Here is a 144,179-nt window from a genome sequence, read left to right as displayed (position 1 = left end):
CGACCTTCCAGATACTGCCCCCCTGGACACCGTTCGCCACCCCTAGGCCACTCTCCACCAGCCCCCGAACCCTCGCCAAAGTCCCCCAGGCCAGCAGCACAGCTCACCCCCGACTATGGCGACACTGGACACAGTCCGCAGCCGCCACGCTGGGTTCACAAAAACTGAGAGCACACGTGTCCCGCGCCGTCAGGAACTCGGTCCATCGGGGACGGAGCATCGGGGGAGGGCCTTCAGGTAACGTCCTAGGGCAGCACGGTGGCACAGTGGCCTCACGGTGCTGAGGTCCCAGGTTCGATCCCGGCTCTGGGTCAGTGTCCGTGTGGAGTTTTCACATTCTCCCTATGTTTGCGTGGGTTTCGCCCCCATAACCCAAAATGATGTGCAGGATAGGTGGATTGGCCCTTAATTTGAAAAAATGAATTGGGTACTCTAAATTTATTTTAAAAAAGGTAACGTCCTGAGGCCGTCCTAACGGCGTGCGGCATGCTTCTCGATGACGCCATTTTGGAGGGAGCGGAGCATTCAAAAACAGGCGCCACCCCCGATTCGGTCATAAACAGGGATTCTCCGCCCGATCGTCGATTACGATTTCAGCGTCAGGCAATGGAGAATCCCGCCCAATGTTTTGAGCTAATTTGGCTCTTCATCAGAACTAAAGGGAGGGAGAAATGTGTTGGATATTAAACTGTAGCTGTGAGAGACTGTAACAGGATGGAACAACTTTAAGAACAAGGGAGAGACGGCCTGGTGTGTGAGGAAGGAGGGAAAGGAGGACTTTGAGACAATAAAAGTATGAGGTATGAAAAGAATGGTTACAGATGGAGGAATGTGACCTTTCTCCTCCACCTTATCCCCTATTTTATATCAAAGTAAGGTGATTGCCAAAGGAAGCAAAGGTGAAATGAGGAGCAACGCTTCACAATCCGTGACTGTAATATGTCTTTTTTGAAATAAATTTAGACTATCCAATTTTTTCCAATGAAATTTAGCGTGGCCAATTCACCTACCCTGCACATCTTTTTGGGTTGTTGGGATGAGACCCACGCAGACATGGAGAGAATGCACTGTAACATGTCTTTAAGGGGTAGCAGCATGACGCACTTGCTTCCTCGTGAACAACATGCGTCTACCCCTTAAAAGTCCGTAGTGCAACACCTCTGGCCTTTTTCTCTCTGGGATGGAACCCCCCCACAAACCATCAGTAAATCCAGGAAAGATTATCAAAGTTTTGCTGAGTGAGGGACATCCAATGTAAATGATTGTCAACATTAGCATCTAAAAATTCTCGAATGAGTCACCTCCAGTTCATGGCAGAGTTAGTGGACCCACCAATAGAAAACTGTGATTCAAATGGACACACCAGGGGCTGGTTTAGCTCAGGGCTAAATCGCTGGCTTTTAAAGCAGACCAAAGCAGGCCAGCAGCACGGTTCAATTCCCATACCAGCCTCCCCGAATAGGCGCTGGAATGTGGCGACGAGGGGCTTTTCACAGTAACTTCATTTGAAGCCTACTTGTGACAATAAGCAATTTTCATTTTTCAGGAACGATCTCAGCAGTGGCTGAATCAAGGATAATGTAAACCAGATGAGCTTAATGGAGTGTTTTGTAATTTCCCCTGTCAGTAATTAAATAGTTCCGATAGCACTTCTTGCTTTCTATTGCATTTAACATCTTGGTATGTTTTACGCACTTGCTTTCTGGACACTGTGCAGTTGGTTAAGGTGTCGTAAGTATATTGGTTTGAGGTGTGAGATGGGCAGAGATAACCCTCACCAGGTTCTCTATGTGAAAAGGAGTTATATTCCAATGCTGTTCAAATGTCTGCACCCACAAGTCTGGGCTTCAGCTTCTCTGTAACCACACTCACAGGTTTGATAGCAGCACACAGTACAGTGAGCAGTCAACACACACACACAAAAACAATGGACGGGGTTCCCCATTGGCGAGATCCTCCGCTTCGCCAGCAGCGTACCCACGCCCATGGATTTCCCCATGGCACGGGGGTATCGCCAATGTAAAATTCCATTGGCCAATTGCCAGGATGGAGGATCCCGCTGCCGGTGGGGACACACTGCACCAGAAAACGGGTGCGGCGGGACGTAGAATCCCTCCTAATATCTTTTCATCCTTGTAAAATGAAAGGACCTTATTTTAAATTATGCCATCCTAAACAACAAGCATATACATTGGGCGCAACTCTCTGGCCTCATTACGCTCTCGCTCAAGCGAATCGAGGCCTGTGAATAGCGGGAGAGGCAGAAAACGAGAACTACGACGGGCGGCAAACAGTTTTAATGCAATCGGCCCGTTCCCGCTGGCGAAATCAGGATCTCACCATAGTGTGGTGAGAAACCAATTTTCACCACTTAAACTCCATTGCCATACAATTAACGAGAGCCACCCCACATCCAACGGCCTCCTGTCATTCAGCGGCCTCCCCAGCAAGTAGTCACATGAAGTGGTCGTACCCCTTTTTAAAAACATGAACTTGGTGGAAGGGCTGTTGTGGGGGAGTCGAGGAGGTGAGTAGCCATCTTTGGTCACAGGTAAAGAGCCCGGTGGCATTGAGCTTGCTGCCCCAGTGCTCGGAGGGGGGGGGTGCGATCCCCGACTGAGGTTGGGAGACCTTCGGCTGGGGGTGGGCAGTCATGGGAGGGGGGAAGCATTGGAGGGGGGGGCAACCAGGAGGTAACCACTTGTGTGCCTGTCTGCCCCACTGAACCCCCAGAACCCCCACCGGCTGCCGAGTCTCTGGCCGTGCAGCTGAAGGCCATTGCTGATAGGGAATTGGCAATTGTGGTTAAGTGAGTACTGCACACAACCAAAATGGATCCCTGTGGGTAGGTGGACCATGTAGCATGTGGGACTCATAGCCTAGCATCCCAACCAGACCGCGATGCCTGGACACTGCGGGAGGCAACACCACACAAGCAGCAGCCAACATCCAAACACCCAGGATGGGACACAGTTCCATGGGACATGTCAACAGCCAGAGGGTGGGTGAGTGTCACGAGGGGGGGGACCAGCGCCCGGTTCAGTTAACGTTGCAAGCGGGTGTCCGGGGTGCAGGGTCTGGAGTCCGGTGAGGGGGCCCGCTGCGCCTGGAGTGTGTGGGCAGGGCATTCCAGGTGGGGGGGGTGTGGAGGGGGGTAAATGGAGGATCCCGGGGTGGGAGCCACCAGTTTGTCAGCCTAACACCCTCTCCCAATTCATACAGATACTGAACGCTATGGCCGGGATATTGGACTCAGAAGTTGCCCTCGTGGTGCTGCTGCTAGATGATGTGGACAGATGCCGGAGATGGCGGCAGCAGCAGCGCCAGCAGATGCTCAAGGCAGCAGCCCATGTGCTGGACCCCGCCCCACACCCTGAGGACCCGGCCACCCATCAGGCCAGGGAGGGCCATGAGCGGGAATCCCACTATGGGCCGGGGTGTACAGGCATTGATGGTCATTCAAAAAGATGACGGACAGCGCGTGCCGCAGGAGGCTCCGCCTCAACAAGGAGATGGTGCGACACCTGCGCCATGTCCTTGCGGACTTGACACCACGTGGAGAAGGCGGACACCCGCTCCCAGTGGTCGTCAAGGTAACCGCAGTCCTGAACATTTATGCCTCAGGATCATTCAAGGGCTCGAACGCGGACCTGTGTGGTATCTCACAGGCCACAGCTCACAGGTCCATCCGACAGGCCACGGATGCACTATATGCCCAGGCGGAAGATGACACGTCTTTGACATGGACCAAGCTCAGCAAGATGCCCAGGCAGCAGGTTTCTCCGCCATCGCCGGATGTCCCAATTTGGGCCCTCATTCTTCAAAAATCACATTGGCTCAGATTTTGTTGGAAAGGGGCACCTGGTGGCCTGTACCATTACTTTGACTTGTTTCCGTACCTTTAAGCTGGAAAATGTTTTGCCTTGTAAGTCGCTGAAAATGGATGCCGATGACAGTCTGTGAGGGCAACGGGGCATCTGGGACCTCAGTGAAACATGGGTCCTTCTCTTTATCTCTTCATAGCTAACAAGGTTTGAGAATTGAAAAAGAAACTGAGCGATGACAGAGATGCGAATACCGTAAATTTGAGTTAAATCAGGCACAGAACGAGAAATAAAGGGAAACAAATATTCAATTAAGTGAGATTGAGAAATGAGAGAAAGGGAAAGCAAGAATATAGATTTAAAAGGTAAAAGTCAACACATTCCTAACAACAATTAACTACCTATAGGAATGAGAGTTTCAATTGTTCCCTTTCTGGGCCAAAGGTTGCAGTAACAGAAATGTCCTCATTCAAAAGATACTGGGCGGGATTCTCTCAGCCCAGGCCGGGCGGGAGAATCCCCGCGACCGGCGCGAATCGCGCAACGACGCCCCGACGTCGGTCAGCCGATTCTCTAGAGAGCGGAGAATCGGCAGCATTGGCGCTGGCGCGGTGCCGGTCGGGTGCCGCTCTATGCGCCCCCCTCCCCCCACCGGCGATTCTCCGCCCAGGATGGGCCGAGCGGCTGCGCAAGAAATCCGAGTCCCGCCTGCGCCGTTCACGTGTGCTCTGACCCAGCAGGACCTCGCCGTGCATGCATCTGGGGGCTAGGTGGGGGTGGAAGGGGGTCCGACCCCGGGGGGCCTTCGCTATGGCCTGGCCCGTGATCGGGGCCTACCGATCGGCAGGCCGGCCTCTCGGGCTGGTGGCCTGTTTTGTTCCGCGCCGGCCCCTGTAACCCTACGCCATGTTGCATCGGGGCCGGTGCGGAGAGGGGAGCCACTGCGCATGCGCACATTGGCGCCGCTCCCACTGCGCATGCGCAGACCCGCAGCGCCCATCTGATGCCGGGATCGGAAGCTGGAGCGGGGTGGGTTCCTCCAGTGCTGTGCTGACCCCCTGTAGGGGTCAGAATCGCTGCGCCTGAGGGCAAGTTGATGCCGTCGAAAAACGCGACGGCATTTACGATGGCGTCAACACTTCGCCTCAGGATCAGAGAATCCCGCCCACTAAATCTTTCAACTGGGCATGCTAACTTTGTGTTGTGAGTTTAATTAGCAATACATGTGCATGGGCAGAAAGCTCATGAGACCCTTGGGGGATTGGAACTGCCATTTCCATGAAGCTAATGGCGGTGTACCAAATCTGTGCCAAATCGCAAGTCATCAGAAGTTACTCACCAAAGATTTCTTGGCAACGTACCCATTAATAATTGTGTCACATCAAATTTGTCGATATGTTGGCAGCAAAATTTGAGCCCTTGATACATTGCAGAAGATTCAGAGAAATACGTCGTGGGTGTGTCTATGAATCTCAGTTCAAAGCTCTGAAGTTAAACTCATAAGAACCATTGACTTGAAACATTAACCCAGCTTCTCTCTCCACCGATGCTGTCTGACCTGCCCAGCATTTGCAACATTTTTTCTTTCATTTCAAGTTTCTAGCATCGTAGTGTTTTTCTTCTGCTCCCATAGAACCCAGCTGTTTTGACTGCCGAATCAAGTTTTTAAATGTTGGGAGAAATAAAGTGACGTCAAGGTAAGGAGCCTGTTTGACTTGGACTGCGTGTGAAGAATTTAAAGAACACAAACTAGACATTGGAAGGTTTTTTGTTGTCAGAACAGTGGGAGGCAGACACAAGGAAAAGCAATTGGATCAACGGTCTGAACATTAATAAGTCCCAATTTTCACAGCCGATGTCTGGCTGGGACAATGAGGTAGTGAGCCAAAAATAGCACTGCTCCCTGTATGTCGTTTTTACTCATTCATGGGATGTGAGTTAGCTGGCTAGGCCAGCATATGTTCTCCGTCCCTAACTGTCCTTGAAAAGGTGGTGATGCGCTGCTTCCTGAGCCTCTGTTGTCCTCGTGTTATCAGTTGAACATGAAGTTCAGTTCAACAGGAATGACACTTATTTCTACCTCACTACCATAGCCCTGGATCCATTCATTCAACTGTCTGACTGCTTGTCTGACATCCATTGCTGGACAAGCAGAAATTTCCTCCAATTAAATATTTGGGAAGACTGAAGCCATTGGGCAGGGCCTTGCAGCGCCGCCAATATCGGCAGCATGTTTACCTCATGTTGGCTGACATCCATATATGGTAGTGAGGGAGTGCCACGTTGTTGGGGATGCTGTCTTATTGATGGGATGCTCAGTAGCAATCCTGGTCATGGGCGCATAAAAGATCCCATGACTTTTTGAAGAGTAGCAGGGGAGTTGTTCTGGCCAACATTTCTCTCTCGACCAAAACCGCCAAAACAAATTATTTGAGCAATTTTTCATTGCCATTAATGAGAAATTGCAGTGCTTACTTTGGCTTCTGTGTTAACTCACCAAGTGTGAGGGACTAAGGCCTCCCACAGCATATTGTTCATTGCTATATCGAAAATGTTTAACATTGAACAAATACCTTAAAATGACTGAAACTTTGTCTGTCTGTGACCCCTGAACAAAAGATGTCACTTGGAGTTTTTGGAAAACCCACATTTCATTATATCTGAGGGGCCACTAACAACCCCCTGTGGACTATACAGCCTAACTTCAAAGAGAGCCATACAAAGGCCATCTGCATTCAACAACCTAGGCTGGGCGAAAGATGGATCGTCTGGTAAGACAAAGGCCTTGCAACCTTCCTTTCACTTCCTCATGGCTGAGGCGTTGAACAGTCTTTGAAAGCCGGACAATGAATACATATCCTTTCTCAAAGATAGTGGTAGATTGGAAGTCAAGTGCCATGGGCCTCTGGCTTGTGGAACAAGTAATATTACCTTGTGCAAATGCATAGTCTCAGTCTGCTATTTGCCATCTAACTAGCAGCCTCACCGACAAAGAGCACTGGCTGAGGTTGGACACCTGGCCCATCTACCCTGATTCTGCGGGAAATTCTGTACCATCACTTACAGGACTGATTCATCTCTGCATGGTTATCTCATTGTGTGATGTCAACACCACTGGAATAGTGAATTATCCACCAAAGAATTTAAGCCACCGACCTCCGTGAAAGAATATCTCATTGGTCTTTCATTCTGGACTTTGAACCAATATTTATTTTCTCTGTGGTCGCTGTACTCTAAAAGTTTCTTCCCTCTTCCCTCCTTTCGCATTTTGGGTGCGTGCAAATAAACTAACCCTTTGAGTTCATCCAATCTCAAGTTTGTTGTGGGGTAATAAATAAAAAATTGGATTGCACCAAAATCAAGGGGGTAAGAAATATGCCATTGCTTATAAGAGAGAAACAAATCGAAACACCTTTCTGTTTATAGAAGGGTGATGGGAGGAGAATTTAGTGCAGTTTAAATTAACTCCCTCCTGTCCTTGAAAAAAGCAACAGTACAGACTTCTAGCCTTATCATTGTGAAGGGTTTTGGGATGGGACAAGCACTATATAACCGCAAGTTCTTTGTTCCCCAAATACAGAAAAAAAGCACTTCAAGTAAAATTAGACTACATATTTTGCTTTACTTTGAGGTAAAGGGGTTGAGGGAGGGAGTGTCCTTGATAGGGAGCTTAAATATGTGCTTGATGTGAAAGATATAACTCAGGTTACATGTCTGCATCTGACATCGGATTATATCAAAGTCAAATATTTAGGATTTGATAGATAGGAAGCTATCTCTTGTTTTAAATTCACACCAAGGAGAGTGCCAGGCAAATCCACATTTCAAAAGTGTTGTCCATGTGATCAGGTGTATTTATACAATGTCCTAAAGCTTTTCACAAAGGTGTAATATATAATATAGGGGTCATGTGGCACAGTTGTAGTGTCCCTACCTCTGGGCCAGAAGCTCTGGGTTTGAATCTCTCTCCAGTCTCTGTTGGCTTTGGAAGATGTGTTCATAAGGTGGCCAAACAGATTGATTATCAGCCCGTAAATCCTTCTTTTATATTACGTTATAGTAATGTCTCGTTACTCTTTTGCTTTCTTCCAGAATGGTCTGTTGATTAATGTTCAGTAAAACTATCAGTCTTCAAATTAAGCAAATATTGTTTATTGAATAACGGTTGTAAATATTTGTGAGTTTGTTCACTCTTCTACAACTATAACTGAAGATTAGATAAATAAGAATACAGCTGCTTACTTCGCTATATCTCCAAGACTCTGCTCACTAGTCACTCCTGATACGAAGAGGCGGGAATCTCCTCTGAGTGTAGCTTATATACATAGATCTGGTGCTGCCATCTGGTGGTTGTCTAGTACTATATTATAGACCCCTTACATACCAGCAGATATACATATCACTACACCTTCCAATATGCCTGATGGCAGGCACAAAGAATGGGATAGTTTCCTGGTCGGCTATACCGCAGGATGCAATGGCAACAGTGCTTTGCTTAGCATAATAATGGTCTGACCCAATGGAAGTCCATGGTCGTCAACATCCTTTAGGATCTGGTACCTGGAGGGGAGATGAGCTGTAATGCATGTTGAAGAAAGGAAGAAAGGCTGGAAATGCTGGGCCCAGTGAATGGATTGTAGGGAGGATCTTCAAGCAGGAGAGAGAGTTTGGGAAAGTGAAGGAGAGAGGAAAGGAGTTCCAAAGGGTGGAATTTTGGCAGTTGAAGACACAGCTGCCAATGGCGGAGTTAAATGGCAGGTAATGCAAAAGAGTCTGTATTAAAATAAAATGAGTTTGGGGGCTGCCTCGCTGGAGGAGGTTAATGGGAATTTGAGGCAGTGAGGGAATGAAAGTTAGTGCAGATTAATGAAGATCAAGTGGGGGATGGGCAAGTGTTCAGTAAAGGAATGGGTGGCAGACTGCTAGGTAAGCTGCAGTTTACACAGGGGCCAGTTAACTCAGGTGAGAGTGTGTACTTAATAACATCAATAGCATGGGGGTCAGTCCTCGTACTGGTTGAGGTAGGTCTGGAGGTGGGGATGGAGAAGGGGTCTGCCTCTTTTCCAGGCTCCATTGTTTAATTGCTGTGTAGATTTGTTAGAATTGGCAGTTTGGGGGCTGCTTTCGATTTATTTTCCCCTTTCGTGAAGAAGCCTCCAGCAAACTGATGCAATTCAAAATCAGAAACCCCTCCAACCTCTCAGCCTCAGATGACCCATTCCAAGAACAGCTGACTGGTGAAGCTTGAGTACACCACACAGAATTGTGTAGTCCGAGTGGGAAAATGGCCTTGCTTCTGCCTGCGAGAATGTCATGTGCTTAACATAAATACGCTTGCGGCAATCAGGAAGGGCTCTTTTAATATCTGAGGTGACGGAAACTTCTAAAAGAACTTCTAAAAGAGGAACATGTGAATGCTGCCAGCCTGTTTTGATGCATAACTTCCGGTGCTCCGTGTAATACATGTTCAACCAGCAGGCCTCGTCTATCCACATTTGTTCAATGGAACATCGTGATGCATGGAATTGCTAAGTAGACCAGACCCGGCCCATAGGTTGGCCACAGACTGCAGCCTCTGAAGAATAAAATAGCATAGCATGACATGCATGGTATATGTCTGCTGACTTCCCTGTGAGCAATTCAGATGAACTTAATTAACACAGCCTGCTACGCATTAAAGAGAATAAAGCATGCCTGGCAATGATAAAGGGCAATAATCAAATTGGTGGTTCTGGTTTCATCATGAACCAACAGAACAGAACTTGAAAAGATTTCTAATTGAAGACCTTCTAGCATCTAGCAAGACAAGGACAATGAAGCTGGAACAGGTTTCAGGCTCAATGTAACCCCTTCAATTCAATTCCTTGAAGTTAGATCACAGAAAGCCATCTGTTGTCCAATGTGGTTTTGTCACATTGTACTCACAATCTTTGTGTGTCTTAATAAAGACCCAAGATATCAACTTTGCTTTTATATAGTGAGATCTTTATAAAAGAGGCTTGCATTTCTTCCGATCCATTCAAGACCTCAGGGTATGGCAAAGTTGTTTCACAGCCACTCACATACTTCTGAAATAAAAACAGAAAATGCTGGAAAAACTCAGCAGGTCTGGCAGCATCTGTGGAGAGAGAAATAAAGAGTTAAAATTTCAAGGAACATTTCAATTTGTACACAGCGAGGTCCCACAAGTAACAATGTGATAATGACCAGATCATTTGTTTTCATGATATTGATTGAAAGATAACTATTAATCAAGATATCATTCTACCAGTTTCTCCATCTCTGTCACATCCATTCTGATGATGCAACATTCAATACCAGCAGTTCTGGGCTTCCCTTTTCCTCAACTGAGAACCCCTATGCCACCCCCCCACCCCACCCTGTCCTATGTTTGACAGCACCCTCGACAATGCCCAATCCATTTCCCGCATTACTGCACTCACTCCTGACTCCCCACACACTTTCAGAACCATGTTAGAGCTCTCTTTGTCCCCTCACCTTCCAGATCACCAGCCTTTTTATCCAGTGGATCATGCTCCACCATGACTGCCAGCTCCAGCATGATGACACCACCAAACACACCTTCACTCCCCCACCCTTCAAAATGTCAAATGGTCTAGTCCCTCCTTGACACCCTGCCCCACTCCCCGTTCACCCCTCACACCCTTCCCCCTTCCCACAGCATCTTTCCAAACAAGCTTAGGAGATGCAGCGCTTGTCTTTCCAAGTGGTAAAGGTCTTGGGTTTGGAAAGTGTTATCTAAGGAGCCTTGGGGAGTTGCTGCAGTGTATCTTGTTGATGATACACTCTGCTGCCATTGCGGTTGTGGTGGAAGGAGTGATGACTGAAGGTGGTGGATTGGGGCCAATCAAGCGGGCTGCTTTGTCCTGGATGGTGTCGAGCTACTTGAGTGTTGTTGGAGCTGCACTCATCCAGGCAAGTGGAGAGTATCCCATCATACTCCTGGCTTGTGCTTTGTAGATGGTGGACAGGCTTTGGGTAGGCAGGAGGTAAGTTACTCATCACAGGATTCTCAGCCTCTGACCTGCTCTTGTAATTACAATATATATATGCCTGGTTCAGTTCAGTTTCTAGTCAATGGTAACCCCCCAGGATGTTGATAATGTAGCACAAATGTGACTTGCCACTGATCAGCGCAAACTTGAATGTTTCCAGGTCTTGCTGCATGTCGACATGGACTGCTTCAGTATCTGAGAAGTTGTGAATCGTGCTGAACATTGAGTGATCATCAGCAAACATTTGCACTTCTGACCTTATGATGGAAGGAAGGTCAATGATGAAGCAGCTGGAGATAGTTGGGCCTAGGACACTATCGTGAGGAACTCCTGCAATGATGTCCTGGGACAGAGATGGCTGGCCTCCAACAACCACAACTACCTTGCGCAGGGTGCAGTCAAGACATCCTGAGTGAGAGACAGCCAGAGTAGGGATTGGAACTTGGTTATTTGGTGCAGTGAGGTAATTCGGTGCAGAGTGGGAAGAGGTGCTTTTTCCCGATCGTTTTGTTTTCTTTCTTCTGGCTTGTAACTGTAAATCTGCAGGGAGAGATCCAGAGAGCATCCTGGGAAGGTAATTTTATTACCCTTTTCAAATTGTGTGGGGGGGGAAAAACTGAAGTGACATCACAGTAAAGCTGTGACCTGGTTGGCTGGTTGGGAATCTGTTAAATTTGAAAAAAAAAAAGAATATTGCAAAACAAATCTAATTAATTAACTAGATAGTGGAGTAACTAAACCTGAGGGCAGAGATCGGTATTTAGCATTTAATTTTACAGTACAAATCTAGCGTCAGGGCCATATAGTTAATTGTAACTGAATCTAACAATAATTAAAATGTTTATTTCAAATTAATTAAGTAGTGCTTAAATGTCACTCAGCGGGGTGCAGAGCTCCAACTGTAAGATGTGGCAGATCTATGATGCTTCCAGCATTCCAGTCAACTACATTTGCAGCAAGTGTAACCAATGGCAGCTCCTCACAGACCGCGTGGTTCGGTTGGAGCAGCAATTGGATGCGCTTAGGAGCATGCAGGTGGCGGAAATTGTCATAGATAGGAGTTATTGAGATGTGGGCACACCCAAGGTGCAGGCAAAGAGATGGGTGACCACCAGAAGGGGCAGGCAGTCAGTGCAAGAATCCCCTGTGGTTGTCCCCCTCTCAGACAGGGATACCACTTTGGTTACTGTTGGGGGGAATAGTCCATCAGAGGAAAACAGCAGCAGCCAGAGCAGTGGCACCACGGCTGGCTCTGATGTTCAGCAGAGAGGATAAAAGCGCAGAAGAGCAATAGTCATAGGGGACTCTATAGTCAGGGGCACAGATAGTCACTTCTATGGACGTGAAAGAGACTCCAGGATGGTATATTGCCTCCCTGGTGCCAGGGTCCAGAATGGGTAGCGGGCATCCTGAAGGGGCAGGGCAAACAGGCAGAGGTCATGGTACATATTGGTACTAATGACATAGGCAGGAAGGGGGATGAGGTCCTGCAGCAGGAGTTCAGGGAGCTAGCCAGAAAGTTAAAAGACATGCCATCTAGGCTTGTAATCTTGGGATTACTCCCTGTGGCATGTGCTACTGAGGCTAGAAATAGGAAGATAGAGCAGCTAAACACGTGGTTAAACAGCTGATGTAGGAGGGAGGGTTTCAGTTATCTGGACCACTGGGAGCTCTTCCAGGGGCAAGTGTGATCTGTATAAGAAGGACGGGTTGCATCTAAACTGAAGAGGCATTAATACCCTGGCCGTGAGGTTTACCAGTGTCACATGAGTGAGTTTAAACTAGTTTGGCAGTGGGGTGGGTACCAGAGCAACAGGTCAGAACGTGAAAAAATTGAGGGAGAACTAGAGAATAGGGCCAGTATGGCTCTGAGGAAGAGCAGAAGACAGGGAGATGTTCCTCAAAACAGTGGGACTGGTGGCCTGAAGTGCATATGTTTTAATGCAGGAAGAATAACAGGGAAGGCAGATGAACTTAGAGCTTGGATTAGTACTTGGAACTATGTTGTTGTTGCCATTACAGAGACCTGGTTGAGGGAAGGACAGGATTGGCAGCCTAATGGTCCAGAATTTTGATGTTTCAGGCGGGACAGAGAGGGATGTAAAAGGGGTGGAGGAGTTGCGCTACTGGTTAGGGAGAATATCACAGCTGTCCTGCGGGTGGACACCTCAGAGGGCAGCAAGGCTATATGGGTAGAGATCAGGAATAAGAAGGGTGCAGTCACAATGTTGGGGGTTTACGACAGGCCTCCCAACAGTCAGCAGGAGTTAGAGATGCACACAGGTAGACAGATTTTGGAAAGGAGTAAAAGCAACAGGGTTGTGGTGATGGGAGACTTTAACCTCCCCAATATTGACTGGGACTCTCTTAGTGCTAGGGGCTTGGAATGGACAGAGTTTGTAAGGAGCATCCAGGAGGGCTTCTTAAAACAATATGTAGATAGTCCAACTAGGGAAAGGGCTGTACTGGACCTGGTATTGGGGAATGAGCCTGGCCAGGTGGTAGAAGTTTCAGTAGGGGAGCATTTCGGGAACCGTGACCACAATTCAGTAAGTTTAAAGTGCTGGTGGACAAGGATAGGAGTGGTCCTAGGGTGAATATGCTAAATTGGGGGAAGGCTAATTATAACAATATTAGGCAGGAACTGAAGAACCTAGATTGGGGGCGGATGTTTGAGGGTAAATCAACATCTGGGCCGATATTCTCCGGTATCGGCGCGATGTCCGCCGACCGGCGCCAAAAACGGCGCAAATCAGTCGGGCATCGTGCCACCCCATAGGTGCGGAATCCTCCGAATCTTGGGGGGCCGACCCCCAATCTTGAGCGGCTAGGCCCGCGCCGGACTAATTTCCGCCCTGCCAGCTGGCGGAAATGGCCTTTGGTGCCCCACCAGCTGGCGCGGAAATGACATCTCCGGGCAGCGCATGCGCGGGAGCGTTAGCACGGCATCCCGCGCATGTGCTGTGGAGGGAGTCTTTTCCTCCTCCGCCATGGTGGAGAACGTGGCGAAGGCGGAAGGAAAAGAGTGCCCCCACGGCACAGGCCCGCCCGCGGATCGGTGGGCCCCGATCGCGGGCCAGGCCACCATGGGGGCACCCCCCGGGCCAGATCGCCCCGCGCCCCCCACAGGACACCGGAATCCGCCCGCGCCGCCTTGTCCCGCCGGTAAGGTAGGTGGTTTAATCCACGCTGGCGGGACAGGCATCCTAGCAGCGGGACTTCGGCCCATCCGGGCCAGAGAATCGTGGGGGGGGGGGGGTCCCACCAACTGGCGCGGCGTGATTCCCGCCCCGCCGAATCTCTGGTGCCGGAGAATTCGGCAACCGGCGGGGGCGGGATTCACGCCAGCCCCCGGCGATTCTCCGACCCGGCGGGGGGTCGGAGAATCTCGCCCCTGATATGTGGGAGACTTTCAAATGTCAGTTGAAAGGAATTCAGGACCGGCATGTTCCTGTGAGGAAGAAGGATAAATACGGCAAATTTCGGGACCTTGGATAACGAGAGATATTGTAGGTCTGATCAAAAAGAAAAAGGAGGCATTTGTCAGGGCTAGAAGGCTGGGGACAGAATAAGCCTGTGTAGAATATAAGGAAAGTAGGAAGGAACTTAAGCAAGGAGTTGGTAGGGCTAAAAGGGGTCACGAAAAGTCATTGGCAAATAGGGTTAAGGAAAATATTAAGGCTTTTTACATGTACATAAAATGAAAGGGTTGGCCCACTGAAGGACAGCGGAGGGAATCTATGTGTGGAGCCAGAGGAAATGGGCGAGGTACTAAATGAATACTTTGCATCAGTATGCACCAAAGAGAAGGAATTGGTGGATGTTGAGTCTGAAGAAGGGTGTGTAGATAGCCTGGGTCACATTGAGTTCCAAAAAGACGAGGTGTTGGGCGTCTTGAAAAATATTAAGGTAGATAAGTCCCCAGGGCCTGATGGGATCTATCCCAGAATACTGAAGGAAGCAAGAGAGGAAATTGCTGAGGCCGTGACAGCAATCTTTGGATCCTCACTGTCTTCAGGTGATGTCCCGGAGGACTGGAGAATAGCCAATGTTGTTCCTTTGTTTAAGAAGGGGAGCAAGGATAATCCAGGGAACTACAGGCCGGTGAGCCTTAGGTCAGTAGCAGGGAAATTACTGGAGAGACTTCTTTGAGACAGGATCTACTCCCATTTGGAAGCAAGTGGACGTATTAGCAATAGGCAGCATGGTTTTGTGAAGGGGAGGTCGTGTCTCACTAACTTGATAGAGTTTTTCGAGGAGGCCACCACAATGATTGATGCAGGTAGGACAGTGGATGTTGTCTATATGGACTTCAGTAAGGCCTTTAACAAGGTCCCTCATGGCAGACTTGTACAAAAGGTGAAGTGACACGGGATCAGAGATGAGCTGGCAAGATGGATACAGAACTGGCTAGGTAATAGAAGGCAGAGAGAAGCCATGGAAGGGTGCTTTTCTGATTGGAGGGCTGTGACTAGTGGTGTTCCACAGGGATCAGTGCTGAAACCTTTGCTGTTCATAGTATATATAAATGATTTGGAGGAAAATGTAACTGGTCTGATTAGTAAGTTTGCGGGTGACACAAAGGTTGGTGGGATTGTGGATAGTGATGAGGACTGTCAGAGGATTTAGATCGTCTGGAGACTTGGGGAGAGAGATGGAAGATGGAGTTTAATCCGGACAAATGTTACTGTCAGAGGATTTAGATCGTCTGGAGACTTGGGCGGAGAGATGGAAGATGGAGTTTAATCCGGACAAATGTGAGGTAATGCATTTTGAAAGGTCTAATACAGATAGGAAATATACCGTGAATGGTAGAACCCTCAAGAGAATTGACAGTCAGAGAGTGTACATGTCCACAGGTCACTGAAAGGGACAACACAGGTGGAGAAGGTAGTCAAGAAGGCATACGGCATGCTTGCCTTCATTGAGTATAAAAATTGGCAAGTCATGTTGTCGTTGTATAGAACCTTAGTTAGGCCACACTTGGAGTATAGTGTTCAATTCTGGTCGCCACACTACCAGAAGGATGTGGAGGCTTTAGATAGGGTACAGAAGAGATTTACCAGAATGTTGCCTGGTATGTAGGGCATTAGCTATGAGGAGAGGTTGAATAAACTCGGTTTGTTCTCACAGGAACGACGGAGGTTGAGGGGCGACCGGAAAGAGGTCTACAAAATTATGAGGGTTATAGACAGGTGGATAGTAAGGGACTTTTTCCCACGGTAGAGGGGTCAATTACTAGGGGGCATATGTTTATGGACCAAGGGGCAAGGTTTAGAGGAGATGTACGAGGCAAGTTTTTTACACAGATGGTAGTGGGAGCCTGGAACTCGTTACCGAAGGAGGTGGTGGAAGCAGGGACGATAGTGACGTTTAAGGGGCATCTTGACAAATACATGAATAGGATGGGAATAGAGGGATACGGACCCTGGAAGTGTAGAAGATTTTAGTTTAGATGGGCAGCATGGTCAGCGCAGGCTTGGAGGGCTGAAGGACCTGTTCCTGTGCTGTACTTTTCTTTGTTCTTTGTTATTTGTTCTTTTGTTCCTTTGTGCCAGGTATGACACCAACCAGTGGAGAATATCCCCCTATCCCCCCAGTTCCCATTGATCCTAGGGCACAATGATATCACACTCAGTCAAATACTGCCTTGGTGTCAAGGGTAGTCACTTTCACCGTGTTATATTACCCTTGGTGATAATATATTGTGTTCTTTGTCTTTTCTTCCAGAATGGTCCGTTGTATTGATGACAAAGAATCCACCAATCAGGAGATTGAAACAAAACTAATTTATCGTATAACGATTAATTAAGTGAAGTTTGCACATGCTCCTGAGCTATAGGTAATAATAAAGTAATATTGAATCTGTCTCGCTCTAATCACTAATCTAAATAGTCACTAATAATACTATGATCTACCCTTGAGCTAACTCTATCTAACCTAATCTCCTCCTAGTGCTGTTCTCTTGCTTTCTCTTTCACTAACACTACCCAGCATTCCCTGAGGTCTGATTTATATACAGAGAAGTGGCGGTGCATTCTAGTGTTTGAATTACACAGAGATGTAATAATTAACTCTTCACTGACCTGACTATATACATATCATTACACCCCACTTTTTTAACATTTCTTTTCTATTTACAAAAGGAAAAAATGTATAATATTAATACAATACATCATATGTATGTGACTTTGACATGTAGTGAAAAATTAATTATGGAAAAATTTCAACAGGTACTGTAGCCATCTAAGATGGCCACCTGCAAAGGACTATGGGAATCATGGCCAACCCAGGACTAAAATAGATACAGAGCCTATGTGTATCTAAAACACAGGTAACCAGACCTGACCGAAAACCCTGCTCATTTACATTTCAATGGCCCATTTTCCCAGGACAATAGAACTCCCATCAAGCAACCGGTACAGCCACAGACTGATCGGCGCCACTCCCTTGCTAAGAAAGCACAATTGCCGAAGTCAATGACCGCTAAGGACCCTCCCAGCTACCAAGGCACCCTCCCCTTTATTGGCCGAAATCCAAGAGAGTGATCAGAGCCATGTCGAACTATTGGGTCCTAGGTTAAGGACCGTCCCAATGAGCGCAAAATCCCAGGGGGATAAAAGAGAGCACAGCCATGTGTTCTGTCTCTCTTGGATCTGGCCTGTGCCACCCAATTGCAGCAGAAACAGCCAGCTAATTTCAAAACCAACGATCGCTACCTGACGGTTGAGCCCAGCAGAGACAGAGCCACTTTCTTCGAACCAGCCAAGGAAATTCAGATAAAGGCCTTTATCCATTTGCACAGTGCCGGTCGCCCTGAAGTTAAGTATAGGTTATTGTAGCTGATAGGTGTAGTTTAACACGTACTAGATATTGTGTTTGCATGTTGAGATAACTCTTGTGTATGTAAATAAACCATCTTTTGAACTAACTAACTGGTTGTGTGGTCATTTGATCGATACAAGGTAAAGGCTTGTGGTTCACCGAGATAAGTAAATAGAGCAACATTATTAGCGACTCTGGTGGGACTCGATTAGAAGTGACTTTGTCACTCTAAGAGAACCCACAAACTTTGAATCCAATTGCGAGAAAGAGAAAGAACCACAAGTGCAAGTCCAATATCGACCAAATAACTGAATTTCGGAAGTGTGTACTAACCCGCATGCGTACCTAACAGGAAGAGTAAGGTAAACTTGTTAGAATTGTGTACAACTATCGAATGATCGTGAACTGGAAAATAGCTTAACCCATACCCGTTGTTCAAATCGCTGCCTTATTCCCCTGTCCCAAATTAAAAGTAGAGAATGAGATAAGATAAGTAACGGCCACTAAAGCAATGGAAAGATTGATGATACCACAGGAACCCGAAGTTGCAGCGACCAACAGAGCAGAGCAATGCCCCATATTGGAGGAAGAGTTAAGGAAATACTTAAAGGGGAAAGGTGGCCCCTTTGGTCGAATTTTTGCGCTAATGATGAGTCAGGTCCAGGAAAGATAGGACAGACTTGGTGGGAGAACCTAAGTGAGGTTCACAAGAAAAATGTAGGGAAAGTCAGAAAGCCGATGGCAATAGTGTCCCGTTTGGCACAGTTGCGAGGCACAGAGGAGGTCGTGAAGACGCTCCGTAGGCAGTTAATTGAGATGGAAGAAAAGAAACAGTAACGAAATCGAGAAGACAATTGAGCAACTCCAGGAACAGTTAGCAGCTAAGGACAAGGAAATGGCCGATGTAAAATGCGCACATCAACCTTGTCTAGTTCACCTCAGTAGCTTCCAGACCCAGTGTGATAAAGCCTACCAAGATACACAGCGCGCAGTCCTGGTAAGAGAGGAAACAGAACAACAGGTCGCCCTGCTAACTAGCAAATGCGCAGATTTAAAAGCAGCTTTGAGAGCGCTCCACAACTCCACTAAGGAACAGAGGCAGAATACCTTTGACCATGCTAAATGCCGACAGAAGATCGAAAAGTTACAGTTGCTACTCTCAGTACAGAATGGCTTCAGGTACACTTTTGGGCAGAATTTAGATGAGGAAGATGCTCCCGATTGGCAAGAGTTAAACAAAAGCGCCCAAAAATACATAGAGGACACGGGAAATCAAAATCGAGCCCCCCACGCCCCAAAAAGAAAAGCACCCGCAGCACCGACTGCACAGGCAGCACACACCACCACTCACAATTCGACCCCCATGAATCCGGTTACCACAGAACGCAGGTCATCGGATCAGGATGAGCCTGATATCGTTTACACCACCCCACTATCCATAACCCAATTAAGAGACGCTTGCACGAAAATTATTCCATTTCAGTCCACCGCAGACCCGCACAGCTTCTTTGAGGAGGTGCGCCTAGATGAGAGGGAGGAAGTAAAGCTAATAGTTATGAGCCTTAGCTCATCATACGATCAACTCTACCTGAGCCCCAAAATGTAGGAGGGGGTACACTGAACGAGATGAAGGATGCCAGACTAGCCGCTATCGGATATAATAAAGAGGATCCTGTGGAGGGCTTGAACAAATGTAGACAGAGGAAAGGGGAACATCCGACTGCCTTTGCCGGTTGCCACTGGATACATTTTAAGGCAGTATTTGGGGGTTTAAACCGTGCTAACCTAGATGCTGAAGACACTACCAAATGGACCCACACTTTAGTCTCCCACGCCAAAGAAGCAGGTAAAAAGGCTTGCGTAAACTTCGATCCCACAGAACAGGACCACAATGACGCTTGGGTACTGAGATATTTATCTAGAGCATGGGAACAGTCACTGCAGGAACAGACACATCAGAATGGCCAGGAAGCCGCCATGCATCCAGTTAGGACTAGTCAGGGACCCACATGGATAAACGAGGGTCGAGAAGTCCAAGATCCCAGGGAACCATACCCAAGGAGCAATACACCAGAGAGCCTGCTCCACCTTACGTGTTACAACTGTGGGCAGTCAGGACACTTCGCCCGAGATTGTAGGAGACCCCCACCACCAGCTAGGCTAGCCCCCAGATATGAAAGAGAACACCACCCACAGCAGCTACAAGGCCCCAGCTGCCCCATGCAAACTGTGAGCGCTTACCCACCACTTCTCATGGCAGGGACACCTCAGCAATGCCACTTTGTTTATGTTTCTCTCCTCCTTCCTCTCTTCTTAGGTCACACTACACCGACTCCATATGCTAGTTACACCCCAGGCCAAATGTGATTGGGGCTAACAAATATATAAACTGGCCACCTTGCAATTCGGCTGGTTAAAATAAGCCTCAACCATCACTGGTGCAAGTAAATAAAAGACAGGTCGAAGAAATTGTCCGCCCATTCCCTGCATCAACCACAAGCTGCGAGAGTCTCTGTACTTTAAAAATTTGCATTTCTTGTCTCTCCAAAATGGTATTTAAAAAATAAAATGAGGGAGTCTCACATGGTGACAATCATAACGGGTAATTGGAGTAAGGAGAGAAAGACTAATAAAACAAGATATTGACCAAAGATAATAACAGATACTATGTTTGCACCCCCAGGATTACCCGGAAAACAGAGAACACAGGATGAAGCAAGGACTGCTGACCTGCTTTTGGATCATCGCTGGACTTCTGCAACTGCGCGCGCAACGGACTGTTTTAACAAACCCCACACCAGCCCCGAACACTACCACACAACAGACCACCCCCAGCCCGGACACTACACCACACAAAGACAGACATCAATACCCCCACCTGGTGCGAAAACATTGGCAAATGGAACCCCCTTTCATACATAGTAGAGGCCCTTCTAGTAATTGAAATAATCTACAGTGTCATTCAGACACTCCGACTCCGTAAATGGCGAGCAAAAGCCTCCCGCTCCCCGATATATACAGTCCGAGCCCTCTTCTTTGAATTCAACAAAATTGAGCACATGTAGCAATCGCTGCTAAAAAATAAACCATGTACCTCTTTAACTTTATTACGATTGAGTAGAAATGTGAGGCTGCTGTTTTATATTTTGTACTGAATATAAGTTCTTTGATATTCACCAGCAGCATGAGAGTAGCTTAGATAGTGTTAGCTAGAGATCAACTGTGCGGATCAATTAAATGTTATAGTGACCTAAATTATAGTAGCCATTAGAGATTAATTAATTTATGAATGTATTAATGGAATATTAGGCAAATGTCCCAAACCATAAGATAGAGTAGAGTAGAACCTTGCCTTGGCCAAGGGTAACCGGGCCACCAAGGATGAACAGGGATCAATAGTGTGATCCACCACACTTCGCGTTCAGGATCAAAAGGACGGAATGTAGCCATCTAAGATGGCCACCTGCAAAGGACCATGGGAATTATGGCCAATCCAGGACTCAGACAGACACAGAGTCTATGTGTATCTAAAACACAGGTAACAAGACCTGATCGAAACTCCCGCTCGTTTACATTTGAATGGCCCATTTTCCCAGGACAATAGAACTCCAATCAAGCAACCGGCACAGCCACAGACTGATCGGCGCCACTCCCTTCCTCAGAAAGCACAACTGCCAAATTCAATGATCGCTAAGTTAGCAAGGTACCCGCCCCTTTATTGGCTTAAATCGAAGAGAGTGATCAGAGCCCTGTCAAACTATTGGAACTATTGGGTCCAAGGTTAAGGACCGCCCGAAAAAAGCTAAATCCCAGGGGGATAAAAGAGAGTGCAGCCATGTGTTCTGTCTCTCTTGGATCTGGCCTGTGCCAGCCCAATTGCAGCAGGAACAGCCAGCTGAGTTCAAGACCAACGATCGCTATCTGACGGATGAACCCAGCAGAGACAGAACCACTTTCTTCGAACCAGCCAAGTTATATCCAGATAAATGCCTTATCCATTTGCACAGTGCCGGTCGCCCTGAAGTTAAGTATAGGTTATTGTAGCTGATAGGTGTAGTTTAACTCGTACTAGATATTGTGTTTGCATGTTGAGATAACTCTTGTGCATGTAAATAAATCATCTTTTGAACTAACTAACTGGTTGTGTGGTCATTTGATCGATATAAGGGAAAGGCTTGTAGTTCACCAAGATAAATAAATAGAGCAACAGGTACGATTCACAGATTGAGTCTGTCCGGCTTCCTTCTTTTCCTGGTTGACCTTCTTAAACCACGAAGCGGAGACTCAGAAGTTTTTACTGCCCTCTGTGAATCTTCATGAACTTCGGAAGATGGTCAAACAATAGATCCATCAGCTGTTTGAATGACATAGGAGCGTGGTGTTGTTTGTCGAATAACATTTGCAGGGGTAGACCATCCTCCATCAGGCTTTTGATCCTGACTATGTCATCTAGTAGCAGTGTTTCCAGTGTAGTTGCATGTCGATCATAGTACAGTCATTGTTCATCTCGTTGATGTTGCATTTTTTTTATTATGGGTAGATGATCTGGATCAGGTACTGTAATGGACGGTTGAGTAGTCCTTAACACCCTGTTCATCAACAATTGTACTGGTGATAAACCCATGGCAAGCGGAGTTGCTCTATAGTTGAGTAACACAAGATTCATGTCTGCATGAGAATCAAAAACTTTGTAAAGAAGTTACTTCATGATGTGAACTCCTTTCTCAACTTTCCCATTTGATTGAGGATAGTAAGGACTTGAAGTGATGTGAGCAAGGTTGTATTCTCGAGAGAATTCAGCCCATTCATGACTATCAAAGCACGGCCCGTTGTCAGACATGACGGTGTTTGGAATACCATCGTCGTGAACGCCGTCGAGGTTCATGACGGCACGGAATGGCCCCGGTTCTGACCGATTCAGGCCCTGAAAATGGGCCAGTATCGGGGCCGCGTCATCTACCCGCACCAGGCCTTGTCGCCCGCGTAAAAGCGGCGCCGAATAGATGACGCGGCCGGCGCTGCATAACGGACTTGGTTGCCGTCCTGTCCAAATCCGCCCCGCAAGAAGATGGGGGACGGATCTTGCGGGGCCGCGGAAGGAAGGAGGTCCTCCTTCAGAGAGGATGGCCCGACGATCGGTGGGCACCGATCGCGGGCCACCCCACATTCAAGGTACCCCCCGGTGCAGGATCCCCCCTCGCCCCCCCCACAGGCCGCCCCCCCCAGCGTTCACGCACCGCCCACGACTGTAGCGACCAGGGGCGACATTCTCCGACCCCCCGCCGGGGCGGAGAATCGCCGGGGGCTGGCGTGAATCCCGCCCCCGCCGGTTGCCGAAGTCTCCGGCACCGGATATTCGGCAGGGGCGGGAATCGCGCCGCGCCGGTTGGTGGGCCCCCCCGCTCGATTCTCCGGCCCGGTCCGGCCGAAGTCCCGCCGATGAATTGCCTGTCCCGCCGGCGTAAATTAAATTACCTACCTTACCGACAGGACAAGGCGGTGCGGGCGGGTTTCGGGGTCCTGGGGGGGGCGCGGGGCAATCTGGCCCCGGGGGGTGCCCCCACGGTGGCCTGGCCCGCGATCAGAGCCCACCGATCCACGGGCGGGCCTGTGCCGTGGGAGCACTCTTTCCCTTCCGCCTCCACCACGGTCTCCACCATGGCGGAGGCGGAAGAGACTCCCTCCAGTGCGCATGCGTGGGAAACTGTCAGCGGCCGCTGACGCTCCCGCGCATGCGCCGCCCCGAGATGTCATTTCCGCGCCAGCTGGCAGGGCAACAAAGGCCGTTTCCGCCAGCTGGCGGGGCGGAAATTCCTCCGGCGTCGGCCTAGCCCCTCAATGTTGGGGCTCGGCCCCCAAAGATGCGGAGCATTCCGCGACTTTGGGGCGGTGCGATGCCCGTCTGATTGGCGCCGTTTTGGGCGCCAGTCGGCAGATATCATGCCGTTTCGGGAGAATTTCACCCCAGGTGTGGACGGCGCCAGGGGGAACCCGCCGTTTTGGCCGGCCGCTCGGCCCATCCGGGCCTCAGAATCGGGGGGGTGCCGGAGAATCGCCATTTTGGGTATCTCCGCCGATTCTCCGGCCTGCGGCCCGCAAAACCCGACCGGCCTGTTCCCGCCGCTTGGGAGAATCGCGGGAGGGCGTCGGACCGACGTCCCCGGAAATGTCGGCAGCCCAGGCGATTCTCCCAACCGGCGTGGGAGTGGAGAATCGCGCCCCATGTCTGGCAAAAATTTCCTTTGTCGCTTTTAGAACAGATCTGGATATGAGATCTGACAACTTGATGTCTTCCGGATAATTCAAAAAGTAGTCTATGATTAACACATAATCACGAACATTGCAATGAAACAAATCAATCCCTACATTTGACCATGGAGATGTTTCCAATGCATGCTGTTGAAGTTTTTCCTTGCATTGAGCTGGTTGAAATTTCTGACATTTTTCGCAGCCATGTATCATATCAGTGATGTCTCAATTGATACCTGGCCAATGCACAGTTTGTCTTACTCTTCTCTTGCACTTTTCAATGCCAAGGTGACCTTCATGCACCTGGTTCAGAATCATGGGCGTCATTCTCCGACCCCCCAGCGGGTCGGAGAATGGCCGTTGGCCACCGTGAATCCCGCCCCCGCCGGTTGCCGAAGTCTCCGGTACCGGATATTCGGCGGGGGCGGGAATCGGGCCGCGCCGGTTGGCGGGACCCCCCGCTGGATTCTCCGGCCCGGATGGGCCGAAGTCCAGCCGAGAAATTGCCTGTCCCGCCGGCGTAAATTAGAGTACCTATTTACCGGCGGGACAAGGCGGCGTGGGCGGGCTCCGGGGTCCTGGGGGGGGGCGCGGGTCCATCTGACCCCGGGGGGTGCCCCCACGGTGGCCTGGCCCGCGATCGGGGCCAACCGATCCGCGGGTGGGCCTGTGCCGTGGGGGCACTCTTTCCCTTCCGCTTCCACAACGGTCTCCACCATTTCGGAGGCGGAAGAGACTCTCCTCACTGCGCATGCGCGGGAAACTGTCAGCGGCCGCTGACGCTCCCACGCATGCGCCGCCCCGACATGTCATTTCCGCGCCAGCTGGCGGGGCAACAAACGCCGTTTCCGCCAGCTGGCGGGGCGGAAATCCCTCCAGCGCCGGCCTAGCCCCTCAATGTTGGGGATCGGCCCCCAAAGATGCGGAGCATTCCGCACCTTTGGGGCGGCGCGATGCCCGTCTGATTGGCGCCGTTTTGGGCGCCAGTCGGCGGACATCGCGCCGTTTGGGGAGAATTTCGCCCCATGGGTCGGAGAGACAAAGGAATTACTATCCGATCAAGTCAAAGTCACAATCCACCCACAACTGTTAAGTCTACTTGTATATTCCTGAACTTGGAACAATGCCCTTTTATCAACCATTGTTTAGAGGGTCTATGGCCGTTGTAGCATTGAATCCTCCTTGGTTTCTTCAAGGATGAGGTTCAGTTTCACATCTGTAGCAGGAAGAGTTTCAGCTCGAAACTACACTTGAGCTTCTCTGTGCTGTATAAATTGATGAGGTTCTTCTTCTGAATTAATTAAACGTGATAAAGCGTCAACAATTATCAATTCCTTGCCTGGAGTATACACAAGTCTGAAGTTGTATCTACGAAGCTTCATCAAGATCCTCTGTAATCTTGGTGTCATATCATTTAGATCCTTTTGTATGATATGAACAAGTGGTCTGTGGTCAGTTTCAACAGTAAAGGTCGAAGACCATAAACATAGTCATGAAAATTTAAAACACCTGTCAGTAAACCCAAGCATTCCTTCTCAATTTATGCATACTGTTGTTCAGTCGATATCATTGCTCTGGAAGCAAGGCAACTGGTAACCATAACGAATTGTCATTCTTCTGGAACAGAACTGCTCCTATACCGCTCTGACTCGCATCAGTCGATATTTTTGTTTCTCTGGGTCAAAGAACGAAAGAAGGGGTGCACTCGTCAGTTGAGACTTTAAATCGAGCCATTCCTTTTGATGATTGTCAGTTCAATCAAACGTGGTAGACTTAGAGATTGGGAATGAACTTTCCTCGAAAATTCACCACATCTAAGAATCTTAAAATGGCCTTTTTGTCCTCTGGGACTTTCATTCGTTATATGACAGCAACCTTGTCGTTGTCAGGTTGCACACCATGGGTGCGATTCTCCGACCCCCCACCGGGTCGGAGAATCGCTGGGGGGGGGCGGCGTAAATCCCAACCCCGCCGCCTGCCGAATTCTCCAAAGGGTGAAAAGTCGGCGGGGCGTCAATCGCGCCGCTTGCCTCGGAGAATGGCAGGGGCGGGAACGAGACAATGGACTCCGGGGCTGTCCATATTCTCCGGTCCGGACACCTTTTGAACGGTGTCAACCAGTGCTGATGGTTGACGCCGTCCAGCGTGGAGGTGGGTGACGGGCCTGGGGGGTGGCCGCAGGAGAGGTGATGGCGTGGCCGCAGTCTGTGTGTGTGGGGGAGAGGTGTGTCTGGGTGTGTGTGCGGCGGGGGAAGGGGGGGTGGGGTGGGCTTCGGGGGAGTGCCGGGGACGGGGGAGTGAGTGCCGGGGACGGTGCGGGTGCGTGCCGGGGACGGTGGGGGTGCGTGCCGGGGAGGGGGACAGGGGGATGAGTGTCGGGGACGGTGGAGGTGCGTGCTGGGGATGGTGGGGGTGCGTGCCGGGGAGGGGAACAGGGGGATGAGTGCTGGGGACGATGGTGGTGCGTGCCGGGGACGGTGGTGGTGCGTGCCGGGGACGGTGGTGGTGCGTGCCAGGGAGGGGGACAGGGGGATGAGTGCCGGGGACGGTGGAGGTGCGTGCCGGGGACGGTGGGGGTGCGTGCCGGGGAGTGGGACGGGGGGATGAGTGCTGGCGAGGGGGACGGGGGCGTGAGTGCCGGGGACGGTGGGGGTGAGTGTCGGGGAAGGGGGGATGAGTGCCGGGGACAGGGGGGGTGAGTGCCGGGGGGGGGGGGGAGCGAGTGCCGGGGACGGGGACGGGGTGAGTGCCGGGGACGGTGGGGGTGTGTGCCAGGGACGATGGGGGTGCGTGCCAGGGAGGGGGACGGGAGGATGAGTGCCGGCGAGGGGACAGGGGGGTGAGTGCTGGGGACGGTGGGGGTGCGTGCCAGGGACGGTGGGGGTGCGTGCCAGGGATGGTGGGGGTGCGTGCCGGGGAGGGGGACGGGAGGATGTGTGCCAGCAAGGGGACGGGGGGGTGAGTGCTGGGGACGGTGGCGGTGTGTGCCGGGGACGGTGGGGGTGAGTGCCGGGGACGGTGGGGGTGCGTGCCGGGGAGGGGGACGGGGGGGATGAGTGCCGGGGAGGGGGACGGGGGGTGAGTGCCGGGGAGGGGGATGGGGGGGGGGATGAGTGCTGGGGGGGGACGCGCGGTGAGTGTCGGGGACGGGGAGGGGTGAGTGCCGGGGACGGGGCGGGGTGAGTGCCGGGGATTGGGGGGAGGGTGAGTGCCAGTGATGGGAGAGTGAGTGCCGGGGATGGTGCGGGTGCGTGCCGGGGAGGGGGACGGGGGGAGGAGTGCCGGGGAGGGGGACGGGGGGGTGAGTGCCGGGGAGGGGGACGGGGGGGGGGGGGGGATGAGTGCCGGGGGGGCCGGGGGTTAAGTGCCGGGGACGGGGGTGGGTGAGTGCCGGGGATGGGGCGGGGTGAGTGCCGGGGATTGGGGGAGGGGGGTGAGTGCCAGGGATGGGAGAGTGAGTGCCGGGGATGGTGGGGGTGCGTGCCGGGGAGGGGGACGGGGGGATGAGTGCCGGGGAGGGGGACGGGGAGATGAGTGCCGGCGAGGGGGGGGTGAGTGTCGGGGACGGGGGGTGCGAGGGCAAGGGAGTTTGTCCGCCTGGCCAGGTGCCATCCTCCAACAGTCGCGCCCATGCGGTCCATGACACCTGGCTGGGGGGAGGGGGTGTACGGGAAATGATGACATGTCGTCGTTTCCCCCACCCCCCACCCCCGCAGGCTGTCATGTTTTCTGATCAGCCAGCGATGTTGACCGCCGTGGCGGCAGCCGCTATTCTCCATGTTGCCCTGGAGAAGGAGGAGGAGGAGGAGATTGCCAGAGAGGCGGCGCAGGCTGCCGCAGAGAGGCAGGCGACAGCCGCCCAGGCTGGAGGGACACCCGCCCGACAGGACGAGGAGGAGGAGGATCACGGGAGGGGGAGGAGGACGTCGCAGCGCCACGGCAACGGAGGCACCCAAGGAGATCCCGTTTGTACTGGCCCCGGCTGTCGTACCAGGACCTCATGGACCGGGAATGCAGGAGGAGACTCCGGATGAGCCGGGAAACCGTGGCACACATCTGCCACCTGCTGTTCCACCTGGCACCGCGTGGGGCTGGGTGGGGACACCATCTCCCCGTGTCCGTCAAGGTTACGGTGGCCCTGAACTTTTATGCCACGGGGTCATTCCAGGCGCCAGGTGGGGACCTGTCCGGCATATCGCAGACATCGGTGCACCGGTGCATCCGGGCAGTGACAGACGCCCTATATGCCATGGCGCACCGCTACATCCGCTTCCCTGCGGACCAGGCCAGCCAGGCTGCCCGGGCCGTGGGCTTCTCTGCCGTGGCCGGGTTTCCCATGGTCCAGGGTGCGATCGATGGGATGCACGTCGCCGTGCGGCCACCTGCAGATAACAGGGCCGTGTTCACCAATTGGAAGGGGACCTATTCCATGAACGTCCAGGTGGTCTGCGATCACCGCATGATGATCCTGCACGTCTGTGCCCGGTACCCGGGAAGTGTACATGACTCATACATGTTGTCGCAGTCTTACATCCCTGGCATGTACGAGGGAAGCCACCCCCGGCTGAGGGGCTGGTTGCTGGGCGACAGGGGTTAGCCGTTGCGGTCGTGGCTGATGACGCCTATACGGAGGCCACAGAATGACGCAGAGAACCGCTATAATGATGCCCATGCAGTGACAAGGGGTGTGATAGAGGGGTGCTTTGGCGTGCTCAAAATGCATTTCAGGTGCCTGGACCTCCCTGGGGGCGCCCTCCAGTATCGGTCAGATAGGGTCGGCCGCATCATTGTGGTGTGCTGCGTCCTGCACAACATAGCCCAGCAGAGGGGCAATGTGCCGCAGGCAGAGGAGGGCGGAGTGGAGGAGCAGCATGAAGAGACGCAGTCCTCCCCAGATGAGGGGGATGGGGGCAATGGTCAGGGCAGACAGTCTAGACATGGGCGGGTGGCTGTCCACCGTTACCGGTTGGGCCAGCGGGCATGGGACAGGCTGATAGACGCCCGCTTCACTGACTAGGGGGCGTGGGAATCGGCGAGTATGGCCACATACCGCACACCATGGCAACACCCTCACCCCCCCACACAGCACCCTCACCGCCCCACCCCAACCACACCCACCCGACCCGCATGCACACCCCCCCCCCCCCCCCCCGTTGCCGATCCACCTACAGCACAACGGGCCGGGCTCACCCAGTTGCGGGTGGACGCGTGTCTATCGCAGGCCATGGAGGATGATGACAACCCGCCCTGCGATGAGCTCCTGGCTCCACATCATTGGACGATGTCTGATCCATGGCCACAGTACCACCATCCACCCGGACCATCCCTGCATGCGGCTGTGACACTGCAGCGCACGGTCCCGTCCTCTGCCCGGGGGGATGTTGATGGCGGCCCAGGGGGAAGGGGGCAGACTCACCTGAGGCTGACGTAAGACCACCCCTCACACACACACTTGCTCAACGTACATGACACCCTCATACGCTTCGGACAGAGCACAAAGGCAGCTTCTGTCGGTGCAAATTGATTTTAATAACAAAAACAGTGCATACACGTGCCCTAGCCCCTAAAACTCATCTGTGCCCTGCACACATGCCAACTTACTCAGTGTCTAATTGTTTGGCCTTACGGGCCCTTTGAATACGCCTAGGTGGTTCCCCAGACGGTACAGCAGAACTGGAGGTGGACTCCTGCGATTCCTGCCCTCTGACTCGGGATCCCTTTGGCGGCCGTTTCCTGGGGTGTCCTGGCCTAGATGGGCCAGGCTGCGGCCCGGGCGACTGGAATGGCGAGCTGCCAGCCTGTCCTGCCCATTGCCCACCCGTTGCACCTGGGAAGGAAGGAGGGGGGTCCGAGGTGTCACGGTGTTCCGGGACCTCCCCTACAGGGGGACCCGGGACGGGCCCCAGCACCTCCTCCTCCCTCGGGGTGCCCGATGGCCCTTGGGCCTCTACATGGGTCGGGGATGCGAACGGACTGGCCAACCGACGCCCCTCCGACACCTGGCGCTGCCAGTCCTGGAGGCCCGCCCTGGTATCGACAAGGCTCTGCAGGTTTGCAGCCATGGAGCTCAGGGAGTTGCCCATCCCTGTCTGTGACTGTGCGACGCAGGCTAGCACATGGGCAATGGCGCCGATGCCCTCAGCGATGGCCTGCTGAGACTGGGCCATGGCGTTGAGCGCCTCTGCCATCTGCCGCTGGGTCTGGCTCATGGCTTCCTGTGAGAGGGCAGCCATGTCCTGGGCCACAGACGCCGCCTGCACGGAAAGCCCCAGGCCTCGCAAACCGTTCCCCATGTCTGACACCGTCGCACCCATTACCTCCACCATGGACGCCACCCGTGCGGTGTCAGCCTGGGTGGCACGCATGACCGGCACCACTCCCAGCTCCTGGACGCGGGTGGACTCCTCCACCTGCGACTGCAGCCGCCGCAAGCCGGCCGTCACCCTCTTCGCTCGTCTCAGGTTCGGTGGTTGCATCGGAGCTATGGGTGGGTGTGGTAACTCCAGGAACCCGGGATCCATCTGGGCGGCAGATGTTTGCTTGCGCCAGGTTGCCCTCCGACCTCCCGGCCCCTCTGCTGCTCCTCCTCCACCTGCTGTACCGGGACGGCTGTGTTGTGCGCACCAGTGAGTGTACCAGACGCCTCATCACTAAAGTGCCCAACCGAGGTGAGTGTTTCTGCGATGGCGGAGGGTGTTGGTGACAGCAGTGGCGTTGTGTCGTGCGCATTGTCCGACTCTGAGTCCATGGCACTTTGGGGTGGCGGTTCGTCTCCACCCATCCACTCTGTGTCACTGTCCGGTATTTCGGTTTCCTGGGTAGGGGTGTCCTGGGTAGGGGTCTCCTGGGTAGGGTGTCCTGGGTAGGGGGGTCCTGGGTAGGGGTCTCCTGGGTAGGGTGTCCTGGGTAAGGGTGTCCTGGGTAAGGGTGTCCTGGGTAGGGCTGACCTGGGTAGGGCTGACCTGGGTAGGGCTGTCCTGGGTTGTGGTTTCGTGGCTCGGCTGCGACGGGGGCCTGTGGCTGCCCCCATCGTCGCTGGGTGGCACACACCTGCGTCGCCGCACCCGCACGAGACGGGGGCATCGTCTCCCTGTTGCTCCAGGTCTCTCCGTCTCCCGTGGTCGCCGAGGGGAATCCTGCGGGCGTCGTCTCCCTGTTGCTCCAGGTCTCTCCATCTCTCGTGGTTGCCGTGGGGCATCCTGCGGGCGGTCGGCATCTGCGGGGTTGGTGCATCGACATTTGCTCCTGCGACACACAATGAAGCATGCATGGTTCGACACGCAGGCAGTGACCAGGTGATATGGGGGAGGGGGGATATGGGGGAGGGGGGATATGGGGGAGGGGGGATATGGGGGATATGGGGGAGGGGGGATATGGGGAGGGGGATATGGGGGATATGGGGGAGGGGGGATATGGGGGATATGGGGGAGAGGGGATATGGGGACAGGCTGTCGGTGGCTCACTTGCTGGTGGGCCCCCGACCTCTGCATCGGCAACCTCCCAGTCCTCAGGTCCGCCAGCCAGTTCCAGGGCCCTTTCCTCATGTACGGTGAGTGGCCTCTCATCAGCGGGCCCTCCTCCAGTCCTCACATGCTCCCCATTGTTGTGTGTGCGCTTGTCCTGTGGGGGGGTGGCAGGGGTAAAGGGCAACAGTGTTAGACAGGTATATGAATGCACGCCATCGGTTGTGCGTATATCGCAGAGGTTAGGGTTAGGGTTGGTTTCACCTGGGGGATATGGGGGAGGGGGGATATGGGGGACATGGGGAAGGGGGGATACGGGGGATATGGGAGGGGGATATGGGGGAGGAGGATATCGGGCAGGGAGGGGGGGTGACTCACCCTGGCTGCCCTGACGAGGTTGTTCACCTTCTTGTGGCACTGGGTGCCTGTCCGTGGTGTCAGAGCCACAGCGCTGACGACTCTGCCACCTCCCTCCACAGACGCCGGCTGAGGCGTGGGCGACCCTGCGACCGTGTCCGGGGTACAGGGCCTTCCTCTTCTGCTCCACTGCGTCCAGGAGCGCCTCGATGTCGCGGTCCTGGAACCTCAGGGCTGCGCTACGGGCGGCCATCCAGTCAGGTCTTCTGGTCGGGTGGGGGGAGCAGCGCGTCTTTTGAGCCGTCACGCCATGCGGCGTGAATGACGCCGCACGGCGTGACCGCCACGTCGGGTGAGCCATCGCGAATGGCATCACGCCGCTGCTAGCCCATTCGGGCCGGAGAATTAGCGATGTTTGGGGGGGCCCGACGCCAGAGTGCTCGGCGCCGTTTTGGAGCCGGGTAGCGGACTTCGCGCCAGTTTGCGGAGAATCTCACCCCGTGTTCTGAAATCTGGGGCAGGATTCTCTGACCCCACGCCGGGTCGGAGAATCACCGGGGACTGGCGTGAATCCCGCCCCCGCTGTGTCCCGAAGTCTCCGCCGGCAGAGATTTGGCGGGAGCAGGAATCGCGATGCGCCAGTCGTCGGGGGCGGGAAACGCGCCGCGCCGGTCGGCGGGCAAACCCCCGCCGATTCACCGGCCCGCGATGGGCCGAAGTCCCGCTGCTGGAATGCCTGTCCCGCCAGCGTGGATGAAACCACCTTTTGAACGGCGGGACAAGGTGGCGCGGGCAGGATCCGGGGTCCTGGGGGATATGGCCCCGGGCGGTGCCCCCACGGTGGCCTGGTCCGCGATCCTGGCCCACCGATCCACGGGCGGGCCTGTGCCGTGGGGGCACTCTTTTTCTTCCGCCTTCACCCTGGTTTTCACTATGGCAGAGGCGGAAGAGACCCCCTCCCCTGCACATGCGCGTGGATGGTGTCAGCAGCCGCTGACGCTCCCGCGCATGCTTCGCCCGGTGAATACCTTTCGGCCTCGGCTGGCGTGGCACCAAAGGCCTTTCCCGCCAGCCGGCGGAGCGCAAACCACTCTGGCGCGGACCTAGGCCCTCAAGGTGAGGGCTTGGCCCTAAAGGTGCAGAGACTTCCGCACCTTTGGGGCGGCCCGACGCGGCAGTGGTTCCTGCCACTCCATTACCTTGGAACCCCCGCCCCGCCGGGTAGGGGAGAATCCCACCCCTGGTCTCCAAGGAATTTCAAAGTCGAGATACCAAAACTACATTTGGTTTTATTGAGTTTCAAACCAAATTTATGCACTCTTTGAAATACTTGCAATAATCTTGAATTATGTTCCTCTCTTGTAGATGGCCACACAATTATATCATCCACATTCACACGTACACCTTCAATACCTTCAGTCATCTGTTCCATCACGTAATGAAAAATCTCTGATGCTGAGATAATTCCAAATGGCATCCTGTTAAAATAAGTACCTACCAAACGGAGCGTTGAAACTACACAACTTTCTGCTGGATTCATCCAGCTGCATTTGCCCAAATCCTCTGGAGGCATCCAGTTTGGAAAAAGTTTTAGCATTCGCCATCTCACTGGTGATTTCTTCTCTCTTGGGTTCAGGATAGTGCTCTCTCTTAATATTCTTATTAAGATATTTAGGGTCGATGCATATCCTCAAATCGCCAGAAGGTTTCTTTACACAAACCAAGGAACTGACCCAGTCAGTCGGTTCTGGAATTCTAGACATTATGCCTTGATATTGTAATCTAGCAAATTCAAGCTTCAATCTCTCCTGAAGTGGTGCAGGAACTCTTCTCGACGGGTGTACCACAGGTTTGGCATCTGGTTGTAACTGAATTTTGTATCGATAGGCACCAATGACATAGGAAGGAAAAGGGATGGGGATGTAAGGCAGGTATTCAGGGAGCTAGAGCTAGAATCTTAGAGCTAGAACAAACAGAGTTATTATCTCTGGGTTGTTACCCGTGCCATATGCTAGCGAGATGAGGAATAGGGAGAGAGAACAGCTGAACACGTGGCTACAGGGATGGTGCAGGAGTGAGGGATTCAGATACCTGGATAATTGGGGCTCATTCTGGGGTAGGTGGGACCTCTACAAACGGGATGGTCTACACCTGAACCAGAGGGGTACCAATATCCTGGGGGGGAAATTTGCGAAGGCTCTTTGGGAGAGTTTAAACCAATTCAGCAGGGGGGTGGAAACCTGAATTGTAGCTCCAGTATACAGGAGGTTGAGAGTGGTGAGGTCATGAGTAAGGTTTCAAGGTCGCAGGAGTGTACTGGCAGCAGGAAGGTGGTTTGAAGTGTGTCTACTTGAACGCCAGGAGCATCCGGAATAAGGTGGGTGAACTTGCACCATGTCCCCTCCTGGCTCTGCCAGTAAAGGACAGTCGTGGGAAGTTGTGCGTGGAGTCCGAGGAGATAGGAGAGGCGCTAAATGAATATTTTTGGTCAGTATTCACACAGCAAAAATAAAATGTTGTTGAGGAGAATACTGAGATACAGGCTACTAGACTAGACGGGATTGAGGTTCATAAGGAGGAGGTGTTAGCAATTCTGGAAAGTGTGAAAATAGATAAGTCCCCAGGGCCGGATGGGATTTATCCTAGGATTCTCTGGGAAGCTAGGGAGGAGATTGCAGAGCCTTTGGCTTTGATCTTTATGTCGTCATTGTCTACAGGAATAGGGCCAAAAGACTGGAGGATAGCAAATGTTGTCCTCTTTTTTAAGAAGTGGAGTAGAGACAACCCCGGTAACTATAGACCAATGAGCCTTACTTCTGTTGTGGGCAAAGTCCTGGAAAGATTATAAGAGACAGGATTTATAATCACCTAGAAAGGAATAATTTGATTAGGGATAGTCAACACGGTTTTGTGAAGGGTAGGTCGTGCCTCACAAACCTTATTGAGTTCTTTGAGAAGATGACCAAACAGGTGGACGAGGGTAAAGTAGTTGATGTGGTGTATATGGATGTCAGTAAAGTGTTTGATAAGGTTCCCCAAGGTAGGCTATTGCAGAAAATACAGAGGCATGGGATTGAGGGTGATTAAGCGGCTTGGATCAGAAATTGGCTAGCTGTAAGAAGACAGAGGGTGGTGGTTGATGGAAAATATTCAGCCTGGAGTTCAGTTACTAGTGGTGTACCACAAGGATCTGTTTTGTGGCCATCGCTGTTTGTTATTTTTATAAATGACCTGGAGGAGGGCGTAGAAAGATGGGTGAATAAATTTGCGGATGGCACTAAAGTCGGTGGAGTTGTGGACAGTGCGGAAGGATGTTGCAGGTTACAGAGGGACATAGATAAGCTGCAGAGCTGGGCTGAGAAGTGGCAAATGGAGTTTAATGCAGAAAAGTGTGAGGTGATTCATTTTGGAAGGAGTAACAGGAATATAGAGTACTGGGCTAATGGTAAGATTGTTGATCGTGTGGATGAGCAGAGAGATCTCGGTGTCCATGTACATAGATCCCTGAAAGTTGCCACCCAGGTTGAGAGGGTTGTTAAGAACGCGTACGGTGTGTTTGCTTTTATTGGTCGAGGGATTGAGTTTCGGAGCCATGAGGTCATGTTGCAGCTGTACAAAACTCTGCTGCAGCCACATTTGGAGTGTTGCATGCAATTCTGGTCGCCGCATTATGGGAAGGATGTGGAAGCATTGGAAAGGGTACAGAGGAGATTTACCAGGATGCTGCCTGGTATGGAGGGACGATCTTATGAGGAAAGGCTGAGGGACTTGAGGCTGTTTTCGTTAGAGGGATGAAGGTTAAGAGGTGACTTAATAGAAGCATACAGGGTGATCAGAGGATTAGATATGGTGGACAGTGAGAGCCTTTTTCCTCGGATGGTGATGGCTAGCACGAGGAGACATAGCTTCAAATTGAGGGGAGATAGATAAAGGACAGATGTCAGAGGTAGGTTCTTTACTCAGAGAGTAGTAGGACTCAACAGTAGTAGTGCAACAGTAGTGGACTCGCCAACATTAAGGGCATTTAAATGGTCATTGGATAAACATATGGATGATAATGGAATAGTGTAGATGGGGTTTAGATTGGTTTCACAGGTCGGCACAACATCGAGGGCCGAAGGGCCTGTACTGCGCTGTAATGTTCTACTGTCTATTGATAGGGAAGAGTACCCATGCCTTCGAAGACATCCGGAAAACGATCCAGAATCCCTTGAATGTCGTCTTGAATAGGTGGTTGAGATGAACTCACACTATAAATCCTCTGAATTAGGTGAAGATCCTTGCAGGTCTGTGCACCTAAGAGTGAAGATTTGTCTGAATAAACAATCTCAAATCTTAGAGATATCGTTGTGACATGATTGGTAACTAACAAGTAGCAAGATCCCACTGAGGTGAAGGCAATGCCATTGTAGTCTCGCAATTGACAAGTCGATTTATTGATCTTCAGAGTTTGCTTCAGCTTTGAAAGGTCAAGTTTATTAAGCAAATTTACAGAAGAACCAGTATCAAGCTTAAAATTGATTGGAGAATTATTAACTTGAAGTACTGTGTTCCAATCTATATCTGTGTTGATCGAGTGAACTAGCTTGAGAGGAAGTGAGACTTCTGCGGTTCCATCATATTTCTCAACGATGCCTATGCAGAATGAGTCTTCCAAAGGATAAGCATCTAAATCATGGAAAATTTTTCTTGGAAACATTCTTCCTTTCTATCCACACTTCTAACATTCATCTGTTTTGAATTTCAATTCGAAGATTTAAATTTGAGATTGTATCTGCACTGAGCAGTGAAGTGGTTGTGCTTGCCACATTGTGAGGAAATCTTTCCTCGAGCTGGACATTTTTACTAAGGGTGGGCGTTTCCACACATTCCACATATCATCACGCACCATGTACACGTCATCATGCACAAACCTTCTTCACGCATGCGCAGATCGGTCTTCGTCCATCTCGCAACTTTTTCGAAGTGCGCATGTGTAGGTTTAGAACGTGCATGCGCAAGATTATGCCATCCGAAAGGTACATTTTTTTTCACCTTTGGCACTGCCTTAACACATTCTGCCTCAAGGTGCGTTTTCGCACCCTTTTCTCGCAGAAAAATTTAATGACACTGACTTTTGGATAATTGATGCAAACGGCACATTTCAATCGTGTTTTCAAAGTTGAGGTCTTTCTGTCTGAGCAAATGCTCCCTGAGCTTGTCATCGATTATTCCGAAAACAATTTAATCCTTGATCATTTATCATTTAACACGGAGAAATTACGTGTTTGCGCTGACGGTTTGAGATCAGTCAAGAAGCAATCAATTGATTCACCTTTTTTTTGCATTCTTCTGTTGAAAATAAGATGCTCAAAAGCTTAATTTGTCTGAATTTTGCAATGGAGATCAAACTTTTCTATAACTACTTCAAATTTGGTCTTCTCTTGTTCCGCAGCAAATTGAAATGAGTTATTATAGTTCAATGGCTTAGGGACCCACCATGGTTAGAAACAGAGCTAATTTACGTTCACTACTCGGATTATTTAAATCTGAAGCAACCAGATACAACTGAAACTGCTGCTTGAACACTCTCCAGTTAACGTCAAGTTTACCAGTGATCCAGAGTGGGCGCGGAGCTTGAGCTTTGTCCATCAGTCCTGGATTCTTCGATGTTCCGCAGTAACAGGTCGGTGCTTCGAAACTTGAGTTGCGTTATGACTAAATCCTTACTAAACTATCTAACTAGCTTCTCAGCAGCCACTCTTTTATTACCCTTGGTGATAATATACTGTGTTCTTTGTCTTTTCTTTCAGAATGGTCCGTTGTGTTGATGACAAAGAATCCACACATCATTAGATTCAAACAAAACCAATTTATTGTATAACGATTAATTAAATGAAGTTTGCACACGCTACTGAGTTATAGCTAATAATAAAGTAATATTGAATCTGTCTAGCAGTAAACGATAATCTAAATAGTCACTAATAATACTATGATCTAACCTTGTGTTAACTCTCTCACCTAATCTCCTCCTAGTGCTGTTTTCATGCTTTCTCCTTCAATAACACTACCCAGCATTCCCTGAGGTCTGATTTACATAGATTTACATAGAATGTAGATTTACATAGAATTTACAGTGCAGAAGGAGGCCATTCGGCCCATCGAGTCTGCACCGGCTCTTGGAAAGAGCACTCTACACAAGGTCAACACCTCCACCCTATCCCCAGTAACCCCACCCAACACTAAGGGCAATTTCGGACACTAAGGGCAATTTATCATGGCCAATCCACCTAACCTGCACATCTTTGGACTGTGGGAGGAAACCGGAGCACCCGGAGGAAACCCACACCCACACAGGGTGGATGTGCAGACTCCGCACAGACAGTGACCCAAGCCGGAATCGAACCTGGGACCCTGGTGCTGTGAAGCAATTGTGCTATCCACAATGTTACCGTGCTGCCCTATACAGGGAAGTGGTGGCACCCTCTAGTGTTTGAATTACACAGAGATGCAATAATTAACTCTTCACTAACCTGATGAGATACATATCAGTACACACCTCATCTCTTGATTCAGCCCTTTTGTCCATTTTGGACCAAGGCTGCAATGCGGTCAGGAGCTGAGTGGCCCTGGTGAAACCCAAACACAGCTGTGAGCAGGTCATTGATATGTGAGTGCTGCTTGAGTATGTAGTCAGGTCGGGTCAGGAGGGGCTGGTTGAATTTGGAGGGTAATCAGATCGGGGAGGTAGTCGAGGGGTAGTCAGGTGAGGAGGTTAATGGGATTGGGGAGTGGGCAGATGAGTGATCAGGGGGTAGTCAGGGTTGTAGATGGCAGTGGTGTGGGCATCAGGGTGGTTGATTGTGTATTGGTTGTAGAGGAGTTATACTAGGTTTAATCTGTCTAGCCTTCTTGGGTAACTATTCAGGTAAGTAAATCGGGGCTGTCCAAAGCCTCCAACTCTAGCTCAGGGTTGGAGCCATTCATGGGGGGTCCCAGGTAGCAGGAGAATTTCCCACTGGAAATGTAAGCTTCCTGTGAAATTCCCACGCAGGATCACAAATCCACAGGGTCCAGATGCGCGTCTCAGTCATACGTCCACCCAGACACTCTAGACTGGAAGATTTGGCTGTCTCTTTCTGTCTCCACTGATACTTCCTGAACTGCTGAGTATTTCCAATATCTTCTGTTTTCATAGCAGAGGGAATGTCTTTATTCTTTTGTCAGAACAGGTCCATGAAATCTTTTACATTCACCTGAGAATGCAAACAGAACCTTGGTATGACATATCACTAGGCTGCACGTCCAACAGTGCAGCACTGCCTCTGTACTGCACTGGACACTAATGTCTGGAATGGGACTTGGGCCCACAATTTCTGACTCAGCGGCAAGAAGTAAACTGACTGTGGCACAGCTGACACACATACCCGAGATACAGCAGCTTCTGATCTTAGGCCTTGTGCAGCCAATCCCAATATTACAGCAATCCCACTGGAATTCATTGAAACTTAACAACCAGAGAGTTCTGTTAAATAAACCTTTCCAGCTGCCAATCATGATGCTTAAATTTGTTTAAACACTGGCCATTGAAATTTGGGTAACAGACTTCCGAAAGCTGGTTGGTGTCATTGACATGATGATATCTGAGATGTCATGCCAATGCAGGCATGAAGATATTAATACTATTTTGAAAAAATCTATTCCTTTTAAAATAGACTCTGATGAACTGTAAGATGGCTGCTGAGTGGACACCTGACTTTTGTAAATCAACAGCTGAGTAGGTTTTCTGGAAAGTGGATTATAATAGATTGGGGTCTCCCTTCAATCATAAGGGGAATAGACAGGCGGTCATGCGGACGCAATCGAGACTCCAGGATGGTATGTTACCTCCGTTGTGCAAGGGTCAAGGATGTCTCGGAGAGGCTGCAGGACATTCTGGGGGTGGGGGGAGGGTGAACAGCCAGCTGCCGTGGTGCATATAGGCACCAACGATATAGGTAAAAAAAGGGATGACGTCCTACAAGCTGAATTCAGGGAGTTAGGAGTTAAACTAAAAAGTAGGACCTCAAAGGTAATAATCTTAGAATTGGTACCAGTGTCACGAGCTAGTCTGAGTAGGAATGTCAGGATAGATAAGATGAATTCGTGGCTCGAGAGATAGTGCAAGAGGGACGGATTCAAATTCCTGGGGCATTGGAACCGGTTCTGGGGGAGGTGGGACCAGTACAAACCAGACGGTCTGCACCTGGGCAGGACTGGAACCAATGTCCTAGGGGGAATGTTGCTAGTGCTGTTGGGGAGGGTTTAAACTAATGTGGCAGGGGGATGGGAACCGATACAGGAAGTAGGAGGGAAGTAAAACGGGGATAGAAACAAAAGACATTAAGGGGGAAAGTGTAAGGCAGAGGAGCCATAGTCAAAAATCAAAAAGGGCCACAATACAGGGTACAGTGACTGAGGAGAGCTCAGTGAATAGGCCCAGAAATACTAAAAGGAACAAAATGGGAAGTAAAAACATAAATGGAAAGCAAAGCAGCAGGTTATTACATGAAGATATGGGTTCAACGATAAGGAAAATTAGGAGAAAAGTTAAAAGGAAAAATAACTTAGGAGAGGTTACTGATAGAGCTGTTAAGATTCAAAACGGAGGTTTAAAAGCCAACATAAGGGTACTTTACCTGAATGCTCATAGTATTCGGAATAAGATAAATTAGTTGATGGCGCAAATCATCGTGAATGACTATGATTTAGTGGCCATTACTGAAACATGGTTAAAGGATAGTCACGACTGGGAGTTAAATATCCAAGAGTGTCAAACTATTCAGAAGGACAGATGGATGGCAAGGGAGGTGGTGTAGCTCTGTTATTTAAGGATGACGTCTGGGCAGTGGTGAGGGATGACATCGGTGCTATAGAGGATAAGGTTGAATCCATTTGGGTGGAAATCAGGAATAGTAAGGCGTAAAAGTCACTGATAGGAGTAGTCTATAGGCCATCAAATATTAACATTATGGTGGGGCAAGCAATAAACAAAGAAATAACAGATGCATGTAGAAATGGTACAGCAATTATAATGGGGGATTTTAACCTGCATGTCGATTGGTTTAACCAGGTCGGTTAAGGCATCCTTGAGGAGGAGTTTATAGAATGTATCCGCGATAGTTTGTAACAGTATGTAATGGACCGTACAAGAGAACAAGCGGTCCTAGATCTAGTCCTGTGTAATGAGACAGGACTGATTAACGATCTCATAGTTAGGGATCCTCTCAGAAGAAGCGATCACAATATGGTGGAATTTAAAATACAGATTGAGGGTGAGAAGGTAAAATCAAACACTAGTGTTTTGTGTTTAAACAAAGAAAATTACAATGGGATGAGAGAGGAGCTGGCTAAGGTAGACTGGGAGCAACGACTTTATGGTGAAAGAGTTGAGGAACAGTGGAGAACCTCCCAAGCAATTTTTCACAGTGCTCAGCAAAAGTTTATACCAACAAAAAGGAAGGACGGTAGAAAGAGGGAAAATCGACTGTGGATATCTAAGGAAATAAGGGAGAGTATCAAATTGAAGGAAAAAGCAGACTAGGTGGCAAAGATTAGTGGGAGACTGGAGGATTGGGGAATCTTTCGGAGGCAACAGAGAGCTACTAAAAAAAACTATAAAGAAGAGGAAGATAGATTATGAGAGTAAACTTGCTCAGAATATAAAAACAGAGAGTAAAAGTTTCTACTAATATATAAAATAAAAAAGAGTGGCTAAGGTAAATATTGGACCTTTAGAGGTTGAGAAGGGAGATTTAATAATGGAAGACGAGGAATTGGCTGAGGAACTGAACAGGTTTTTTGGGTCGGTCTTCACAGTGGAAGACACAAATAACATGCTGTGACTGATGGGAATGAGGCTATGACAGGTGAGGGGACCTTGAGATGATTGTTATCATTAAGGAGGTAGTGATGGGCAAGCTAATGGGGCTAAAGGTAGACAAGCCTCCTGGCCCTGATGGAATGCATCCCAGGGTACTAAAAGAGATGGCTAGGGAAATTGCAAATGCACTAGTGATAATTTACCAAAGTTCACAAGACTCTCGGGTGGTCCTGGCGGATTGGAAATTAGCAAACGTTTTTGCTGTTTAAAAAAGGAGGTAGGCAGAAAATGGGTAATTATAGGCTAGTTAGCATTACTTCAGTAGTAGGGGAGATGCTGGAATCTATCCTCAAAGAAGAAATAGCGAGGCATCTGGATGGAAATTGTCCCAGTGGACAGACGCAGCATGGGTTCATAAAGGGCAGGTCATGCCTAACTAATTTAGTGGAATTATTTGAGGACATTACTAGTGTGGTAGACAACAGGGAGCCAATGGATGTGGTATATCTGGATTTCCAGAAAGCTTTTGACAAGGTGCCACACAAAAGGTTGCTGCATAAGATAATGAGGTATGGCGTTAAGGGTGAAGTAGTAGCATGGATACAGGATTGGTTAATTAATAGAAAGCAAAGAGTGGGGATTAATGGGTGTTTCTCTGTTTGGCAATTAGTAGCTAGTGTTGTGCCTCAGGGATCAGTGTTGGGACCGCAATTGTTTACAATTTACAGAGATGATTTGGAGTGGCGACCAAGTGCAATGTGTCCAAATTTGTAGAGGACACTAAGGTGAGTGGTAAAGCAGAAAGTGCAGAGGATACTGGAAGTCTGCAGAGGGATTTGGATAGTTTAAGTGAATGGGCTAGGGTCTGGCAGATGGAATACAATGTTGACAAATGTGAGGTTATCCATTTTCGTAGGAATAACAGCAAAAGGGATTATTATTTAAATGAGAAAATACTAAAACATGCTGCTGTGCAGAGAGACCTGAGTGTGCTAATGCATGTGTCACAAAAAGTTGGTTTACAGGTGCAACAGGTGATTAAGAAGGCAAATGGAGTTTTGTCCTTCTTTGCTAGAGGGATGGAGTTTAAGACTAGGGAGGTTCTGCTGCAATTGTATAAGGTGGTAGTGAGGCCACACCTGGAGTATTGCGTTCAGTTTTGGTCTCCTTACCTGAGAAAGGACATACTGGCACTGGCGCGTGTACAGAGGAGATTCACTAGGTTAATCCCAGAGTTGAGGGGGTTGGATTACGAGGAGAGGTTGAGTAGACTGGGACTTTACTCATTGGAATTTAGAAGGATGAAGGGGGGTGGGGGGGTATCTTATAGAAACATATAAAATTATGAAGGGAATAGAAAGGAGAGATGCGGGGAGGTTGTTTCCACTGGCGGGTGAAAGCAGAACTAGGGGGCATAGCCTCAAAATAAGGGGAAATAGATTAAGGACTGAGTTTAGGAGGAACTTCTTCACCCAAAGGGTTGTGAATCTATGAAATTCCCTGCCCAATGAAGCAGCTGAGGCGCCTTCATTAAATGTTTTCATGATAAAGATAGATCATTTTTTGAAGAATAAAGGAATAAAGGGTTATGGTGTTGGGGCGGGAAAGTGGAGCTGAATCCCCAAAAGATCAGCCATGATCTCATTGAATGGCGGAGCAGGCTCGAAGTGCCAGATGGCCTACTCCTGCTCCTAGTTCTAATGTTCTTATGAATCCATCAGCAGCACGCTTTTGTGGAATTTCACACCTGCGATTATCAAGTTTTAGTCCAACACAACACACACAGACAATAAACTCAATACGCTGTCTGACTCTTGGTCTGCCATATAACAAACAAGAGATATTAAGACTGATTATCCACCTTCTTTTGCATATCAATGACTTTTACCATGTGACTAAACTCCTTATTCATGCTGAAAGTCCATCATTTGTTTTCTGCAGTGTATAAATGGCCTTGCATCATGCGATTGAAACTGGCTCTGATTTTTAAAACGTTTTGTCCAAAAACTGAGAGAGAGAGACTGAGCAGTCTGCAGAACACCAGCAACAACATCACAGCTGCAAAGAATGGCTTTGTCATCTTGCCTTTTTACAACTTGCGACGTTGAAAGTTTTGCAAACTTCCACCAACCGATTGTGAACAGCTCAGGGTTCGCATGTACCTCCAGTTAAAACAGCCATCAGGGTCTGTCTACACAAGCTGCTGAACAGTCTTTACTTCGAAAGAACCCTGAATTTAATGCAGGCTTGGCCCCAGTCATCTAAACTTACCTGAAATTCAATTGCAGAGTGGGAAAAGCTCACTCCTTCACTGGACTCTCAAAGACACTTGAACTGGTAAATATTTTGCTTTTACTATTTGTAGAAGTGCATTAACATCATTAATTTCATATTTCTTTGCTGTGTGTTGTGTAGTGGTCAGCCTCAAATCAATGGAAGTCTGCTGTTGTAATATTTAAATTAACTGCACCCTAACATTGAGAATTGGTCAGGGGGTGGAGGTGTTGATAGTGGTTTGGGAACACTAATGTGATTAAACTACCTGGCTGTGGATGGAAGAGAAAGGGAGTTGGAGTTTTCAGTCTATCTCTCTCCCTCGTCCATGACAGAGAGAATGGACGCAATCGACCGGCCACATTGCGCTCAAGCGAGAGCACCACGTGGGCAGTAGATCCTGGGAGAGGCCTCCCCTGGGCTTCTCAGCAGCCTTTTCACCTTGCGGAATATACCTGAGACCCATGAGGTGTCAAAATCAGAATCCTGCCCAAAGGGGGCATGACCAGGCGGCATGTGCCTAAGTAGGTTTTAAACCAACTTAAGGCCTACTTACCCTGATCTACCAGTCTGCAGGACTCTATCGCATCCCCCCCTCCCCCCGCCCCCGCCCCAGCGAGGCCGCATCTGGCCGCATTTCAGTACTAGGCCCACACGAATGTGGACCAGGTAGAATGGCACCCAGGGAGTCTACAATGCTATTGGATGCCCCTGGGTGGTCAGGGACAGGACATGGTGGCATCCGGGGCCTCCCCCTGTATCATGGGCATCTTGGCACTGCCCGGCTGTAACCTTTGCACTGCCAGGGTGTCCAGGTGGCACTGCCAAGGTGTCCAGGTGGCACTGCCAAGCTGGCAGCACTGGCAGGGTGTCAGAGTAGCAGAGCAAGGGTGCCCAGGTACCAGGGTGGCACTGCCAAGTGTCAGGACCTGAGGGGGTATGAAGGGTGGGTGCTACAGGGCAGGTAAGTAAGGGGCTTCTGGGAGGTTAGTGGGGTGACAGCTGGGAATCCTGGAGGTGTGGCATGTAGGAGGGCATGGGGGTACCTGAAGAGGGAGGGCCTTCAGGGACCCCATGGCAGGGTGTCCTCACTTCGGGAGGGTGGAGGGTGATGCTCATGTGTGTGGTGGGGGGTGACATTGCACATGGGGGGGGGTCCACAAACTCACTTAGAGATCGTGGCACACTTTCAAAATGGTGGCCCGGTCTCTGAGTTCAGCTCCCCAGTGCTGAAAAATATTCTAAGTGTGGGCTAAACCGGAGAGAAACTCCCCAGGGCCCACTAAGTGTCATTGAATAGCGGTGTGGACCTCGCCGGCAGAACCGGTGGGAAACTCCCTGAAAAACCCGCGACAAATGAACTTAGAAATGTATACATTAAATTCCGCATAATGAATCTCCTATGTGGAAAAAGAAAGCTGAATTTATCAATGGTAACCTGTGGTGTTCAATTGTTATGTGTTTAATTATATAAGTCTGCTTGCTATTGATACCAACTGAGCTTGATTCGTTAAACCTGGGTGTGGACTCAGAGTCAAGTAAACAAAGCTGGAAGCAGAGCTTTAAGATAGAGCTGAAGCATGGAGTAGACATTTTAAAACACTGTACGTCAAAGGTTACACACCTGGAAACTACTACGTAACACTGAGATATAAAATATCCAACACAGCCAGTTTACAAACACTCCCTGCCCACAATCAAAACTAAAAACATGACCAGTATAAAAACAGCTTTTATTAGTGATCTGCTTAATGATTTACTGTACTCATCACCTGTTGTTGCGCGCAGCACCATCAGGTTGGCTTCAAACTCAAGAGGCATAAAAACCGCAGGCGTGTAACGTGGAAGAGGTTTCCACCAGGCCACCTGTCAAAGCTCAAGGCGTACAACTGAACTTCGGTCAGCTCTACCTGAAGTAAATTCTTCAGCCTGTGACGGTTCCAAGTTCGGGGCAGTAATTTGTGGTCCCATAATCAAACCTGACATCTTAGCCACTGTGGAAGCATTGAACTGGCATTTAGCTCAGAATTGCTGCCTCCTTCATGCATTTAACTTGTCAAAACTCGCTTACAGCAAAGAAAATAACCAGATGGAACAAAATCTGGAGGAAAGACAAATATTTGATATTCGTTTCTGAATGAAAAAGGTAAATCCTTCAGGCAAGATGGCTTTTGAAGTTGTAAAGTCATTAATCACTGTGGAATAGTCAACATACAGTTTGTATCTCTTTGGAACAGACAAAACAAATAGAGAGGTGTCAGTTTGATAGCTGTAATCCCGAGGAATGGACTGAGCCTGCCTTCTTTCATTTCTTGAGTGTTGTTTTATCATAATTTGTACGAGTTATTGCAGATTGATGAAAGAGCATCGTGACAACTATATAAATTTTGAAAAAAAACATATTTATTGCAGTGATATTATCACAACGTTAATGATATTTTCTTAACCCTCCTTCCTTTTTCACTGCCTTCCTTTGTCGCTAGAGCATGTACCTCCGGTAGTCGAAGGGGAAGGTGAGAGATCGCTCGTCATGGTTCCACCCCGTGACACTCTGAACAATAATGACTCTGAGTCTAAACCCTCTAACCATCACCTTTACACCCATTGACAGGGACTATTTGCCATCGAGTCAATCAGTGCTCCACCATCCCACACACAGTGGTTAGATCACAACTGCAGCAGTTTTGAAAAACCCGTTATCAAAGTAACACAAAGCCTTAGAGAGTGTGTCTAACATGTGTCCATCAGGATGATCCCAGTGCTGGTTTTTTTTTAAATATATTTTATTCAAAATTTTTGGCCAACCATGACAGTACATTGTGTATCCTTTACACAGTAATATAACAATATAAATAACAATGGCCAGTTTTAAGCAAGAAATAAATAATATATAAACAACATCAAAATTAAAAAACAAAACTAAATGGCGACTGCCTTGTCCCAAATAAATACTCTCCAAAAATACAATTCAACAGTCCAATATACAATTACCTATAACAACAACCTATACATATTATACATGTACACTGACATCCTTGAGAGTCCTTCTGGTTCCTCCCCCCCCCTCCCCTACCCCCCCCCCCCGCCCCCCCCCCCCCCCCCACCCCCCACCCCCCGGGGCCGCTGCTGCTGTCTTCTTCTTTTCCATTCCCTCTATCTTTCTGTGAGGTATTTGACGAACGGTTGCCACCGCCTGGTGAACCCTTGAGCAGATCCCCTTAGGACGAACTTAATCCGTTCCAACTTTATAAACCCTGCCATGTCATTTATCCGGGTCTCCACACCCGGGGGCTTGGCTTCCTTCCACATCAACAGTATCCTGCGCCGGGCTACTAGGGACGCAAAGGCCAAAACATCAGCCTCTTTCGCCTCCTGCACTCCCGGCTCCTCTGCAACCCCGAATATAGCCAACCCCCAGCTTGGTTCGACCTGGACCCCCACCACCTTCGAAAGCACCTTTGTCACCCCCACCCAAAACCCCTGTAGTGCCGGACATGACCAGAACATGTGGGTGTGATTCGCTGGGCTTCTCGAGCATCTCGCACACCTATCCTCTACTCCAAAAAATTTACTGAGCCGTGCTCCAGTCATATGCGCCCTGTGTAACACCTTAAATTGTATCAGGCTTAGCCTGGCACACGAGGACGATGAGTTTACCCTACTTAGGGCATCAGCCCACAGCCCCTCCTCAATCTCCTCCCCCAGCTCCTCTTCCCATTTCCCTTTCAGCTTATCTACCATAATCTCCCCCTCGTCCCTCATTTCCCTATATATATCTGATACCTTACCGTCCCCCACCCATGTCTTTGACATCACTCTGTCCTGCACCTCCTGCGTCGGGAGCTGCGGGAATTCCCTCACCTGTTGCCTCGCAAAAGCCCAGAGTTGCATATACCGGAATGCATTCCCTTGGGGCAACCCATATTTTTCGGTCAGCGCTCCCAGACTTGCAAACATCCCATCTACAAACAGATCTCTCAATTGTGTTACTCCTGCTCTTTGCCATGTTCCAAATCTCCCATCCATTCTCCCCGGAGCAAACCTATGGTTATTTCTTATCGGGGACCACCCCGAGGCTCCCGTCTTACCCCTATGCCGTCTCCACTGCCCCCAGATTTTCAGAGTAGCCACCACCACCGGGCTTGTGGTGTATTTCTTCGGTGAGAACGGCAACGGCGCCGTCACCATAGCTTGTAGGCTAGTCCCCCTGCAGGACGCCCTCTCCAATCTCTTCCACGCTGCTCCCTCCTCTTCTCCCATCCTCTTGCATACCATTGAGATATTGGTGGCCCAGTAGTACTCACTTAGGCTCGGTAGTGCCAGTCCCCCCCCTATCCCTACTACGCTGCAAAAATCCCCTCCTCACTCTTGGGGTCTTCCCGGCCCACACAAAACTCATGATATTCTTCTCAATCCTTTTGAAAAAAGTCTTCGTGATCACCACCGGGAGACACTGAAACACAAAAAGGAATCTCGGGAGGACCACCATTTTAACCGCCTGCACCCTCCCTGCCAGTGACAGGGATGCCATGTCCCATCTCTTGTAGTCCTCCTCCATCTGTTCCACTAACCGCGTTAAATTTAACCTATGCAATGTACCCCAATTCTTGGCTATCTGGATCCCCAAGTAGCGAAAGTCCCTTGTTACCTTCCTCAGCGGTAAGTCCTCTATTTCCCTGCTCTGCCCCCCTGGATGCACCACAAACAACTCACTTTTCCCCATGTTCAGTTTATATCCTGAAAATTCTCCAAACTCCCCAAGTATCCGCATTATCTCTGGCATCCCCTCCGCCGGGTCCGCCACATACAACAACAAATCGTCCGCATACAGAGATACCCGGTGTTCTTCTCCTCCCCTGAGTACTCCCCTCCACTTCCTGGAACCCCTCAATGCTATTGCCAGGGGCTCAATCGCCAGTGCAAACAACAATGGGGACAGAGGACATCCCTGCCTCGTCCCTCTATGGAGCCGAAAATATGCAGACCCCCGTCCATTCGTGACCACGCTCGCCATCGGGGCCCTATACAGCAGCTGTACCCATCTAATATACTCATCTCCAAAGCCAAATCTCCTCAACACCTCCCACAAATAATCCCACTCCACTCTATCAAATGCTTTCTCGGCATCCATCGCCACCACTATCTCCGCTTCCCCCTCTGGTGGGGGCATCATCATTACCCCTAGCAGCCTCTGTATATTCGTATTCAGCTGTCTCCCCTTCACAAATCCAGTTTGGTCCTCATGGACCACCCCCGGGACACAATCCTCTATCCTCATTGCCATTACCTTGGCCAGAATCTTAGCGTCTACATTCAGGAGGGAAATAGGCCTATAGGACCCGCATTGCAGCGGGTCTTTTTCTTTCTTTAGGAGAAGCGATATCGTTGCCTCTGACATAGTCGGGGGCAGCTGTCCCCTTTCCCTCGCCTCATTAAAGGTTCTCATCAGTAGCGGGGCGAGCAAGTCCACATATTTCCTGTAAAATTCAACTGGGAATCCATCCGGTCCCGGAGCCTTCCCCACCTGCATGCTCCTAATTCCTTTCACTACTTCCTCCATTTCGATCTGTGCTCCCAGTCCCACCCTCTCCTGCTCCTCCACCTTAGGAAATTCCAGCTGGTCCAGAAAACACATCATTCTCTCCTTCCCATCCGGGGGCTGAGCTTCATATAATCTGTCATAGAATGCCTTGAACACTCCATTCACTCTCTCCGCTCCCCGCTCCATCTCTCCCTCCTCATCCCTCACTCCCCCTATTTCCCTCGCTGCTCCCCTTTCCCTCAATTGGTGGGCCAGCAACCTGCTCGCCTTCTCCCCATATTCGTATTGTACACCCTGTGCCTTCCTCCACTGTGCCTCTGCAGTACCCGTAGTCAGCAAATCAAATTATACGTGTAGCCTTTGCCTTTCCCTGTACAGTCCCTCCTCCGGTGCCTCCGCATATTGCCTGTCCACCCTCAGAAGTTCTTGCAGCAACCGCTCGCGTTCCCTACTCTCCTGCTTTCCTTTATGTGCCCTGATTGATATCAGCTCCCCTCTAACCACTGCCTTCAGCGCCTCCCAGACCACTCCCACCTGGACCTCCCCATTATCATTGAGTTCCAAGTACTTTTCAATACACCCCCTCACCCTTAGACACACCCCCTCATCCGACATTAGTACCATGTCCATTCTCCAGGGTGGACGCCGTTCTTTTTCCTCCCCTATCTCCAAGTCCACCCAATGTGGAGCGTGATCCGAGATAGCTATAGCCATATACTCCATCCCCCTCACCTTCGGGATCAACGCCCTTCCCAAAACAAAAAAGTCTATTCGCGAATAAACTTTGTGGACATAGGAGAAAAACGAAAACTCCTTACTCCTAGGTCTACTAAATCTCCATGGGTCTACTCCTCCCATCTGCTCCATAAAGTCTTTAAGCACCTTGGCTGCTGCCGGCCTCCTTCCAGTCCTGGACCTCGATCTGTCCAGTCCTGGTTCCAGCACCGTGTTAAAATCTCCACCCATTACCAACTTCCCCACCTCTAGGTCCGGGATACGTCCTAACATGTGCCTCTTAAAGTTGGCATCATCCCAGTTCGGGGCATATACGTTCACTAAGACCACTGCCTCCCCCTGTAATTTGCCACTCACCATCACGTATCTGCCCCCACTATCCGCCACTATGGTCTTTGCCTCAAACATTACCCGCTTCCCCACTAATATAGCCACCCCCCTGTTTTTCGCATCTAGCCCCGAATGAAACACCTGCCCCACCCATCCTTTGCGTAGTCTAACCTGGTCTATCAGTTTCAAATGCGTCTCCTGTAACATAACCACATCTGCCTTAAGTTTCTTTAGGTGTGCGAGTACCCGTGCCCTCTTTATTGGCCCGTTCAGCCCTCTCACATTCCACGTGATCAGCCGGGTTGGGGGGCTCTTTACCCCCCCCCTTGTCGATTAGCCATCCCCTTTTACCCAGCTCCTCACCCGGTTCCCACGCAGCTGTGTCCCCCCAAGGCGGTGCCCCCCGCCCCGCCCACCCCACCCCATACCAGCTCCCCCTTCTCCCCAGCAGCAGCAACCCAGTAAATCCCCCCCTCCCACCCCCCCCCGCTAGATCCCCCACTAGCGTAGTTACACCCCCCATGTTGCTCCCAGAAGTCAGCAAACTCTGGCCGACCTCGGCTTCCCCCCGTGACCTCGGCTCGCACCGTGCGACGTCCCCTCCTTCCTGCTTCCCTATTCCCGCCATAATTATCATAGCGCGGGAACAAAGCCCGCGCTTCCCTTTTGGCCCCACCCCCAATGGCCAACGCCCCCAACTCCTCCACCTCCCTTCCTCCCTTCCCCACAACCTGTGGAAGAGAGAAAAGTTACCGGGTCGCAGGATTAACAACATAAAAATCATCTCTCCCCCCTTTTTTCTCCCCTCTTCGCCCCCCATATTCGCCCCACCACTTTGTCTCAAACGTTCTTTTTTAATAACCCACTCATTCCAATTTCTCTTCAACAATAAATGTCCACGCCTCATCCGCCGTTTCAAAGTAGTGGTGCTTCCCTTGATATGTGACCCACAGTCTTGCCGGCTGCAGCATTCCAAATTTGATCTTCTTTTTATGAAGCACCGCCTTGGCCCGATTAAAGCTCGCCCTCCTTCTCGCCACCTCCGCACTCCAGTCTTGATATACGCGGATCACCGCGTTCTCCCATCTACTGCTCCGAGTTTTCTTTGCCCATCTTAGGACCATCTCTCTGTCCTTAAAACGGAGGAATCTCACCACTATGGCTCGAGGAATTTCTCCAGCCCTCGGTCTTCGCGCCATAACTCGATAGGCTCCCTCCACCTCCAGCGGACCCGTCGGGGCCTCCGATCCCATCAACGAGTGCAGCATCGTGCTCACATATGCCCCGACGTCCGCCCCTTCTGCACCTTCAGGAAGACCAAGAATCCTTAAATTCTTCCTCCTCGCATTATTCTCCAGCTCCTCCAGCCTTTCCACACATCGTTTATGGTGTGCCTCGTGCATCTCCGTCTTTACCACCAGGCCCTATATATCGTCCTCGTTCTCGGCAGCCTTTGCCTTCACGACCCGAAGCTCCCGCTCCTGGGTCTTTTGCTCATCTTTTAGCCCTTCAATCGCCTGTAATATCGGGGCCAACAGCTCCTTCTTCATCTCCTTTTTAAGCTCTTCCACGCAGCGTTTCAAAAACTCGTGTTGTTCAGGGCCCCATATTAAACTGCCACCTTCCGACGCCATCTTGGTTTTTGCTTGCCTTCCTTGCCGCTGCTCTAAAGGATCCACTGCATTCCGGCCACTTTCCTCTCCTTTTTCCATCCGTGTCCAGGGGGGATTCCCTTCTGGTTTACCGCACAGTGTTTTTAGCCGTTAAAATTGCCGTTGGGGCTCCTATTAAGAGCCCAAAAGTCCGTTCCACCGGGAGCTGCCGAAACGTGCGACCTAGCTGGTCATCGCCGCACCCGGAAGTCTCTGGGTTTTATAATGATGAGGAAATACTTCAGGTACGGGGAATATTTCAACTAGAGCACAGAAGGTTAGGAGGCGGTTTTGTAGACATACGAAGAGGTTCTTGTAGAGTGAATTGAGAAAAAGAACAGCATTGTTTGGCCACTTTTACAAGCCCAGGACATCCCAAAGTGCTTTGCAGCCACCCCAGTACAGGTGCTGTTGTAATGTAGGAAATGTAGCTGCCAATTTACGCACAGCAAGTTCGCACAAACAGAAATGCGATAATGACCAAATGCTTGGGGCTGGTTTGCCGGTCGCCGACGCTGAAATTGAGTTCGACGATCGGCCGGAGAATCAAGGTTCCCGATCAAATCGGGGGCGCCGCCACTTTCGCAATTCTCCACCCCCTCCAAAGCCACCTCCTCGGAGAGTATGCCGCACGACGTAGCAACGCCCTCAGGACATTGCCTGAGACACACCTCCTGTTGCTCTGCCCCCGACAGTCCGAGTTCCCGATGGCGGCGGTAGCGTGTGGTCTCATCCATAGGGAACTCGGCGTGACGGCTGCGGACTCAGTCCAGTGCCGCCACAGACAGGGGTGGGCCGATACGCGGGCAGGGGGGGGACTTTATCAGGAGCTGGGGGCACTGACTGTGGGGGGGTTGTCCAGGCCGCACAAGCCGGCCAAAAGGGGGCACTATCTCGCAGACCGGGTCCGTGAATGGCTGCCGCCATGTAGCATGGCGCGGCCACGCATGCATGGGCACGGACCCGGCAATTCTATGGGCCGTATCAGCATCTAGAGCCGGGTGCTCTACGCCCCCAGCCAAATGGAGGATTGGTGGCCGTTTTACACCATTTTTTCTGTCGTAAAAAGGCACCATTCCCACGCCGGCATGGGGACGTATCCTCAGGATCGGAGAATCCAACCTCTGTTTTTAATTGAAGATTGGAGCGGGATTCCCTGTCCTTTCATGGCAGCGGATTCCCCAGCCCCACTGCAGTGAATGGAGATTTGGCTGAACGTCAAACTCTCCGTCCTCATGAGCAGCAGTAGCTGGGTGGACTCGTAATGGAGAATCTCAGCCTAAATATTTGCTCCGATGCCAGGGTTAACTACCCTGCTCTTCTTCAAAAGAGTGGCGTGGGATTTATTTTACATCCACCTGAGAGGTGACATGATCTCAGTTGAACATCATACCTGAAAGACAGCACTTCTGACAGTGTTGTACTCCCCCTGTACTTCACTACAGTATAAGGTGCTGAGGTCTTTGTCATAATATACACCAGTATATCATGGTGCAGACACACACACACTGATGGTCACACAGCAAGACCAATCAACACACACAAGACCGCAGCCAATCACCAGTTAGAGCACACTCACTATATAGACAGAGGGCATCAGAGTTCCCGCTCATTCGGGATGCAGCCTCTCAGAAGGACAGAGCTTACAGCTTACAGCACAGATCTTCACCATGTGCTGAGTGCATAGACTGGTTAGGACAGGCTTTAGTTTTAGATTTAGTTTAATTTAACATCGTGTTAACCCACAGTGAAAGTATGTTCAACACTTTCTAACTTAATAAAATAGTGTTGTACTATTTTAATTGTTGGTCCTGTGTGCGTTCCACGGATCCAGAGCACCCAACACAACAGTCTTCAAATTGGACTTGAATCCAAATCCCTCTATCGCAGAAGCAAGAGTGCTCCTGATGGAGTCACAGCTGATGCTGCTTCCTGCTGCTTAGCTGGGGGTGGGTGTAACTGAGGAGGGAGGTTGTTCTGGAGGTAAGGTGGTGGAATTTGTTTGCTTTCACAGAGCTGCCTCAAACAAAATAGGCTACAAGTGCTGCCAAATTCTCTCGTTCTATAACCGTCGCACTTTTCACACACCTGATTTAGCTCAAGTGGACTGCATGGTACTTTCTCTAGGGTGAATAAAAAAAGATTGAAATTCCATTTAGACTTCTTGTGCCACCAGTATTCACCGTGGCTTTTGCCAATAACAAAGTTTAGTTTGGGGGATAAAAAATAAAGTAAGAGTCCTCTGCTATCTGTTATGTTGATTGTAAGCAACAAATTGGTGGAAAGTAAACAAAGTACAATCCCCTAGCTCTGCAAGTGATAACCATTTGATGTAGTTGCTACCGCAGACAACCTGGGTTATTGCCTGGATTATGTTTGCATTCAACCACAGTTGGCATGAGGACACAAAGCCTTTGTCATACACTGACCATATTTACACAGGCTTTGTAGCCAAAATGTCACAGAGAAACATTGGATTACATCCTTATACTTGTCAAATCATGCAAGGTCAGCCTTTCACGAGGAGAATGTGGAGGCGTCCCACATTTACAATGGCATTCTTCTTAACTACAAAACTCACTGTTTTGTCAGTATACACACAGTTCGGAGAAACCACAGTTTATAAGAAAGGGAATCATACAAGCATGATACAGTATGCGGCTTGTCAAGTGCACTGTAAACAGATAGTTCAGCAAAAATAGAAAATTCAAATTGGCTTTATTTACTTCAAATGCACTGGGAACGCTACATGTCTAATGCCAATTATTTTTAAAAAATATATATTTATTAAAGTTTTTTAACACAATTTTTCACCCATACAAACAATAACCCCCCCCGTAACAAAAAAAAACGAGAAATCGCGCGGAGCAAGATATATACATGGCAAAATGATATATTTACACATCTTTGTACACTGGCCCTCACCCGTACGTGCCAGTTTCCCCAACCCTTCATGTTATCTCTTGCTCATCCACCCTCCCAGGCAGTCCCCCCTTTCCCCCCCACCTCCCCCCCCCCCCCTCCCAGGACGTCCCCACCACCCCCACCCCCCCCACCAAGGTTGCTGCTGCTGCTGACCGACCTTCCTCTAACGCTCCGCGAGATAGTCTAGGAACGGTTGCCACCGCCTGTAGAACCCCTGCGCAGACCCTCTCAAGGCAAACTTAATCCTCTCCAACTTTATGAACCCAGCCATATCATTTATCCAGGCCTCCAGGCTGGGGGGCTTCGCCTCCTTCCACATTAGCAAGATCCTTCGCCGGGCTACTAGGAACGCAAAGACCAGAATGCCGGCCTCTTTCGCCTCCTGCACTCCCGGTTCGTCCACTACTCCAAATATTGCTAGCCCCCAGCCTGGCGTGACCCGGACTTTCACCACCTTTCACTATTGCTCCCGCCACTCCTCTCCAGAACCCCTCCAGTGCCGGGCATGACCAAAACATATGGACATGGTTCGCCGGGCTCCCTGAGCACCTTCCACATCTGTCCTCTACCCCAAAGAATCTACTCAACCTCGCCCCCGTCAAGTGCGCTCTGTGAACCACCTTAAATTGTATCAGGCTGAGCCTGGCACACGAGGAGGAGGAATTAACCCTACCTAGGGCATCAGCCCACAGACCTTCCTCGATCTCCTCCCCCAGCTCCTCCTCCCATTTACCCTTCAACTCTTCTACCAGCGCTTCCCCCTCTTCTTTCAACTCCTGGTGTATTTCCGACACCTTGCCCTCCCCGACCCATACACCCGAGATCACCCTATCTTGAACTTCTTGTGCCGGGAGCAACGGGAATTCCCTCACCTCTCACCTCACAAAAGCCCTCACCTGCATATATCTAAAGGCATTTCCCGGGGGTAACTCGAACTTCTCCTCCAGTGCCCCTAGGTTCGCAAACGTCCCGTCGATGAACAGGTCCCCCATTCTTCCAATCCCCACCCGATGCCAGCTCTGGAACCCCCCGTCCATCTTCCCCGGGACAAACCGGTGGTTACCCCTGATCGGGGACCACACCGATGCTCCCATTGCACCCCGGTGCCGTCTCTACTGGCCCCAGATCCTTAGCGTTGCCGCCACCACTGGACTCGTGATATACTTTGTCGGCGAGAGTGGCAGTGGTGCCGTCACCAACGCCCCCAGGCTCGTTCCTTTACAGGACGCCATCTCCATCCTCTTCCATGCCGCCCCCTGTCCCTCCATAACCCACTTGCGGATCATCGCCACATTTGCTGCCCAGTAGTAGCTCCCCATGTTTGGCAGCGCCAACCCTCCTCGGTCCCTACTGCGTTCCAGGAACCCTCTCCTTACTCTCGGGGTCTTATTCGCCCACACAAACCCCATAATACTCCTGCCTACTCTCTTAAAAAAGGCCTTAGTGATCACGATGGGAAGGCACTGAAACACAAACAGAAACCTCGGAAGGACCACCATTTTGACCGACTGCACTCTACCCACCAGTGAGAGCGGTAACATGTCCCATCTTTTGAAATCCTCCTCCATTTGCTCCACCAACCTCGTCAGATTCAGTTTATGTAAGGCCCCCCTGGCTATCTGGATCCCCAGATACCGAAAGCTCCCCTCCGCCCTCCTCAGCGGTAGGTCCCCTATCCCTCTTTCTTGGTCCACCGCCTGTAATACAAAGAGCTCACTCTTCCCTACATTGAGCTTATAGCCCGAAAACTCCCCAAACTCCCTCAGAGTTTGCATGACCTCCACCATCCCCTCCATTGGATCCGCCACGTACAGCAACAGGTCATCCGCATATAGCGACACCCGATGCTCTTCTCCCCCTCGGACCACCCCCCTCCATTTATTAGACTCCCTCAATGACATGGCCAATGGTTCGATCGCCAATGTGAACAACAGGGGGGACAGGGGGCACCCCTGCCTCGTCCCTCGGTACAGTCGAAAGTACTCCGACCTCCGCCGGTTCGTCACTACACTCGCCATCGGGGCTCTGCAAAGGAGCTTAACCCAATTGATAAACCCTACCCCGAACCCAAACCTACGCAGCACCTCCCAGAGGTACTCCCACTCTACTCGGTCAAAGGCCTTCTCCGCGTCCATAGCTGCCACTATCTCCGCCTCTCCCTCCTCCGATGGCATCATTATCACGTTTAAGAGCCGCCACACATTGGTGTTTATTGCCTGCCCTTTACAAATCCCGTCTGGTCCTCGTGGATTACCCCCGGGACACAGTCCTCGATCCTCGTGGCCAGCACTTTTGCCAGCAACTTTGCATCCACATTGAGGAGCGAGATCGGCCTGTACGATCCACATTGCAGTGGGTCCTTGTCCCGCTTTAGGATCAAAGAAATTGTCGCTTACGACATTGTCGGGGGCAGGGTCCCCTCCTCTCTTGCCTCATTAAAGGTCCTCACCAGTAGCGGGGCCAACAGGTCTGCGTACTTCCTGTAGAACTCCACCGGGAATCCGTCCGGTCCCGGGGCTTTCCCCGCCTGCATGCTCCCCAAACCCTTGCTCTTGCTCCTCCACCCTCGGGAATCTCAGCTGATCTAGGAATCGTCTCATCCCCTCTTCCCCCGCTGGGGGCTGGGATCTGTACAGCTCTTCATAAAAGGCCTTGAATACCTCGTTTATTTTCGTCGCACTCTGAACCGTGGCTCCCCTTCCATCTTTGACCCCCCCTATTTCCCTCGCTGCCATCCTCTTACGGAGCTGGTGTGCCAGCATCCGACTTGCCTTCTCCCCATACTCGTAGGTCGCCCCCTGCGCTTTCCTCCACTGTGCCTCCGCCTTCCCTGTAGTCACCAGGTCAAACTCCGTCTGGAGCCATCGTCTTTCCCCAAGTAATCTTTCCTCCGGGGCCTCTGCGTATCTCCTGTCCACTCTCAAAATCTCCCCCACTTACCTCTCCCTTTCCATACCCTCTGTCTTCTCCTTATGAGCCCTAATGGAAATTAGCTCTCCCCTGATCACCACCTTCAACGCCTCCCATACCACCCCACCCGCACCTCCCCGTTGTTGTTGGCCTCCAAGTACCTATCGATACAGCCCCTCACCTTCCCACACACCACCTCGTCCGCCAGCAGTCCCACATCCAGCCGCCACAACGGGCGTTGGTCCCTCTCCTCTCCCAGCTCCAGTTCCACCCAGTGCGGGGCATGGTCCGAAACGGCTATAGCCGAATACTCCGTCCCCTCCACCCTCGGGATGATCGCCCTACCCAGAACAAAGAAATCTATCCGGGAGTAGGCTTTGTGTACATGGGAGAAGAAAGAAAATTCCCTGGCCTGCGGCCTTGCAAACCGCCATGGGTCCACTCCCCCCATCTGATCCATAAACCCCCTAAGTACCTTGGCCGCCGCCGGCCTCTTTCCAGTCCTTGATTTGGAGCGGTCCAGTGCTGGATCCAACACTGTATTGAAGTCCCCTCCCATTATCAGGCCTCCTATCTCCAGGTCCGGAATGCGCCCCAACATGTGCTTCATGAATCCTGCATCATCCCAGTTTGGGGCGTATACGTTTACCAACACCACCCACGTCCCTTGCAGCCGACCACTCACCATTACATATCGCCCTCCATTGTCCGCTACAATAGGCTTGGCCTCAAATGACACCCGCTTTCCCACCAATATTGCCACCCCTCTATTCTTCGCGTCCAGTCCCGAGTGGAATACCTGTCCTACCCATCCCTTTCTTAGCCTGACCTGGTCCGCCACCTTCAGGTGTGTCTCTTGGAGCATGGCCACGTCCATCTTCAGTCCCTTTAAGTGCGCAAACACTCGAGCCCTCTTCACCGGCCCATTCAGGCCCCTCACATTCCACGTTATCAGCCGGATTGGAGGGGCTTTCACCCCCTCCACGCCCCGCCGACTAGCCATCTCCTTTTCTGGTCCAGTCCCGTGTCCACGCCTCCCTCACCCTCCAGTCCCCCAGACGGGGGACCCCCGTCCCAACCACCTCTTCTGAGTCCCATTCCCTTTCGGCCAGTGCAGCAGCAATCCTTTCCCCCCCCCCCTTCCCCCCCTCCCCTCCCCCCCGCTAGACCCCTGTCTAGCTTTTTTGCTCCCCCCATGTCACTTCCGTAAGTCAGCTGACGCCTGCTGACCCCGGCTTCCCCCGCCGTCCCATTGACCTCCCCACGTGGGAGTCTCCCAATCCATATGCATTCCTTCGTTCCCCTTCCCGCCTTTCCAAAGCCCGCTCCGCCCCCTCTGGCGCAGCTCCTGTCGCGGCCTTGTCTCTCTCCCCCAGCCCATGTAACATTTCCTGCGCGTGATTGACCCCCTATGTACAACAACCATCACACATCAAACCCCAAAACATTCCCCCCACCCTCACAAACCCTCAGTTAGAGTTCAACTTTTCGGCTTGTACAAAGGTCCACGCCTCTTCAGGCGTTTCGAAGTAATAGTGTTGGCCCTTGTATGTGACCCACAGTCGCGCTGGCTGCAGCATTCCGAATTTCACTTCTTTCCGGTACAACGCTGCTTTGGCCCGGTTGAAACCCGCTCTCCGCTTTGCAACCTCCGTGCTCCAGTCCGGGTATATTCGGATCTCTGCATTGTCCCACTTACTGCTCCGCTCCTTCTTGGCCCATCTCAGGACCCACTCTCTGTCCGTGAACGGTGGAACCTCACCACCATCGCCCTTGGCGGCTCATTTGCCTGGGGCTTCTTTGCCAGCACCCGATGTGCCCCGTCCAACTCCAGCGGCCTCGAAGGGGCCTTCGTGCCCATCATCGCCTCGAGCATCGTACTCGCGTATGCCCCGGCATGAACCCCCTCCACTTCCTCAGGGAGACCCAGGATTCGCAGATTCTTTCTCCTCGACCTGTTCTCCAGGTCTTCGAGTCTTCCCGCCCACCTCTTGTGTAGCGCCTCGTTCTGCTCCACTCTCACCGCCAGGCCCACGAGCTCGCCCTCGTTCTGACTGACTCTTTTCTGTGCCTCCTGGATCTTAGCTTCGTGGGCCTTCTGGGTGATCCCGAGTCCTTCAATTGCCGAAAGCATAGGCGTCAACATCTCCTTGCGCATCTCCTCGTGCTGCTCCTCGAAGCAGCGCTTGATGAACTCCTGCAGCTCCCCTTTGTCCCTGGCCGCCGCCATTTTGTTTTCTTTCCCTCGCTTCTCCCGTGGCTCCAGTGCCGCTCCTTTGGCCGTTACACTTCTGGTCCTTTTCATAGAAGTTGGAGGGGGACCTCTCTCTTCCCTTCCCCACGGGCTGCATCAAAAAAAAAAAAAAAGTTCCGTTGGGGCTCCTCTAACGAGCCCGAAAGTCCGTGGTAGCGGGAGCTGCCGAATCGTGCGGCTTAGTCCGCATAGCCGCAACCGGAAGTCGAGAGGGAATCCTTTTGGCAGTGTTCGCTTCACCAGTCTGCCCCAAAAAGTCTATGGAAACTCCTGAAAAAGGTCTGAGAGTCCGTTCCAGACGGGAGCTGCCAAATGCGCGACCTACTCCTCCATGGCCGCCACCGGAAGCCTCAATGGCCTTGGTAGATCTTTTCACAGTTGTTCCCTCTGCTGCTAGAATTCACCTTTGATAGAGTCAAGTCAGATTGCAGCTTTAAGCTTGCCCTTCCCCCGCCTGCATGCTGGAAGAGGCCTTTGTCTATTCCTGCAGCTCAAGCCAAATCTTTTACTGTTTCTGCCGGGTCTGGCAGCCAAAAGACACAACATTCCTGGAGGACACTGTCAGGGGAATGCTGCAGACTTCTTCCCACACCGGGAAATGTCAAACAAATGCTATGGGGGCCCTGTAAAAGAGCCCAAAAGTCCGTTCCAAGCGGGAGCTACCGAATATGCGACCTAGCTCTGCATAGCCGCACCCGGAAGTCGTCTAATGCCAATTATGATGCACAGACAAACCAGAGTCTTCACAATCACTGAGGGCAAAGATGAAATAGCTTAATTTTAACCTATCAAGCGCACTTCCATTAAAACAGTCACCGCAACAAAACAATTTGAATTTATAGCGTGCCTTTAACATGGAAAGGAGCATTATCAGTATAGTAATTGACATGGAGCAACATATTTGCATAGATGACCCGAAAGCCTGGTCAATGAGGTCGAAAAACTCTTTATCTTCTCACCTTCACACAATAATTTTGGTACCCAATGTAATTTTGCTGGTGACACTTATACCTCAATTGATTATGGGTTTGAGGTCCATTCCAGGGCTTGAGCAAAAGAACCTAGGCTAATTTAGTGCTGTCAAGAGGGAGTGCAGCGCTCTCTGAAAGCAGTCCTTTGTGGAAAGATGTTTCATCTATGGCTCCATCTGTCCTCTCAGGTGGATGCAGAAGATCCAAAGGTTGCTGTTACAAAATGGTGCAGAGTAATTAACCCTTATGCACTGGCCAATATGTACCCTCAATCAACACTGAAAATACAAATTATCTATTTTTTATCATATTGTGGTGTGGAGGAGCTTGCTGTGTTCAAATTCACTGCTGCATTCTGTTATGGTCTGGCAGGTGGTAATTGAAGTGCAAACCAAATCCCAAAGGGAAATGTGGCAAGATATCACAACTCTTTTCTTTTTGTAATTTGATATTCAATCTATACAATCCAGAAATATTACAAAAAGGCAAGCTCTCTGTTGCTGTAGGAAAGGTCTGACATGTGGCTTCTCACTCATTTCCACTCTGCAGTGGAAATTCAAGAAACATTGATACAAAATCCTGCTTTCCAAATAACTTTTCTGGGTTGGCTGGAAAGGTGCCTCACTTCACAGTTATTTTCCCAGCATAAAGCGGCACTGCAGGAGGCCATATATGTTCACTCCTGACACAACTCTCACATATATCCTTAAGTGGCCTTTTTCCTCTTTCATTTTGATTCCATTGTCCTTATCCCTGTTTGAAACCTACCTTTCCCAGAATATGAAAATCTTTCAGGGTCTCGTTATTCCCCCCACTTTCAGGTCAAATGAAATTTAATAACATTGCTTTATTTATTTATGACCTTTTGCAAATTATAAACCCTTTTTACTCACCTTTGAAATTTAACAGCAAAAAATCCAAATCCTCCCTTATCTCCGAATGCAAATTTCTACCCAGTATATCTGCAGTTAGAGAAGTCAAATTGGCTTTAATTTCTTCAACTGCATGTCTTTCACACATACAGCCTTTTGATGTTCTAGGCCTGGGAGCCCAACTGTCTTCAGTTTAACTAAATTATGTATATATATATATATGCGCACACGCCGACAAGCCTGCTTCACAGAATAACACAATAAATACCCAAAATATAAAAAATAATAACATATTTATTCACAGATCCCTACATTACAACAGTGGCCATGGTTCAAAAGTTCTTTATTGGCTTTAAAATCCTTTGGAATGTCCTAAAGTAATGAAAGGTGCAATATCAATGCAAGTGTTTTTCCTTCATTGAGCAAATTTAACCCATGCCTCCAGAGCATTAGCTTGGACCTCTTGATTACTAGGCCAGTGACAATACCAGTATGCCACTGTCTCCCCTATTTTTTTTTTCAATTGATACTCAGCCTTCACTGGAGAGTATGAAATGACAAATGAAACTATATAAGAGCATGAGATTAATTAATTGGGTAAGGTAACTAGGGATAAGGAAGCAATACTGGAAAAGTTGGTGTAACTCAAAGTGGAAAGACACTGGTCCCTAATGATATGGGATCTGGGCTTGTAAAAAAGGCTTTAGATGAAACATTAGAACATAAGAACATAAGAGCAGGAGTAGACATCTAGCCCCTTGAGCTTGCTCCACCATTAAATAACATCATGGCTAATCTTTTTGTGGACTTAGCTTTACTTGCCCGTCACCATAAGAATTTATTCTTTTACTGGTCAAAGATCTATCTATCTTTGCCTTAAAAACATTCACTGAAGTTGCCTCAACTGCTTCACTGGGTCGGGAATTCCACAGATTCACAACCCTTTAAGTGAAGAAGTTCCTCCTCAACTCAGTCCTAAACTACTCCCCCTTATTTTGAAGTGATGCCCCTAGTTTTATTTTCATGCCAATAGAAACAACTCCCTGCTTCTATCTTAACTATCCCCTTCATCATTTTATATGTTTCTGTTAGATCTCCCCCGCTCATTCTTCTCAATATCAATGCGTATAGTCCCAGCCTACTCAGTCTCTCCCATCCTCTCAACTCACACAGGATCAGATTGAGGATAGCTTGCTCCCTCGTAGGTACCATTACATACTGTTCAAGGAAACTATCGTGGATACATTCTATGAACTCTTCCTCAAGACTGCCTTGACCGATCTGCTTTGCCCAATTGACATGTAGATTAAAGTCCCCCATGAAAATTGCCGTATCATTTTTACTTGCATCAGTTATTTCTTTGTTTATTGCCCGCCCAACCATGATGTTATTATTTAGTGACCGATAGACTATGCCTATCAGGGACCTTTTCTCCTTATTTCTAATTTCCACCCAAATGGATTCAACCTTTTTCCCCATAGAATCTATATCATCTATCACTACTGCCCTGATGTCATCCTTAATTATCAGTGCTACACCACCTCCCTTACCTTCCTGTGTGTCCTTCCGAATAGTCTGACACCCCTGGATATTTAACTCTCAGTTGTGACCACCCTGCAACTATGTCTCTGTAATGGCCACTAAATCATACTCATTCGCAATGATTTGTACCGTCAACTCATTCACCTTGTTTTGAATGCCACGAGCATTCAGGTAAAGTGCACTTTTGCTAGTTTATTTTACCTTTTTTTTAAACCTAACACCTCCATTAATAACATCTCCTGAGTTCTTCTTCCCTTTAACTTTTTTAATAATTTTCCCTGTAGTTGAACCCTCCTCCCCACATGCTAATCTGCTGCTTTGCTTCTCATTAACCATTCTTCTTCCTGTAGTGTTATTCTTTCCTTTCCCCCAAAAGTCCTTGTGACCACCCTATTTTTCCTTTCTGCTGGAGCACTGGTCCCAGATCAGTGGGCGTCATTGCACGCGATGCATATGCGACTGGAGCACACGAGGAGGCGTTGTCGCGTTGGAGGAGCACTGCTCCAATGCCGGACTGGCTCGCATCAGTGGAGATCTTCGTCTCCTTGGCAGGGTCGAAGAATGCCAATACCGGGGCCTTGGTGAGTTTCGCCCTGAGTTCACGCCACTCTTGCTCGTGGGCGGGGAGCCATTGGAATTCGGTTGTCTTCTTCACCAGATTGCGGAGAGCCGTGGTGTGGGATGCAAGGTTGGGGATGAACTTCTCCAGGAGGTTGACCATGCCCAGGAAGCGGAGGACTGCCTTCTTGTCCTCCGGTGTCTTCATAGCATTGGTTGCCGACACCTTGTCTGCATCCGGCTGCACACCAAACTGTGATTTGTGGTCGCCGAGGAATTTTAATTCTGTTTGACCAAAGGAACATTTGGCTCTGTTGAGGCAGAGGCCATGCTCATGGATTCTCCGGAACACGCGTTGGAGGCGATCAATGTGTTCCTGCGGGGTGGTAGACCAGACGATGATGTCGTCTACATATACCCGCACCCCTTTGATGCTCCCCATCATCTGCTCCATTATTCGGTGGAACACCTCCGAGGCTGAGATGATGCCAAACGGCATCCGGTTGTAACAAAACCGGCCAAATGGGGTGTGAAAGGTTCCGAGCTTCCAACTGGATGCATCAAGTTGTATCCGCCAGAACCCCTTGGATACGTCCAGCTGTGTGAAAAATTTGGCGCGAGCCATCTCGCAGGTGAGTTCTTCGCGCTTTGGGATAGGGTAGTGTTCCCTCATGATGTTACGGTTCAGATCTTTGGGGTCGATGCAGATGCGTAGTTCCCTGGATGGTTTCTTAACACACACCATGGAGCTGACCCAGTCGGTTGGTTCTGTTACTTTAGATATGATGCCCTAGTCCTGGAGGTCCCGCAGCTGCTGCTTGAGGCGGTCCTTGAAGGGCGCTGGTACCCAGCAAGTTGCATGAACCACAGGCGTGGCATTTGGTTTTAAAAGTATTTTGTACGTGTATGGGAGTGTGCCCATGCCCTCGAAAACGCTGTGGTATCGAGTGATGATGTTCTTCAGTTGTGTTTGAAAGTCGGCATCCGGTGATGCTGAAGCCTCAGCGGGTGACATGGAATGAACCCTTTGGACAGGGTTTAGGATCTTGCATGCCTGAGCACCGAGCAGGGAAGCTTTAGTGGCCCCTACAATCTTGAAGGACGGGGTGGCCTTTAAGGAACGGTGCGACACCATAAGCTGGCATGAGCTGCTGGCAGCAATGGCATTGCCATTGTAGTCGAGAAGCTGGCAGGCGGATGGAAGGAAGGTTGGCTTAACGTGGAGGCTGTCCAGGTCAGACCGCGCAATGAGGTTGGTTGAAGCGCTGGTGTCCAGCCTGAATCGGATGCGAGATTTGTTGACCGTGAGGGTGGCACACCACTCATTGTCCGGATCAATGCTCATCACTGGGAAGGGCTTGGCCTTTTTCTTTTGAAGCACCGTGTGCTTGGTGATGATGCCCAGCCGGAATGGGCATTTGAGATCCTCGGTGTCAGGGTCTGGAACCATGTCGGAGTCGGAATCGGTGACCGGTTGTTGTACGGTTCGAACGACCCTGCGCTGCTGGTGGGAGCGACGGGAGGCTGGTGCTTGAGCAGACCTGCACAGGGCTGCGTAGTGGCCAAGCTTGCCACACTGGAGACAGCGTCGAGATTTCGCGGGACATTGCCACTTTAAGTGGGAGGAGCCACAGTTGTTGCACGTCATGACGTCAGAATGCTCAGTGCGCCACCGCGCATGCGCGGTGTGGTTGTACATAGTGCACGCCTGCGCAGTTCGGTCTTCGGCCTCGCCGTCGCCTCGGTCATTGCACGCATGCGCGGGAGCCCGGGAAAAGCACGCGAAGTGGCCGCCCTCATCTAGGTTTAGGCCCTGGTGCTGTTTTACAGCCTGCACCCGCTCGGCTTCGTGGGGACCTTGCCGCACCGCCTCTTCCGCTTGAATGTGCGAGTATCGGTTAGTGGCCTGCTCATGCAGAACGCAGGTTTCAATGGCTATAGCGAGGGTGAGCTGTTTAACTTTGAGGAGCTGCTGGCGTAGGGGGTCCGAGTGCACACCGAAAACGATCTGGTCGCGGATCATTGAATCGGAGGTGGAGCCGCAATTGCAGGATTGCGCGAGGATGCGAAGATGGGTGAGGAAAGATTGAAAAGGTTCATCCTTACCCTGCAGACGCTGTTGAAAGACGAAGCGTTCAAAACTTTTGTTGACTTCGATGTCACAGTGGCTGACGAATTTGAGCAGGACTGTCTTGAACTTGGACTTGTCCTCACCTTCAGCGAATGTGAGGGAGTTGAAAACATGGATGGCGTGGTCCCCGGCCATGGAGAGAAAGAGAGCAATCTTTCTGGCGTCTGAGGCAGCTTCCAGGTCGGTAGCTTCGAGGTACAGTTGAAACTTTTGTTTAAAAATCTTCCAGTTCGCACCGAGGTTGCCGGTGATGTGGAGCGGCGGGGGAGGGCGGACGCTGTCCATACTACCGGATGGCTGATCGCTGGTCGAAGGCAGATTATTTCAGGGCAGGTCCATCAAACTCTGACATCACGTACTGGTACCATGATGTGTTGGGTATGCTGGGTCTGCGAGGTCTGCGTTTACCAGAGCAGAGAGAGAGACAAGCTACCAACACTTGTAGAAGTACAACTCTATTTTATTTAGCGATGAGCTGTTAAACATACTTGCACTGTGGGTTGACACTATGTTAGGTTGACTGGAGACCTGAGGCTAACCTGACCAGACTATACTGCTAGCACATGGTAGATGTTTGTGTTACTGATCACGGGCTCTGGCTGTCTCAGAGGCTGCATCCCGAATGAACGGGAAAACTAGTGCCCTCTGGCTATATAGTGTCCGTGTCTTGTCTGGTGATTGGCTGCTGTGTTCTGTGTGTTGATTGGTCTTTCAGTGTGTCAGTCAGTGTCTGTCTCTGCACCATCATATACTTGTGTGTATATTATGACAAAGAATATAGAGGAACGTTTAGAAGGTGCTCTTCACATAGGATTGTCAGGGCCTTGAACGCTCTACTTGTATCAGCCAAAGAAAGATGAAGAAATAATGAAACATCTAAATTAGGGCAGGCACAGATTTATTGGGCTTAATGGCCTCCTTTCTGGCTCTGAAGTTCTATGTTTAGCCAATTGACAAACTTCACTCACTTCTCCTGCAAGCAGATTAAAGACTTAACCCTCCTTGGTCCATACGTTAGTACTGGAGTTAATGGGAACTGCTAGATTACACTGATGTTCCATATTTACAGTCAGATTATCTGGGGCCAAAAGTACATATTTGGCTGGAGAGTGAGTTTTTTTTACAAGGGAGTGGAAAACATTGGAAATCGTGAATTTCCACTGACAAAACATTTGTCAAGTTGATGTGAATTCTTTTCCTCTTACTTTTTCTATTTCTCTCCTGATGATCATCTTGGAAGCAATGAATCAGGTGAGGTTATTGGCTTCAAATGTTCCAGTATTTCTCCAGCGCCTAGCCCAAGTACCCATTTTTCATACAGATTCTCTGATGGTCAATAGAACAGGGGCAGGCCATTCAGCACATTGCACCTCTTCTCTTATTTAATTGAAGCAGAGATAATGGGCGGGATTCTCCGTTTCTGAGACATAGGGCGAGGTTCTCCGTTTCCCAGCACCGATTTCATAACCGGGGATCGGGTGGAGAATCCATTTTTACGACCGAAGCAGGTTGCGCATGCTCCGCCCCCTCCAAAACGGCATCATCGCACAGCGTTGGGACGGCCTCAGAACATCACCTGAAGACCTTCCCCCGATGCTCCGCCCCCGATAGGCTGAGCTCATGATGGCATGACAAACGTGTGGTCCCAGCCGCCTGGGAGCCCGGCGTGGTGGCTGCGGACTGTGACCAGCGCTGCCACAGTCGGGCTTGAGCCATGCAGCTGGCCGGGTGGGGGGGGGTGGCCTTCGGCGAGGGTTGGGGGGACTGATGGAGGGGGTGGCCAGGGAGTGGCGAGGAGGTGTCCAAGGGAGCCACTATCTAGCAGGTCGGGCCGCGCACGGCTGGCACCATGTTGTACGGCGCGACCACTGAAGTCGTCGCCGTGCGCATGCGAGTCCACGCACCCGGCAATTCTCCAGCCGATTATTTCATGAAAGCCGGGCGTTTTGTATGGTGCGGCTGCTAGCCCCTCACTTGTGAAGGAACGGTGCTGGGATGCCGCCGATTGTTCCTACGTGAAACGCCATGGATCCTCCGGACATAGCCTCAAAATCAGAGAATTCAGCCCTAAGTGTTGATGCCAACAGAGAATCCGTGGACTTTTACGACAGAAAAATTGCACCACATCTGGAGTGGTTCTGCAACCGTTGAGCGGCTAGCATAGAATGAAAAATGGGATTCGCCGGCTCCATGATCGTCACTCGGGATGCTGACAAGCTGCAGCCGCATATACACATTACATTCCCCACACACACTTATCCCAGCCAAAAGGATGGCACTGGTTGTACTGGAGTGCGCCCATACAGCTAATGGGTCATCTGGGTCCAGAGGGCACCCAGGGGGGTGTCCTGGGGACACACCCAGGAGTGCGCCCTTGTGGGACACCTAGGGGGGTGCCCTGGGGTGACACCTATGCGACTGGTGGCACCAGGTTCAAAGTAGGCTGTTAGCAATGGGCGCAGCTACATGGCTGCCTTGCCAGTTGTGGCAACGGTGTTCCATGCCCAACCCTCCCGACCCCACAGCCCACCTCCTGGCCACCCCCCATTACTCCCCCCAGCTCTGACAGAAGTCCCCTGGCCAGCGGCACAACTGTCAGCAAACTATGGTGATCTTGGCCACCTTCCGTAACCCCCGCTCTCCCTCAGCAGCCGCCAAACCGATTTCATGATTTTTAAAAGCACACGTGAACCACGCCATTGGGAACTCGGCCCATCGGAGGCGGAGAATCACTGAGGCCCTGGAGAGTACCGGGTCGGGCCCGCGAATGATATGCAAACAGTGCCTACTGTACGTGCGGAGTGAAATGCATTTTCCCGTTTTCGAGGTGACGGAGATTCACGATTTGGTTTGGCGCCGGACGCAATTCCCGATTTCGGTGTCGACTAACGGAGAATCCCGCTTGAGCTCTCTCCCAACTCTATTTGTCAGCTTAAATGCTTTGATATGCTCATGTAGCAAATCACTTACAAGTTCGTTGTTCAAAATTTCAATTGACGCAAAACCCATATTTTTAATTTTTTATTCGTTCATGGGATATTGGCGTCGCTGGCTAGGCCAGCATTTAATGCCAATTCCTAATTTCTCTTGAGAAGCTCATGGTGGGCCACCTTCTTGAACCACTGTAGTACATAGGGTGAAGGTACATGGTTAGGGAGGGAGTTCCAGGATTTCAAGTCATGATAATGAAGGAATTGTGATACAAGTCAGGATCGTTTTAGGAAGGGAAAAGAAGGTGATGGCGTTGCCATACATCTGCACCCCTTGTCCTTCTAGGTGACAGAGATCATGGATTTGGGCTATGCTGTTGAAGAAGGCTTGACAATTTGCTGCAGTGCACCTTGCAGATGGTACACATCGTGGTCGCAGTGGTGGTGGTAGGAGTGAATATTTAAGGATATTGTTGAGGTAACAATCAAGCAGGCTGCTTTGTCTTGGATGTTATCAAGATATTTTTGTGTTGTTGGAGCTGTGGCCAATCTGGCAATATGGAGTATTTCTCGCTTGTGCCTTTTAAAAAAAATTCCAATTAAGGGCAATCTATCAAGGCCAATCCACCTGTCCTTCACATCTTTGAGTTGTGGGAGTTAGATCCATGCAGACATGGGGGGAATGTGCAAACTCAACAAAGATAGTGACCCAGCGGTGGGATTGAACCCGGGTCCTCAGTGCCATGAGGCAGCAGTGCTAACCGCTCCACCACCGTGCTGCTCCCCTTTTGTGCCTTGCTGATGGTCGTAGTAAGAAGTCTTACAACATTAAGGCCTGCAGGATGCGTGACATTACAAAATCGCCAAGCAGAAACTGATAGCCAAGTTCCGTACGCATGAGTACAGCCTCAACCGGGAGCTTGGATTCATGTCTCATTACATTCACCCCTACAATCTGGCCTGGGCTTGCAAAATTCTAACAACTGTCTGTCATGATATGCACTCATGAATATAATGAGATACAGACAGGCAGTGACAGACACCCAGTACAGCCAATCAACACACAGGACAGAACACAACCAATCACCAGGCAGAACACTAGATGGGGGGTTTCCCACTATAAAACACACGAGGCATCAGCACTCTGCCTCTTTCCACTGGTGACAACTGTAGTGACAGTCAGGGTGTATATATCAGTTAGCACCTTCTACACGTGGCTCAGAGCTAGTCTGGTCTAGTTAGTTATAGTTGGCACACTTAGATTAGTAGAGTGTCAACCCACAGCAAGCTGTGTGCACTGCTCCAGAAGTTCAATAAAACGTATTGAACTAACGTCTAAGTTTGGTGTCGACATTACAGTACAACTGCATCCAGTTGCAGTCCGTGTTACCCCAGGGTGAATAACACGACATGGTACCAGTTGTCTACTTTACCTAAGTGGTTTACCTCGAGTGATTCGGTGATGACCAGCAAATGCCTTCCAGCGGCATGGAGAAGATCCAGGCCCCTCCACAGCTATGGATCTCCGGCAATCTCGGCGCCAACTGGCGGGTCTTCAAGCAGAGGTTCCTTCTCTACATTGAGGCCTCGGGCCACGAGGATGTGTCCGATGCCAGAAAAATCGCGCTGCTCCTATCAACTGCGGGAGACCAAGCCATCCAAATTTTCAACTCGCTCACTTTTGCCGACGGCGAGGACAAGACCAAATTCAAGACTGTTTTTGCTAAATTCGACAGTCACTGAGAGGTCGAAAGGAACGAGAGCTTTGAGCGCTATGTCTTCCAGCAATGCCTTCAGGGTAAGGATGAACCTTTCCAATCCTTTATAACTCATCTCCGTATATTAGCGCAGTCCTGCAACTATGGTGACACCGCTGATTCCCTCATCAGGGATCAGATCGTGTTTGGGGTCCACTCCGACGCCCTGCGGGAACAGCTCCTAAAAATAAAAAACATGACCCTGCCAGTCGCAATCAAGACGTGTAAAGTGCATGAACAGGTGAGAAATCGGTACTCCCGTTTCCAATCAGCAACTCAGGAACCGGCAAAAGCTGACATACGATGCTCATGCTACCGATTTGCCTGTGCTATCTCCGGAAGATGCTGTTCGCATCAAGCTACCTGATGGAGGCTGGTCAGCCCCACCTGTTGTTCTTCGCCAGGCTGCTCCCAGATCGTTTGTGGCTCGTATGGCTGATGGCTCCATTGTGAGGCGCAACAGAAGGGCACTACGCAAACTTGCCTGCCCACCACCAAATCTCACCTTTCCAGATGTTGTTATGCCTCCTCCGGATACCTCGCACCACGAGGCCACCAATCTGGCAGCAAACCCGCCTGACAAGGTGTCGTCGTCCCCACCGCCACCTCTCAGGCAGTCGCAAAGGATCAGACGCAAGCCCCAAAGATTGGACTTGTAGACATTTATCTTGTAAATATTGTTCTGTATCTGCACACTAGACACCTTTCATGTACATATTCACTCACTCGCCATTTAAATAGTTATACATGTAAATACAGTCACATATGCTCTCTGCAACCGACAATTTTTTTTTTAAAAAGAGGGGATGTCATGTTATGCACTCATGCACATAATGAGATACAGACAGGCAGTGACAGACACCCAGTACAGCCAATCAACACACAAGACAGAACACAACCAATCGCCAGGCAGAACACTAGAGGGGGGTTTACCACTATAAAACACAGGAGGCATCAGCACCCTGCCTCTTTCCACTGGTGACAACTGTAGTGACAGTCAGGGTGTATATATCAGTTAGCACCTTCTACACGTGGCTCAGAGCTAGCCTGGTCTAGTTAGTTATAGTTAGCATGCTTAGATTAGTAGAGTGTCAACCCACAGCAAGCCGTGTGCACTGCTCCAGAAGTTCAATAAAATGTATTGAACTAACATCTAAGTTTGGTGTCTACTTTACAGTACAACTGCATCCAGTTGCAGTCCGTGTTACCCCAGGGTGAATAACACAACACTGTCTTGGCTTGAGACAATTCACACCTCTTTAACCTGTGATTATCCCTCTCTCCAGTTGCCTCGTCTGGACCTGTAAAGACTTAATTACCGGCAAATACTCGCATTCAAAGTATCGTCTTGCATCATTGACTTTGTCTATATATGTGGTTGTGGAATCCATCTCTTCTCTCACTTGATGAAGGAGCTGCGCTCCAAAATCTAATGATTATAAACAAACCTGTTGGACTTTAACCTGGTGTTGTAAAACTTCTTACTGTGACCTGAATCGTAATTCTCCGGTGCCTCTCAATGATCGTGTAGCTGTTGTGTGACCATCAGATGCACATCATGCATGTATGCACCATATACCCAGGCAGCGTGCAGAACACCTTCATCCAGGCACACTCGAAAGTTCCTGGTCTCGTCGAGGCGCCGCCACTCGGCTGGGAGTTTGGCTCCCAAGTAGCAGGGGTTATCTGCTGCTGCAGGGCAGCACGGTAGCATTGTGGATAGCACAATTGCTTCACAGCTCCAGGGTCCCAGGTTCGATTCCGGCTTGGGTCTCTGTCTGTGCGGAGTCTACACATCCTCCCTGTGTGTGCGTGGGTTTCCTCCGGGTGCTCCGGTTTCCTCCCACAGTCCAAAGATGTGCAGGTTGGCCATGGTAAATTGCCCTTAGTGTCCAAAATTGCCCTTAGTGTTGGGTGGGGTTACTGGGTTATGGGGATAGGGTGGAGGTGTTGACCTTGGGTAGGGTGCTCTTTCCAAGAGCCGGTGCAGACTCGATGGGCCGAATGGCCTCCTTCTGCACTGTCTATGTCTATGTCTATGGTTGTGGCTCATGACGCCTATCCGGAAGCCAAAAACCAATGTGGAGATCAGCTACAACGGCGCCCATACAGTGACCAGGGGTGTGATGAGCAGTGCTTCTGCTTCCTGAAGATGCAGTTCAAGTGCCTGGACCGCACTGGAGGAGGGTCTCCCATATCATGGTGGCCTGCTGCATCCTCTACAACATCGTGCAGTAGAGGGGTGACGTGCTGGAGGAGGAGGATGGCCCCAGCACTTGTCCAACGAGGAGGATGAAGATGGGCAGAACATGGGGCCAGGGCAGGCATAGGAGGCCGCACAACGTGCGCGCCTGGGCCAACGCACACAGGACGCACTAATTGCCTTCAGGTTCACCAACTAAGGGACCTGGACCTGGGCATCCCATCTCACTCCCACTACCCCTCAAGAGACTACCTCCTCCCACGAACACCCACCATGTACAACCCCCCCTCCCTTGCAACCTCCTCTATGATTCCTACCTGCCTTACTAGGGGTGCAGTCCTGGGTTGACAGTAACAGCTGGTCTGGTCTAAGGGATGGAGGATGATGACAACCCACTCCGCGATGAGCTCTGGTACTCCATGTTGTTTGGCAACGTCTGACTCCTGCCCACGGCAGCACTTTCCTCTGTCCACCTGGGTGATCCCTGCATGCGAGCTGGCCATTCGATCTCACTCCCACCAAACCCCTGGAGTGGCGAAGATGGGGGCGGGGGAGAGATGTGGGTGGGGAACGGGAGCAGGGAGCGCTGGGTGTACTGGGGTCTGTGGCCCAAGGCCCCCCCTCCCCAATCCTGTACCCGAACCGCCCTGCCCCAGTGATACCTCTGCAGCCAGCCCAGCCCACCACTCACACCCTTCTGCAGAGCACCGAGGCAGGTTGTAGTGTTTATTGTGAACATATATATACAGATCAGCGCCCTAGCCCCGATCGCTATCTTTTGTGCTGCATATGTGCCAATCTAACTGGTATCTACCTTTCTGGCCTTATGGGCCCTAACGCTATGTCTAGGTGGATCCCCAAGTGGTACATCAGGACTGGCGGTGTCCCGCTGCCTTTCCCGCCCTGTGACGTGGGTCCCCTTGGTGTTCGTCTTCAGCGGTGACTGGGCCTGGATGGGCCCGGCTGCTACTGGGTGTCCCAGGTGGTGTGGTGCCGCTGGGCTCTGCCCGCTGCCCATGTGATGTGTCAGGGAGAGGAGGGGGGGGGTCTGAGGCGATGCGGTGTTCTGGCACCTCCCATGACCGACAGGGGCCCATCACCTCTCCTCCCTCAGAGTGCCCGATGGCCCCCGGGCTACTCCACGGGCCGGAGTGTGAGAGGAGCTATCCCCTGAGGCTCCCTTGCCATCTGGTGCTGCCACTCCTGCAGGCCCGCTCTCGTCTTGACCAGGGTCTCCATGTTCGCAGCCATGGAGCAAGGGAGTGGAGCACCTCATTCTGGGATTGCGCCACATCACCCAGTGACTGTACCACCACCTTATGGGCCTGTGCCACATCACCCAGTGACTGTACCACCTTCTGGGCCTGTGCCACATCACCCAGTGACTGTACCATCACCTTATGGGCCTGTGCCACATCACCCAGTGACTGCATCACCTTCTGAGTCTGTGCCACATCACCCAGTGACTGTACCACCTTCTGAGTCTGTGCCACATCACCCAGTGACTGTACCACCTTCTGAGTCTGTGCCACATCACCCAGTGACTGTACCACCTTCTGGGTCTGTGCCACATCACCCAGTGACTGTACCATCACCTTCTGGGCCTGTGCCACATCAGCCAGTGACTGTATCACCACCTTCTGGGCCTGTGCCATATCAGTCACTCACTTCGGCAGCTCCATCTGGGAGTGGGCCATCTCCCTCTGTGTCTGTGCCACATTGGCCAGTGTCTGGGCAATGCCGTCGATGCTCTCAGTGATGACCCGCTGTGACTGGGCCACACTCAGGAGCGCCGCTGCAATGTCCAGGTGGCTTTGGTACCAGGCTGCCTGTGATAAGGAAGCCCTATCCTGGGCTTTGGCCACTGCCTGCACAGATTTCCCCAAGCCTTGGACATCTTGATCCATGGCCGAAACCTTTGCTCCAAAGGTCTCCACCACAGATGCCACCAATGCGGTGTAGGCCTGGGTGGCATGCATGGTCAGCACCACCTCCTGCTCCTGCACGCGGTTTCTTGCCGATAAACCCTCTGCGACTGCATTTCCACCATCAACGGGACTGTCCATTCCAGAAACCCAATCTTGACTGGATGGCATCTAGTCCCTGGGGTCAGCTCGCCCTGCAATCGTCCGCCTCCTCGGGGGTTCCTACTCCAACTGTTGTACCGCAGCATGCAGCATGTGTCTGTGGTGCGTACCAGATAGTGCCCCAGGAGCCTCTCCACTAAAGTGTCCAACTGAGGTGAGTGTCTCTGGATGGTGGAGCATGTAGGAGACAGCAGTGACGGAAACTCAGTGTCTTCCCCGGACCCGAGCTCCGGGGTGGCACGGGATGCTGGTGGCACGGTCTGTGTCCGTGTCTTCGTCATCGCTGCTCTTCACTTGTGGTCATGGTTGTGGTTGGGTGCGGGGGACACCAAAAGGGCCCGCACCATCACCAGCAGCTCCTGCAAGCCACAAGATAAGACATATGATTGCATCGAGGGCCGGGGGGGAATGGGGATGTTGGGAGTGTGTGTGTGTAGGGGGGGAGAGGAGGTGTGGGGAGAATAGGGGTGTGTGGGGCGGGAGGTGTGTAGGGAGGAGGAGGGGATGTGGTGGTGGAGAGGGGCTGTGGGGATGATGGTGGTGTGAGTTTGGTGGGGGGGGTGGTGACACACGTGCCATGAGGAACAGCAATGCTGCTACACCCAATGTCGACCTCCATCTTGGCAACTACCCTTTCTTCAGGCCCACCGACCACGTCCAGTGCCCTCGCATCCGTTGTGGTGAGGGGCTGCAGTTTCGGCAGTCCTCCCCAGTCTTCTCCCTTTCTCGGCGATTACATAGAGCATAGAACATACAGTGCAGAAGGAGGGCATTCGGCCATCGAGTCTGCATCGACCCACTTAAGCCCTCACTTCCACCTTATCCCCGTAACCCAATAACCGCTCCTAACCTTTTTGGTCACTAAGGGCAATTTATCGTGGCCAATCCACCTAACCTGCATGTCTTTGGACTGTGAGAGGAAACCGGAGCACCCGGAGGAAACCCACGCAGACACGGGGAGAACGTGCAGACTCCGCACAGACAGTGACCCAGCGGGGGAGTCGAACCTGGGACCCTGGCGCTGTGAAGCCACAGTGCTATCCACTTGTGCTGATCATGAGCGACCTTCTCTTGGGGCGGTCGGGAGTGGGGGGGAGGCGGGAGGGGGGGCGGGTGGGGGTGGAGGGTGGTGGGGGGGGCAGAAAATGCACAGTGTTAGACAGTCTGATGCATGTAGTCCAGGAGATGGGCAGCCGGTGGCTTCAGTGGTCAGGGCACCCGACCATAGTGGCTGGTATGAGTACCGGCATGTGGTGCAGGGCAGTGGGGGGGGCGAGGGGGGGTTTGGGCGTGTGGGACGGGTTGGAGCTCGGGGCACAGTTCTGCCTTCTCACTCTGCCGCCCTGAGGAGGTTGAGCAGTTTTTATCAGCACTGCTGACCGGTCCTCGCGGTGTTGCCCACGGCGCTCACGGCCTCTGCCACCTGCGTCCAGGCCCAGAGAACAGTGACAGCTGGCAGCCTCCTACCAACCCCCGGATACAGGGTTGCCTGCCTCTCCTCCACGGCGTGCAGCAGGGTCTTGAGTTCGGTGTCCGTGAAACGGGGTGCCGCTCTTTTGCTGCCATCATGTTGGCTGGGATGGTGTATGTGGGGAGTGCAATGTGTATATGCGGCTGCAGCTTGAGAGGCTCCTGAGTGTCAATCCCCAAACCAGCGAATCCGGCAACGTTTCTCAATGGAATCAATAGTGTTCCATGTGGCGCCGGTGCTAGCCTCTTAACAGTCGGTGGATTGGTCCAGGTGTGGCGCCAATTTTACTGTTGTAGAAGTCCACTAATCCTGCCCCGACATCAACACTTAGTCTCAGGAACGAAGAATCCGGTCCTCAATCTCTCAAATTATAGTAGAACAATTTCCTTTATTATCATAGAGTCATAGAGGCTACAGAAAAGGCCCTGTGAATCATCGTGTCTGCAACAGTCAAAAACAACCACCCAACTATTTTAATCCCATCCCATAGGCACTTTGCCCATTGCCTTGTGTGCCTTGGCATCACAAGTGCACATCTAAATACTTCTTCAATGTAATGCGGGTCTCTGCCTCCACCAGCCTTTCAGGCAGTGAGTTCCAGACTCCAAACCCTCTCTGGGTGAAAAGATTTTTCCTCACGTCCCCTCTGAACCTCCTGCCCTTTGTCTTAAATCTGTGGCCCCTGGCAATGATCCCTCCACCAAGGGGAAAGTTTCTTCCTGTCTACTCTATGCCCCTCATAATTTTATACATCTCAATCATGTCCCCCCTCAGTCTCCTCTGCTCCAACGACAATAAACCCCAGTCTGTCCAAACTCTCTTCATGACTAAAACTCTCCAGCCCAAGCAACAGCCTGTAAATCTCCTCTGCACCGTTTCAAATGCTGTCAGATTTCTCCTATAATTTGCATTCCAGAACTGTACAAAATACTCTCGCTGTGGTCTAACCAATGTTTTACACAGTTCCAGCATAACCTTCCTCCTCTTAAACTCAATGCCTCGGCTAATAAAGGTAAGTATATCACATGCCTTCTTAACCATTGTATCCACCTGCTCGGCCACCTTAAAGGACCAGTGTACATGCACACAAAGGTCCCTCTGATCCTTGGTGCTTCCCAGGGTGCTACCATTTATCATGTATTCCCTTGCGTAGTTTGTCCTGCCCAAGTGCATTATCTCACACGTATCTGGATTGAACTCCATTTGCCACTGATCAGCCCATCTGACCAGTCTGTCTATATCCTTCTGTAATCTAAGGCTATCTTCTCTCTATTTATCACCACACCAATTTTCATATCATCCAAAAACGTACTGACCAACTCTCTACATTCATGTATCAGTCATTTATATTACCCACAAACAGCAAGGCCCCAACACTGATCCCTGTGGGACCTTACTGCACACAGGCTTGCAGTCAGAAAAACACCCTCGACCATCACCCTCTGCTTCCTGCCACTCAGCAATTCTGGGTCCAATTTGCCAAATTTCTTTGGATCCCATGGGCGCTTACCTTCACTATCAGTGTCCCATGTGGGACCTTATCAAAAGCCTTGCTGAGGTCCAAGGAGACGATGTCAAATGCATTGCCCTCATCTACACCAGTCACCAGTTCAAAAAATTCTACCAAGTTGGTCAAACCTGGCCTCCCCTTAATGTTCATGATTAATCCCGGCCTCTCCAAGTGCAGATTAATTCAGTTTCTCAGAATTGCTTCCAATAATTTCACCACCACTGAGGTTAAACTGATTGGCCTGTCTTCTTGAATAATGGTACTACATTGGCTATCCTCCAGTCGTCCGGCATCTCTCCTGTGGCCAGAGTGGAATTGAAAATTAGTGCTAGCGCCCCTGCTGTTTCCTCCCTTGCCTCACTCAGCAGCCTGGAATACATTTAATCTTGCCCTGGAGATATGTCTATTTTTAAGCCTGCCAGACCACTCAGCGCCTCCTCTCTGTCTATGTTAATTTCTTTAATTTTATCACAGTCCTTCTCCCTGATTTCTATGCCCACACTGACCCTTTCACTAGTGAACACCGACACACAGTATTCATTTGGAACCCTACCTGCGTCCTCCGGCTCCACATACAAATTACTACTGTGGTCCTTCATGGGCCGTACTCTTTCCCTGGTTATCCTTTTACCCTTAATGTATTTGTAAAACTGTAGCGCACAAAGACTCCGTGAGACGAATAGAGTGAAGTCGATGAGGCTTTATTAAGCGTGTCTGTTCCCCCGCAGCTCGATAGTAAACTGGCCTGCGGGGGAAGAATCCGGCTTCTTATACTCCGCCTTCAGGGCGGAGCTTGAGGTCAACGGCCAACCAGGACCCAGGATCTGTCAGCCAATGACATTAGGGCTTCCAGTCCCACATGACCCCCAATACATACTACCACATTCACCCCTTGTCAAAAATGAACCCGGCGGGGTGATGCTTCGTATGGTGGTAAGGGTTTACAGGGCTGGTCCTGGGAGGACAAAACATTCACATGGCAATACAGTATTGGACAATTTTGTCCTGTTGCAACTATTTACAGAGGGTATAGGAAGAAAAGCAAAATGTTCTTGTGAACAGTCCATATTTGTTTTACATTGACGCCACGAGTCGGTCGGGCGGTCTGGTCGTCCGTGTCGATGGCCTCGGCCCCGGCGGTGGTGGTGGTGCTTGTACCAGTGTTGTCGCCTCCAGGAGCCGTACGGTTTCAGCTTGGGCTTGATTCTTGGTCGGAGCTGAGGGGAGGGGAACCGATCCTCCTGGGAAGGGGGCGGTCGCGGGGTGCGGCGGTGGCAGGAAGTGGGGGGTTGGGTTGATGGTGTCGGGGGGGTGTGCGTGTTGCCGGCGGGCGCCAGATCCCGCAGGGAGACCGTGTCCTGTCGGCCGTCTGGGGTACTCCACGTAGGCGTACTGGGGGATCGCGTGGAGGAGGTGAACCCTTTCGACCAACGGGTCCGCCTTATGTGCCCGCACATGCTTTCGGAGCAGGATGGGTCCTGGGGCCGCCAGCCAGGTCGGCAGCGACGTTCCAGAGGAGGACCTCCTAGGGAAGACAAGGAGACGCTCATGAGGCGTTTGATTAGTGCTCGTACATAATAACGACCGGATGGAATGGAGAGCGTCTGGGAGGACCTCCTGCCACCGTGAAACTGGGAGGTCCCTGGACCGTAGGGCCAGTAGGACGGCCTTCCAGACCGTGCCGTTCTCCCTTTCTACTTGCCCATTCCCCCGGGGGTTGTAGCTGGTCGTCCTGCTTGAGGCTATGCCCTTGCTGAGCAGGAACTGGCGCAGCTCGTCACTCATGAAAGAGGACCCCCTGTCGCTGTGGACGTATGCGGGGTAACCGAAAAGTGTGAAGATGCTGTTCAGGGCTTTAATGACTGTGGCCGCGGTCATGTCAGAACAGGGAATGGCAAAAGGGAAGCGGGAGTATTCGTCCACTACATTAAGAAAATATGCGTTGCGGTCGGTGGAGGGGAGGGGCCCTTTGAAATCGAGACTGAGGCGTTCAAAGGGGCGGGAAGCCTTAATCAGGTGTGCTCCATCTGGCCTGAAAAAATGCGGCTTGCATTCGGCGCAGATGTGGCAGTCCCTTGTGACTGTACGGACCTCCTCTAAAGAGTATGGGAGATTGCGGGACTTGATGAAGTGGTAAAACCGAGTGACCCCCGGGTGGCAGAGGTCCTTGTGGAGGGTTTGGAGGCGGTTAATTTGTGCGTTGGCACATGTGCCGCGGGATAGGGCATCGGACGGCTCGTTCAGCTTTCCGGGTCGATACAAAATCTCATAGTTGAAGGTGGAGAGCTCGATCCTCCACCTTAAGATTTTGTCCTTTTTGATTTTGCCCCGCTGTGCATTATCGAACATTAAGGCTACCGACCGTTGGTCCGTGAGGAGAGTGAATCTCCTGCTGGCCAGGTAATGCCTCCAATGTTGCACAGCTTCCACTATGGCTTGGGCTTCCTTTTCTACTGAAGAGTGGCGGATTTCTGAGGCGTGGAGGATCCGGGAGAAAAAGGCCACGGGTCTGCCCGCTTGGTTAAGGGTGGCCGCTAGAGCTACGTCGGAGGCGTCGCTCTCGACCTGGAAGGGGAGGGACTCGTCGATGGCGCGCATCGTGGCCTTTGCGATATCCGCTTTGAGGCGGCTGAAGGCCTGGCAAGCCTCTGTCGACAGAGGGAAGGTCGTGGTCTGTATTAGGGGGGGGGCCTTGTCTGCGTACTGGGGGACCCACTGGGCGTAATATGAAAAGAACCCCAAGCAGCGTTTCAGGGCTTTTGGGCAGTGCGGGAGGGGAAATTCCATGAGTGCGCGCATACGTTCGGGGTCGGAGCCTATTATCCCATTGCGCACTACGTAGCCCAGAATGGCTAGCCGGTCGGTGCTAAAAACGCACTTGTCCTCGTTGTACGTGAGGTTCAAGGCTTTGGCGGTCTGGAGGAATTTTTGGAGGTTGGCGTCGTGGTCCTGCTGATCGTGGCCGCAGATGGTTACATTGTCGAGATACGGGAACGTGGCCCGCAACCCATGTTGATCAACCATTCGGTCCATCTCCCGTTGGAAGACCGAGACCCCGTTTGTGACGCCAAAAGGGACCCGTAGGAAATGGTATAATCGCCTGTCTGCCTCGAAGGCTGTGTACTTGCGGACACTTGGGCGGATGGGGAGCTGATGGTAGGCGGACTTGAGGTCCTCGGTGGAGAAGACTTTATATTGGGCAATCCGATTGACCATGTCGGATATGCGGGGGAGAGGGTATGCGTCTAGTTGTGTGTACCTGTTGATGGTCTGGCTATAGTCAATGACCATCCTTTGTTTCTCCCCTGTCTTCACTACTACCACCTGCGCTCTCCAGGGACTATTGCTGGCCTGGATTATGCCCTCCTTTAGTAGCCGCTGGACTTCGGACCGAATGAAGGTCCGATCCTGGGTGCTGTACCGTCTGCTCCTAGTGGCGACGGGTTTGCAACCCGGGGTGAGGTTCGCAAACAAGGACGGGGGTTGCACCTTGAGGGTTGCGAGGCCGCAGATAGTGAGTGGGGGTATGGGGCCGCCGAATTTGAACGTAAGGCTCTGTAGATTGCATTGGAAATCTAATCCCAGCAAGGTGGGGGCACAGAGTTGGGGAAGGACGTTTAGTTTGTAGTTTTTGAACTCCCTCCCCTGCACCGTTAGGGTAACTATGCAGAATCCCTGGATCTGTACGGAGTGGGATCCTGCAGCTAGGCAAATCTTCTGTGCGCTGTGATAGGTGGTTAAGGAACAGAGTCTTACCGTGTCGGGGTGTATAAAGCTTTCCGTGCTCCCGGAGTCGACTAGGCATGGCGTCTCGTGGCCGTTTATTAGTACCGTTGTCGTCGTCTGGAGTGTCCGGGGCCGAGCTTGATCGAGCGTAATCGAAGCGAGCCGTGGTTGTAGTAGCGGAGTGGGGTCCGTTGTTGCCGTCCAAGATGGCGTCGGGATGAACAAAATGGCCGCCCCATACATCGCACGTGGCTGGGGATCACACGATGGCGGCGGGGGTGGACAAAATGGCCGCCCCCACGCGTCGTACAGGTCTGGGGCGATCCAAGATGGCGGCGCCCCTCCTCCCCTCGTGGTGGCCGGGACCCAAAATGGCGGCGTCTGCGGGTCGCACATCGTCGCTCCTCCTCCCCTCGTAGTGGCCGGGACCCAAAATGGCGGCGTCTGCGGGTCGCACATGGTGTGCTGGGGGGGGCTGGGGAGCGCTAGGACTGCGAGCGCTAGGACCGCGAGCGCTAGGACCGCGCGGAGCTCCCTCACCGCGAGCGCTAGGTCCGCGAGCGCTAGGACCGCGCGGAGCTCCCTCACCGGGGACAGCGGTGGTCGGGGCCCAAGTAGGTGGCGCCGGTGGGTCAGGCGTGGGGCGCGGGGTGGGGGTTAGGGTGGCGTTGGGGACGCGGAAAACTCCCTCCTCTCCGTGGAGAGTGTTGGCCAGGACCCAAAGCGGTAGCGCCGGCGGCGGGTCATACATGGGCTGCGGGGAGGGGGGGGTTGGGGCGCGTAGGCGGCGTGCAGGGCTCCCAGTTCTCCCGGGACCGCGGTGGACGGGACCCAGAGCGGCTGCGCCTGCGGGTCGTTCATGGCGTGCTGGGGGGGTTGGGGCGCGTAAACGGCTTGCAGGGCTCCCTGTTCTCCCGGGACAGCGGCGACCTCGCGGGACCGGCACACAACCGCATAATGGCCCTTTTTCCCACAGCTCTTGCAGGTAGCTGCGCGGGCCGGGCAGCGCTGCCGGGGGTGTTCCGCCTGGCCGCAGAAATAACAGCGGGCGCCCCCGGTGCGACTCGGCGTTTGGACCGCGCAAGCCTGTGGGGGGGGTAGGGGGTTTGCCGCGACGGGTACGTACGGGGCCCAATGGGTTGCCGCGCAGTCGGGGCCGTAGGCGCGGGTATTACGCGCAGCCACGTCTAGGGAGGCTGCTAGGGCCCGGGCCTCTGAGAGTCCTAGCGACTCTTTTTCTAGAAGTCTTTGGCGGATTTGGGAGGATTGCATACCTGCCACAAAAGCATCGCGCATTAACATGTCCGTGTGTTCGTTTGCATTCACCGACGGGCAGCTGCAGGCTCGTCCCAAAATCAGCAGCGCGGCGTAGAACTCGTCCATCGATTCTCCGGGAGCTTGCTGTCTCGTCGCGAGCTGGTAGCGAGCGTAGATTTGGTTAACTGGGCGAACGTAGAGACTTTTCAGTGCTGCGAACGCCGTCTGGAAATCGTCCGAGTCTTCGATGAGGGAGAAAATATCCGTGCTCACCCTCGAGTGCAGGACCTGCAGTTTTTGGTCTTCTGAGACTCGGCCGGTGGTCCTTCTGAGGTAGGTCTCGAAGCAAGTCTGCCAGTGCTTGAAGGCTGCTGCCGCGTTCACTGCGTGGGGGCTGATCCTCAGGCATTCCGGAATGATCCTAAGCTCCATAGTCTTTTTTTTTTAGGCACGCTTAATAAATTGTAGCGCACAAAGACTCCGTGAGACGAATAGAGTGAAGTCGATGAGGCTTTATTAAGCGTGTCTGTTCCCCCGCAGCTCAATAGTAAACTGGCCTGTGGGGGAAGACTCCGGCTTCTTATACTCCGCCTTCAGGGCGGAGCTTGAGGTCAATGGCCAACCAGGACCCGGGATCTGTCAGCCAATGACATTAGGGCTTCCAGTCCCACATGACCCCCAATACATACTACCACAAAAACAACTTAGGATTTTCCTTTATTGTACCTGCAGTACCCTTTCATGTCCCCTTTTTACTCTCCTAATTTCCTTTTTAAGTTCCCTTTTGCACATTCTATACACCTCTAGGGTTTCTGTTGCTTTAAGCCTTCGATATCTGCCATCAACCTCCCTTTTTCTCCGTATCCAAGCTGTATATCCCTCGAAATCCAGGGTTCACTGGATTTGTTGGACCCATTCTCTTTCTTGATTGGAACGTGTTGGCCCTGTGCTCTCCCTATTTTTTGAATGCATCCCACTGTTCAAGCTTTGATTGGCAGGTCCTGGACCACTTCAAACAGAGTTAAAGTGCTGTCAATTTCCAGCTGACCACTTCAAAATCACTCAAAGGTGAAGGGAGAAGATTGGGAAGCACTAATTCAGTTTGAAGTAGTCCAGGATCTGTCAATGCAATGCTGACAGTCTGCATGTGTGGAAGCTGTCAATAGCAGCTTAGTAAAATCAATATCAAAGAGAAATGAATGAACTATTTGCAGTTCAAAGATCTAAGGGGGTTTAAACACAGCTGACTGGTTTTCACTTTCCAGGAACTGATACGTGGTGCTTCCTCTGTCTGCGCCAGCAGCTGTATTGCCCAGATGAGTGTTGAAGCAATAATATTTTTCATTGCCTCTGCCTGGACTGTTTTATAGCTTCCAGATAGGAGTTTCTCTTCTGGGGGCTCCTGACAGGGGTCTTTTTCCTGAGGTGCCTGTGGGGGGGGGGGTCTCTTTATTTAGGGGGTCTCTCGGGGTCCCTTTATTTTGGGGTCTCTTGGTGGGTCTCTTTATTTAGAGAGTCTCTGAGGGGTCTCTTTATTTAGGAGATCTCTGGGGGAGACTCTTGATTTCAGGAGCCGCCTTGGGTAGATGATGGGGGTGTTCTGGTGGGGTGGGGTGGGCAGATCTTGCATTGTAGGTAGGGGGTGGGTGGCCCTCGGATAGACTTTGGGGGCAACTGCCTTAAAGAGTTATCCCCTTGGTCCACCGAGACGAACGGAGAATCACGCGGGCCGGGAGAATATGGTGCCCGGTCTGGGGGCACAGGGCACGAACTTCGATCCTGCAGCCAATAGGGGGTCGGAACATTCCGTTTTCTTCACTAACGCGGGATTCTCTGCCTCTCCAGGAACTCCGCTATAGACGGCGCGAGTTGGGGAATTACGCCCAAGATGATGAAGGGGAACCAGTTGATGTGCATTTGGATTTCCAAAAGATTAAAAAGTTATTACACATGAGTTCTTGCAGTTGGGGGTAATACATTTGCATAGGCAGACGATTGGCTAACTAACAGGGAACAGAGAGTCAAGATGAATGGTTAATTTTAAGGTTGGATTTTAAGTGTAGTGCCATGGGATCAGTGAGGAGCCTCAAATGTTTACAATCATACAAATGACTTGGATGGAGGGGCCAAGCGTATTGTAGCCAAATTTGCTGCCGCTGCAAAGAGAGGCAGGACCCAAGCTGTGAGGAGGATACAAAGAGTCCGCAAAGAGATGGTTGAGTGAGTGAGCAAAAGATTGGCAGATGGAGTATGAGGGAAAATGTGAGGTTGTTCACTTTGGCAGGAAGAATAGAAAACAGAATATTATTTAAATGGAGAGAGATTTAAGAATGCTATGTTACTGAGGGATCTGTGTGGTGTGGCATATACATCACAAAAAGTTAGTATGCAGGTGCAGCAAGTAATTGACAAGGCAAATGGAATGTTGGCCTTTACTGCAAGGGGGATGAAGTATAAAAATAGGAAAGTCTTAGGACAATAAAAATAGGAAATATTCGCCAGGTGATGGCAGTATCTGTGGAGAGAAAGTGAGTGGGATTTTCCGGCCCCACCATGGCGGACCTGCCACCAAGGATGCAGCAGGCCAGCCATTGACTTTCAGTGGCACTGGAAAATTCTGGAGTTAGGTGGGGTTGGAAAATCCTTCCCAACTGTTTTAGTTTTGGGACCTTTCATCAAAACTGGGAAAAGTTAGAGATTTACTAGTTTTTGACCAAGGGGTGTGTGGGACAAGGATAATAAGAAGCTCTGTGACAGGGTGAAAGCCAGGAGAGTTGGACTGACAAACGAGTCTCACTGCAACTGTATGGGGCATTGGTGAGACAGTATGCACCTGGGGTACTGTGCAGTTTTGGTCTCCGTACTTAATGAGGGATAAACTTATATTGGAAGCGGTACAGAGAAGGTTCCCAGGCAAGAAAGTAGAGTTAAAGCCACAATCAGATGGCTCTCGGAGTCAAATAATCAATTCCTATTTTTTATGTTCTTATGTAAACAGGTCACTCTGTCTAATCAGTATGCTGGTACGTTTACTCTACTCTTCACATTCTACTTACCTCATCCCACCCTAATGCCACATACCTCTAATCCCTTCAGCCTCGTTTATTTAGCAAGGCTCCATTAAGTGCATCTATTTACTTCAACCACTCCACTGGTTACTGCGTTTTACATTCTCACAATGTGGTGTGTCAAGCAATTATTTCTAAGTTGTTTAATTGACCTGATCATAGCCTTTTTGTAGGTCCCCTTGCACTGAACAAGTCCCAAGTTGAACAATTGCAGAATAGTACTGAATAGTACATAGAATCCATAGAATCCCGACAGGCCCATCAGGTCTCCACCTACCCTCCAAAAGAGCAGTCTATCTAGTGATGCACTATCAATTACGACGAGACGAGAGTAGAGAGTAATCGAGGATTTAGTACGCTGAGATGTGTTTCCTCCTACAGCTGCTGTCGAAATGGCTGCAGCTCAGTGAGCACATACATTTATACTCCGCCTACTGGGTGGAGCCAGCAGGCAGGGATCTACCCCCGTACCTGTAGTACAGGAGCCTTGCCGTATTACATCTCATATGTGTACTATATACAAACAGTGGTGACTACCACATTCACCCCCTGTTAAAAAAAGAGTCCAGCGGGGGTGGTGGAAAACTGTTTACATGTAAGTGAGCATCTTTAAAGTGTACAGTTCTGGAAAAGTTCACAAATTTAGCTGGCCGGGTGCCTTGATCCTCCGTTGTGAGCGCCGCAGTCCCGGTGGCGATGCAGGCGCCAGCTTGGTCGCCGGTGACTCCGACAGCGTGTAGTCCTCATCTTCATCCCTGGGTGGAATCAATGGGAGGGCGGATCGTCCTGGAGCGGGGGCTGTGGTGAGGTGCGCTGGGGGGAAGATGGGTGGCACCGGGGCAGATTGGGGGGGAGGAGGTGTGGGGACCCAGCTGGTGCCAGGTCCCTGAGGGAGATTTTGTCCTGGCGGCTATCGGGCTACGTAGGCGTACTGCGGGTTTGCATGGAGTAGCTGTACCCTCTCGACCAACGGGTCCGCCTTGTGGTGCCGCACGTGTTTGCGGAGGAGAACGGGTCCTGGAGCTGCCAGCCACGTTGGGAGTGAAACGCCGGAGGTGAACTTCCTAGGGAAGGCCAGAAGATGTTCATGAGGGGTTGCATTAGTTGCAGTGCAAAGTAGCGATCGGATGGAGTGGAGGGCATCGGGGAGGACCTCCTGCCAGCGGGAGACCGGGAGATGTTTACACCGTAGCGCCAAGAGGACAACCTTCCACACTGTCCCGTTCTCCCTCTGCACCTGCCCATTTCCCCGGGGATTGTAGCTGGTCGTCCTGCTCGAGGCAATGGCCTTGCTGAGCAGGAATTGACGCAGCTCATAAAGGAGGATCCCTGGTCGCTGTGGACGTAAGCGGGGAAACCGAACAGAGTGAAAATGCTATTGAGCGCCTTGATGACTGTGGCAGACGTCATATCGGGGCATAGAATAGCGAAGGGGAATCTGGAGTATTCATCGACCATGTTAAGGAAGTACGTGTTTCTGTCGGAGGAGGGGAGGGGCCCTTTGAAGTCCATGCTGAGGCGTTCAAAGGGGCCTTCACGAGGTGCGCCCAGCCTGGCTGGTAGAAATGCGGTTTGCACTCCGCGCAGACCTGGCAGTCTTTGGTGACCGCCCTGACTTCCGCAATGGAGTAGGGTAGGTTGCGGGCCTTTATGAAGTGAAAGAACCGGGTGACCCCTGGGTGACAGAGACCATTGTGTAGGGCCCGGAGTCAGTCCACTTGTGCGCTGGCACATGTACCTCGGGATAGGGCATTGGGGGGCTCGTTGAGCTTACCGGGGCGATACAAAATCTCGTAATTGTAGGTGGAGAGCTCGATCCTCCACCTTAAGATTTTATCATTTTTGATCTTACCCCGCTGTGTGTTGTTAAACATGGAGGCTACCGACCGTTGGTCAGTGAGGAGAGTGAATCTCCTGCCGGCCAGGTAATGCCTCCAATGCCGCACAGCTTCCACAATAGCTTGGGCCTCCTTTTCGACGGAGGAGTGCCGAATTTTGGAGGTGTAGAGGGTGCAGGAAAAGAATGCCATGGGCCTGCCTGCCTGGTTGAAGGTGGCGGCCAGAGCGACGTCTGATGCATCGCTCTCAACTTGAAAGGGGAGGGTCTTGTCGACCGCGTGCATCGCGGCCTTGGCGATGTCGGCCTTGATACGGTTCAAGGCCTGGTGAGCCTCGGCCATCAGGGGGAAAACTGTGGAGTGAATGAGTGGGCGGGCCTTGTCCACATAGTTAGGGACCCACTGGGCATAATAGGAGAAAAACCCCAGGCATCGTCTGAGGGCGTTGGGGCAGTGGCGGAGGGAGAGTTCCATGAGGGGGCGCATGCGATCGGGGTCGGGCCCTAGAACTCCATTTTGCACCACATAGCCAAGGATGGCTAAGCGGTTAGTGCTGAACACGCACTTCTCCTTGTTATACGTTAGGTTCAGGAGTTTGGCGGTGTGGAGAAATTTGGAAAGATTAGCGTCGTGGTCCTGCTGGTTGTGGCCGCAGATGGTGATGTTATCCAGGTATAGGAAGGTGGCCTGCAGTCTGTACCGGTCAACCATTCGGTCCATCTCCCATTGGAAGACCGAAACCCCATTAGTGACGCCGCAGGGAACCCTAAGGAAGTGGTAATGGCGGCCGTCTGCTTCGAACACAGTGTATTGGTGGTCCGCCTTGCGGATGGGGAGCTGGTGGTCGGCAGATTTCAGGTCCACTGAAGAGAAGACCCGGTACTGTGCAATCTGATTGATCGTATCAGATATGCGTGGGAGGGGCTACGCGCGAGCTGCGTGTACCGAATGGTGGTCTGACTGTAGTCAATGACCATCCTGTGTTTCTCCCCAGTCTTTAAAATTACCACATGGGCTCTCCAGGGGCTGTTGCTGGCCTCGATGATACCTTCCCGGAGTAGCCGCTGGACCTCCGACCTGATGAAGGACCTGTCCTGGGCACTGTACCGTCTGCTCCTGGTGGCGGCGGGTTTGCAATCCGGGGTGAGGTTGGCAAACAGAGGAGGTGGGTCGACCTTAAGGGTCGCGAGGCCACATACAGTAAGGGGTGGTAGGGGCCCGGCGAATTTCAGAGGTAGACTTTGGAGGTTGCACTGGAAGTCCAGGCCAAGTATCAGGGCTGTGCAGAGGTTGGGGAGGACGTAGAGCCGGAAGTTGCTGAATTCTACGCCCTGGACGGTGAGGGTGGCGGTGCAGTACCCCCGGATCTCCATGGAGTGGGATCCGGAGGCCAGGGAGATTCGTTGGGTAATAGGGTGTATCCTGAGGGAGCAGCGCCTTACCGTATTGGGGTGGATGAAGCTCTCCGTGCTCCCAGAGTCGAGAAGGCAAGGTGTCTTGTGGCCATCGACTTTCACCGTCGTTGTCGCGGTTGCGAGGTTGTGTGGCCGGGACTGGTTGAACGTGATGGAGGCGAGCTGCGGCTGGTGTTGGTGGGCTCCGGGCTGGTCGGCGGCGGCTGCGGGCAATGATTGGCCCGATGAGATGCCCGACGAGCAGGGGTCCAGAGGTGCCGTCCAAAATGGCGACGCCCACAGCGGGCGGCATTAAAGGTGGCGGTGCCCACGGGCCGCACGAGGTCTGATGAAGGGAAGATGGCGGCGACCACGGGCCGCACGTGGGTTACGGGGGTGAAAATGCCGGCGTCCTCGGGTCGCACGTGGGGGGTGCAGGAACAATGGGGCTCGTTACAGCGGCGATCGACCAGGCCTGGCACACCGCAGCGAAATGTCCTTTCTTCCCGCAGGCCTTGCAGAGTGCACTCCGCGCCAGGCAGCGCTGACGGGGGTGCTTTGTCTGCCTGCAGAAATAGCACTTGGGCTCCCCGGGGCTGCCGTGCGGCGCAGGCTTGGGGTTGGCTGGGGACGGTCGCTGGTGGGGTCCACGATGTCCAGGATGGGGTCGCCGTGCGGTCGGGGATGGACGCTTGTACATTACGGTAGGCTATCGTTAGCGAGGTCGCGAGTTTCTTGATCGCCGCAAGGTCAAGGGTACACCCTTCTAAGAGGAGCTGGCAGATGTACACCGACCCTATGCCCGTAACGAAAGCGTCCCTGATTAGGAGTTCGGAATGTTCAACGGCCGAAACTGCCTGGCAATCGCAGTTCCTCGCCTGGACATGCAGGGCACACCAGAAATCTTCCAATGACTCACCGGGGAGTTGTAGCCACGTGGACAGGAGGTGCCTGGCATAGAGTTTGTTGATCGGCCGTGTGTAGTTCTCTTTCAGAAGCGCCATGGCCTCAGCGTTTTTGGGCGCATCCCGGATAAGAGGAAAAATATCGGAGCTCAACCGTGTGTACAGGATCTGTAGTTTCTGTGCCTCTGTGGGTGGTTCTGTCGCTGATCCGATGTAGGCTTCAACGCAAGCTGGCCAGTGGTCGAAGACCGACGTGGCGTTGTCTGCTTGAGGGTGCAGCTGCACGCGATCTGGCTCGATGCGAAGGTCCATCGCTGTAAAATCTCTGCGTAATAAATTGATGCACTATCAATTACGATGAGATGAGAGTAGAGAGTAATCGAGGCTTTATTACGCAGAGATATGTTGCCTCCTACAGCTGCTGCCGAAATGGCTGCAGCTCAGTGAGCACACACATTTATACTCCGCCTACTGGGCGGAGCCAGCAGGCAGGGATCTACCCCCGTACCTGTAGTACAGGAGCCTTACCGTATTACATCTCATATGTGTACTATATACAAACAGTGGTGACTACCACATCTAGGTCCACTCCCCGCCTTATCCGTCTAACCCCATGCATTGATCATGGCTAATCCACATAATCTGCACATCTTTGCACTGTGGGAAGAAGCCACAGCATCCAGAGGAAACTCACGCAGACAGTCACCGAAGGCCGGAATTGAACCCGGGTCCCTGACACTGTGAGGCAGCAGTGCTAACTGTTGGTATTTCTAGTGGTTCCTCACTAGCAGCCTTGCAGTTCAATAGGGGCACATTAAGAGACCAATCAAGCGATGTAAATTGGCCGTTTGAGCGAGCAAACAAGGAGTGTAACATCCCAGCTGTACTGTTAACATCTCCTGAATAAACCTTTTTGTTTGTTTGAGGCTCTGAGATCTGCAGGCTTCATATTCAAACCACGACATAAAAACAGGCAAAGAGGAAGGCGAACAGCATTTGAAGGTACCTTAAAAAAAGTTGAACAGTGTTTGCAAGCACCCAAAAAGAAAAAATAATGATTAGAATCATCGCTACACGGAAGCTGGAGACAGGAGAGCCAAACAACGGTTGCAGCCACCAGAGGAACCAAACGTCATTGAGGAATCCGAAGAAAATACCTTTGGAAAGAAGCTCTCCCTGAAATGAGCTCGGTAGCCGTGAGTAGCAAGTACCTGGCAATAACAAAGTGAGAGCTGAGGGGTGGTGTAAAACACTAAAGGAAAACAGGCTGAGCTCAGGTTTGCCTTGTTTTGGGACGAAAGGAAGGAAAGCTAGAAATTTATGGCACGTCATGCACATGGAATTCCTTCCATAGTGAAAAATGGCAGGAGCTTTTGGCACCGTGGGGCCATTTGATGAGAATACAGAGCGATGGAACTGGTGTACAGAGAGATTTGACTATTTTATTCAAGCGAACAAGATAGCGACATATATAAAAGTCCCAACTTTCATGAGCATAATGGAAGGGAAAACATCTAACCTCCTGAGAAGTCTGGTGCAGCCAGAAAAGCCAGGCATGAAAACTATGAAGAAGTAGTGGAAATATTGCAACGCCATTATTCACCAAAACCTTTAGTTATTGTGGAAAGATTGAGTTTTCAAACGTGTAACCAAGAAGAAGGTGAATCAATTGCACAGTTTGTTGCTACCCTGAAAAGAGTCGCTCAGCACTGCAAAATTGGGGATGTGTTAAACGATGCCATCAAAGATAGATTAGTCTGTGGTCTATGGAGCGAAGCTATTCAGAAGCAGTTGTTAACTGAAAGCAATCTGACCTTAAAAAAAGGATGGAAATTGTTGCCTCAATGGAATTAGCAGCCAAGGAAGCTCAACAGTTGAGTTTGAGCACAAGAATTCACAAGATGTTGGCCGAAGCTTGAACACAGACTCGCACTTGCCATAGGTGGGCAAAAAACCAGACACACAGCAACAGATTGTTGCTGAAAAGACATCACGTGCAGGAATTGTGGCAGAAAGGGCCACATTGAATGCGCTTGCTGTAAAAAGCAACAAACTTCAGGCAAAAGTTGCAAGAAGCAAGAGCCGAATAAATCAAATGGGAAACTGAATAAATGAAAAAGCGTCTACGTGGTACAAAAAGGACATGAGAAGAAACTCGATTCACTGACCGAAGATAACCTGTCATTGATACTGGGGCAACCGTCTTGTTGGTACCAGAAACTGTTTATCAAGAAAAGCTCCAACATATTGCTCTGAAACCCTCGAAGATAGCATTAAAAGCCTATACTGGAGAAGGAATTTTGTTGAGGGGCCATATTGATGTAACAGTGCAACTAGATGGGCAGATGGCAGATTTGACGTTGCACCTGGTCAAAGGAAATTAGCCAGCATTAATGGGACAAACTTGGCTGTAAAAGATCTGATCTGATCACGATTTACATCATTTACGCTGATGTAAAATACGACTGCACTACCCATGATATTTTCCGCTTCCGTCACCAACCTGCCCAAAGCGAACGGGAGCAGTAAATCCCGGCCTCTATCTCCACCCTTCACAATTTAAAGACACTAATCAGGAGCGAAATTCTCCACCTCGCGATGCTGCAAACGCAAACAGTGATTGGTGAATCGGGCGTCCAAACAAAATCGAGGTCCGCCTCAGACACCATGCTCCGGTCCCTCTCTGGTGGCGATAACAAGGTTCGCGTCCTGCAGCGGCATGCAAAACCGGCTTTTGCATTCATTTGAATGTGATTAAGGGGTTTGATACATTATGCTCCAGGCCTCCGCTATGCCCCACCCCTTTCAAACAGAGGTCATGTGGGTGCAGTTTATTCCAGGTATTTACAAGTAGGGACTGGGTGCCATGGCTGTTGAGGTGGAGAGAGATAGCAAACAAAGTTTGAAAAAAATGTTTAAAATTGTACCACTTGTTGGGGGTGGCTGTCAGGGGCGGGCGGTGTAGCGAGGAGCGACTTGGTGACAGCTCTGCGGATTTATGGTGTCCCCCTCAGAATCGCCGTGACCTGGCTCAGGCTGCAATTGCTGCAGTATTTGTGTTAAACATACCCATTTGGTTCAAGTTACAGGTCCCTGGCTGCTCACTCTGCTGACCGCTCGCTATGTCCTGTAAATGTTCACAGAGCCTCTGGTCATTTGGGAGTCCACCGAGGCCACCCCTCTGGAAACCATCAGGCCCTAGCTGACCCATAAACGGGATGGGCATGGCCAAGTCCAATCAGTGACATATCAAGCGCTGCCACTCCTCAGTATCAGAAGCGCTGCCCCACTGCAGGGGAAGCAGGGGAATAGCAGAGCTCGCTCCAATGAAAGGACGCATACACTGTGGTCTTTGGTACCCTCCCAGGCACACAGCCCCTCTTAGGGCAGAGGCTTCTCCAGTGACACCATCTCTGCAGAACCACCAGCTGTCTCCAAATCCTGCCTGTCCACTTGCTCGCATCCAGCTTGCCCCCAGACAAGTTATCACAACCTCTGTGACACACCCAGGACTCAAATCACACTGCAGCTACACTCCCAGCACAGGCACACTTCCTGCCTCACTCCCATCTGAGGACTTGCCCACACATAAGCCTCTAAGCATGGAGGCAATTGGTGGCACACCGTGACCCTCTTCGCCACACAACCAGGTGCCACCCTGGTGGAAGGATAAACAATGCCCACCCAATGAGGATACCCACAATGGACTCCACTGGGGAGACAGGACAACAGCTGCAGAGCCTATCACTGACATGGATTGCGGCAGCCAGCGGCACTGCTGTTGATAGGGACAGGTGGTGAGGATAGAGGCTCCCCACATCAGTGATCCGGTGGTACTCACTGTTGGGGACAGGGGTGCAGTGTGAAAGATAGAATATCGGGGGGAACGGCTGAGGGGTGGGGTTGGTTTTGGGGATGACATGTGGAGGATGGAGCTGAAGTGCAACTCAGAGTCACCATATAGCTTGTTGGATCTGGATGGCAAGCAAATACTCATCTTGCTAATATGGGCACCACGGTAGCACAATCGTTAGCACAGTTGCTTCACAGCGCCAGGGTCCCAGCTTTGATTCCCGGCTTGGGTCACTGTCTGTGCGGAGTCTGCATGTTCTCCCCGTGTCTGCATGGGTTTCATCCGGTTGTTCCAGTTTCCTCCCACAAGCCCCAAAAGGCGTGCTGTTTGGTGAATTGGGCATTCTGAATTCTCCCTCCGTGTATCCGAACAGGCGCCTGAATGTGGCGACGAGGGGATTTTCACAGTAACTTCATTGCAATGTTAATGTAAGCCTACTTGTGACAATAGAGATCATTATTATTGTTATGTTGTCTTTTCCCCTTACAGCGAATTAATTTCAGAGTACAGCCTGGAATGCTTGCTATCTACCTGGCTGTAGCTGCCGTTGAGGCTGAAGGCACAGGGTAGGCTCGGGGAGGACCCTGCACAAGATGAGCCTGCCTCAAAGAGCAGCAGCCAGCTGGTGAGGCTCTAGTACCGACCCTCCAACAGGCCAAGGGGGAGGTGTGAAGGAGGTGCTGCATCAGGCCGCATGTATACCGTAAGCACCTGTCCTTTGAGGAGATGCTGCATCGCTTTTGCCACCAAAGGTTTTGGCGAAACAGTGAGACTGTGCGGCAACTGTGCCAGATGATGGCATACCTGCCAATGCAAGGGTATGCAAGTGGATGGCCACTCCCAGTGGTCATCAAGGGGATTGTCGCCCTGAACTTTTATGACTCTGGAGTCTTTCCAGGACTGAGCAGGGACCTGTCTGGATTTTGCAGACATCGCACACAGGGTGCATCCGCGCTGTGACGGATGCCCAATGCGCCCAGGCAGCGGACTATGTAAGCTTTAATCTGGACCAAACCCACCAGGATGCCCGGGTTGCAGGATTTGCCACCATTGCTGATATGCCCTGTAGGTCCTAGAACACATGTCCCCCCTACAAGCACCAGTTCATCAGGGGATGCTCTTCATCAATCAAAAGGGTTCCTAGTTCCTAAATATGCAGTTGGTGTGCGAACACCAGCTGCACATCATGCACATCTGTGCCCAATATCCAGGCAGTGTGCACAATGCATAAATCCTGGAGCACTCGTTGGTTCCTGGCACCTTCACCACATCTAACATTCCCTCCAGCTCCACGTCCACGAAGCGTGGTGCTGCTCTTCGTGGACCATAAGACCATGAGACCATAAGACATAGGAGCGGAAGTAAGACCATTCGGCCCATCGAGTCCACTCCACCATTCAATCATGGCTGATTTCAGCCATGTTCTTGGCTGGATTGAGAGTACGTGGGGAGTGGAGTGCTTATAAGCAGCTCCAGCTTGTCAAGTTCTCCAGTGCCAATTCAGATCCCAGTGGATCCAATGCCGGCGGGAATAAGAATTTCTCTAGATTCACTTGGGCAGAGTGTTGGCCAATTAGCATGTCCTGAATTGCTACACAAATCGCGCCCCAACGGGAACTCGAACCCAACGTAATTTAGTTCCAGCATCAACACTTAGGGCGCAATTCTACGGAAAGATTTCGAAGGGTGGTAGCGAGCGGGAATTGCCGCAAGCTTCCCGGTGCTCAGCGCAGCCGCCAAATGCAATTCAATGTTAATTGGTCCACTTAACAAGGCCTTTCGGGCTTCTCCCTTCAAATGAAGGCTCGCCAACTGATTCACCAAGACTACGCTCGCCAGGAGCATGGGGAATTGTAAAGTGCATTAAACACCCTTGTGCACAACCATTTGATGCCTCCATCACTTTCGTCTGAAAAGCAGGCTGACCTCCGAACCCTTGGCCTTCTCTCCAGGCTTCCCATCCCATGGCACCTACCCACCCTCTGGCCGTGGACATGTCCCGGAGTTGTGTCCCATCCCCTGGGTGTTCGGATGCTGGCTGCTGCGTGTGTGTTGTTGCCTCCTGCAGTGTTCAGACACAGTGTCCAGGCATCACAGTTTGGTTCGGATGCTAGGCAATGACTCCCAATGCTACATGGCCTACCCGCCCCCCACGGGAATACGCTTGGCATGTGTGAAATGCTCACTTACCCATGATTGCCAATTCCTATTACCAATATACTTCAACCGCATGGCCAGAGGCCTTGGCAGTTGGCAGGGATATGTGTGGTCATTGGGGCAGACAGGCAAGGACATGGGTAAACAACCCAGGAGTTGGCATGGTGGTGCCGTGAGCGGTTACCCCCCGGTTGTCCCACCAGTGGTACACCCCACCCTCCTATGGCGGCCCACCCCTGCAGAGGGTCCCCCACACCCCCGCCGAGCACTGCGGTAACAAGCCCAGTACCCTCAGGCTCTTTGCTAGTGAGCAAGGATGGCTATTCACCTCCTTGGCTCCCCACAGACGCCCTTCCACCAGGTTCACATTTTCAAAAGATGTACTAATTGGCACCAATGTGAGCACTCCTTGGGGAGGCCGCTGACTGACAAGAGGCCATTGGGTATGGGGTGAAAATTGGTTTCTCGCCACGCGACAGCGAGTTCACGATTTCGCCTATAAGAGCGGGCCAGTTGCATCGCAAACCGTTTGGCACCTGGCGCGGTTCTCGTTTATGGCCTCTCCCGCTATTAACCGGCCTCATAATAATAATCTTTACTCGTGTTACAAGTAGGCTTACATTTACACAGTAATGAAGTTACTGTGAAAATACCCTAGTTGCTCCATTCCGGCGCCTGTTCGGGTACACAGAGGGAGAATTCAGAATGTCCAATTCACCTTACAGCATGTCTTTCAGGACTTGTGGGAGGAAACGTAGACACAGGGGGAACATGCAGACTCTGCACAGAAAGTGATCCAAGCCGGGAATCAAACCAGGGTCCCTGGCGCAGTGAAGCAACAGTGCTAACCGCTGTGCTACCGTACAGTTTCACTTGAGTGAGGGCGTAACGAAGCAGGAGAATCGCGCCCTTAATCTCCCAATCTTTTCTGGGTATTCTCTCTTCCAGGGAGAGGATTCCCAGTGAGCTTGGGCGTCATTCTCCGACCCCCCGCCGGGTCGGAGAATGGCCGTTGGCCGCCGTGAATCCCGCCCCCGCCCCCGCCGAAGTCTCCGAAGGGAGAAACGTCGGCGGGGCGTTAATGGCGCCGCTGCCGCGGAGAATGTCATGGGTCTGCGCAAGGCAGCCGAAAATCGGCCTGCCGATATTCTCCCTTCCGGATGGGCCGAAGTCCCGTCGACGTGATGACCGTTCACGTCGACGTGAATCAAACCTCCTTTTCATCGGCGTGACCCAGTGCTCCAGGCTCACGCCGACCAGCGAGGAGGTGAGTGACGGCCTGGGGGGTTGGCTCTGGGCAGGAAATGGCGTGGCCGCAGACTGATTGCGTGAGGAGAGGTGTGTCTCGGCTTGTGTGTGTGTGCGGCGGGGGGGTGGGGGGTGGTTAGAGTAGGCTGGGCTCCGGGGGAGGTCGGGAGGGGGTCCGTGCCGGGGTGGAGGTTGGGGGTTGGGGGGGGTCCGTGCTGGGGTGGAGGTTGGGGGTTGGGGGGGGTCCGTGCTGGGGTGGAGGTTGGGTAGAGGGTCCGTGCCGGGGTGGAGGTTGTGGGGGGGGTCCGTGCCGGGGTGGAGGTTGGGGTGGGGGTCCGTGCTGGGGTGGAGGTTGGGGGTAGGTCCGTGCTGGGGTGGAGGTTGGGAGGGGGGTCCGTGCTGGGGTGGAGGTTGGGGGGGGTCCGTGCTGGGGTGGAGGTTGGGGGGGGGGTCCGTGCCAGGGTGGAGGTTGGGGGGGGGGGGGTCCATGCTGGGGTGGAGGTTGGGGGGGGGTCCGTGCTGGGGTGGAGGTTGGGAGGGGGGGTCCGTGCTGGGGTGGAGGTTGAGGGTTGGGGGGGTCCGTGCTGGGCTGGAGGTTGGGGGGGGGGTCCGTGCTGGGGTGGAGGTTGGGGGGGGGTCCGTGCTGGGGTGGAGGTTGGGAGGGGGGGACCGTGCTGGGGTGGAGGTTGGGGGTTGCGGGGGGTCCGTGCTGGGGTGGAGGTTGGGGGGGGGTCCGTGCTGGGGTGGAGGTTGGGGGGGGGTCCGTGCTGGGGTGGAGGTTGGGAGGGGGGGTCCGTGCTGGGGTGGAGGTTGGGGGTTGGGGGGGGTCCGTGCTGGGGTGGACGTTGGGGGGGGGGGTCCGTGCTGGGGTGGAGGTTGGGGGGGGGGTCCGTGCTGTGGTGGAGGTTGGGAGGGGGGGTCCGTGCTGGGGTGGAGGTTGGGGGTTGGGGGGGTCCGTGCTGGGGTGGAGGTTGGGGGGGGTCCGTGCAAGGGTGGAGGTTGGGGGGGGGTCCGTGCTGGGGTGGAGGTTGGGGGGGGGGTCCGTGCTGGGGTGGAGGTTGGGAGGGGGGGTCCGTGCTGGGGTGGAGGTTGGGGGTTGGGGGGGGTCCGTGCTGGGGTGGAGGTTGGGGGGGGGTCCGTGCCGGGGTGGAGGTTGGGGAGGGGGGTCCGTGCTGGGGTGGAGGTTGGGGGGGGGTCCGTGCTGGGGTGGAGGTTGGGAGGGGGGGTCCGTGCTGGGGTGGAGGTTGGGGGCTGGGGGGGGTCCGTGCTGGGGTGGAGGTTGGGGGTGGGGTCCGTGCTGGGGTGGTGGTTGGGGGGGGGGTCCTTGCTGGGGTGGAGGTTGGGAGGGGGGGTCCGTGCTGGGGTGGAGGTTGGGGGTTGTGGGGGGTCCGTGCTGGGGTGGAGGTTGGGGGTGGGTCCGTGCTGGGGTGGAGGTTGGGGGGGGGTCCGTGCTGGGGTGGAGGTTGGGAGGGGGGGTCCGTGCTGGGTGGAGGTTGGGGGTTGGGGGGGGTCCGTGCTGGGGTGGAGGTTGAGGGGGGGGGTCCGTGCTGGGGTGGAGGTTGGGGGGGGGTCCGTGCTGGGGTGGAGGTTGGGGGGGGGTCCATGCTGGGGTGGAGGTTGGGAGGGGGGGTCCGTGCTGGGGTGGAGGTTGGGGGTTGGGGGGGTCCGTGCTGGGGTGGAGGTTGGGGGGGGGTCCGTGCTGGGGTGGAGGTTTGGGGGGGGGTCCGTGCTGGGGTGGAGGTTGGGAGGGGGGTCCGTGCTGGGGTGGAGGTTGGGGGTTGGGGGGGTCCGTGCTGGGGTGGAGGTTGGGGGGGGGTGTCCGTGCCGGGGTGGAGGTTGGGGGGGGGGGTCCGTGCTGGGGTGGAGGTTGGGGGGGGTCCGTGCCGGGGTGGAGGTTGGGGAGGGGGTCCGTGCTGGGTGGAGGTTGGGGGTTGGGGGGGGTCCGTGCTGGGGTGGAGGTTGAGGGGGGGGTCCGTGCTGGGGTGGAGGTTGGGGGGGGGTCCGTGCTGGGGTGGAGGTTGGGAGGGGGTCCGTGCTGGGGTGGAGGTTGGGAGGGGGGGTCCATGCTGGGGTGGAGGTTGGGGGTTGGGGGGGTCCGTGCTGGGGTGGAGGTTGGGGGGGGGATCCGTGCTGGGGTGGAGGTTTGGGGGGGGTCCGTGCTGGGGTGGAGGTTGGGGGTTGGGGGGGGGTCCGTGCTGGGGTGGAGGTTGGGGGGGGGGTCCGTGCAGGGGTGGAGGTTGGGGGGGGGGTCCGTGCTGGGGTGGAGGTTGGGGGGGGGGGTCCGTGCCGGGGTGGAGGTTGGGGGGGGTGTTCCGTGCTGGGGTGGAGGTTGGGGGGGGGTCCGTGCCGGGGTGGAGGTTGGGGGGGGTCCGTGCTGGGGTGGAGGTTGGGGGGTGGGTCCGTGCTGGGGTGGAGGTTGGGGGTTGGGGAGGGGGTCCGTGCTGGGGTGGGTGATGGGAGGGCAAATGAGTTGGTCCAACTGGCCAGGTGCCAGCCTCCAACAGTTGGACCCATGCGGTCCATGCCACCTGGCTGGGGGGAGGAGGGGATATGGGCAATGATGACATGTCGTCGTTCCCCTCCCCCCCACCAGGCCGTCATGTTTTCAGACCATCCAGCGATGTTGGCCGCCGTGGTGGCAGTCGCTCATGTCTATGTTGCCCTGGATGAGGAGGAGGAGGAGGAGCGTGCAAGAGAGGTGGCGCAGGCTGCCGCAGAGGGGCAGGCGGCAGCCGCCCAGGCTGGAGGGACACCTGACCGACAGGACGAGGAGGGGGAGGAGGACGTCGCGGCCCCACGGCAACGGAGGCACCCAAGGGCGCCCCGTGTGTACCGGCCCCGGCAGTCATACCAGGACCTCACGCACCGTGAATGCAGGAGGAGACTCCGGATGAGCCGGGAAACCGTGGCACACATCTGCCACCTGCTGGCACACCTGTCACCGCGTGGCATTGGCGGGGGACACCCTCTCCCCGTGTCCGTCAAGGTTACGGTGGCCCTGAACTTTTATGCAACGGGGTCATTCCAGGCACCAAGTGGGGACCTGTCCGGCATATCGCAGACATCGGTGCATCGGTGCATCCGGGCAGTGACAGATGCCCTTTATGCCATGGCGCACCGCTACATCCACTTCCCCGTGGACCGGGCCAGCCAAGATGCCCGGGCCGTGGGCTTCTCTGCCGTTGCCGGGTTCCCCATGGTCCAGGGCGCGATCGATGGGATGCGGCCACCTGCAGATAACAGGGCCGTGTTCACTAATAGGAAGGGGACCTATTCAATGAACGTACAGGTGGTCTGCGACCACCGCATGATGATCCTGCACGTCTGCGCCCGTCACCCAGGCAGTGTACACGACTCATTCGTGTTGTCGCGGTCATCCGTCACCGGCATGTACGAGGGACGCCATCCCCGGCTGAGGGGCTGGTTGCTGGGCGACAGGGGCTACCCATTGCGATCGTGGCTGATGACGCCTATACGGAGGCCACGCAATGAGGTGGAGAACCGCTACAATGATGCCCATGTAGCGACAAGGGGAGTGATCGAGAGGTGCTTTGGCGTGCTGAAGATGCGTTTCAGGTGCTTGGACCTCTCTGGGGGCGCCCTCCAGTATCGGTCAGATAGGGTCGGCCGCATCATTGTGGTGTGCTGCGTCCTGCACAACATAGCCCAGCAGAGGGGCGATGTGCCGCAGGCAGAGGAGGGCGGAGTGGAGGAGCAGCAGGAAGAGGCCCAGTCCTCCCCAGATGAGGGGGATGGGGGCAATGGTCAGGGCAGACGGGGTAGACACAGGCGGGTGGCTGTCCACCGTTACCGGCTGGCCCAGCGGGCACGGGACAGACTGATAGACGCCCGCTTCACTGACTAGATGGGCGTGGGAATCGGGTAGTATGGCCACAGACCGCACACCATGACAACAGCCGTCCACCCACACCCCCCACCCATCCACCCACCCAGCACCCTCACCCCCCTCCCCAACCCCACACACCCCACCCGCATGCATACCACCCCCCCACCCCCAATTGCCGATCCACCGGTGGCACAATTGGCCGGGCTCACCCAGTTGCGGGTGGACGCGTGTCTATCGCAGGCCATGGAGGATGATGACAACCCGCCTCCGATGAGCTCCTGGCTCTACATCGTTGGACTATGTCTGACCCATGGCCACAGTACCACCATACACCCGGACCATCCCTGCATGCGGCTGTGACACTGCAGCGCACGGTCCCGTCCTCTGCCCGGGGGATGTTGATGGCGGCCCAGGGGGAAGGGGGCAGACTCACCTGGGGCTGAGGTAAGACCACCCCTCACACACACACTTGCGCTCAACGTACATGACACCCCCGCACACTTTGGACAGAGCACAAAGGCAGCTTCGGTAGGTGTAACATTGACTTTAATAACCAAAGGAGTTCATGCACGTGCCCGAGCCCCTAAAACTCATCTGTGCCCTGCACCCGTGCCAACTTACTCAGTGTCTAATTGTTTGGCCTTACGGGCCCTTTGACTACGTCTACGTGGTTCCCCAGACGGTACAGCAGAACTGGAGGTGGACTCCTGTGATTCCTGCCCTCTGACACTGGATCCCTTTGGCGGCCGTTTCCTGGGGCATCCTGGCCTAGATGGGCCAGGCTGCGAACCCGGGCGACTGGGATGGCGAGCTGCCAGCCTGTCCTGCCCGTTGCCCACCCGATGCACCTGGGTCGGAAGGGGGGGAGTCTGAGGTGTCGCGGTGTACCGGGACCTCCCCTACAGAGGGAGCCGGGACGGACCACACCACCTCCTCCTCCCTCGGGGTGCCCGATGGCCCCCAGGCCTCTACATGGGTGGGGGATGCGAACGGACTGGCCATCCGACGCGCCCCCGACATCTGGCGCTGCCAGTCCTGGAGGCCCGTGCTGGTATCGACAGGGGTCTGCAGGTTTGCAGCCATGGAGCCCAGGGGGTTGTCGAACCCTGTCTGTGACAGTGCGACGCCGGCTCGCACATGGCCACTGGCGCCGATGCCCTCAGCGATGGCCTGCTGAGACTGGGCCATGGCCTGCAGAGACAGGGCCATGGCCTGCAGAGACTGGGCTATGGCCTGCTGAGACTGGGCCATGGCCTGCTGAGACTGGGCCATGGCCTGCTGAGACTGGGCTATGGCGTTGAGCGCCTCTGCCATCTGGCGCTGGCACTGGCTCATGGCCTCCTGTGAGAGGGCAGCCATTTCCTGGGCCACAGACGCCGCCTGCACGGAAAGCCCCAGGCCTCGCAAACCGTTCCCCATGTCTGATACCGTCGCACCCATTGCCTCCACCGCGGACGCCACCCGTGTGGTGTCAGCCTGGGTGGCACGCATGACCGGGACCACTCCCAGCTCCTGGACGCGGGTGGACTCCTCCACCTGCGACCGCAGCCGCCGCAAGCCACCCGTCACCCTATTCGCTCGTCTCCGTGTCGGTGGTTGCATCGGATCTATGTGTGGGTGTGGTAACTGCAGGAACCCGGGATCCATCTGGGCGGCAGATGTTCGCTTGGCCTGGGCTGCCCTCCGACCGCCCGGTCCCTCTGCTGCTCCTACCTCCACCTGCTGTACCGGGACGGCTGTGTTGTGCGCACCAGTGAGTGTACCAGACGCCTCATCACTAAAGTGCCCAACCGTGGTGAGTGTTTCTGCGATGGTGGAGGGTGTTGGTGACAGCAATGGCGTTGTGTCGTGCTCTTCGGCCCACTCTGAGTCCATGGCACTTTGGGGTGGGGGTTCGTCTCCACCCATCCACTCTGAGTCACTGTCCGGTATTTCGTCTTCCCGGGTAGGGGTGTCCTGGGTAGTGCTGTCCCGGGTAGTGCTGTCCCGGGTAGTGCTGTCCCGGGTAGTGCTGTCCCGGGTAGTGCTGTCCCGGGTAGTGCTGTCCCGGGTAGGGGTGTCCTGGGTAGTGGTGTCCCGGGTAGGGGTGTCCTGGGTAGTGGTGTCCTGGGTAGTGGTGTCCTGGCTCGGATGTGACGGGGGCCTGTGGCTGCCCCCCTCATCGCTGGGTGGTCGCTCCCGCATGTGACGGGGGTGTCGTCTCCCTGTTGCTCCAGGTCTCTCCGTCTCCCATGGTGTGCGAGGGGCATCCTGCGGGCGTCGCATGCTGGAGGGTCCGGGTCTCTCCGTCTCCCGTGGTCTCCGAGGGGCATCCTGCGGGCGTCGCATGCTGGAGGGTCCGGGTCTCTCCGTCTCCCGTGGTGTGCGAGGGGCATCCTGCGGGCGTCGCATGCTGGAGGGTCCGGGTCTCTCCGTCTCCCGTGGTCTCCGAGGGGCATCCTGCGGGCGTCGCATGCTGGAGGGTCCGGGTCTCTCCGTCTCCCGTGGTCTCCGAGGGGCATCCTGCGGGCGTCGCATGCTGGAGGGTCCGGGTCTCTCCGTCTCCCGTGGTCTCCGAGGGGCATCCTGCGGGCGTCGCATGCTGGAGGGTCCGGGTCTCTCCGTCTCCCATGGTGTGCGAGGGGCATCCTGCGGGCGTCGCATGCTGGAGGGTGCGGGTCTCTCCGTCTCCCGTGGTGTGCGAGGGGCATCCTGCGGGCGGTGTGCATCTGCGGGGATGGGTGCCTGGACGTTTGGTCCTGCGATACACAATGAAGCATGCATGGTTAGACATCAGGCAGTGATCAGGTGATACGGGGGAGGGGGTCATAGGGGAGGGGGGATATGGGGACGGGCTGTTGGTGGCTCACTTGCTCGTGGGGCCCCGACGTCTGCATCAGCAACGTCCCGGTCCTCAGGTCCGCCAGCCAGTTCCAGGGCCCTTTCCTCGTGTACGGTCAGTGGCCTCTCATCAGCGGGCCCTCCTCCAGTCCTCACATGCTCCCTATTGTTGTGTGCGCGCTTCTCCTGTGGGGGGGGGGCGGTGGTGGCAGGGGTAAAAGGCAACAGTGTTAGGCAGGTATATGAATGCACGCCATCGGTTGCGCGTGCATTGCAGAGGTTAAGGTTAGGGCTGGATTCACTTGGGGATATGGGGGATATGGGGGAGGGGGGATATGGGGGAGGGGGGATATGGGGGATATGGGGGAGGGGGGATATGGGGGAGGGGGAATATGGGGGAGGGGGGATATTGGGGAGGGTGGATATGGGGGAAGGGGGGATATGGGGGAGGGGGGATATGGGGAGGGGGATATGGGGAGGGGGTATGGGGGAGGGGGGATATGGGGAGGGGGATATGGGGGAGGGTGATATGGGGGAGGGGGGATATGGGGGAGGGGGGGATATGGGGAAGGGGGGATATGGGGGAGGGGGGATATGGGGGAGGGGGATATGGGGATATGGGGGAGGGGGGATATGGGAGGGGGGATATGGGGGAGGGAGGATATGGGGGAGGGGGGATATGGGGGAGGGGAGATATGGGGGAGGGGGGATATGGGGGAGGGGGGATATGGGGGATATGGGGGAGGGGGAATATGGGGGAGGGGGGATATGGGGGAGGGGGGATATGGGGGAGGGGGGATATGGGGGAAATGGGGGAGGGGGGTATGGGGAGGGGGGATATGGGGAGGGGGGATATGGGGGAGGGGGGATATGGGGGAGGGGGGATATGGGGGAGGGGGGATATGGGGAGGGGGATATGGGGAGGGGGATATGGGGAGGGGGGTATGGGGAGGGGGGATATGGGGGAGGGGGGATATGGGGGAGGGGGGATATGGGGAGGGGGGATATGGGGGAGGGGGGATATGGGGATATGGGGGAGGGGGGATATGGGGAGGGGGGATATGGGGAGGGGGATATGGGGGAGGGGGGGATATGGGGGAGGGGGGATATGGGGGAGGGGGGATATGGGGGAGGGGGGATATGGGGGATATGGGGAGGGGGGATATGGGGGAGGGGGGATATGGGGGAGGGGGGATATGGGGGAGGGGGGATATGGGGGATATGGGGGAGGGGGGTATGGGGGAGGGGGGATATGGGGGAGGGGGGATATGGGGGAGGGGGGATATGGGGGATATGGGGGAGGAGGGATATGGGGGAGGGGGGATATGGGGGAGGGGGGATATGGGGGATATGGGAGAGGGGGGTATGGGGGAGTGGGGATATGGGGGAGGGGGTATATGGGGGAGGGGGGATATGGGGGAGGGGTTATGGGGAGGGGGGATATGGGGGAGGGGGGATATGGGGGAGGGGGGATATGGGGATATGGGGGAGGGGGGATATGTGGGAGGGGGGATATGGGGGAGGGGGGATATTGGGGAGGGGGGATATGGGGGAGGGGGAGATATGGAGGATATGGGGAGGGGGGATATTGCGGAGGGGGGGATATGGGGGATATGGGGAGGGGGATATGGGGAGGTGGGGATATGGGGGATATGGGGGAGGCTCACCCTGCCTGCTCTGACGAGGTCGTTCACCTTCTTGTGGCACTGGGTGCCTGTCCGTGGTGTCAGGGCCGCAGCGGTGACGGCCTCTGCCACGTCCCTCCACAGATGCCGGCTGTGGCGTGGGGCAACTCTGCGGCCGTGCCCGGGATACAGGGCGTCCCTCCTCTGCTCCACCGCGTCCAGGAGCGCCTCCACATCGCGTGACTCGAACCTCGGGGCTGAGCGACGGCTAGCCATCCAGTCGGGTGTTGCGGTCGGGTGTTCCGGTCGGGTGGGGGGGAGCTGCACGGCCTTATGAGCCGTCACGCCGTGCAGCGCGTATGACGCTGCACGGCGTGAACCACTGCGCAAGCGCGGATCCCGTCACGTCGCTGCTAGCACATTTCGGGCCGGAGACTATCGGCCCATTTTTATGACGTGACGCAAGTAGGATTTGCGCCGATCGGCGGACTTTCCGCCGATAACGGAGAATTTTGCCCCGTATTCCTCACAGATAACAACATCCTCACAATCCTGGTAACATCCACGTAAATCTTTCCTGCACTTTCTCACATTCTTCAACTGCGTTGACAGCCCTATTAAAATAGTGAAGAGAGAGAGAGTTTCGTGGAGGGTGTATTTTCATGATGAAGACGGGGGAGGTGGGTGTATTGCGACGTGTGAACAAGGTCCTTGAGCTGACACCAGCCTCCATAATTAGGGTATTGTCACTTCAGGTTCTTGTTCAGAGGTTAAAACCTGCCACTGATTTGCAGGAAGTTTTTGGGGCCGGTATGAATTATGTAAAAAAAACCTTAAAACGACAACAAGAATGTGGTTAACCCGAAGCATACGTGAAGCTGTTCTTAAAAGAAGATGAAGAGCAGAGAAGAAAGAATCTTAAACTGTCGGGGAGCATTAGGCAAGTGTAAATACAAAGTCTGATAAGGGAAACAATGGGGCTTGATTTAAGCTCATCAAAGAGTCAGTAGTTCTGTGACGGATAAAGAATAATTAGTGCCATGAATTATTTCTATCTGGAACATATGCCAGACGGTGCTCTTCCTGCTAACAGGGAAGAAACAACTACACTGCAGCGCTGCTTGCCGTAAGCTGTCTTTTTAATGTCAAAAACCTTGAGGATTTTCATTAAACAGAATGCTGATGACATGTAATGGACTCAGTGGGACTTCCTGCTCTTGTCCTGTGTTATCGGGTAGCTGTGTTATTTTTTCATTCATTCTGAGTTCAGCATATCTTGCCCATCCCAGCTGTCCTCTCGGAAACCTTGACACGATTGAGAGGCTTGCTTGACAACTACAAGGGGGCGGTGAAGCGGCAACCACATTGGGGTGGGTGGGACTAGAATCATTTATCATTAAACCAGACTGCTCACAGGCTTTTCTCCTCGAAGAGCAGCCACCTTTGCCCACATAGCCCATTGACACTTTAACCAATGGCGATGTTTTCCTTTCCCTTTAATGAAAATTCCTTCAGATGCGAAGGGGGAATCCGCAGTCACATTTTCTGGAACGCGAGACCAAAGGACAACCACTATATCGACCAACCCCATACACTTCATTTGCAGTAACATTCTTGTACAGGTAGATTTCCATTTCTAAACTGCAGTGAGACAATGCTCAATACTAAAATGACTGCACTTTATAGACAGGAAGGCAAAATACTGTAAAAAAATCAGGCAAAAGACGCCACAATATGCAGACTTCACAACACCATCATTACGAACCCTTGTTTTGACAAGTAAACGGGATGAACATGCAGGCTTCAATAATCGAGACCGCTTGAAGGGTGATCTTCTTTTTCTCTTGTTGTAAAGCAAAGCAAAGGTCATCTAGACAAGACAGAACTGTTACATGTAGAATGCACTGAGCAATATTTGAAGTCAGCGTTATTTTTAGGCTTGAATAACAGGGCTGGTTCTCATGGTTAAGTAAGTCCCAGTGGGAACCACTGCTCCATGCACCTCACATGTGGATTGTCACAACATGCACTGTGTACACTTTTCTTTTCAGCCCAATATATTTTAACAAGTTGGGTGAATTATACCAATAATCTTCAACCACAAACATGCTATATAACCCTTTCAGAATCTTCAAGCTGCCTGCTGCTTGATTTTGTCCCACCAACACTTCAGGGAGTTCTGAACACTGACATGTTATGATGCTGTGCGTTTGTGGTTTATAGCCTGCAAAAGGCCTGTGTTTGGATCTCTTTGCTGTACTGATACAGTCATAAAGTCCCAGACAGCACAGCACTGTATTACTAACACCCACCCTGCAGAAATGTGTTTTGGTTTGCCTGACTTCTTCTCCACTTGGGGAAAAAAATAGTCAAGTAGTCTGACAGTTTTACCTGGTCCCAGGAGCGCCGCACTCTGCTGCGGCCCACTTAAAGGGCCCAAAGAGGAATGAGAATCACTCATTGACAGGGGCTCAATGGTAGAACTTATTGACCAGGCAAGTCTCATGAATGGGTTTTAGGTGGGCGACACAGTGGCACAGTGTTTAGCACTGCTACCTCGCAGTGCCAGGGACCCGGGTTCAATTCCAGCCTTGGGTTACTGTCTGTGTGGAGTTTTCACATTCTCCTTGTGTCTGCGTGGGTTTCCTCCGGCTGCTCCAGTTTCCTCCCACAGTCCAAAGATGTGCAGGTTAGGTGGATTGGACATGCAAAATTGCCCCTTATTGCAAAGTTATATCGGTTAGGTGACAGGGCTGCGGCGATGGGGTGGGGGAGCGAGCCTAGATAGTGTGCTTTTTCGGGGATTGGTGCAGATTCGATGGGCTGAATGGCATCCTTCTACATTGTAGGGATTCTATTAGATCATCCATGGGGGATAATTCAGACTGCGGATCACTTTCACTGGAACAACTCGCGAAGGGATTATGACTTGCTTTTCAAAAGGTGCCGAAACAAAAAGGGAAAAGAATTTTGGTCCAAAACTTATCATTGTAGATCACAGCTCTGTCCAGCAGGTGATATCAATTTGGCAACCCTATTTACATCACTCTAGAACATAGATAGAACATAGAACAATACAGCGCAGTACAGGCCCTTCGGCCCACGATGTTGCATCAAAACAAAAGCCATCTAACCTACACTATGCATTATCATCCATATGTTTATCTAATAAACTTTTAAATGCCCTCAATGTTGGCGAGTTCACTACTGTAGGAGGTAGGGCATTCCACGGCCTCACTACTCTTTGCGTAAAGAACCTACCTCTGACCTCTGTCCTATATCTATTACCCCTCAGTTTAAAGTTATGTCCCCTCGTGCCAGCCATATCCATCCGCGGGAGAAGGCTCTCACTGTCCACCCTATCCAACCCACTGATCATTTTGTATGCCTCTATTAAGTCTCCTCTTAACCTTCTTCTCTCCAACGAAAACAACCTCAAGTCCATCAGCCTTTCCTCATAAGATTTTCCCTCCATACCAGGCAACATGCTGGTAAATCTCCTCTGCACCCGCTCCAAAGCCTCCACGTCCTTCCTATAATGCGGTGACCAGAACTGTCCGCAATACTCCAAATGCGGCCGTACCAGAGTTCTGTACAGCTGCAACATGACCTCCCGACTCCGGAACTCAATCCCTCCACCAATAAAGGCCAACACTCCATAGGCCTTCTTCACAACCCTATCAACCTGGGTGGCAACTTTCAGGGATCTATGTACATGGACACCTAGATCCCTCTGCTCATCCACACTTCAAGAACTTTACCATTAGCCAAATATTCCGCATTCCTGTTATTCCTTCCAAAGTAAATCACCTCACACTTCTCTACATTAAACTCCATTTGCCACCTCTCAGCCCAGCTCTGCAGCTTATCTATATCCCTCTGTAACCTGCTACATCCTTCCACACTATCGACAACACCACCGACTTTAGTATCGTCTGCAAATTTACTCACCCACCCTTCTGCGCCTTCCTCTAGGTCATTGATAAAAATGACAAACAGCAACGGCCCCAGAACAGATCCTTGTGGTACTCCACTTGTGACTGTACTCCATTCTGAACATTTCCCATCAACCACCACCCTCTGTCTTCTTTCAGCTAGCCAATTTCTGATCCACATCTCCAAATCACCCTCAATCCCCAGCCTCCGTATTTTTTGCAATAGCCTACCGTGGGGAACCTTATCAAATGCTTTGCTGAAATCCATATACACCACATCAACTGCTCTACCCTCGTCTACCTGTTCAGTCACCTTCTCAAAGAACTCAATAAGGTTTGTGAGGCATGACCTACCCTTCACAAAGCCATGCTGACTATCCCTGATCATATTATTCCTATCTAGATGATTATAAATCTTGTCTCTTATAATCCCCTCCAAGACTTTACCCACTACAGACGTGAGGCTCACCGGTCTATAGTTGCCGGTGTTGTCTCTGCTCCCCTTTTTGAACAAAGGGACCACATTTGCTGTCCTCCAGTCCTCTGGCACTATTCCTGTAGCCAATGATGACATAAAAATCAAAGCCAAAGGTCCAGCAATCTCTTCCCTGGCCTCCCAGAGAATCCTAGGATAAATCCCATCAGGTCCCGGGGACTTATCTATTTTCAGCCTGTCCAGAATTGCCAACACCTCTTCCCTACGTACCTCAATGCCATCTATTCTATTAGCCTGGGGCTCAGCATTCTCCTCCACAACATTATCTTTTTCCTGAGTGAATACTGACGAAAAATATTCATTTAGTATCTCGCCTATCTCTTCAGACTCCACACACAATTTCCCATCCCTGTCCTTGACTGGTCCTACTCTTTCCCTAGTCATTCGCTTATTCCTGACATACCTATAGAAAGCTTTTGGGTTTTCCTTGATCCTTCCTGCCAAATACTTCTCATGTCCCCTCCTTGCTCGTCTTAGCTCTCTCTTTAGATCCTTCCTCGCTACCTTGTAACTATCCATCGCCCCGACCGAAACTTCACACTTCATCTTCACATAGGCCTCCTTCTTCCTCTTAACAAGAGATTCCACTTCCTTGGTAAACCACGGTTCCCTCGCTCGACGCCTTCCTCCCTGTCTGACCGGTACATACTTATCAAGAACACGCAGTAGCTGATCCTTGAACAAGCCCCACTTATCCAGTGTGCCCAACACTTGCAGCCTACTTCTCCACCTTATCCCCCCCAAGTCACGTCTAATGGCATCATAATTGCCCTTCCCCTAGCTATAACTCTTGCCCTGCGGTGTATACTTATCCCTTTCCATCATTAACGTAAACGTCACCGAATTGTGGTCACTGTCCCCAAAGTGCTCTCCTACCTCTAAATCCAACACCTGGCCTGGTTCATTACCCAAAACCAAATCCAACGTGGCCTCGCCTCTTGTTGGCCTGTCAACACATTGTTTCAGGAAACCCTCCTGCACACACTGTACAAAAAACGACCCATCTATTGTACTCGAACTATATCTTTTCCAGTCAATATTTGGAAAGTTAAAGTCTCCCATAATAACTACCCTGTTACTTTCGCTCATATCCAGAATCATCTTCGCCATCCTTTCCTCTACATCCCTTGAACTATTAGGAGGCCTATAAAAAATTCCCAACAGGGTGACCTCTCCTTTCCTGTTTCTAACTTCAGCCCATACTACCTCGGAAGAAGAGTCCCCATCTAGCATCCTCTCCGCCACCGTAATACTGGTCTTGACTAGCAGCGCCACACCTCCCCCTCTTTTGCCTCCTTCTCTGAGCTTACTAAAACACCTAAATCCCGGAACCTGCAGCATCCATTCCTGTCCCTGCTCTATCCATGTCTCCGAAATGGCCACAACATCGAAGTCCCAGGTACCAACCCATGCTGCCAGTTCCCCTACCTTGTTTCGTATACTCCTGGCATTGAAGTAGACACACTTCAAACCACCTACCTGAACTCTGGAATTTTTTTTAAACTACAATTGAAGTCAAGTGTTTTATTAAGGGCATGGAACTTGTAAATCAATGTTCAGAGGGAGCTGTACTCATATAAGTGCAAGAAAGTTAACATGTAGGTTCAGTAGCAATCTGGAAAGCAAATGGCATGTTAGCCTTTCTTGCAAGAAGTACAGGATCAAATGATTCTTGTTACAGTTATGCAGGGCTTTGGTAAGACCACACCTGGAGTCTGGTGCACAGTCTCCATATTTCAGGAAAGATAGACTTCCATTCGTCCTGGTATTGGAATGCTTCATTACATTGGTTCCTGGGACAAGAGGGTTGTCCAATGATGAGAGGCTGAGTGAATTGCGCCTTCATTCTCTGGGGTTTAGAAGAATGAGGGGTCATCTCATTGAAGCGCACAAGATTCTGAAGGGGTTCGGTGGGGTAGACACAGAGAGGCTTTTTTCCCCTGGCTGGGGAATTTAGAACACAGGGGCACAGACTCAGGATAAGGATCAATCAATAAAGACTGAGATGAGGAGAAATTTCTTCACTGAAAAGGTTGTGAACCTTTGGAATTTTCTACCCTACAAGGTTGTGAATGCTCCACCTTGGAATACATTCAAGGTTGGAGAAGACAGATTTCTGTCCTCACAGGAATCAAGGGATATGGGAATGGGCGGGAAAGTGGAGTTGAAGTGAAGATCAGACATGGTCATATTCAATGGTGGAGTTGGGCTTGGTAGGCACAGGGTCCAATCCCACCCTTAAGCCTTGCGCTAATTCAAAGAAAAGTGAGCAGGCCTGTCAAGGTTGACTCCAGCAATTCTTTCACAATTGAGAAAATGGCCATCATTACCATCGACAAATATAGGGTACTGCAGAGCGATTGATGAATTCAACTCGACCATGCTATACTTCATAATGTTTGGGCATATGTTTTTTGCCCATGACACCACATTCCTTCACCAAGGAACATAGGATCACAGCAACAGGAGTAGACTATACAGCCCCTCAAGCCTGCTCAATCATGCATTTAGATCACAATTGATCTGCATCTTAGCTCCATCTAGCTGTCTTGCTTCTCTCTCCCTAAACATCCTTGCACAGTTAGAATGTATCGACCTCAGTTATGAAATGTCTCATTGATCTCCTCAACCTCAGCACCTTTCTCAGGGAAGCGTGCGAGCACCAGATTGGGAATTTGGAAGATAGAATTGGCAATGACAAGGAAAAGCCAGGCACTCTCCACATGGAAGTCAGACGGGGGTAAATCAAAGGGACATTCAGCCCAGCTCATCGCCTGACAGATTACTGATTGGGTGGGTGGTTGTTGTCAAGGCAGAAGGATAAATAGAGAAAATTGCAGATGAGCAAATTATTGAATTGAATGTACACACAATGTTTGATCCTTTGTAAACTCTCCATCTAGTCACCTTAACATTTGGATTTGGATTTGTTTATTGTCACATGTATCGAGGTACAGTGAAAATTATTGTTCTGCGTCCAGTCCAGACAGATCATTCCATACATGAAAGAAAGATATAGTGCATACATAAATATACAAGAAAACATAGGACATACATAAATACACAGGGTAAATACATAGGCACAGGTATCGGGTGAGCATACTGAGTGTAGTACTACTCAGCAGAGAAAATGTGTGAGGAGGTCAGATCAGTCCATAAGAGGGTCATTCAGGAGTCTGGTAACAGTGGGGAAGAAGCTGTTTTTGAACCTGTTAGTTCGTGTTCTCAAACTTTTGTTTCTCCTGCCCGATGGAAGAGGTTGGAAGAGTGAATACCCTGGGTGGGAGGGGTCTTTGATTATGCTGGCTGCTTTCCCAAGGCAGCGGGTGGTGTAGACAGAGTCAATGGATGGGAGGCAGGTTTGTGTGATAGCGTGGGCTGTGTTCACGACCCTCTGTAATTTCTTCCGGTCTTGGGCTGAGCAGTTGCCATACCAGGCTGTGATGCAGCCAGATAGGATGCTTTCTATGGTGCATCAGAAAAAATTGGGAAGAGTCAATATGGACATGCCAAATTTTCTAGTTTCCTGAGGAAGCTTATGTAAAGATGAGACATGAAGGTTCAGTAAGGGCGCTCGAGAGTTACAAGTTAGCTAGGAAGGACCTAAAGAGAGAGCTAAGAAGAGCCAGGAGGGGACATGAGAAGTCTTTGGCAGGTAGGATCAAGGATAACCCTAAAGCTTTCTATAGATATGTCAGGAATAAAAGAATGACTAGAGTAAGAGTAGGGCCAGTCAAGGACAGTAGTGGGAAGTTGTGCTTGGAGTCCGAGGAGATAGGAGAGGTGCTAAATGAATATTTTTCGTCAGTATTCACACAAGAAAAAGACAATGTTGTCGAGGAGAATACTGAGATTGCGGCTACTAGACTAGAAGGGCTTGAGGTTCATAAGGAGGAGGTGTTAACAATTCTGGAAAGGGTGAAAATAGATAAGTCCCCTGGGCCAGATGGGATTTATCCTAGGATTCTCTGGGAAGCTAGGGAGGAGATTGCTGAGCCTTTGGCTTTGATCTTTAAGTCATCTTTGTCAACAGGAATAGTGCCAGAAGACTGGAGGATAGCAAATGTTGTTCCCTTGTTCAAGAAAGGGAGTAGAGGCAACCCCGGTAACTATAGACCAGTGAGCCTTACTTCTGTTGTGGGCAAAATCTTGGAAAGGTTTATAAGAGATAGGGTGTACAATCATCTGGAAAGGAATAATTTGATTCGAGATAGTCAACATGGTTTCGTGAAGGGTAGGTCGTGCCTCACAAACCTTATTGAGTTCTTTGAGAAGGTGACCAAACAGGCGGATGAGGGTAAAGCAGTCGATGTGGTGTATATGGATTTCAGTAAAGCGTTTGATAAGGTTCTCCACGGTAGGCTACTGCAGAAAATACGGAAGCATGGGATTCAGGGAGATTTAGCAGTTTGGATCAGAAATTGGCTAGCTGGAAGAAGACAAAGGGTGGTGGTTGATGGGAAGTGTTCAAACTGGAGTCCAGTTACTAGTGGTGTACCACAAGGATCTGTTTTGGGGCCACTGCTGTTTGTCATTTTTATAAATGACCTGGAGGAGGGTGCAGAAGGATGGGTGAGTAAATTTGCAGATGACACTAAAGTCGGTGGAGCTGTGGACAGTGCGGAAGGATGTTACAAGTTACAGAGGGACATAGATAAGCTGCAACGCTGGGCTGAGAGGTGGCAAATGGAGTTTAATGCAGAAAAGTGTGAAGTGATTCATTTTGGAAGGAATAACAGGAAGACAGAGTACTGGGTTAATGGTAAGATTCTTGGCAGTGTGGATGAGCAGAGAGATCTCGGTGTCCATGAACATAGATCCCTGAAAGTTGCCACTCAGGTTGAGAGGGTTGTTAAGAAGGCGTACAGTGTGTTAGCTTTAATTGGTAGAGGGATTGAGTTTCTGAGCCATGAGGTCATGTTGCAGCTGTACAAATCTCTGGTGCAGCCGCATTTGGAGTATTGCGTGCAATTCTGGTCGCCGCATTTTCGGAAGGATGTGGAAGCATTGGAAAGGGTGCAGAGGAGATTTACCAGAATGTTGCCTGGTATGGAGGGAAGATCTTATGAGGAAAGGCTGAGGGACTTGAGGCTGTTTTCATCAGAGAGAAGAAGGTTAAGAGGTGACTTAATTGAGGCATACAAGATGATCAGAGGATTGGATAGGGTGGACAGTGAGAGCCTTTTTCCTCGGATGGTGTTGTCTAGCACATAGCTTTAAATTGAGGGGTGATAGATATAAGACAGATGTCAGAGGTAGGTTCTTTACTCAGAGAGTAGTAAGGGTGTGGAATGCCCTGCCTGCAACAGTAGTGGACTCGCCAACACTAAGGGTATTCAAATGGTCATTGGATAGACATATGGACGATAAGGGTATAGTGTAGATGGGCTTTAGAGTGGTTTCACAGGTTGGCGCAACATTGAGGGCCGAAGGGCCTGTACTGCGCTGTAATGTTCTATGTTCTATGAAGTGTAGGTGCTATAGAACATAGAACAGTACAGCACAGTACAGGCTCTTCAGCCCACGGTGTTGTGCCGACATTTATCCTCATCTAAGATCAACCTCACCTACACCCCTTCAATTTACTGCTGTCCATGTGCCTGTCTAAGAGTTGCTTAAATTACCCTAATTACTCTGACTCCACCACCTCTGCTGGCAGTGCATTCCACACACCCACCACAGGTGTTATGGTCAGGGTCGCAACTTAACTTGAGAGGGCCTGGCTAAAACTAGGTCATGTCTCTTCCCTCTTCCACATGGAGTGCTCCAAGTATATCTGGCCCGCCAATGACGGAAGGCACAGTCCTCTAAAATTGCAAACATGGCAGGCTGTGACTGATCCTGACCTGCATCCCAATCCCCTCACAGTCCCTCCCCCATGGATTATGACCCCCACATCCCTCCCCCAATTATTTTGATGACTTATTTAAAAAAGGAACTATGATGGAATTTCTCTCGAACTTAATTTCTGGTTTACAACAAATGGAATTATTAACCACGAACTCGACCCTGTAGGCAGGATGGTGTTCATTTTGGGTACATTCACACGTTTGACACTAGGTGGGAGTGTTGTATCAATGCACCCAGGATTCCCTCAAGTGAAGACAGAACTGCACCGAGACATGTGTTTCAACTCCCCATTACCTTAATGCTGGTTGCTTTTCCTCTTATTAGGTTTTTTAAAGCTCAACTTTACTGAAATACATTCAGAGGATAAGTCAAGTTGAACTTTAAAGTGGCCGCTGCAAACGTTTGGCTGGGTTATGAAGGAAGTCACTCTTGAATTGAAGCAATGACAGTGCATCTCAGCGTAACAAGGAATGACAGGGTTAACACAGGGACATTAAAAACAAGTGACGGTTAAATCGGGATGAAAACATACCTTCAGGAAAACAAAGTGCTCGTGGGGGCTGCACGGATGAAAAGGTTTGGCATGTGCGTAATACAAGTTGCGTGGTGCAATTACGATTTGAAGTTGTGGGACAAAATTCTGTCAGGAACTGCCAAATGAAACATTGGAATGTGTAGTAGCTGAAATCCTGCAAAGCAAAGTGAGGCAAACAGCCTGTTTATAGCGACGCCAATTAATTTTTGTGGGGTCTCGGTTCTGTTTGTGGTAGACGAAAAAAACCACAATTGTCTTTTAAGCCACTAATCTGCGACCAGTAAATTTCCACATATTTTGTGATTGTTTTATGCCCCCCCCCCCCCCCCCCCAACCCTTTGGAGGTTTCTGTGCAACCAAAATGTGCAGCTGGTGAGGTTTCCAGCTGTGGCGCCCACACAATCTGAACCTCGATCAAAGGTAACCGTTCGGGTTTAGGTCTGATTATAATATCTCCCTCAGTGTTCACCTCCACCTGGCATCTACCTGCACAGTCGGCTGCTTAAACGGGGAATGCTGAGCTTCACAGAGACTGGCCATTTCTGTCACAGGAAAATCCATGACAGGACAGACAGCAGGACTCATCCTTGACACCTAACCGCGCAAACTATTCCCACATTCATAAAATGACAACGACCTGCATCTGGGAGAAGCTTCAGGGAGTCTCATTTGTCTTGTGACTGAATATTTAAAAAAATAAAATCCCCTCCCATCCTTGCTGTAGGATGTTGCAGGTTCCGACATTTTCAAGTGGAATTGCATTTAGTTTTAGTCGATTCGTGTTCCTGATGGACTACCTGCCAAACATGACGAAACGTCCATCTGGGGCAAATCAACCCACTCGATTGCTCCCCTTCCACAAACATTCAGCCCCTCCACCACCGATGAACAGTGGCAGCCATGCACAAGATGCACTGCCCTGACTCACCAAGGTTCCTTAGCACCTTCCAAACCCAAGATCACTACTATGTAGAAGGACAAGAGCAGCAGATACTTGGGAACACCACCACCTGGAGGCTCCCCTCCAAGTCACTCACCACCGTGACTTGGAAATATATCGCCGTTCCTTCGCTGTCACTGGGGCAAAATCCTGGAACTCCCTTCGTAACAGCACAGTGGGTGTGCCTACGCCTCAAGGACTGCAGCGGTTCAAGACGGCAACCCATCACCACCTCCTGAAGAGCAACTAGGGATGGGCAACAAATGCTGGCCTAGCTAGTGACGTCCACATCCCGTAAATTAATTTTACAGAAATCAAGCTTAAGAGGCACTTTGCAACACACGGCATCCCACTTCTCACATCATGTGGAACGTTTTGTACTCATTAAATCAGTGACAGAAAGGACTTTCAACATAAAGAGTTCACAGAGCAGAGGAGAACAAAGAAAAGTACAGCACATGAATAGATCCTTCGGCCCTCCAAGCCTGTGCCGATCATGATGCCCTAACTTAAAAAAAACCTTAAAGAACAAAGAAAAGTACAACACATATAGTTTATTTCTAAGCTCACAGCTACAAACAGTACTGGTGCTCTGCCAGATATCCGAGGTTATGCTTCACACGGTACCGGCCACCTGAGCTCCCATGTGCCCGTGTCATCACAATCTCATGTGACCATTCTGTCTGCACTGGTGATCCTTCAAACCTTCTGTGCATGTAACAGTAATGCCTCCAGTGGGGAAAAAAGAGGTCACCAGAATGAGGCATCAGGTTGGGTTAAGACCATAAGATATAGGAGCAGAATTAGGTCACTCGGGCCATCGATTCTGCTCCGCCATTCAATCATGGCTGATATGTTTCTCATCCCCACTCTCCTGCCTTCTCCCCATAACCCCTGTTCCCCTTATTAATCAAGAACATAAGACCATAAGACATAGACTTAAGATGCAGCACAACGTCGATTCCCAGCAATTGCCTCTGCAATGATATGAAAGCTCCAATGTGATAACATTGCCGGAACAGCGATGACAAAAAAATGACTGCTCTTCAAAAAAAATTCTTGGCGGGAAAGCACTTGGGACTTCCTGAGGTCGTGAGAGGCATTTCACAAATGCCAGTTTTTCTGTTTGGAGGTCAAACATAAACGGGTATAGATCTTGATTAAATCTCTCTTGACTTCAGTGAGGGTCGTGCTTCAAAAATAGGTAAAACATTTAACTGATATTTTACATCGATATGGACTCATTAATTTTTTTTCAAAAGGCACACGTTTCCGTGCTTGTCTTGCCAATACATTTGTTCAAAAGGCCAACCACCCTGACCAGTGTTCTGACTGTTCAAGTTGTGAATGTGTACACTTTGATTGAGGTTCAAACAATCACAAACATGCACTGAAGTAGCCCGGAAAAGCTCAGTTAATTAATGTTCCCATCAACAAAGAGCCTCAGTCAATCACTTGCTTCTCAACACTGCTAAGAAGCCCATCCAGTTCTCAGCTCACCTCTTCCATATCCTTGAGCTCAGGCGAGGGGATGGTGCTCATCTTGTAGCCAGGCAAAACCTTTCCTGTCATGTAGGATCCAATGTTGCCCTGCAAGTGATAGACAGACAATTCCTGCGATAGTTTACTTGGAGCTTTATTTAAAACTAGTGTGGCTATCATAGTTCTAATCTCACAGCAGTGTAAATTCTTCCATTCTTGTTGCTTATATTCTCCAGCAGCATGGAACTTTAAGGGCCAGAATGTCTCTGAAATTCTGAAATCCACTTCTCAGTGTTCGATAAATTCCGATTGACCCTTTTGTGACTAATACCGCACTTCAGAATGCCTGAAACCTGTAGGTACAGGCTGCTTACTCTACTACATGCAGTATGATTATATGATTGAAGAGAGCTGGCATGATGGCACAATGATGAGTACTGCAGCCTCACAGCACTAAGGACCCAGGGTCAATTCAGGCCTTGGGTGACTGTCTCTGGAGTTTGCATGTTGTCCCTGTGTTCACATGGATTTCCTCTGGGTGCTCCGGTTTCCTCCCACAGTCCACAGATGTGCAGTTTAGGTGGGGTTTAGGATGGGGGTTAGAGGGCAGCACAGTGGCGCAGTGGGTTAGCCCAGCTGCCTCATGGCGCCGAGGTCCCAGGTTTGATCCCGGCTCTGGGTCACTGTCCGCGTGGAGTTTGCACATTCTCTCCGTGTTTGCGTGGGTTTCGCCCCCACAACCCAAAGGTGTGTAGGGTAGGTGGATTGCCCATGCTAAAATTGCCCCTTAATTCGAAAAAATGAATTGGGTGTTCTGAAAAAAAATTTTTTTAAAGGGATGGGGGTTAGGCCTGGGTAAGGTGAAGACTTGATAGGCTGAATAGCCTCTTTCTGCACTGTAGAGATTGTATGGATTCTATGGAAGACTTGCATATAGATAGCAACCTTTCTTGACATCAGCATATCCCAAAGCACATTATAACCAAAGCAATACATTTTGAAGTGTAGTCACTGTTGTAATGTTGGACAATGGTAGCTAATTTGTGCATAGCAAGCGTTCACAACAGCAATGTGACAATAAGCAAATCAGCAGTTTTAGTTGAGAAAATAAACATTGTTCAGGGCACCAGGTTCAGCTTTTTCTTCAGATGCTGGAAATCTGAAATTAAAACAGAAAGTGCTGGGAAAACCCAGCAGGCCTGGCAGCGTTGTAGGAGAAAGAAATAAATAACTTTCGATCCAATATAACCGTGCTCAAGAATATTTGAATTGGAATGCTAATTCTGTTTCTCTCTCCGCAGTTGGGATACTTGGGATGGATTCTCCGAGACATCGCGCCGAAATCGGCAAACGCGATTGGCCAGAGAATTGGCTCCGACGCCGAAATCGGCTTTGCCGCCGGTTTCGCGCCGATTCCAAATTCTCCCGACCCCCCAACTCGATGGAATCGCGGCACCCGCCGCGTGGCCCAGAGAATCACCTCAAGTGCCCCGACGATGGATTCTCCGGGGCTCCAGCGATTCAATGGCCTGGATGGTCCGAGTTCCCGACGCCATGGTTCTAACCACCTAGAAAAATCCGTGAAGCTGGCGTGCTGGCTGAGGCGGCTGCGGGAGGAGGTAGGAGTTGGTGTGGAGGGGGACTGCGTGCTCCCGGAATGGACACTGCCCGTGCTTTCTGCAGGGGGGGGCTGCCAGGTTCAGGGAAGGGGAGGGGAAGGGGGAGGGGCAGACCGAGCAGCCGGGGAGCCCCTGACGTGACAGGGCGCTGCCCAGGCAAGGAGCGCTATTAAGGCGGCCATCTTGTTGGCCACCCACCCCGGACGCTGGGTGAATTCAGGGTAAACAGCCGTATGGGTGGGTGCCGCCTCCCCTCCCCGGCCACCCTACTCAACTGGCGACACCCACCGGGGGGAACTCCCAGGGCCAGACCAGCCTCCAGTGAGGGCAGTGCCATCCAGTGAGGGCAGCCCCCAGTGGGGCAGTACCATCAAACTGTGGCCCTGGCAGCAGGGACGGGCATCAGGAGCAGGGGCACCGACAGGGTGGGGGTGGGGGGCATGCGTGGCTGGGGCGCGCAGTGCCAACTGGGGTGACCATGTAGCCCATGGCACCTGGTTGTGCATGGGTCCATGCGCCATGGTAACATTTTCTCCCCTCACCCCCTGTAGATCATGTTTGGTAACCATCTAGCGATGATGGCTGCCGCGGAGGGGGCCGCTGCCCTGCATGCAGCTCTGTGGCAGCATCAGTGCAGGTGGCTCAGAGAGGAGGCGGAGGCTGCTGCAGAGGAGCAGGCCGCAGAGGGGCAGGTGCCAGCCGCTCAGGCGGGAGGGCTGCCCGCCCAACAGGATGAGGAGGAGGAGAGGGAGGAGGTGCTGGTGCTAAGGAGGTGGCGCCTGATGAGGCCCCGCGTGTACCGGCGCCGCACATCCTTTGAGGAACTCCCGGACCGGGCATACAAGAAGAGACTGCGGATGAGCCTGGAAACTGTCCGACACATCTGCCACATGATGGCACACCTGGCACTGCGTGGGAGTGGGGGAGGACACCTGCTACCAGTGGCCATCAAGGTGATGGTCTCCCTGAAATTTTATGACATGGGATTGTTCCAGTCGCCGAGTGGGACCTTATCTCCCAGGCATCGGCGCACAGGTGCATCCGTGCCGTGACGGACACCCTGCATGCCCTTGTGGACTGCTACATCCAGATCCCTTTGGACCGCGCCCACCAGGATGCCCGGGCAGCGGGGTTCGCTGCCGTCACCAGGATGCCCCGGGTCCAGGGGGTAATCGATGAGGTGCATGTCGCCCTGCGTCTACCTGCAGATAACAGGCCGCTGTTCACCAACCGTAAGGGGCACCGCATGAGGATCCTGCATGCCTGCGCCCGGTACACGGGCAGTGTACATGACTCGTTTATGTTGGCCCAATCTGTGATCCCCGGCATGTTCGAGGGACGACCCCCCTCCCTCCCCGGCTGTGGGGCTGGTTGCTGGTCGACAGGGGTTACCCATTGCGATCGTGGCTGATGCCGCCTATACGGAGGCCACGGAGCGACGCGGAGAACTGCTACAATGATGGCCATTGTGCGAACAGGGGTATGTGGAGAGGGCACTGGATTGACAGTGACAGCGGGTCTGGTCCATGGGATGGAGGATGATGACAGCCCGCTCTGCGATGAGCTCCATGCTCCACATCGTTAGACAATGCCTGACTCATGCCCACAGTAGCACCTCCCACCAGGGTGAGCACTGCATGTGGGCTGGCCAGTCGATCACATGGCCCTGCCGAATAGCTGGGGACGGGTTGATGGGGACGGTCGAGGAGGGGGGTGCTGCATGGCCCACCCGCTGGGCCTCACTCGTCACCACCCCTCACCCACAGTGGCCATCACTGAATGCCCCACCCCCACACCCATCAGACAGAGCACAGACGTGGCGTTCAATGGTGAGAATATGTCTTTAATGTGAACAGGTATATACAGTCTGTGCCCTAGCCCCTATAACTAAACTGTGCCCTGCACCCGTGCCAACTTAGCTGGTGTCTGGTTTTTTGGCCTTATGGGGCCTATCACTACGCCTAGGTGGTTCCCCAGGCGGTACAGCAGAAGTGGAGGTGGACTGCTGTGAGTAGGATCCCCGTTGGCACACACTTCCAGGGGCGACCAGGCCTGGATGGGGCCGGCTGCTACTCGGACGTCCCGGGTGGCATGGTGCCGACCTGTTAAGCCCGCTGACCACGAGTTGCACCAGGGACAGGAGGGGAGGAGTCCGAGGCGCTGCGGTGTTTCGGGACCTCCCCTGCAGGAGTCACCAGCATGGGCCCCAGCATCTCCTCCTCCGTCGGAGTGCCCGATGGCCCACGGGCCTCTCAATAGGACGGGGTGCGAGCGGAGCCAAACCCCGAGGCTCCCCGACACCTGGAGCTGCCAGTTCTGGATGCTCGTACTGGTGTCAACCAGGGTCTGTATGTTTGTGGTCATGGAGCACAGGGAGTGGGCCATCTCCGTCTGGGACTGCGCGATGCCAGTCAGCACCTGGGCAATGGCGCCGATGCTCTCAGCCATGGCCTGCTGTGACTGGGTCACGCTGAGAAGCACTGCTGCAATCTACAGCTGGTTCTGGCACATGGCTGCCTGTGAGTGGGCAGTCCTGTCCAGGGCCTCGGCCCCCGCCTGCACAGAATACCACAGGCCTTGCAAAACCTGACCCATGTTCAACACCGTTGCCCCCATTGCCTCCACCGCGGACGCCACCCGTGCGGTTTCGGCCTGGATGTCACGCAGGTGCTGGAAGTCGGCCACCATCCCCTCTTCACTTCCCTAGGTCTCTGACTACACCTTTACTATGGGTTGGAATAGATCTTCCAGGATCCCGGGACTTGTCTGGGCAGTAGCTGGTTGCTAGGGCCGGGCTGCCCTCTGTACAACCGGCCCCTAATCTGCTCCTACCTCCAACTGATGTACTGGTACGGCTGTGTGGTGCGCACCAGTGAGTGTCCCAGAAGCTTCTCCACTAAATTGCCCTACCGACGTGTGAGTCTCTGAGATGGTGGATGGTGTTGGAGACAGCAGTGCCGGAAAGTCTATGTCCTAATTGGACCCGAAGTCCGGGGTCTCCTGGGTCGTGGTCTGCTGTGTGTCTGTCCCCTGTTTCTCCGTCCCCTGGGTCGTGGTGTCCTCTGTGTTTGTCCCCTGGGTCATGGTGCTGTGTGTTTGTCCCCTGCATTTCTGTCCCCTGCATTTCTGTCCCCTGGGTCATGGTGTCCTGGGTAGTCTCGGCCAGGAGGCTGGCGTTCCGGCTGCTCTCGGTGTCCGTGCTTGGGTCCCTGGGGGGCACCAGACCTGGCGCTGGCTGAGGGCGGGAGGCCCGGATGGGCTCGGCCCATCGCCGGCTGTTCCTGTAAGACACAAGACAGCATGTATGGTTAGACTGGCGGATGGGGGTGAGGCGTGAGATGGTGAGGGTTATTGCTGCATGGGTGAGGGGTGGAGGGGCGAGGGCTGATGGGGTGATGGGGTAAGGGGGTGAGGGGTGGAGGGGTGAGGGGTGGAGGGGTGATAGGGTGAGGGGTGGACACACATGGGTCGTGAGGAGCCGCAACCAGGCAGGAGGTTTCATTTGGTGGCACGCCTCCGACCTCCGCATCGGCAACCCCCCTCTCCTCTGGTCCGCCGACTATGTTGAGTGCCCTCTGCTCGGGCACGGTGAGGGGACGCAGGTCTTCCTGTCCCCCTCTGGTCTTCTCCCGCTCCCGGCGGTTATGAGCGGACTTCTCCTGGGGGTGGAGGGGGTGACGGGGAACACAAACAGCAACACTGTTAGACGACCCGGTGCATGTAGCCGAGGGGTTCGGTCTCTAATGGCACTGGTGCACAGGGCACCCGGCCATTGCAGTTGGCATGGGTGGGTGCAGCCAGGTGGGTCAAGGCTACATGTGTGTGGGGGTAGGGGGGTTGATGCCAGGAACACAGTGCTGGATACTCACCCTGGCTGCCCTGGCTTCTTTCGGCACTGGTCAGCTGTCCGGGCCACCGCCCCAATGGCACTGACAGCCTCGCCCACCTCCGCCCCTGCCCGGCGAACAATGGCGCCTGCTGCCCTGCAGCCCAGCCTGGGGCATAATAGCCTCCTCTCCTCCGCGGCATCCAGGAGGGTCTCTAGCTCCCCATCTCAAAATTGCGGCGCTGCTCCGCGTGCTGCCATCTTCCCTGCGATTCTGTGTGCGGGGGGGGGGATTCTTAACTGGAGCCACGGCGTCGCATCATTGACGGAACCTGCGATTCGGTGGCCGGTCCGTCACGTGTTGCACGACCGATCCATGCTAGCCCCTTGTGGCCCGTTGAATGGCTCCACCTGGGGGCCCGATGACACCATGGTGAAACTCCACGGTCTTCACGATGGCGTCAACACTTAGCTCCGTTTTGGGAGAATCCAGCCCTTTATGACCACCTGAGACAGCTTAACTTATTTGAAAGATGGTCCTCTGATAGTGCAGCAGTTGGTGATAAAATGTAGATTTTGGTATCAATCTTCCTCTCCTATTCACATTGGGTGGGTTCGATGGCAGGAGCGGAAAAGGTCACGAGAAGGCCAAAGTCTCGCGCGATTACGACGCTGTGAAAGCATGGCGTGGTTGTCCCATTCTCTCGGCAGTGGCGGGTCGCGCTTCCCAACGTTGAATGTCGGGAACCCCATTATAATAAACTAACATACAATTACCAGGACCATACACCGGAATCATTCCCCACGTAAAAAGATCCATCCATGGCGGCACTCTGTCAGAACGGCAGGAAGCACGATCAGTCTCTAAAGACATGCACCTGGCGATCAGTACTCCCAGGGGAGTTCAGAGGTGAGTGCAGCTTTCCGGGGGTAGAGGATCGTGCCTGGGTGGAGCCCGGCTAGTGCCAACTTGATGACAGCTCAATGTCAGCTCATTGCCAGGGGCATGCTTGGGGTGCCAGCTTGATGCCAACTCGATGCCAGGGTAGTGCTGGGGCATGCTTGGGCTGACAGCATGATGCCAAGGGGTGCCAAGGATGATAGAGCAGTGGTAGCTTGAAGCCAGGGTAAATACCAAGATGGTAAATGCTTATCACCAATGCGCTGCCAACATTTTGTGGGATGACTGGCTTAAAGAAAAATGAGGGTTTAATCCTCTGAACTGATCTATGCCCATTGACAATGCATTGACAATGCGCCTCCTGCACATGAATGAGACTTTGACAGGGCCTAGTGATTTTTTTTTTCATCTCTTCAATCAGCATTCGGTTTTGTGAACAGTTGTTTACACTGCAAACTCAATTTAAACATTTCAAACTGCAGCCCATATTGGACTTGCCAAATCACAAGCCCGTCATAGATTGGGTGTGGAGGGGCAGAGTCTGTCATGAAAAAGACTCCGCTTACCTGTGTCAGCATGACTTACTGTAAGGTGAGCATTTGCCACCGAAATCATAAAGTTCGGCAGGCAACAGAATTATCATCACATCGCCAATCCCAACATGACATATTGACATATTTCTCGGTTTAAAATGCCGACAAAGTCACTGAGGCAACAACGTGCCAAAAGGTCAAAGACCCTTAAAATCAAATGTCTGCCATTTACCCCAGTACTTGTTTCAAACTGTTAAGCACTTGGTCCATTTTTTGGAGATGTGATAGATGACTTGCATTTATACAGCACCTTTCACAACCTTATCCCAAATTTCATTACAGCAAAGCATAGCCACAAGCAGAAACCTTATAACAGCCAGATATCTGCAAGGTGTTTTTTTAGTAATGTTGACCGAGGGGTAAATATTGACTAGGACAATGGGGAGACTCCTATGTTTGAAATAGTTCCATGGGATCTTTTATGTTCAACTGAGAAAGCAGACAAGCCTCAACTTAACACAGCATTGGAATGAAAGTCTCCCTGATCACGCAGTACTATACAAGGACTGTGTGTAAGTATGCATTTGTACATAACTCTGGGATAGGTTTTGAATGTATGGCCTTGTGAATCAAAGGGGAGAGTGCTACCAGTGAGCCACACAATTAACATACGAGGTAATGTGCCGAGGAAAGGGCAGCAAACAATCCCACTCCAAAAAATACAATGGGCGGGATTCTCCGACCCCCCGTCGGGCCGGAGAATTGCCGGGGGGGGGGGGGGGGGGCGTGAATCCCATCCCGCTGCCCTGCCGCTGGCTGCCGGATTCTCCGGCGCCGGTTTTTCGGCAGGGGCGGGAATCGCGTCGTGCCGTTCGGGGGCCGTTGGCAGTGGCCCCACCTCTGGCAATTCTCCACTCCGTGATGGGCCAAGTGCCCGCCCATTCTCAGCCAGTCACAGCAGCGTAAATCAAACAAGGTCCTTACCAGTGGGACCTGGCTCTGCGGGCGGCCTGCGGAATCCTCGGGGGGGGCGCGGGGGGATCTTTCCCTGGGGGGGGGCACGGTGGCCTGGCCCGCGATCAGAGCCCACCGATCTGCGGGCGGGCCTGTGCCGTGGGGTCACTCTTTCCCTTTGCACTGGCCGCTGTAATGGTCCTCCATGGCCGTCGCGGAGAAGAACCCCGCGGAGAAGAACCCCCCCTGCGCATGCACTGGGATCACACCAGAACGCGCTGGCGCTCCCGCGCATGTGCCAACTCGGGCCAGCCCACCCTTTGTCGCCGGCTGGCGCGGCACCAACCCCACCGGCGCCGGCCTAGCCCCTGAAGGTGCAGAGGCCACTCCTCGGCGCCGGTACTGCCCGCTCCACCGGATCGTGGAGAATCCCGGCCAATATCTTCCCACATAAGAATGCTTTCCGTCAGTGGTTTGCATTCCAAAATCCAGACCAGACTTTCCAATGACACTTTAAAACAAAGCTTGTGCTCCACTTCTGACAGTGAATGCAGTCAAAGATTTTAAACCAATCCCTTTAGGATTTCTTTGTCTTGAATGCTGTGCAAACTGCGAACAATTGCTTTAACTCACCATTCCCAGACTCTGTCAAAATGGCATCAGATGTTTGATTTACCTTTGAAGGCTACTGGTTCACTTTAAATCTGGTTACTGAAATTGTCTCTTTAACTCAGAACACTTTTACTGTTTCTTGAATTCTTCTGAACCATACATTCCTCTGTTCACTTAATTGTAGACTTCTTGGACACTTCTCTTCACTCCTCTAGTTTCCTTGACTGGTTGGACTTTAGATTTCCGGCATCTGTTTACTTAACCATTTCTCCATGGTGTGGCTTTTCTTCCAGCAAGGTTGGGAGAGATGTTTCTCCTTTAGCCCTCTAAAACCTATTGCTTCGAGCAGAGCTGTGAGAGCTTTCTCCTCCCTCACTACCTATCTATAATAACTGCAATCAAATTAGCTAAACTATAACTTAAAAGCTTCTCTACCTTCCAAGGCCCCAAGGTGGAGATGTCGGCGTTCGACTGCGGTGGGCACAGGAAGATGTCTTACAACACCAGGTTAAAGTCCAACAGGTTTATTTGTAATCACTAACTTTCGGAGCACAGCTCCTTCATCAGGTGAGTCGACTCACCTTATGAGGGAGCTGCATTCCGAAAGCTAGTGATTCCAAATAAGCCTGTTGGACTTTAACCTGGTGTTGTAAGACTTCTTACTGTCACAAGGCCCCAATTGCTCAGCAACCACTGCTGGTTTATTTATTCTTCGTGCTGCAGCCCTCTCTAAACACAATAGAAACACATGTTGGAATTAAATCAACACCCACACATACAAACACCTTTGTCCAGCATGAATCTAACTATAGGTTTTATCCTTCCAGGCACAGAAACATTAAATGAAACCCAGTTAAATCTACACATTATTTCTAATGTTTACAACACAAATACAAATCCATTAAAACTACCTTTGTTTTCCAAACAGTTTCTAGTCAATGGTAATGCCCAGAATGTTGATTTGCTTCTGCATGCCCCCCAGTTTTGCTTCATAATAATATAATATAATCAGAATCTTTATTGTCACAAGTAGGCATACATTAACACTGCAATTAAGTTTCTGTTCGGCACATTCCAGCGCCTGTTCGGGTACACGGAGGGAGTTTTTAACTCAGATTTCCAGCGTTCGCAGATTTTTTGATCCTGTAATACTTATCCCCAGTGTGTGGCTAATACTTATCCCTCAATCAGGGCCACAAAAAAAAAATGATTTGGTCATTAACACATTGTTGTTTGTGTGGCCTTGCTGTTTGCAAATTGGCTGCCATGTTTCCTATATTAGTACAATGACCACTCTCGTAAAGTACTTCACTGGCTGCAAAATGTGTCAGGATGCCCTAACGTTGTGACATGTGCTATCAATGATAGTCTTTCTGTTATTCAACATGTCCTCAAGCTTTAAGAGGTCTATATTACAGACTTGGGGATTTATCTGCACTGGGCACTTCTCATTCCAGTGACGGCATTTTTCTGTTATGTATCTGTCTTCATCACGGTTACTAACTGGGCAGCATGGTGGCACAATGGTCAGCACTGCTGCCTCACAGCGCCAGGGACCCAAGTTCGATTCCAGCCTTGGGTGGCTGTCTGTGTGGGGTTTGCACCTTTTGCCATGAATGCGCGGGTTTCCCTGGGGTGCTCCGGTTTCCTCCCAAAACCCAAAGATGTGCATGTTAGGTGGATTGGCCATGCTAAATTGCCCCTTAGTGTCGAAACATGTGTTGGTGAGGTGAGGGATAAGACGGGGAAGTGGGCCTCGTTCGAGTGCTCTTTCAGTGGGTCGTAGCAGACTCAAGGGGCCGAATGGCATTCTTCTGCACTGTAGGGATTCTATGGTCCCAACTAAGAAAATTAAACTTCTTCATGTCAATATTAGTTTTAAATTTCATATCCACTCAACCGCAGCTGTACATGGCCTTGGTGAGACGCAACTTGAGTATTACGTGCAGCTATGCTCGCCTTACCTAAGAAAAGATACCTTAGAGGGTGTGCAGCGAAAGTGTACCAGACTTATTCCTGGGTTGGTGGCTGTCATTTGAGGAGAGATTGCATCAACTGGGCCTGTATTCGCTGGAGTTTAGAGGAATGAGAGGGGATTTAATTGAAACGTTTAAAATTCTGACAGGGCTAGACAGACTGGATACAGGAATGTTGCTTCCCCTGGCTGGGAGGTCTAGAAGAAGGAGTCACAGTCTCAGGATAAGGGGTAGACTATTTAGGACTGAGCTGAGGAGAGAATTCTTCACTTTGAGGGTGGTGAACCTGGGGAATTTTCTGCCACAGATAGCTGTGAAGACAAGCCACTGAATATATTTAAGAAATAAATGGATAGATTTCTGGACACTAAAGATATCAAGGGGTATGAGGAGGAGAGAACATGCGTATAGAATTGAGATAAAGGATCAGACATGATACATTGAATGGCGATGGGTCAAATGGCCTACTCCTGCTGCTATCTCCTTTGTTTCTCTGTAAGCAGTTCAAGATAGCAAAGGTGAAAAGATGCCCAAATCAAGCAAGTGTGGAATCTTCTTGATGAAATATCTCATGGAAACCTTCAACTTTACATCGGTTGCAATAAAACTTCTCCCGGTGAACCACAAGATAAACTTTTGTCAAGTAGCCAAATGATTCAGTTAGCCACCTGGCACTTTCAACCATAAAAATAGACCCTTTTAATGTTAGCAGAGAATAGATTTTCCCAACAATCTTTAATCAACGCAGTTCAAACTAAAAACCAGTGATAAGAACACTGTGCACACATCTTCTTTCTCTGGACAGGTAATGACACAAAAAACAAGAGAAAATATTGATTCTGTTGGTTATCCATTGCTTCAACAAGGTAGTAGGGGCAATGGCCTACTTCTGCTCCCAAGTCCGAGATGCTGAGAAAACATTTCTCCTCGTTGGAGGATCTGGAATGTAGAGTTACATTCAATCCCTCCACCACCGATGCACAGCAACAGCAGTCTACACCATCTACATGGTGCACTTCAGGAACTCACCAAGGTCCCTAAGGCAGCACCTTTCAAATTGACGACCGTGACCATCTAGAAGGACAAAGGTAGCAGCTGCCGGGGAACACCACCACCTGGAAGATTCCCTCAAAGCCACTCACCATCCTGACTTGGAAATATATCACCCATCCTTTACAGCTGCTGGGTTAAAATCGCGGAATTCCCTCCCGAACAGCACTGTGGGTGTACCGACACCACATGGACCTTCTCAAGAGCAACGAGGGATGGGCAATAAATGCCGGCCTAGCCAGCGATACCCACATCCCGTAAATTAATAAAAAACAGAGTTTCAGAATAATTTGTCAGCCATATAGCACTGAGGTGAGGGGATCTTCCCTCAAAGGATTGTGATTCTTTGGAATTCTGTACCACAGGAATCTGTGGACATTCAGTTGTTGAATATGTTCAAGACAGAGATCAATAGATTTTTCGATGTTAAGGAAGCAAGGGAACTGGAGTTAGTGAGGAGAATACAGTTTAGGTCGAGGATCAACCATGATTTCAGTGAATGATGAAGCAGGCTCAAAGGATTGAGTAGCCAGCTCCAATTTCCTATGCTCGCCAGGCAGTAATGGTGGCATTGATGCTCCCAGTAAAGCAACCTTAACATGGAAATAAATTTTGCATAGGCAATGTAAAGTGATTGAAATGTAATTATTTTGTTCAAAGGTGAATCCTACATTACTTGGCATTTATTGTCAAAAAAGCAGATTGACAAGTGGGAGCACAATTATGGTTGGGTCAAAATAAAATGCAGTACTGTGAAAAGAGAATGTTTGAAATTCGTAAAGTAAAATGAAGATGGTGTGGTTTAAACAGTCAAGTCCACCTTAAGCTTATTAAACCAAAGATTAGCCAGTAGCTTCATAACGAGTAGAGCTGCTTCATTGCTCTCTCCATTCGGTTTTTGTACGCTTCCCAATGGCATTTGTATAATTTGGCCCAATTTTATGTTAAAACAGAATGCCAAATGTCTATTGCAACTTTGCTTCATAACTTACAGCAACTCATAAAATATCTTTCCATAAAAGTGGTTATTTTGAGTACGTCATGTGCCCTCTTCTGGATGTACTGGCTGTGAGCTTGTCTGACTTATCGGGTAACAAAGCATGTGATGAATGCTACAGAGTGTTTTTAGCTCCAAATAACTAACCACATTGGATATGGGAGTATTCGACCTTTAAAGGGAAATTGCACTGTTTAAGAAAAAGATGCCAGTGACATTAGTACACCTTCTACGCCTGTAATCATAGAATTTACAGTGCAGATGGAGGCCATTCAGCCCATCGAGTCTGCACCGACCCTTGGAAAGAGCACTCTACCCAGGCCCACACCTCTATCCTATCCCCGGAAGCCCACCTAACATTTTTTGGACACTAAGGGCAATTTAGCATGGCCAATCCACCTAACCTGCACATCTTTGGAATGTGGGAGGAAACGGAGCACCCGGAGGAAACCCACGCAGACACGGGGAGAACGTGCAGACTCCGCACAGACAGTGACCCAGGGAATCGAACCTGGGACCCTGGAGCTGTGAAGCAACTTTGTTAACCACTGTGCTACCATGCTGCCAGTTTTTTTAAATTTGTTCATGGGACATGGGTATCACTGGTTTGTCCAGCATTTATTGTCCATCCCTGAGGGAATTTCAGAGTCACCCACATTGCTGTGGAACTGAGGTGATATGTTGGCCAGACCAGGTAAGGACGACAGATTTCCTTCCCTAAAGAGGCATGAGTGAATCAGATGAGTTATTATGGCAATTGATAATGGTTTCATGGTCATCATTAGACTTTTAATTCCAGATTTTTCTCGAATTACGATTTCACCATCTGCCATGAGCATTACCCTCGGACTCTGGATCACCGGTCCAGTGACTACACCACTACATCACTGCCTGCCCTAACCCCATGTAAACCCCATTAGGACACTTTTATAGGAAAAGATTCTTAAAATGCGGAAACTATCTTTGGGTGGCCATGTCATCATGAGCGCTAAGCCAGTGGGAATATTTGGGTGGCATGGTAGCACAGTGGTTAGCATTGTTACTTCACAGCGCCAGAGTCCCAGGTTCGATTCCCGGCTTGGGTCACTGTCTGTGCGGAATCAACATGTTCTCCCCGTGTCTGCGTGGGTTTCCTCCGTGTGCTCTGGTTTCTTCCCACAAGTCCCGAAAGACGTGCTTGTAAGGTGAATTAGACATTCTGAATTCTCCCCCAGTGTACCCGAACAGGTGCCGGAATGTGGCGACTAGGGGCTTTTCACAGTAACTTCATTGCAGTATTAATGTAAGCCGCCTTGTGATAATAATGAAGATTATTATTATTGTGAAGACTGAAGCCATTGTTTTCACTCCCCACTCCAAGCTCCCTTCCCCAGATACCGACTCAATCCCGCTCCCTGGAAACAGTCGACAATTAAGTCACTCTATTTGCAAAATTTGATCCCGGGATTGATGTGTTGGGTGCTTTGGATCCGTGGAACACATACAGGCTACCAGCACTTAAAATAGAACAGCACTATTTCATTAAGCTAGAAACTGTTGAACATACTTTCACTGTGGGTAAACACGATGTTAGATTAAACTAAAGACCTATGCCTATCCTAACCAGTCTATGCACTCAGCACATGGTGAAGATCTGTGCTGTAAGCTGTAAGCTCTGTCCTCCTGAGAGACTGCATCCCGAATGAGCGGGAAAACTGATGCCCTCTGTCTTTATAGTGAGTGTGCTCTAACTGGTGATTGGCTGTGGTTTTGTGTGTGTTGATTGGTCTTGCTGTGTGTCCATCAGTGTGTGTGTCTGCACCATGATATACTGGTGTATATTATGACAGGGATGAGCTTCCAACCTCATATTCATGCCTTTCCACGTCCCTCACATCGGCTGACTATCTCACTGTCTCAACTCATCTACTACTGAAACCCTCTTTCATCACCACTTTTTCATTTTCATTTCATTTTTTCACTTTAGATCCACACTCGACTAATCCAACACACTTCTGGCTGGTCTCCTGTACTCTAACTATTCTTCCTGGGGTTCTGACCAATATTTATCCCTCAATATTCTTCCTCTTGAGTTCTCTGCCCAAAGGTGGGTCTGACACACAGCACCACGGTCTCCATTGCAGGATTGGCAAGGAGGTAGATCCTAACTCTTCCCCAGCCGAAACAGTGATCAAACCCTGTGTTGTTAGCACCATACTTGAGATCATCCTAATCTCTGCTGCATGTGTCTTAACTCACAACAAGTCAACTTCCTTTATACACCCTGTGCTCGCTGATTGGCATTGATTGCTGGTCAAGCAATGTCTTCATTTAAAAATTTGCAATCTTGTCTTCAAAGTCCCTCCCTGTTTCTGTAATCTCCTCCAACTCCACAATCATAGAATTCCTACAGTACAGAAAGAGGCCATTTGGCCCATCAAGTCTGCACAGACCCTTTGAAAGACCCCCTATCAAGGTCCTATCCTCGGCCTGTAACCTCACCCTAAGGGGCAAGTTAGCATGTCCGATCCACTTAACCTGCACATCTTTGGGAGGAAACCGGAGCACCCAGTGGAAACTTCTTTCACCAATTTGGTCATCTGACCTGATATCTCCTATGTGGCTCAGGGTCACACTTTCTTTTATCATGCTCCCATGAAGCACTTTGGGATGCTTTATTCTGCAAAGGTGCGATATAAATATAAGTTTTCTTTGATGATGTGTTCTGGCTGTTGTGTTCTTATCCTTGCCCAGTGTTGAACAGCACATTCAATGATGTAGCTGTTTCCTGCCGCTACTCTACTCTGTACCTGCTGGAGAAGAGATTGGTTTCCTGTGACAGCCTTGCCAGTTGCTAACACCTTTGCCTCTGAGCCAGAAGATTGTGAATTCAAGTCCCGCTCCAGGATTTGAACCTAAAAATATTGGCTGAAACTCCAATACTGAAGGAGTGTGAGATATTCTGGGCGGGGTTCTCCGGCCTCCCAGCCGCGTGCTTCTCAGCAGCGGGAGGCGGCACACCATTGACTGACGGCAGGTTTCTCTGCTCCCGCCGCTGTCAATGGGAATTCCTATTGGAGCCACTCCACACTGCCGGGAAACTCACGGACGAGGGTGCGCTTACGGCAGGACCAGAGTATCCCACTGCCAGCGAACGATGAGAGAATTCTGGCATCTGTCTTTTGGATGAGATATTAAAATGAGCCCCCGTCTGCCATCCAAGTGGATGTAAAAGGTTCCAATGACTCAATTTTGAAGATGAGCAGAAGTCCTGCCTGGTGTTCAGATCAATATTTATACCTCAATCTTCTCCTTGAGGGCCAGGATTCTCCGTTTGGGACACTGTGGGGTGGTTTCTATGCCGGCGGGATTCTCCGTTCCGCCGGCACCGCACCCCTACCTGCGTGTTCTCCTGCAGCATGGGGTAGGGGTAATGAACCAGTTCCACCCTCCCGCTGGTGTGTGGCGCAAACCGCGATCCTGACACCAGCAGGGGGCCAGAGCATCAGAAACGGATCCCGTTTTCTTCCCGCCGCTGGATTCTCTGCCTCATCAGTAACTCCACCACCGGCAGCACAAGGCGGAAAATGCAGCTCTCTGCCTAAAGACAGCTCCGACCCATCGCACCACGGTCTCCCTTGTGGATACGGCAAGGGGGCAGCTCCCAATGCTTCCCCTGACGGAACAGGGGACTTGGAGCCTAGTCAGTCTCTCTCAGGCTCTGCTTCTTAAACGAAAAAACAAAAGAAGTTGAATTGGTTAACTCTGCTGCTTGACACTTTCTAATGCTCATTTTTATTAATTGCTACTTTTAAAAATTATTAATTTATTGCCTTGACATTTATTTTCTTTTAATTCATGTTTAGCGATGTGTCAAATCTTATCCTTCCAGAATTTGCCCATTGGGTTCCTTGAGTGAGAAAATAATTGAAATGTGGTTCCCCTCGCGAAAAAGTTGAACAAGTCTGACAGAGGGAGTAGACAGGAAAGTGGAGCTGAGGCCACAATCAGATCAGCCATGATCCCATCAAATGACGGAGCAGGCTTGATGGCCCAAATGACCTGCCCTTGATTTGTATGTCCATATGCAAACATAAATGATCATATAAATGAAATACAGCTCTCCTGAAAGAGTAAGAATTTTGCATCAAACCATGGGCGGGATTCTTCGACCCCCCCGCCAGGTCGGAGAATCCCCGGGGGGCAGCGCGAATCCCGGCCCGCTTCCCCGATGCCGGCTGCCGCATTCTCCAGCGACGTTTTTCGGACGGGGGCGGGTTTCCCGCCACGCCGGTTGGGGGCCGTTGACAGTGGCACCCCCGGCGAATCTCCGGGCCCCGATGGGCCAAGCGGCCGTCCCACCAGCGTGAATCACTCAACTCACGTACCGGCGGGACCTGGCAGGTAAGTCAGCGGGGGCGGTCCTCCGGGGGACATGGGGGGATCGACCCGTGGGGGAACTTCTTCCTTCCGCGCCAGCTCCTGTAGGGCTCCGGCATGGCTGGCACGCAGGAGAGAACCCCCCTGCACATGCGGCAAAATACACCGGCCGGTCTGCGCATGCGCGGAACCATGCCGGCGGTTCCGTGCATGTGCGAGATCACGCCGGCCCTTCGGCGCATGCGCGAACTTGCACAGTGTCTTCGGCACCAGTTGGAGCAGCGGCAACACCTCCGGCGTCCACCTGCTAAGACTGGGCCATGGCCTGCAGAAACTGGGCCATTGCCTGCTGGGACTGCGCCATGGCCTGCTGAGACTGGGCCATTGCCTGCTGGGACTGCATCATGGCCTGCTGAGACTGGGCCATTGCCTGCCTGGACTGCGGCATGGCCTGCTGAGACTGGGCCATTGCCTGCTGGGACTGCATCATGGCCTGCTGAGACTGGGCCATTGCCTGCTGGGACTGCGCCATGGCCTGCTGAGACTGGGCCATTGCCTGCTGGGACTGCATCATGGCCTGCTGAGACTGGGCCATTGCCTGCTGGGACTGCATCATGGCCTGCTGAGACTGGGTCATTGCCTGCTGGGACTGTGTCATGGCCTGCTGAGACTGGGCCATTGCCTGCTGGGACTGCGCCATGGCCTGCTGAGACTGGGCCACGGCGTTGAGCGCCTCTGCCATCTGCCGCTGGGTCTGGCTCATGGCTTCCTGTGAGAGTATGGGGGAGGGGGGATATGGGGAGAGGGGCATGTCCTGAGTTGATGAAAAATTCATCAACTCAGCTTCAAATTTCCCTCACTTCACATGTTCCTTCTCCAATTCTTTCCTTCCTTCCCTTCTCTATTTCGACTTCTGTGGGCAGGCTGTTGATGAACATTCACTGTAAGAACACTGGCTCCATCCGGTACCCTGACCAGTCATCCTTCAAGCCTGCTTCTTGAAAGGATTCGATTGTATTCCCCCAGCTTCCCAGGCTTGCTGCATCTGCACATCAAACGCACTTGTGTGTGTCACCATAAGAGGTTTGATGCATTGGGCGGGCATCGTGACGGGCAGGTCAGGAAATTTTGGAGTGTGGTCAAAAGTCATTTTTCCACCGGCGTAAAATAGGATTGCAATTTTCACCTCTCACCTCTTATGGTGACACACACCGCCTTCACAGAATGCCCCAGGCCTCGCAAGCAGCTCCCCATCTCTGACACCATCCCCATCTCTGACACCGTCGCACCCATTGCCTCCACGGCGGACGCCACCCGTGCGGTTTCGGCCTGGGTGGCACGCATGACCGGCATCACTCCCAGCTCCTGGACGTGGGTGCACTCCTCCACCTGCGTCTGCAGTTGCTGCAAGCCGGCCGTCACCCTCTTCCTTCGTCCCGGGTTTGGTGGCTGCATCGGGTCTATGGGTGGGTGCGGTGACTCCAGGAACCCGGGACCCATCTGGGCGGCAGATGTTTGCTTGCGCCAGGATGCCCTCCGACCTCCCAGCCCCTCTGCTGCTCCTACCTCCACCTGCTGTACCAGTACGGCTGTGTTGTGCGCACCAGTGAGTGTACCAGATGCCTCATCACTAAGGTGCCCAACCGAGGTGAGTGTTTCTGCGATGGTGGAGGGTGTTGGTGACAGCAGTGGCGTTGTGTCGTGAGCATCGTCCGACTCAGAGTCCATGGTACTCTGGGGTGGCGGTTCGTCTCCACCCGTCCACTGTGTGTCAGTGTCCTGTATTTCGGTGTCATGTGTGTCGGTGTCTTGGGTAGGGCTGTCCTGGGTAGGGGTGTCCTGGGTCGGGCTGTCCTGGGTAGTGGTATCCTGGTTTGGCTGCGACGGGGGCCTGTGGCTGCCCTCCTCGTCGCTGGGTGTCACACGCCTGCGTCGCCGCAACTGCACGAGACGGGGACGTCGTCTCCCTGTTGCTCCGGGTCTCTCCCTCTTTTGTGGCCGCCCTGCGGCGTCAGCATCTGCGGGGACGGGTGCCTCGACGTTTGGTCCTGCAATACCCAGTACAGCATGCATGGTTTGACACGCGGGCGGTGATCGGGGGATATGGGTGAGGGGGGATATGGGGAGGGGGATATGGGGGAAATGGGAGTATGGGGGAGGGGGGATATGGGGAGAGGGGATATGTGGGAGGGGGATATGGGGGAGGGGATAGGGGGAGGGGGGATATGGGAGAGGGATATGGGGGTGGGGAGGATATTGGGGATATGGGGTACGGGGGATATGGGTGAGGGGGGATATGGGGAGGGGGGTTATGGGGAGGGGGGATATGGGGGAGGGGATATGGGGGAGGGGGTTATGGGGGAGGGGCGATATGGGAGAGGGGGGATATGGGGGGGCTATGTGGAGGGGGGATATGGGGGATATGGGGAGGGGCGATATGGGGAGGGGAATATGGGGAGGGGGGTATGGGGAGGGGGATACGGGGGTAGGGGTATATGGGGAAGGGGATATGGGTGATATGGGGAGGGAGGATATGGGGAGGGGGAATATGGGGAGGGGGATATGGGGGATATGGGGCGGGGATATAGGGGAGGGGGGTATGGGGAGGGGGATATGGGGAGGGGGATATGGGGAGGGAGATATGAGGGAGGGGGATATGGGGAGGGGAGATATGGGGGATATGGGAGGGAGGATATGGGGAGGGGGGATATGGGGAGGTGTGGTATGGGGAGGGGGATATGGGTAGGGGCGATATGGGGGAGGGGGGATATGGGGGAGGGGGTTATGGGGATATGGGGAGGGTGGATATGGGGATGGGGGATATGGGGGAGGGGATATGGAGGAGGGGGGATATGGGGAGGGGGATATGGGGAGGGGGGATATGGGGGGGATTTGGGGGAGGGGGGATATGTGGGAAAGGTGACGGGCCATGGATGGCTCACTTGCTGGTGGGCCCCCGACCTCTGCATCGGCAACCTCCCGGTCCTCAGACGCGCCTGCCAGTTCCAGGGCCCTTTCCTCATGAACGGTGAGGGAGTGATCCATGCTCTCAGAATCGATTTGTGCAAACTACCTGAAATAAAAACAGAGAATGTTGGAAAATCTGAGTGGGTCTGGCAGCATCTGTGGAGGGAGAAACAGGGTTAAACTTTTCGAGTCCGTCTGACTCTTCTTCAGAGCTAAAGCGAGGTGGAAAGATTATGGTTTTTATACTGTGAAAGAGGTGGAGCAAAATATATAGATGGTATATGCAGTGAAACACTGCACAAATTAGGGTTGACCTTGTGGATGGCATATGAATTGGACTATTAATGTTAAGGATATACAGGAGGACGGCAACGATTATGCATCTTGAGCACATATGAAGAAAGACTTCTAGGACACTGACACTGGTTAGGGAGGAAACAGATAGTTGGAAGGTTGCACAGTGGAAATAAGCCGACTATTACGTAAAAGATTGGCATCCTGTTTCTTATCTCACCAATTATCTTCAGAATGGATTAATAGACTCAGACACCTCTTCTACTCCATGCCTAAGAGTGCAGGAGCTCTGAATTTGTCTCTTATCCTTTCCTCAAGTATTGGCAACATCCTATATTGCATTAATACTGCAGGGTGGCAATAGTCTCCTCCCGGTGTCGCTCAATCTTTCTCCTTGATCGTGCCTTACTTCTGTTTTCATGTCAGCCACACACCAAAAATACTCTGATCACATCTCCTTCTATTGTACAGAATAATAACTAAATGCATGGCCAGAATTATACCCTCTTCCTGGTGGGTTCCAAGGCTGCTGGGGAGCGAGGTTAGTGGGATTGAATGGATGGGATTCTCTCCAGGATTTTGCCAGCCCTGACCCAAATGCAATTTTACGGTGGGGCAGGCAGGGCCTCGGACATGAAGCCTGCCCATGCTCCAACGAAGTCCTGGACCGGAAGTGGCCACTTCATGGTCTTTTGTCCTGAGCCTCAATTTTCAGGCACCAGTTGAATCAAGGAGCCAACCACAAAAAGCTTTCACCCTCGATCCCGGGTGGGAAAGGCAGTGGGAGTCTTCAATGTGAAGGCCCCTTCAGATATGGGGCGCCTTCCCTCAGGGACTTTGGAAGTCCAGCCCTCCCTTCCCTCCCATTTCCGCTGGCCGACCACCCCCTTCCCCACCCCGATAACTGAAATCACCCCCCTTCCAATCCCCAAGACATCCCCTACCCTGCCACCCCTGGGACCCTGGTACTTACCTGATGTGTGGCCCCGAGTTTAGCTCAGGCACAGCTGTACCTCTCCCGGCCACTGTAGCGCTGTGTTTGTATGGGCTGAAGGCGCTTTCCAAGGCAGGACTGTTGACCAAGGGCAGGCGGAAGTCCTGTCTGCTGCCAATCGATGCTTAATTGAGCGTAAAATGACAGCGGGCCTGTCGGAATCGGCAGTGATGCATTCCCCACAAACTGTAAGAATAGTGAGCCCTCGCCATCCTTAAAATTCAGGCCCATGGTTGAAATATTTCTGTTTGTTATTTTGCTACGTTGCAGCAAAAATATTGTCAAGAAAATTCTCAGAAAGGACCTTTACAAAGAAAAACAAGAAATTTGGCTTTAACTCTGGAACCTCCTCCAGCCCCACTGCCCTCCGGAAATCTGCGTTCCTTCAATTCCACCTGCTGTTCGTCCCTAATTTCCTTCATTTCACCACTGGCAGCCATGTTTTAATCTGTCTAGGCCGTAAAGCTCTGAAATTCTTTCCCTATTCTTCTCCACCTCTTAACTTCTCATTTTCCTTTAAGACGCTTCTTAAAAAATACCTCTTTGACCAAGTTTGGACGGATCACAGCACCATGGAAGACCTTGTTGCATGTGCTCAGTACGGCACTGGAAGTCAGATCAGGGGCGAAATTCTCCGGAAACGGCGCGATGTCCGCCGACTGGCGCCCAAAACGGCGCAAATCAGTCGGGCATCGCGCCGCCCCAAAGGTGCGGAATGCTCCGCATCTTTTGGGGGCCGAGCCCCGCCGGTCAGGTAGGTGGTTTAATCTACGCCAGCGGGAGAGGCATTTTAGCGGCGGGACTTCGGCCCCTCTGGGCCAGAGAATCGCGGGGAGGGGCCCGCCAACCGGCGTGGCGCGATTCCCGCCCCCACCGAACCTCCGGTGGTGGAGAATTCAGCAACCGGCGGGGGCGGGATTCACGCCAGCCCCCGGCGATTCTCCGACCCGGCCGGGGGGGGGGGTCGGAGAATCTCGCCCCCGGTTCTTATGACTTGGAGTGGTGTTTGAGCCACAACCTTCTGAAGCACAGTGGTTAGCACTGCTGCCACACAGCTCCAGGGTCCTGGGTTCAATTCTTGCCTCGGCTGACTGTCTGTGTGGAGTTTGCACTTCCTCCCCGTGTCTGCGTGTGATTCCTGCGGGGATGGGTTGGGGTGCCATTTCGGAGGTTTGGTGCAGACTCGATGGCCGAATGGCCTCCTTCTGCACTGTAGGAATTCTAAGATTTAGAGCACTTCCCCCTCAGTCAAATCAATGTTGGTAAAGTCTGGTGTGCATGCAGTAAAAATAAGCTGATCAGTGCTGCTAGGCTTGAGGCATGATGATGCCTCGTTGTCTGAAAGCTCCTGGGCTGTCATAGTCCACTAGTAGATATCATCTAAAGGTAATCACACCCACATACACACATTTTCCCATCACTTTTCTAAGACTAATAATAGATTATTGGACTGCGTTCAGCATGGGAATGTAATCATTCTGCTAGAGGCACCATTCAGCTAGTAATGGGTCAGTAACCTTTTAAAAATAGTCATATTTAATTCTTGTCCGACTTCACTCGCTGACCCAATTCCCTCCCCAACACCATTTATTTTTAGACGCAACACAAAATTAATCCCTTCTTTTTTTTTAAAACTGTGCGACAGCCAAAGAAAATATGTAAAGCTTTACAAGGAAAAGCGTAAATCAGAGGCTTGTCGCTGCTTCAGTTTTCCATGTCCACTGTCCGGTTGGAATATTATTGCAGCCTCACAGTAGCTGTCAGCATTGGATTAGAGCACACCAGTCTCACTGAGTCGGGTGGCCCAGGGAGGGGGTGGGAGTGAAGGATGGTGTTGAGCATTCACAGTGTCGCTGCAAATTAAGAGGGAGACAGCACCGTTGGTAATGATATGCAGCAAGCGATTGGCAGAAGATTAGCCGCAGCCACTTCAAACTGTCTCCAAATCCTCTCCAGCAGAGAACTGCAAACAGGCCAGTCCTCCCCTTACGCTGCCAATGATATCTGAGCATCAAGGGAGTTTAGCAAGGTCAAAATGCACAAGGCTGAAAATATATGAACAAGACGCTAATAAAAACAGCTTCTGGCCAGCATGCAGCTAGCCAAATGAGATCCAGGTGGAAAACCAATATCATGTTCCCAATCTTTGAAATCAGTAACAGAGCACAGTTATGACATCCAAATGTTCAAACGAGTACATATATCTTTGGTAAGAGGGAAGCAGCATACAGTGTAAAACTTAGATGATTGTTCCCCTGTCTGTGTGACGGCATTCACTAAAAAGTAAATGCAATTTCAAATTTGAAACATTATTCTCATGTCAGTTACAGATAGCTGTGACAATCGGCCATCCATTAAGGACCAGATCAATTGCACGGTAGCTGAAGTGTCTCATTTCAGTGAGAAGGGGAGGCGTGTTCCTTTATTGATCACTGATTTGAAAGGTGTCCATCTGGTTCCCTGAAAATGGTCGAAAGTAAACTCGTTTGACGATCATCCCGTTTTTATTTTAGTCTGTAAAGCAGCGGCAATGTGCTTTTTTTTTCCTGTCTCATGAAAAATGTTCTTAATAAGGCAGAGAAACTGAGTCAGTGCATCTGCAGAGGTCAAGAATTCCGAAAAGATGAACTGCTGAAAGAGAAAGCAAAAAAAAAAAAGATTTTTTTTTCCAGAAGTCATCATAGCTTTCCACAATAAAACCATGAGAACTTGGCAATCTGCCTCAAGGCAGAAGGTTTTAAGAGCTCCGTCAGCGTGAAGAGGAAGTCCCGAAGTATTATGTTGCTTAAAGGAATAAGATATTAAAAAGTGGATTTAGTGGGGCCAAAGGGTAACCCAAGAAGTAGAAGGTTATACAACATCTTGAAGTTTTAACGATCCATAATTGGGAAGAGATTACGTTTTATGGTGTTTAGTGCTTTTAGATATATTAGAAACTTTTCTAATGTATATTATCCTGAAAGAAAAGATGTACCGTCGAAGTTTGACAAGAGAGGAACTCTGGGGGATTCCTGGAAACAGACAATTCTTCAATTCAAGATCTCTTCGCATAATGGAATCTTACATTATGGTTTATCTCAAGTAAAGAAAAAGGAATAGTTTTTAAATTACAAATTAAACAAGACATGAGGGTTATGTATCAAAAGCACTGGTTCCAGTAAATTGCACAGTAAATAGCTGTGAAAGTGCTCAAATCGTGCATTATTGCTTTTATATTGTGAATGCCAAACAGATCCAAATCGAAAACTCCTGCACAGTGATATCATTGTGATAAAATACCACATTGCAGAATAAAATACAGCAATATCCAAGTTGGTGTAGATATAAAGTGAAATGATCCCACAAAGGGACTTACTATCACCGACCAAAAGCCAGATTCAATAGGTCAGCAGTTAATACAGAATAATGGGTTGGTTGACAAACGCTTGCTAAGTACTGCAATACAGAGATGCGAGGGAGAGATAGCGGGCGGGATTCTCTGTCGGCCGACTCTGGAATCGGGAAATGTGATTGGGCGGAGAATCGTGTGTCAGCTGAAAATGGTGGCCCGCACCGGGCGCCAATCAGAATTCCATGCTCCGGCCCCTCGACAATGACGTGAATACGTTCTACACCGCACATCAATGTGACCATGCGAATTGTACAGTAAACGGCATCAACATATAATTAATGGGACTGCCCCGGTATTCTCCGAGCTTCCAGCGAAGTCCCTCCTCCACAAGGAGGAATGACCAACCTGTGGGAAATCAAATCGGGAAGCAGGCGCCATGGCTGTTGAGGGAGAGGAAGGAGATAGGACATGTTCTAAGCGTTTAGTTATCACATCCTTTATAATAAATTCCAACATTTTCCAGACTAATGACATAAAACCAAACAGGCCTATAGTTTTCTG

The sequence above is a fragment of the Scyliorhinus torazame genome, chromosome 1 (assembly GCF_047496885.1).
Source record: "Scyliorhinus torazame isolate Kashiwa2021f chromosome 1, sScyTor2.1, whole genome shotgun sequence".
Classification (NCBI taxonomy): Eukaryota; Metazoa; Chordata; class Chondrichthyes; order Carcharhiniformes; family Scyliorhinidae; genus Scyliorhinus; species Scyliorhinus torazame.
Note: the sequence above shows the minus strand (reverse complement) of the source record.